The following is a 144179-nucleotide window of genomic DNA, read 5'->3' as shown; positions in this document are numbered from 1 at the left end:
GTTCGCCTGATAGGATCCACGAACCGGACAGTGCGTGCCTGCTGTGTGCTCGTGTTCACAGTGGCCTGGTTGACTGTCATCTTTCCGGACTCTGCTGTGCATCGGGAGCGGCTAGCGTGCTATCACTCTTATTGTTCATCTTCTTGTTTTATTTTTCCTGTGTTGTTTACTTGTATGTGCGCTGTGAACTCTGTCTTGTCACCCTGGGATAGTGAGAAACGTAATTTCGATCTCTTTGTGTGTCTTGACATGCGGAGGAATTGACAATAAAGGAGACTTTGACTTTGACTTTTTGAGAAAAAAAAAGTGACCGATTGGAATAACTTCCATAAATCTTACTTTAACTTACTTAAATTTTGCACCTCCGCTGTAGTGTGTAATTTGTTTCTCTCTCTCTGGGGTCACCATCCAAGCAGTCACTGGGGTCACTGTCTTCTTATCACAGAGTACTTTATTGTTCAGTTCAGGATCAGGTTGTTCTTGTGATTATGATATTGCCAAGTGTCATTGTGATACTTTAACATAAAACGTGACATCTCAAAGCTTTCTTGTGAATTCCTGATATTACACATCCACCGAAAATGTGTTTGCGGGAGCTCTTTGTAAGACGTTACATCATGCTAAGCAAAAGCTTTTGCACGCTGATCCTTGGAGACTAATTAGCCTTCCTACCATGGCTAATTAGATAGTGACAAAAACAGCTGGGGAGGGAGACGTCCGTGTTCTGCAGCATGGACCAAATAACTGCCTGTAGACATTAACAATACATGACTGATACGGTTTTAGAAATTAAGCCTGTGACTGACAAGCCTGTTGTCGAAACATACTGTAAAGAGAGCAATCACGTTTCTTTCTGTCTTTCACTCGTTTTGGGGAAACGTGACCTTGATTCCATTTGATATCACACTTCGCTTCTTTGGAACCAAATACCTTCCCAAGGAAATAAATAGCTTTCTTAATCCTCTCTACCTGCTTGCTGCCGCTCGGGATAAAGGATATAAAGATCTAGTTCTACTTCCTCTCATCAGAATAATGTGCTTTGCATAGCTTTTCCACTTCATCTAGAATCACTCTAATCCCTCTGCTCCTGTGTAATTATCTCCCCTTTAGGCTGATCTCACCTAGCACAGCCTAGTCACATTACCTACTCACTTTTATCTGTGGCTCTTAGAGCTTCTGCCAAGGGTCCTCTTAACTCACCCCACAACTTTTAGCTTGGCATATATTTGCCAACATACAGTATAACTTAATTCCTTTGCTTCCTTACTGTGTCTGTCAAGGCTGGAGACGATTAGCCAGAAGAAAAATAAATGCTCTTCGCAGTGATTTATTTTCTTCATTTCATTCCGACAACACTGAGTACAATCGTAAGGAAAGAGCTCATATGGAGATAATTAAGTTCTTTAAATAAATGACAAGGAATCCAGTGGGGGAACGCGACTGGCTCGCCGTGCCTGTTTGCCAATTTGGCAGACCACTTTGCGCCGTGCTGGGCGTTTCGGTGTAACGAGGTTGCGTCCTTGAAGATATGCTCAGCGAAATGACAATATGGTGCCAGAAAGTCAGTTCGGGCTATGTCTAAATACTGGCACAGACATTTTTAATGCAAATTTGGTGAATTTGATTGTGGCATAGGCAGACTGTTTCCTTGCGTGGATAAGTATTCTGAATCAATTACTTGTATTGGATTTGTTTCATACAGAATTTTAAAATGTATCGGAGCTGCAGTCTACATGTCTCACTGGTGTCAATTAACTTCCGAATGAGCGATGGGAGTTAAATTTCACGTTAAAAGTGCGATATATTTTTCAAACACAGTTTATACCCCCAAGTGAAACATGTTAAGGCTTGCGCGGCTTCTTCTGGGACGGCCCAATTAGAATCGATGATGACGTTAAGAAAATAAACAGAACGATTTTGTCTGCCAGTTTGAAGAAGGATGCAAGCAAACGGATTGGAAGACCTTTGATCGTGCAGCAAGATGATAAGCCACAACACTGTCAAAACACGAGTTCATTGGGGACAAGAAGGAAAAGTTTGAATAGTAAAGTTGATTTCCAGACTTAAAACCAATGGAACATCCATTTTATTCAGTTTCCTAATAATAAAAACTTGCATGCATGTGCATAGCTATAAAGCTTGAATATTTCTAACATCCAATTGAAGATGTATTTACTTATGTATTGAGGAGATTGGAAAACTGGAGTTTCTTTTTTTTTTTTAAGTCTTCAGACAGTCAAACTCAATTTAATGGCTGTAAGAATTTCTTAGTCACTGAAGGAATGGGGTCATCTTTGAGTGGCTGGACTGGAGGCTCTGCCTCGCCTCACTAAGACGGAGTGTCAACTTAAACCTTTTGCAAACATTCACTAAAGTGTTCCAAGGTACATAATTAATGTTGATTAATGTCACTGCCGGAACATAAAGCTCCAAAGCTTACATCTACAGTAAACGTACGTTACGTGTTGTTTTTATGCACGACTCCAAGTGTGTTGTTTTCTTCATGCGAGCGTGTGACTAATATTACCGCTACAATGTTTCTACCTGATTTACCCACCAGTGATGAAGATGGGCCTTCCACAGGGATAACACAAAGGGCAGAGGTGTTAATTATTCCACAGATAAGCAATGTCAGCAGAATGCTCTCATTGCTCCTAATTGTCCCTTTGGGGCGCTCTGGTCCTCATTATGGAAACACTTAATCTAGTGTTGATGTTATTTTGATCAAGCCACTAAGTCTGTTATTTTAGTACTTTGTTTTGAAACATCTAATTATAGTTGAATATATCAAGTGTAAAGAATGTTAGAGATATAAGAGATGTTTAAATGGTGGAGGTTCAGAACATTTTCCAAACAAGCACACGATTGAATGGCACACAAAGTCACATCGATACAAGCGAATGCAAGAAATGAAGATGGCGGTGACATCACGTCCTTAAAGAGTGGTGGGAAAATGAAGCTTCAAATTTGCTTCATAAACGCCCCCAGCAGGCCATCATTAGAATGGATTTACACAGTGACTAAATTTCTCTTTTTACACCTTAATAAGTGATTCTTTTGCCCATCTGCTGTTTTCGCAGATGCTTTCAGACTAAGTAATTAATTAACCGACTGTAATCAAGACAAATACCCTCTGGCCACATATACATGACACGCTTGGCAACACTAACAAATATGATGACAAAACAACAGCAAGACAAAGCTAATATCTCATATGACTAAATCTGAAATTTAAAACAGCACCGATTCATTTCGACAATACGGTTTGTCTAGAAATCACACAAAATGATAGGGTAACATGTAAAACTATAATTATAAATTCACACCATGATAGTTATATAACCTGACCCTTAACATGCTTCACAAACCATCCATCTGCTTCAAGTTAATACGAGACAATGTTTTCTGGAACTGCAGACAATGAAATAAACAAAACATCTGTGCACCGCCGCTGTCACAGTTGCATTCGCCGTGAAAGCTGTCCGTCGTGATGCACAATTTGATTGCTACGGATTCTTTTTATCTGAATATTTATTCAATATCTGCCGTGCGAGATTCTATTGCAAGCAAATTGAAAAGGCACAGGGATAGTTTCAGGATCTCATTTACCAGCTCATCCTTGGTACTTGCAAAAAAAAAACCCTGGTAATTTGTAACCTTGTTATTTCATGTGTCTTCTTTCTCCAAATTCAAATTTATTTTTTGACATTAATGCAGCGTGCTGAGGTTTGAAGATGGCAGTAATTCATACATTGTTTGCACATGTACAAAGAAGTTAGATTGGAAAAAAATATGAAGGCTGTTGGAATATAATAGACGAGCCCAAGCAAATATTAGGCTGGAGCAGAGATTTGAACCCAGAACCCGACAGGCATGCATCTCCGGGTTGCTAACATTTTATCAGTACAATCAACTCGCACAAAAAAAAGAGAAATATGTGACATCGTAAACAAAGGACAACACCAGAGGACATCTGTTCTTTTTTCTTCTCAGCATGTGGCTGTTTATTACAAGGAGCGGACGAGCTTTGTTTGAGGAAAAAAGCCACATTATGTCTTCTTTGTACAACTCCATTCCCATTGTCACGTAGATGTCACGACTGAATGCGCAATTGAATTTGCTATTCACAATAGAAATAAATGGGCTTTTGGTTTCCAGGCAAAGAAAGGTAAACTAAAAGGATCCTTGCGCCTTTTGTCGCGTGTTGGATTTATTTATTTTTCTCTGTAAGACGTTTCAAATTGGCTCTACCCTACCGCCACTCACCCCAGCTACCCCGAAAAAAATAAACCTCACGAGCACACCCACTGCAACATCACTCAAGTGTCTGCACAGAAAATAAGATGTCAGGTTGGAAAATTCCCGTGTGCAACGATGATATTTATGTAAAGGCTATATTGTTCCGATGCCACATATATTTCACCTTCACACGCCATGAAGTTCATGGACTTTATGAATATGATTTTAAAATTGCTGTCAGATCACACATCCCTCACCTTTCTTCGCCGCGGATGTTACCGACGGTTGCATTTTCTGTGATGCGGATCTGTGACTATGTATTGGATTGTTTATCTTTGTTATTCTGGAATATTTGCTCCTGCCATCTTGTTTTAGTCAGAACACACACATCCTTAATAATCTACGCCCAAGATTTACACCACTTGGTTGTTATTCATTCCAATTTGTAGTGACTGGAAAATGAAGCTTCAATTGCTTCATGAACCAGTTGGGATTTTTATCCATCCATCCATCCATTTTCTGAACCGCTTAGTCCCCACGGGGGTCGCGGGCGTGCTGGAGCCTATCCCAGCCGTCATCGGGCAGTAGGCGGGGGACACCCTGAACTGGTTGCCAGCCAATCGCAGGGCACACAGAGACAGACAACCAATCGCACTCACACTCACACCTAGGGACAATTTGGAGTCTTCAATCGGCCTACCAAGCATGTTTTTGGAATGTGGGAGGAAACCGGAGTGCCCGGAGAAAACCCACGCGGGCCCGGGGAGAACATGCAAACTCCACACAGGGAGGGCCGGAGGTGGAATCGAACCCGCACCCTCCTAACTGTGAGGCGGACGTGCTACCCAGTGCGCCACCGAGCCGCCCCCAGTTGGGATTTTTAGCTCCTTTAAATGGCAACTTTGGTTTGAATGAAGGAGTGTTCAATTCAGCACAATATTGAAAATCTAGACAACTCAACAAACATCACAACTGGTGCATGAAGCATATTGAAGCTTCATTTCCTCAATTACAATGCAGTACTAGTTCGACACCCAACTAATAAAAGAAACGTTATTGAGCAATATTGATTTGCTGGGCTAATTTAAAATCACTGCCCAATTTAAAACCCAAGATCAAGACTGCCGGTATCAGGCTATACCGCTCATTTGGGATCAGAACTATGAGATTTGCCGAAATCATACCCCGGCCTCCTCGGGGAGTCGCCAAAAGTGAGTGAAATTTCCCAAGACCATGCGAGGCATCAGCTAAAATAAAATTAAAGATGCTTTGATGTTTCACAGAAGTCAAATTGACTTCGGTTAACTTTGGAATAGTGCCTGCGTTGTTCGTGCGGGGAATTCATCTTTGTGCTTCTAATGAGCACGCTGGTTCATACCTGCTGTTAAAAAACATTTGACTGGTCGCTTGGTTTCACTACAGTCGTCCAATAATTGGCCGTTCACGGTGCACATCTGCTGCCTCTTAACTCAAGAAGGTGCTGCGGGAAAAACATCACAAGATGTAGTCAGGCTAACAAATTGAGCGAGGATGCTTCCGTGCTTTTAAGTCATGCTGTTGATTCATGGCTGGGGGAATTACAACTTTATTTTTTTTCCCCAACCACAGTGATTACAATGGAATCATTCCAGAGGCAGTGTGTCACGATGAGGCATTTTCCACAAAAGTGTGTGTGTGTGGCGTAATAGTGTTTTTTAATTGTCAAAACTCACCGGTCAGCAAAGAAAACCGCAAAACACCACAAAATGTGCGGTTAGCAATGTTCACCCGAGGCAAGGAGGATATTTTTCACGGCCATTTTATTTTTGTGGTCATTTGTTTGCAGGAAAAAAAAAAAAAGGAAAACCTTGACAATATTTCCACAAAACTTTGCGGAATATGAAAAACAGAATGCATTAACATATCCAGTCATCATCAGAACATTCGGGGACACAGACTATCACTGTGGGCAATTCTGATGTACATTTATTTGGAAAAGTGCCTCATCAAATGTGAAATATCTTTCTGTCCGGCCTCTAAAAGCCTTTGCTGAGCACAGCCGGAGTAGTGGAGGGCACGTTTATACATTCCCTGCCTCCAGGAAGTCTTAACCACCGTTACTCTACAAGCTTTGAAGATTGTGCTGCACATCACATTGCAATCCATTTAAAGATTCTCTCTTTGCTCAGCGTGAATTGCCACATCACATGATTCTATGATTGAAGCGCATTTTTGAAGCTTCACTTGTCACAGCTATGCAACATTATACCGTGCTGTTCGGTTATATCTAATTTTCTGTTTAATACAATTGCGGAGCACCGTCGAGCTCGGTTAATGATTGCCACGACGGGTATACGGGTTCCTTTCATGTGACAGCAAGACAATGAAAATTGTATGAGCTCATTCAAAGGAAAGGATTTTTCTACTGTCTCATTAGAATCGTCTAAAATCGTGTTTACATCCTATTTATCATGGAAAAGTAAGGCGCACATTTCCAAGTATCGGTGCTGATAAGTGTCTGACCACTGATGACAGTCACATGGATCATAATTGGACCTTTTTTTTTTTAAACCCATGAATGTCAAATGACAACTCTATACTTCAAAACAACACCAAACCCTGAGATGAACTTGTTTGAATCAAACTCATAAATATTGATGTAAGCAAGGAAATTGGAAAAAACATAGCAACAAAATTCATGCAGCACAAAAATCTCAAAAGTGGTAATCACGTAAAGTGGTAATCCTTGCATTGCGCAAACGTTAGCAAGCCCACAGCAGCAGCTTTTATATTAAATGCTAATTATATACTGCATTGCTGACTTGTGTATTCCTCTCCAATTAATAATAAATTGCTTAACTGTGTTAATTTGTTGTTGCTATTTATTAATTGTCTTGCATTTATGATTATAATCACTGCATTCTTTCATTTTATTCTGAGCAGAGACAAAGACTGCAAATTAGCTAAATTAGCTGTCTATTATGCATGGCTTGTTATATTGGTAAGGAAATGCTGTATGGATCGTCACGGTTAAGTAAAAAGGAATGTAATGTTAATTTTAATGTCATTAAAATAAAAAGTAACACACATGCACGTTGTTTTAGCATCACAAAACTGATGTATTTGTGTGCACATAGTGTGGAGTATGTGTAAATTGTCTCACTTTGCTTCTACCTAACTGTCAGCCTCCTCACTTCTCAGATTCTTCATCTGTCTATTTTTCTCTGAAATCCATTCTCTCCCAAGTCCTCTAACTATCTGTGGCACGTTCAACTTTTCTTCAGCTTTTTCAACTCCAGCTGGCCCTGTCTCAACGTCTAGCTTATTCTTGTTCAACTTTACGGTGCAAAAAATAGGAAGTAATGTCTTTTTTTTCCTCTTCATTTGGAAGTAGAGACAAAAAAAAAAGCGAGCAGAATCCCCAATTATTATGCAGGGGTGACCGTTGTGGGTTCTTTTAGTTTTGTGCCGCAACAAAGTTATCTAAAGCGGATTGTATGGTGCCTCTCTGAAAAGAAAAACCTGTCCCCAGCCTGGTGGGTTCAATCATCGCCATCTAAGTTTTTCCCGAGGTAGCTGAGAGGAGAAACAAGTCCAGATAGCAGCGGCCAAAGCAGGAGGCAATTTGGATATTCGGTGGGATTCAACTAATGAGTAACAAATGTTTCAAAAGAGCCAGAGCAGGCGAAACGTAACAAATGGGCCGCGTGTTAGAGGTATAGTCGGGATGCAAGGCATGGGTGGGTTCATCCTTTCTGCGAGTGAATGATCATGTTCGTCCATCACAGGCCACGGGGCATGCCGGAAGCTTGATGAGGCGTCGCCATTGTTCGCTTCATCAAAGATCGCACCAGTGACAGCAAGTTGGACTCCAAACAAGCCAGGAGGGAGGGGGCGAGGAAAGGCATGTCAGTTGGGTGATGAGGAAAGCACAGTTTTTTTAATAAATAATTTTAGAAAATATCCTTGAAGAAATATTGACTTCAATTAATTCAAACTTTATTTTCTTGCCTTTTCGAGCCCCCGCCAAGTGCAGAGGGGCATAAAAAAGCTTTCATCATACTGTACAGTCATAAGGCCTCGTGTGACTAATTCCAGTGCAAGATTATCTCCAAGGTTCTAATTCAAAAATTAATGAAAGATTGCAAAAGCAAAATTCACGTTTCACCTACCAGGCAAAGGTGCCTCAATTGATTTTAAATTCTACCGTCCATTTATCTGTTTTAAGATGCCACAATTTTTTTTTTTTTGGAAAGACTAAGAGGGATCCATTTCTGTCAGCGCCTCGACATCCTTCTGCTACGTTTCCTTAACCAATCTTGAATACGTACACAAAAATGCCATCAGTCCTCGCGCCCAGTCACATCGGTCCCGTCAACCAAGTGCAGTCAAAGCGCACGTTCTCACTTACGAGATGTGAAGCGGACTCGAAAATTGTCACCATTTAGAGACTCTGCGTCCCACAAGAGACTCCAAATCATGAAATTTTAAAAGCCCATCCCTCCAAGTCTAGGTAAATTCTTTTTTGTTCTATTTGCATCACAAACACATTCATTAACTCATTCACTGCCTTTCCTGTTAATACCTTTGACGTCTATAGCAGTCGATGAGAGTAAATGACTTAATAGGTCCTGAACTTTCAAACCTTATGGATGTAGAAATAATAAACACACAGAGTACATAAATAGAGCCGCACTTTGTGAACAACTGCTTTCAGATGGGGCGGCTCGGTGGCGCACTGGGTAGCACGTCCGCCTCACAGTTAGGAGGGTGCGGGTTCGATTCCACCTCCGGCCCTCCCTGTGTGGAGTTTGCATGTTCTCCCCGAGCCCGCGTGGGTTTTCTCCGGGCACTCCGGTTTCCTCCCACATCCCAAAAACATGCTTGGTAGGCCGATTGATCACTCCAAATTGTCCCTAGATGTGAGTGCGAGTGTGAATGGTTGTTTGTCTCTGTGTGCCCTGCGATTGGCTGGCAACCGGTTCAGGGTGTCCCCCGCCTACTGCCCGATGACGGCTGGGATAGGCTCCAGCACGCCCGCGACCCCCGTGGGGACTAAGCGGTTCAGAAAATGGATGGATGGATGGATGGATGCTTTCAGATGGCGGGTTGACTACATTCGATAGTATTTTAATTTCATATTGCAGTTATTTGAAAAAAAAAAAAAAAAAACATGCCCCCCGGCATACTGGCATGCTGCCTGATGCAGCGCACCCCCACAAAAAAATACAAAAACAGCTAACGTGTTGTTTATTTAATACCGCCTTGCCGTGTTCATCCATTCATTCGTTATTGGCAACATTACAGAAAGGTGCACTGGAGCTCATTAGATTGTACAAATGAACGTGTCACATGAGTGTTAATGAGTGAGAAACGCAATTGTCCTTGCAAACAAAGTAGAATTGCAACACCCCCCCCCCCCCCCCCCAGTGATGCTCTCCTGTGGGTCAAAAGCAAAGAAACATCTAAATTCAAGTCAGGTGGTAAGAAAAGATCAGTCCCACAACACCTATTTGAGAATTTAAATAATTTAAATATCGTCTATGCTGTAATGGATATCGTGTCACTGAGCACAAGCTTTTGTTCCTGGTGACCTCCCTTGGCTGGCCTATTGTTAGATTACTTGTTATATTAAGATATAATACAACGCGTATACGGCTCACTGCATAAATGCCTAAACAGCTCATTAGTCTTCATTTTCTTCACATTCCCTCCATCGCGCCTCCCTTTCAAGCTACCGAACAGTAAGTTGAACATAAACTGTCCGTGTTGGTTTCCACATCTCCCATCACACGTTTTCACTGTTTCGGTTTCACCGGCGTCGCTTAGCATGAGACTCCAATTAGATCCATTTTTTCCCCGCTCCTTTTGTTTGAGTCACTTTCCCCTTTGGGACCTCATGCACGCGGGGCATAGCCAAGAGGACAATGTTGAGTTATTGTGCTTGAGGCGATGGTCCTCCAGCGCGCTTCACAGATGATCATTTCCCAATCCCACAGCTGAAGAGCGCAGTAATTGCTACGATGCATCCAGCAGCCGGTCCTTATCTGATCCAGTGACAAGAATGGGCCCGGTTTTGCCGCTCTCGCAGCCTATAGAATTCTGTGAGGCTTGCATCATTTTCTTCTGGAGAGATGACCATGACAATGTCACCCGAGGGTCCCGGGGGCTGATTGGATGCACATCGAGGCCCGAAGCGAATAAATCACTTCTCCTCTGTTCAAAGTAGAAACATTAGCCCTATGGGTGACCAACCACTCATCATACTCGCAAATGCACACGCACGCATACACACACACACACACTTTGCACAAACAATTACAGCCTTGATTCCCTTGGCACTAATCGGATACAACGCAAGGCACATGCAATGTTCTGGTGAGACAATAATTAAAGCCTCTGCTGGCGTATTATGTGCCATTTTCCGGGAGGAAGACGCTTTTGCCTGTAAATAAATATCAGACGAAACCACAACACTACTAAAATGAGATTAATTGATACTTAATATATGCTTTGCATATATGAACATTATTGATGTACTCTTTGAGAGTACATATGCACTAAATAGTGCAAAAAAAGTGAGATTGCAAACTGAAATAAATAAATAAATAAAATAGATAAATATTTTTTTAACACTATTGCTAAATAATGATGCAATCAAAATTAGTTGGACAAATTGTTAGACACAAAAACATTTCCCAAACAAAATCTGTGAAACGGTGTATTCAATTGGAAATGATTTAATTTCCAGGTAATGATTTCGCTGCCATTTAATTTGGTATCATAAAAAGCTTTAGCGCCGAGAATTTATGTTGGTATTGGAGAACAATAGTAGTGTGAACGATTAAAACGCTCAGCATTCCCGCAGCCACAAAAAAGTGTTTGTTCCAAATGAGTCCCCAACACAATGCCAAATACAACTATCGAACTATCCAAGTATACAATCCTCCACAGCCAATAACCTCATGCAATGCCAATAGTAACAACTCTATAATTAATAAAAGTTGGCAACTTTTTAGAAACATGGCAGAACTGTTGTCTGCAGGGGAAAGTAATGATAACAATTACATTTTTCATTTTCTTTCCCAAACACACACTGGTTTTCATTCCAGGCCTTACACCATCTTTTGCTGCAAATCCGCTACGCTAGGTTCCCCAGTGACCTTGAACATAACAAACAACAAACTTCAACAAAGAATCGGTATTTGGTTTTTGGGTAGAAAAATACCATGAAAAAATGGTGTTATATTATACAGTTTACCTAGTATAGGTTTATAGCAAGCAAATACACAATATAATGTAGTGAAAGCAAAAACAACAGGTTCCAAATTCCAAACATAGCTACACAACTTCATCTAGTGTTTGATGATGGTAAATCATGATTTGGAAGCATAACTTACTATACGAGTGATATACGTATATATAAACTATATCAAAACGTTTCAGTCCGATTCCCATACCGTACACAAAGAGGTGGTTGAATTAGATGAACTAAAAGAGGACGTCTTCCAAGTCTTTGTTCTACGGCACTGAGCATGTCTTGCAAAGCTGCATGAATCAGTTTTCTCCATTAAAACTCCTGATCGATGTTCATGATGAGCTCCGCAATGCCTGCAATATATTCCAGTCGATAATTTGGCTATAAAGTATGCAGTGTCAAGTTTTCACCACATTGACTCAATTGGCAAAGCAGCTCAATCGAGGCAATTAAAAATGGTCATTGACTGGAGACATAGTTGGCACACTGGGCTATTTAACGCAAAGTATATGAAGGGTGTACGAACGATGGATGTAGTTTTTGAATGTATATATACGTTCACAGGAGTGCCGTGTGGTGAGGTTCATGACTGGGGAGGCACTGACGCCCCCCCCCCGGTAAAATTTGTCACAAAAAAGGTTGGGGGACGCTGCTCTAGTATGTAATCCATTATAAAACGAAATGTAAAAACAAAGGTAAAACGAAACAAATGGACGATCACTAGCACCCCCTGCCATAAGTCTGGAGAACCTTTTTTCATAGCCTTCGTAAGATCTCTTTTCAAAGCCGTTTCGTACGTCTAAACAAACACGGCGTTACAGACAGATGACAAAAAACACTAGATATTCAAGACATCAGCTTAACTACAGAAATTTGTTAATATAGCCACACTGTTTGAACCGCACATCCCTGCCGCACACTTACCCCCCTGAGTCGCCTTGACCCTTCGTTAACACCGCTAGGTATCCAGGTCAAGCCACTCAAGTCAGAAGAGCTGGGGATCAATCCACACCGATCAGAGTGAGAACCAGCCGCAGCGAACCGCTGCCTTTCTCCTCCGATTTGGGACCAAGAGCACTGTAGCCAGCCCTGACTAAGCAGTGCCTCGCCAGTGCTCTCCTCTCGGTTGTACCTACAAAAAAAATCTTCTTTCTTCTTGAGCAATCTTCTTTGTCCAATTACAATGCACGAGTTAAGGAGATGCTGGTTTCATTCCTTCCACCTAGAGTCGGAACTCAGGGGGGCCGCATACGTACCCTGAGTCGCATTGACCCTTCGTTAACACCGCTAGGTATCCAGGTCAAGCAACTCAGGGCAGAAGAGCTGGGGATCAATCCTCCCCAATCAGAGTGAGAACCAGCCGCGGTGAACCGCTGCCTTTCTCCTCTGACCGGGGGGTTCAAGAGAACTGGAGCCAGCCCTGACTAAGCAGTGCCTCCCCAGTGCTCTCCTCCCGGTTGTACCTGCAAAAAAAGAAGCTTCTTTCTTCTCGAGCAATCTTCTTTGTCCCATGTCAACGCACGACCTAAGGAGATGCTGGATCCATTCCTCCAACTTTGCTCTGATTCCTCCATCGCGAGGCTCCAGGGAAGTCAAAGTACCTAGAGGGAACTCACCTGTATTGCAATACCTGTGGAGGGAATGGCTGAAAAAGAAACCCTACTCTACATCGTCTAGGTCCCGGTGCATCCTTGGCCTAGTCACCTAAACTGGACTAGGGGATGTGAATATTAGGGGTAAGAATTTGGAACCTGTTCCAGGTCACCATTTAAAGTCCAATATTAACGTGTGTGGTGCAATGTGCTGTTGCATGAGCGAGGCTACCCCTCGTAGAAAACTGAGCCTCGATTAAGGTCCTTCTGCTTTGGACCACCACACGCTGCGTGCTTTGTCCCTTGGGTCGGAACTCAGGGGGGCCACATACATACCTCCTGAGTCGCATTGACCCTTCCGTTAACACCGCTAGGTATCCAGGTCAAGCAACTCAGGGCAGAAGAGCTGGGGATCAATCCTCCCCAATCAGAGTGAGAACCAGCCGCGGTGAACCGCTGCCTTTCTCCTCTGACCGGGGTTCAAGAGCACTGGAGCCCTTGAGCACTGGAGCCCTGAGTCAGCTTGACCCTTCGTTAACACCGCTAGGTATCCAGGTCAAGCCACTCAAGGATCAACCACTTTGATCAGATTGAGAACCAGCCTACAAAAGTATGCTCCTATCTTCTTGAGCAAGCTCCTTTTAGTCTCCTATTACAACGCACAACCTAAGGAGATGCTGGATTTAATTCTTTCCACTTCCCTGTGCTTCATACACCGCAAGGCCCCAGGGAAGGCCAACCTGTTGTTATTGTTGTTGCCAGAGGGTCACTATTTCAGAAAGTTCCTACACTCACGGTTCCCATTCGTTCAGGTTCCTTGTGGCTCTCTCTTGTGGATCGATTGTGTACTACCTCTCATTCTCCGGCAGGTACTGCAGGTAATTTGGATATACTTTCGAGCGGCCCTGAGCATGGCTTTATTGGATTTCCGATTATTAGTCAAAACCTATTTTAATATTCTCAACCCTGAGTCATGTGTCTTCAAATATGGCTGCATCCTTTGTCCCTGTTGAGTACAAAAGTTCCTTATCCATTTCATACCATTCCCTATCTTACTATTTTACTTCTTTTTGTTTATCCCCTACACTTTTGATCTCATTTTAATGATCAGCTGTCAATTTTATTTTGTCAATTACTGCTTATTGGTCTTGTAGTACTGTTTTATTTCAAACATCTAACTATCACATTTCATTATTGCGCTTCAGTTTTGACATTTGACATGGGGATCCCATTGGCAGGGTGTCCCATTTGCAATTCCCACAGCATCTTTTAATGATTTCTGCTCTTACCTGAAGGTCCTTATTTTGAGTGTCCCTTTCACTCACGGTACCATGATTTTTCCAAAATGGCCGCCACGCCGCCCGGTCACCCTCGGGTACCCCCTGGTGGCTATCCCTAGCATTGCGTCCGATTGAATTTAGGTTGGTAGGTTTATTTAGATTTTTTTTTTAGGTAGTTATTTGGGGGAATTTAATTCTGCTTTTTTTTAATTAGAATTAGAGTTAACCAAAATTAAATTTTAAATCGGTCATCCTTTATTTGGAATATTATTGTAATAATTCACATTCACAATATAAAAATACGAGTGACGTGTGGTGAGGTTCATGACTGGAGAGGGACTGACGTAAGGTTCCAACATAAACTATCCACTCCATAAGAGAAGCCAACCTTAAGTTTATTATTAGTGATTCTTGTTCGCAGGTTCGCCCGTTGCGAACAGAGTGTGATCACAGTGTGCAGTTCAGGCAGTTTGTGCACTTTCAGAGAGTCTGGCATGTTCTATCCTGCTGAGTTTCCCTCATCATGACCACTCTTTCTTGGCTATGTGGGTAGAGAGAGACCGCAGGTTTGTTTTCGCTACATATGCTCGACTCAGTCGGTGGCACGAAGCAGGGGTCACTGTTCGTAATGCTGCATGGAAAAATAACAGCGTTAGCGTGAGTTCTGGAAAGGTATTAATTTAACGGAAGAATCCTTTGAGAGCCGAGTTCTGCTATTGCAAAGAAAAATCTGACAGCTTCGGCCTGTTGGTTCCATGCTGCTATTGAGACGAGTGGATACAAAAAAAAAAAATGTGCAGTGAGTTGCCTCACCTCAAAATGCATGCGAAGGAAAGACTCAAGAATATCAAGCAGAAATATTTTCTCATAGAGAAAATTTAAAGATGCCAACAGCTTCAGGTTGCTTGATTGCTAAGGGTTGATTGAACTTTTAGATCAGGCACCTCAGGAGATATATTGGTGAACTGGCAAAAGGCAAACAAAGTATAATGTGGAATACAGTTTTAATGAATACTTGACATCCCAGGGTAATTCTATAATTAAATAATGTTCATTTCATATTTATTTGCAATCATATTTTTCATTTATATGTGTTTGCGCTCCCCTTCCTGCTAAATGAATAAAGATTAATCAAGCGTGACATATGCGCTACACCATCGAACACTGAATTTGCAACAGGGTTACTTTTGGTGATTTCATGTCATTAATTCTACCAGTTGAGATTTCGAAAAACTTTTGTCTTTCCGAACATGATAAAAAGGGGAGGCATCTCCCAACGTGTTGCCGACGCAAACCTTCTTTTTCACAAGTGTAACTTAATCATTGCAAGTGAAAAGATTGGAGTCTATAAGGTAGGCTGATGGGAATGCCACTTGCCGTGCAGCAAACCTTTCTGATTTAATGAGTAGAGCACACTATATCAAGATGAAGTTTATTGTGATTTATCATTCTGATATGGCCATGTTAAAAGGGGATTGATTTTTGAAGGGGCAATAACTTTACATTACGACACTCAAGGAAAATCTAATATTGTGTATCCATTACAGATATGATGACAGACGTGTGTACGACAAATCAACATTTCCATGACAGTGTATGAAAAACAATACACTTATCCGTCTATGAATTACAAGATGGTGGCGCCCCTCGGGGAAGCCATCTTATAATCAGTTTGAAGTTGAGTTTACTGCCATCTTAATGCTAATAAGTGTGAGGTATCTCGAATAAACGATGCTAACTTAAAGAGAGACCGTAATGGCAATTCTCTGATCTGGTAGAAATGGAAGGTCTAATGTGTTTCAAAACGCCTCCTACTCTCAAACACCCACACACAGAAGGGCGACTCCGCAGTCTTAACTGTCTCCGACTCATTACGTGGTTGAAGATAGATTAGAAGATGGCGAACCAGGAGAAAAAGGTCACAGCGACACAATGGCCTGATCTGCTTATTCCGCCAAAGAGACCAAATCGAACAAATAATACGCTCCCGTGGGTCCAATGAGTCAACAGCGCAAAACGTAGTGGTGTACATAATATACCATGTGTGCCACTGCCCCAATTCCGGGTTGCTCACAAACTCCTCATGAAAGTAGATCACCGAGTGGGTGGATTCACTTAGTGAGCTTTTGTGTGCCGATTATGCCGCAAAAGGAAGAAAGGAAGAGTGACAATGCTGTCTCTCCACACAGGAATGGACGGCGCCGCCAAAGTAAATACTATGTATAATCGTCACCCAGGTGTTTGCTATCTACAAACACGAGAATCATCTTCTCATATTGCAACATCCGGCAAGCAACCTTTGTGTTGCAGGATGAAATATTGATAGTGACTAATGTTTGAGACTTACATCTTCTTGGGTGCCTGTTAAGTGTAGTGACATGGGTGACACATACAAGATAGCATGTCTGGTGAATCATTAATATCAGGAACCATGAATACTGGATGGACTATTCATCCAGTGAGCCACTAATAACATGCCGAGGCGAGGCTTTCTTCCTTTTGATCATTATTTCTAGCCGTCTGTAAATTCTGTAGACGCACTAGTCGACTGTCACTTTCATCACGTAACTCACATTTCAATCATAAAAGCGCATCATTAAATTTTGGGGAGGTGAGTCCTGCTGTTGCAAAATGATGTGACAAATAATATGGTTGTTTTCTCACACCAGTCATTTAAATATCCAAACGGATAATTAGATTTAAATTGATTTCAAAGGGCGGAGGATGAAATTTTCCTGATGGCAATTTGATGTGAGTGTGAATGGTTGTTTGCATCTCTAGGCTGTAATGGATGAGTGACCAACCCAAGGTGAATGAGCTCTCTTTTCAGGTCCAGTCTAGTATGAGGCAGGGTCTAGATCACTGGTGTCAAACTCAAGGCTCGGGGGGCCAGATACGGCCCGCCATATCATATCAATTGTGAATCAAATTCATTCATGACTAAAATTGCATTATTGTGTTCACGTCATCTTTTTTTTAAAGATTTGAAGTTTCTGAGTTTGACACCCCTGGTCGAGATCTACGCAAGGGTGGGCAAGACTAGGTTTTAGTACACAGCTTGGCACAGCTCCAAACTGCCATTTTGCAGCATTGTGAGCCTGAACATAACCAATTTGACTTTCTCAAGACTCAACTTTGAAGAATGATAAACCTCTGAAGTTCTTTCTGAGAAGAAACTTTTTTGAAATTGAGGAAATTATGAGCAGATAATGGAAGTGGAAGATGGGAGCTGCTTACAATTGGCAAAGCACTGCCTGGACAGAAAAAGCTCCAGGTACATATTGTAGCAGATGGCTATCAACTTAGAATTTTCACCCATGCGTGCCAGACAGATGATGCTACAGGTGTGACAAGATGTCCAAACTGGATCCAGGCCCATTCCCGCTCTCATATTGCTCATCAATGTGCAATTTTCTTCCATTTTAACCTCCTGCCTTTTTCATCCCTCCTCTTGTTTTGCCTTTTATTCTACCTTGTTGCACTAAGATCCAAGAGCCAAAGATCAGTTGGCAACATGTACGGCACAAGTGATTGGAAGTCAACGGCGGCCAAGGAGAAAGCGGGCAGATCGGAACTCCTCAGGGTAGGAAGCCGTCCAGGTGGTTGCTCAAGCAGAAATCCAGCCGGTTGTTGACAGAGTGTGTGTTAAGTCGGGAAGTGATTACATGGCTGCTTTCCTTATAATATGAAAAACTGCAAGGGTGTCCCCTCATTAAAAGTCGTACTGCCAGTTGTTTAATAAAGGTTCAAGAAATATCAGCAAATGAGATCTAAAATATAACATTAATATTAAACAATACTAGTATTTTTATTTGGAATATTTGATAACACCGCTGATTTATTACACATAGTTTATTTTTAAGTCAACCTCATAAAAAATTAGGAGCGGTGTAACAAAACTGGCTGGCATATAATGCAGTAATTAAAATGGAGTACGTACTGTATAACATTATCACGCACCATTACACCTGCTTAATACAAACGAGAGCTGATGCAGTCGCATCAAACTGCCTTTTTATAAACAGCCATTTGCAAAAGTATCCAAGTGCTCTGCATCAACCTTATTCAATCGTGCAGGTTTTTTTTTTTTTTTTTTTTTTAGCTGGTGAATAAGAGTAAATAAAATTCAATTAAAGGATATTGCAGTGTTGTGAGCTTTATTGTCACATAAAGTATCTTGGGAGCCATGCTGGTGCAAATCAACTCCAGTGACCTTGCAATTGGGGAAGTGGCACTTCCACTTGGTTAAAGCAGATTCTTCTTCCGCCTGAATCCATTTGTGGTTTTATGACAGTGCTCGGTGGAGCATACAAAAAAAAAAATCTTTGTTTTTACTGGAATGGCTGCATGGTTTTTATGTTCATGATTAATGCTGTTAACCCTCTGCTTGCTGTTGTTTATTTTTCAACAAATTGAATCAATCCCCACCAAATTAAGCAAAACATATTGATGTCGTTTTTTGTCTTTTCATTTTTATAATGGAATTTATGATTTCAAATGGATGTTTTGTAACAATAGTCCTGGAAACACACATTGGCCCCTAAGTGAGTGTATGTAGCTGTTTGTCGAGATATGACCTGTCAGTCCAGGGACTCCTCCAAAGCGGGATAAGCTCCAAGTGTGAAAAAGGAGATATAATATTGAATATATAGTGAGAGAAATACATTCCATTTCCTGTGGGAGCAGTTGCTACGCAGAGTTTATGAATGTGTATGAAGGCATCCCAGCAGCTGGCAAGCTGCACTTTGGCCTTGGCTGGTGTGGCGCTACTGAGCCAAAAGTTGTACACAGGATGCAAGCCCTCAAAATATAACGGCATTATACATTATGCATTCAACTCATTTTCATAGAGCCCGATTCTATCCTACCTGACTTTGGTGGAAGGTCGGACGAACGCCAACCACTGTCGAAAATGGATGGATTCTGTCTCACCCTACAGGTCAAGAAAATAAAAACAGATGAAGTTTCCATGCATACTGATAATTAACATTTATTGTATATACTGAATGTATCACTCTCTCTTGGCCAAACTGAGCATTTAAAATGGGTTTAAAAAGTTGCTTCAGACCTTATAAAAAGAAAAGACATTTTTTTCCCCAACCTTACCTCAGGGCGGTCGTGTGTCTTCCTCTCCTGTCAGGCTCACGTGACCTCCGACACATCACTGGCCTTGATAAAAGCAGACATAGATATTACCTCACACTGTTTATGAAATGAGGAGAAGGAAGTGACAAATTCAACACAACCTAATAGAATATTCAGACAGGATAGTATGTGCCCCCTGGAGCAATATTCTGTATCGCCTACTGCTAGCAAATACAGTACGTGCAACACCAAAGAGTTGAGCCATCTCCTCGACGAACGTTTTCATATGGAGTTCTCTCAGAGCACTGTAGGGAAATGTAACAAATCCACACGGGCACTCTACAATTACCAGATGCAATCAACATGCTGATTTCTTGTCTTCACCATTTTGGGTGCAAATCCAGACTGTTTTTCTTAACCGCTTTTCACCTCCATTTGTGCAGATTGGATGCAATGGTTGCACAGAGCAAACAGCAGATAGCATTTGACATTTATTCAGGGACATTTCAGTGTGAAGGTTATCGGTGGAATTTTTTAGGCTTGTGCCATATCTGATGACTTTTTTTTCCAGAGCAAGACTTACATTTGACTTGAAAGGCATGCTCCTTGTATTTAGATTTCAACCTTGCTCTGTCTCACTGAAATGACAAATGGCTCTAAGAAGGGAGACATTATGTCTCACCGACTGACAATACACCAGTAAGAATTTGCATTGGCATGAGTAATACGTATGAAGAAAAAAAAAAATGTATATAAAAAATAAATGAAATATTCTTCAAGTGTACTTCCTTTTCATGTGTATAAATAATTATAAAATATATATAAAATAAATGAATAAATATAAAATAATAAAGACGTGAGCTCCAAAAAAATGGTATAAATAAATATAAAATATATATAAATAAATATTAAATATAAATATAGTTAAAATAATATAAAATAAATTATAAATCTCTCTCTCTCTCTCTCTCTCTCTCTCTCTCTCTCTATATATATATATATATATATATATATATATATATATATATATATATATATATATATGGTAATTTGTTATTTTGTTATACTGAAGCCATTGCATGTGCACCCGTTCCATCATCCTCTTCCCCCCCATTAACTTTGCTGTCTTAAGCCATGGCGCACACCCCTATAGCATTCGCATACTTCCCAGATTATATAACTGCACAGCACTTTTTTTTAAATGCGGAAAAATGCAAATAATGGTATGCGCTTGCTCATCAGATACGAAGAGATATTTGCTAGCACCACTTCAAAAAGAAGCATGCGGATAATTTGAATATTAACTAGAATTGTGGGAACGGGTCAGAATGTTTTTTGGTGGCCTCAGAATCTGATCTAGGCCTGGACCTTTCTATGTGGACTTTGCATGTCTAACCCTAACCCTAACCCTAACATACATTCACGGTTGATCTCGTTTATTACCTACCACAGTCCAGTGGTGTCTTCCGACTGATTGGTTGTTCATGTTTAGCACATTTGGTTTCTCATTTCTTCCATTTGTTTTCTTGCTTTTGTACATTTTCTATTCATCCTTCTTTGGTCTCATCTTAAAAGGCATCAGAACAGAAGCTCTGCCCCCAAGTTGTCCCCAGCTGAGTCCTTTTGATTAGCAACATTCACTGCCAGTTGTTGGTAATGGAGCCAAAACAGCAGTATAAGGTACCTAGTAATTTACAACTGCATGACCCGGTAATTTGCCGCACCATTATAACCTTCACATTACACTTGCAAGCTATTCTGAAGTTATTGTTGCAATCTGCATAAAGAGCCTGGGGCGCCAAAAACTAAAACAATCTTTTCATATTTGTACAACAACAATAACCAGGCCGGAAGTCACCGGAACGGGCAAAGAAGGAGCATGGCCAAATTGAACACAACTAAATTGCCAATGAAGAAAATATTCATACCCAATAATTTTTTGTAATTTAGATTCCAAGCCAAAAAGATGAATCAATATCTTACATTTTCAGAGGCACAGTGGACTTTCTGCAATGTTGTTTTCCATTAGAATTTGCCATCTCGGGAAATGCGGAGGATAAGGTCTGCTGCTTTTCGCCGGGGAAACAGAGCTGATTCAGTAATGTAGTGCATCCCGAATTAGTGTGGTCATCATCATCATTACCATGTTTCATTTAGCATCTGATGTGACTTGGTCTGCAGGCCAGAGGTCTGATGACCATCTGTTAGAAGCGCATGCAAAATGAAACAGGGGAGCTTGCTCATTCAGTCAAATCACAAGTAAGGTTCTCATTTCATCTATTTGAGGAAAATCATGTTTTTTAATTGTTTCGTTCTCCGTGCGTCCGCGCAGATGGCGTAAAGAATTCCCCAAACAAGCATACAAGTGCAAAACAATGCAAGACTGCACATGCAGAGAGCGAGCTGTGTTGTTTTTCCAATTTTTTTTCATTTTTTACAGAGTTGAAGCCATAAAGCACAGAGATGGGGGGGGTGGGGGGTCTCTGGCTGACATGCAGAATGCAAGAAGGTTTATCCTGATAGAGACTGACACTTTTGACTGTGGCATTTTTATTCTTTTAACAACGATGGCCTGTAATTGAATCGTTTCCTCAAACGTATCCGACAATTGGACATGTGCGAAGGCAAAGGGATGGCTAAGGACGTTAAGACAAATGGGATTGATGGCGGGCAAGACTACGGCATTGTGAGATGGAAGAAACTGTCATTTATCACGGAGAACCCAACAAATAAGCGATTTGCTGGCCGAGTGCAGTGAAGCAGCCGAGTAATCAAGCCAGTCTGTGGCCATTTTCATCCCATGCGGTATGACCTTAAAACATCAATTCTTAAGAACTGGATCGTAAAATAATGAGACACGCACGACGTTGTTTAGGGTGATGGCTCAAGAGTTTTGAAGGAATGAGAGGGCGGACACTGAACAAGGGTGGAAGGAATCAAATGTCTACTGGCACATCCCCAGATAACAAGACGCGTTTTGTTTTTCGCTTTGGACATTTCCTCAAAGGAGTTTTTCCACTAAAAGAGATTTCTGTGCTCATGCCCGAGGCGCTCAATGGAAGATGGTTCGTATTTAGACTGGTCTGGACAGCAGTGAGTCACTGATTACTCAAAAAGGATGCAAGCGAGGGGTCAGATTATCTTACCGAACAGACATTGGAGTAATTGGTCAACAAATAACTAAATAATTAAATAAATAGAATATGACAAGTTAAAAAAAATCTATTTTATTGTCGCTTCAACAATTCAATTACGTTTACAATAACTAATACAATACCCAGTCGTTGGGTAATTTTTATCGAGTGTTCAATTTTCTTATTTGGTTACATTAACAGCTGTATTTTGAATTATTTTAACTGAAAAAGTTATTGGCATCAAAAGGAAGGAATACTGGGTCATGGCTTTGTGATGACCGTAGCCAAAAACAATGTTCTCAAAACCATTGTCCACAAGAGGGTGCCAAAGAGCCCTCTGTGATTCCGAGGTCCCCATGACATGCAAAAAACAAAATGGGGTGTGTGTGTAAATGTGTATGTGTGTGTGGTCAGTTAATTGATGCCGTGACAAGGGACATGTCAGACTTGCATGTCATCTGTCAGAGACGACTAATTAGATCTCCCTGTAGGGCTTTTCCTTCCTGTTCTCCGCTTGCCCTGTCATCCTCTCGCTCATTTTGTTCATTTCCCAAAGTAATTTCAGCCCCGTCTGCTTTAGAGTAACAACAGACGCAAAACAGATAAGACAGCAACTTAATTAGGAATATTTTTGGTACCCAGTTTTAATCAAAACCTTGCTAAGTGCGTCGGCTAACCTTTTTTTTTTTTTTTTTTGCGACAATTTCAGAAGTCCAATCAATGAACATGCAAAAAGGCGGAAAAGTTGTGAAATTGCAACACTTGAAATTTAATTATTGAGAAACATCCGCATGTGTCAATTAAAACGAGAGATTGTTAATTGAACCAAACAGCCATCACCCTTGTTTAGTTTGACGGATTTGAATACGCGGGGAGGCGATAGATGAATCTGAGATGGATAGACTGTCTGATCATCCGGCATCTTCTCATGGAGGAGGAAACCTGACTAATAGATAGGAGGAGTTAGTCGGCTTGCCCCTGAGAGTGACACCACGGCGAAGGCACGTGCGGACATCGATATGTGGGGGAGGTGGAATGAAAGGAAGTGATTATACTCAGTGTCTAATGGATTGCAAGGGGATTGTAATCAGAGACTGATCCCTCTTCATCAAGGCAACTCCCTTCTCTTAGGAGTGATTTGGAAAAAAAAAGCTCACACATTCTTGCTGAAGAACGATTGAAATATTCTTCGTGTGCATCCTTTACATTTACACACAAAAATACAATCTAAATAAATATAAAATATATGTAAAATAAATAAATAATATAAAATAATAAAGACATGGGCTCCAAAAATATAGTATAAATAAATATAAAATAATTATATATATATATATATATATATATATATATACTGTCACTGAAGCAGAAGGTGACTTGCTATTGTAACGACAGTGAGAACCCAACAGACTTATCAGCTCTTAACCGCCGCAGAGGCAGTAAAATTAGACGCAATTTGAGTGTGGAACAACATGATATATTTGTCAAAAGCGGAGTCGATATTTATTGCAATTACATTATGAATTGAATTTACTGCATTGGTAGACCTCTTTGGCTGAGTTTCCAGCATCTGCCGAGGCAACATCAATAACCGATGACAGCTGCACAGCATGAACAACCGTTATGGCTCTAACCGCTCCACAGATTCTTTGTTTGTTGTTGTTGTTTTTTTATATTGTGTGTTTGTGCTCATTCTGTTCTGGTGCGCGTTTGCCAGCGCTAATGTTTTATTTTGCCTAGACGCTGAAAATCTCCGATAATGATTACCGCTGTCAGGGATTCAGATAGCAATTTGTTTAGCGTTGTGGGTTTCACAATTGCACTGTGTTCTACTTTGACTCTCAAAGCAAAATATTAAAATCGTTGAGTTTCTACACCACGACGAATGACAACAAAACAAAACTCTGACACATTTTGTGCAAGTGATGTTCTCTTAGCATGGAGGTCAAGACAGGACACGGCCATAAAAAATGTTTGTCACAAAGTAAACAAATGAGCATGAAGCAATAATTATTAACCACCATTTTGTCAACTTAATTAGGTGAATCATTTTCAAATGAATGATGATAACATTTACCAAGAAATGGCCAGCTTGTTTGGATCACAAACACCTTAGAAAGACCATTAGAAAATATCAGGACAGGCTATTAACTCCTTTTAATTACACTTATATTTTCCCCTCAAAAGATTCTTTATCCTTTTATAAAGATTGGGCTTGTCATTATCTTGTCATTTGATTAAAAAAAAAAAAAATCATTCAATGCTTAGTACTGCATGAATTATCTGGAAGACTTAATTTGGGGATAAGATAAAGACAACATTTTGCAAATCAACATGAGTGATGCTGTTGCCTTTCAGAAACAAATTTTGAAATGCGCTGGCTCAATTTTGCAAGTGCACATCAATTTTGTCTTTTTCTCCATCTTTGTAAGGATTGCATACATTGGAACAGATCGGATGTCACCAACAAATGGTAATAACCAAGACAGTGAAAAATAACTCGAGCAATTACACCATGTGGCCGATGATATATTTGTCTCTTTTGTTTGATGTCACATTTGTAACACCAGACTCCTCACATTCCAAAAAGTGACAGTCTTGCAGAGTGGCATCAAAGTGAGATTGATTTCAATGTATAAGACTAAAATAGGCCGGTGGAAAGGGGGGGGGGGGGGGGTGGTTAACAGCCCAAGGCATGTGAAATCAGTGATCCAAATTAAGTTGTTTTGGAGAATAAAGTCCATTTCTAATGGGTCACACGACCGCATCACCTTAGGCAATGTTGAAAATATCATTGGAGTGAGAAGGTCTGAAGACAAGAGTGACACGCTTAGCTATTTCCTGACGGTCCTCGTGGCCCGCGGCTCCACGTTCTCCAGAGAGGACAATGACTTTGTGACAGCCAATCAGAGCGGAGCATGTATGTGTGGCCCTTATCCACATTGTCTGACTGGGAGGTTAAATGGATGACATTTTGTTTAATTTGATTTGACATGGATATCATCCCATCGTTTACCAGCTTAACTTCTTTGCACTTTACACTAAAATAATAAACATCTCTCCAATATCTGTACTCAGATGTACCGCTGCCATGGCTGGCCTATTTATGGCATTTGTACAGATGGTTGGAGGAAATAGGTGCAAAGTCTGGAGAGCTGCAGGCAGTAGGAAATTGCAAATTTGCTGAGAAGCTAAAGTGTTGTTTGACTTTTATTTTCAGCTCTCACTTGTTAGAATATATTCTGACTCTCTGGTCATTATCATCTTTCAAAGTTAAAGCCTGACTTTTCCCCAACATACATTAAAGGGCCCTATACACTCATTTTAATGTTCTGGGCTTAGAGTTAAAAAAATAAAATAAAAAAAGGGACTTTAGGGTTGTTTACTGATTGCAAATTTTTCTTCTTGTTTGTCGACTGTTATTTTCTCTTGAAGAGTGTGTGTGTGTGTACTTACTTATTGCTCAGGAAGGGTCGCGCCACTTTCTTACCCGTGATTTAATCACACAAGCAAAACACATTTTCACATGCAAGATCACGCAGAAAAATATGATAATTTGAGAATGCAAGTAATTTTTTTTTGGGAATGTTTTCATGTATTGGCTTCGCCTTTGCATGTACACGTGAGAAGAAACTCTTTTTCAGCTTCTCGCTCTCTCCTGTCACACTATCTTGTGATTTTTTTTCATAAGTCATTTAGTAAAAGTAACTCAACTCTAATTTAAGTGGACTTTTCTAAGATCTTTTAAAGCAAGAGATATTATTTTAACCCTGAAAGGTGGCAGATTGATGGAGGTCGTTACAAACAACGGGGCAGACACTTGCAAGAGGGACAAAAACAATATGGGCAGAGGACAGGAAACAAAATCTTCTAGCCCCTCAACAAGAACCGACTCTAAATCACACATTTTAGAGCCTGATTAATTTTGTCAGCGGCATTTTAAAAGGATTAGAAGTTACAAATAAATAAGTTATTTAATTAATAGATAAATGAATAAATGAATAAATAAATAAATAAATAAATAAATAAATAAATGTAATAAATAAATTTAATAAATAAATAAATAAATAAATAAATAAATAAATAAATGTCCAGACCCCAAAAAGCCATTATAGGTATTAAATTTGACCATTAAAAGAAACATCCAAACAGAGGATTGTATGGTAGCATTTGACTGATTATTATACCGAGTAGCAGAGAATGAGTTTGAAAAGCCTGCTGCATTTTTCAGAGCAGTGAACTTTGACAGCTTCGGCCTCTTTATGAGGCTCATCTTGGCCTTGTTGCAATCTAACCTTCCTTGCGACGCCACATTTCTTTCTCTTATCACCGGGGCAGATGCTGAAAGCCTTCCCCTGTTCCATGCCATTCATCTTACCAAGCATTTTCTGCTAAGATAATTCGTCAAGCCATGAGTTGATTTTTTTTTCTTCCATGTGGTTCTGCAAACTGCACTCATGTGTCACTGCAGTCACTTCTTTCTGTAAGTGTGGGATGCAATCCCAGGTTAGAGCAAGGACACACTAAAGGGATTATTTCTCACGGCTGGACCCAAGTGCTTTTGGAGATCCCTTAGGTGTCGTTCCAACAAACACATTGCTGCTGGATAGGACAAATTATTACGTTTATTGAACGACGGCCAGGACCCTTACCCGATTAGGTTGGAAAATGGATCACTTGGACTTGCATGTTGAGGGGAAAAAATATTCACAATCTATGACATTGATGAGATATTTCAATGCCAAAGCTGCACGTAGTATTGCTAACACTTGACTGATGGCGTAAATGTAATTGCATATTGAATCATTGTGATCAATACGTACACAAATTACACAGAAAATGCAAAGCAATGTCATCAATAAACAAAGACTGTTTAAGGGTTGTTCATTATCAATATTTCTTGTGGAAGCCCCGCTGGGATTGTGCTAAATGTATTATAATAGTCATTGTAAAGAAAAGGCAGCTTGGAAAACAAGTCTGGAAAAAGTTCAGTTGTCAATCGGCCCCTGCAATGTTATTGTTAGCCATGACTTAGAAAATGAAGCTTCAAAATTGCTTCATGAACCAGTTTTGTTTGATTTTTCTCGGTGGTACTCTGTTCAGCATTAGGCACTCGCCAATTCTTAATCCCCTTTATCTAAACCAACAGTAGCATCTCGAGAAGTCATGCTTTTCGTGGCGGCACATCTATAAGCGAGTTTGACTCGACCCTGACAGCAGAAGAACCGCCTTTAATGAAAATATTTTCTTTTTTGTAGCAATCTTGTGTTTGATTTCATGGCTCCGGGCAAAATCTGTCCAATATCCTCACTTTGCTTGCACCATGACAGGAAAATCCAACATGATCTTCCTATGAAGTTTTACTATTCAGCGCTATACTGCAAAATTTATCCGAGCGGGTCATCACATGCGGATGTTTTTCTTACCGTCCTCAAGTCAGGCAGCTGCCGTACGTGTTCGAAATACCGGCCGAGCCTGTTTTTCATCAGGTCAAGGTCCGGAGTGGAAACTCTGATCCCAGTCCTACCAGCTGAGATAGTGAAGCACATTTCAATTAACCCAACCAGCCTCCTTATCATCATCTTCATCTCTTTCTTCAATTGACTAATTAATCAAACTGGATGGATATACAAGTGGAATTATAACAAGATTCCAAAGAGTCGCTCTTGGTTGGCAGCTCTTGAACGTTCACACCGTGCACTAATTGGGTTACTGCTGGCTAATTTAAATTCTCCTTTTTTTTTATTGTAGTTTTAAACTGTTCTTATGCCTACCCTTCCTTTAGTATTTTTTCATTATGTACAATTATTAAAAAAAAAATTTTTATAAGTGGAGGGAGACTACCAAAGTATGATTTTTAATTCCTCAGTGCGACTTCATTTTACTGTCATCATCTTAAATGTTAAATGAATTCATTTTGTTGTATTAAATATTCAAAGACAAGTGGATTGGAATTTCATTTGGATCCAAAATGACCCTGCAAACAGTCCAAGAACTGGGGTAGTAGGAATTCCACTGTGGGTACTTTTCTCTGACAAGGCCCTTCCCTGGGGTGCTCAACTAGGTCAGGTTTTTAGAAGAGCTTTGTCTGGTCCCTCATCAAGAACCTGTTTGCCAGGGGTGACCCTCCCAAGGGCATGCTGTAAAACCACAGATGATTTCCAGATCCTCTATTCCGACGAGGTGACGGCCCAAGGGGAGAATGGAAATTTATATTTTGGTATAAACGAAGCACTATTTTCCAGTCTGGGAGTCATTTAGGATGTTTCGTGATTGTGTCAATCAAAAGCAATTGCTTGTTTTAGCCAATGGATAAATTTACACATTGTTTGTGTTGGCTCTTATTAATCTGACATAATGAGATGCATGTGGCCCCTTTGCTCAGCAAACACATAATTAGATTTTTTTTAACGTGATTTTGATTCTCAAATGTGGGCATATTTATTCCAACCCACGTATATGTGATATTTGTACTCGTCTAATGTAGCACACGTGTTCGAACGAACAAGATGCCCTGGCAAATGGGTTGAGCGAGCGAATCATTAAAAACTGCCATTCTTGTGAGGAGCAGGCATCAGTATGTAATTCGATAATATGTCAGGTTATTGAGTCTTAATTGGATTCTATCTTGGCGCAGCGTTTCCAGGTGGAAGGAGGCCCACTTGGATCGAGAGCATGCTATCAATAGCATAGCTCAGCAATGTCCAAGAATAACACAACTTATAAAGCACTTCATTTTTTTTTTTTTTTTGTTCAAGACATTCTGCAAGAGATTCATGTGGTGAGGAAATCCTTTTAAACCCCGATTCTTTTTCATTTGGACTTTCGATACTTTTATTTTTCTGTCAAGTCAGCATTTTTCTATCCTCCAATTGGATGGTCGGACGAAAACGTGTTACAGGCAACAATCTGCACACAGCATCAGCAGACGTTCATTTGCGATTCAGACAGCCTCTGGGACAAACGATTGTGTTTCACAAGTTCTGGGAAGCATTGCTAATCTGGCAATGAATAACAAATCATTGCTTTGCTTGTGCAAGTAATGATATTACTTTCAGAAGAGGAACTTGCGAGGGGGGAAATAAGCACCATGGTGGCATTTAGACGATATTATATAAAAACACAGCTGAGGTTGGTGAGCTGGCATCATTACCTTTGATCCATTATCCTGGAGGTGGTTGATATAATTAAATGTGTGATACTGATGGACACTGCAGGAGTTGTTGCTTCCAACAGATCTTTCCCTCATTTTTGCAACTTGAAAGGAATACAAACACATCAAAAGAGGGACAGTCCAACTATTGGATGTGGACGACGAAGAAAACATCCACACTTTTCCATATCAGAAGATTAAACCTGCAGTATTTACTAACGGACAAATGAGGCTTAAAGAGGTTGAAATTACATTTTCACTTTATCTTTACACTGAGAGCACAATCGCCATCTAGAGTCGTTTAAAAATATTGCAGGTGCTTCATGAAGCTTCATTTAATGTGACTAAAAATTAACAAATTAGATTTTTGACAAAATGTTTTTTTTTTTTGGTAGAAATCAATCAAAAGTAATTAAAACTCATTTTTTTTCCAAACTCGGGAATGATGCATCTTTTCTAGAGGAAGCGCCCAACAGATTTTTTTGCTTGATCTCTCACCAAAGATATCCAGCTTTTAAAAGACACTATATAGATTTAACTTGAGCTACCTAAAGTCATCATGTTCTTATCGTGCCTATTTTCTCTGACCTTTTGCAGTTTTAAAGACATCTTTATGTCTTAAGCGTCTTCCTGAGAAATAATCTGCAATTTGTCCTTTGCCGGAAACTTATAGTTCATCCCAAAAATATATACCAGTGCTGAAAACAAATAGTAAAGTAGCCCAAGAAGTGTTTTGTGGCTACATTTGACCCACACTTGGCTCTGCATAGCCAACTTCCCACACACAACTCCACACAGTATAATGAGTTGGCTTGCTGGCTTTACGTTTGCCCTCAAAAGTAAAAATACTTGACAGTACGAAAGTTGTTTGCAATTACATACCAACAAGTATATTATGATACTCCGGTGCAGTGCAGACTCAGGCCAGCAGAACACAATATGCACACTGCCTGGAGCTTTTCCTGAGGGCTTGGCACTGGCATCAGGAAAGAGTGTCATGCAACATTGGGCTCCTTTCTTTGTCCTCCAGGATGCTTCACATTGTTGGATTCTTGTTGTTGTTTTTTTTTTTTTTCCAACAACAGGGTGTGAAAGAGTCAGGGGGAATAGAGTCATAATTATATTCAAAATTAACACATATTGGAATTGGCAGGAGGTTATGACCCTTGCGAATGCCGCTGCAGAAAGGCCTAACATACCAATCACCAAATCAGGCCACTGATTGGTCGGCTGAGTTAGGCCCACCAATCAGTGGAAAGCTCCCACGCACAGACTAACAAGCATAACACAAATTCACGCTTATAAAAAAATTTAGTCTTGTATTAACCAAACATACTCTCAAAAAGAATTTGTGCAAGCACAGGAACAGCATGTAGATATATTCCACGCAAAATCAGGGAAGTGAAAAGTTCAAATCTAAAACCTGATGAGGAAATGAAGCTTCACATTTGTTTCATGAAGCAGTTGTATTTTTTGACTCCTCAAGTGCCATACAACTGGTTCGTGAAGCAAGCTAATATCAAAATATCAATTCAACTTTATCACGGCACTCACAATTTCATATTGCAAAGCAAATTGCTCCATTCGTAACTAACCAGCATTGTTGATGACAAACTGTTAAATCAATTCTACCAGTTTACACAAGCATGCATAACCTCAGACAGTTCTGAGATGACACTTAGGAGCTTGCAATGGAGAAGCTGTGCACCCTTGAGAACACTTCCAGTGGCTCTGCATTTGGAATTGGGAAGCAACACAGATGTCACAGCTATTAATGATTCAGAGGCTTTGTGTGTGAGTGAGGGGGAGGGGAGGGGGGGGGGGGGGGGGGGGCAGCACCCAGGAGAAAAGTTTCCTTATAGTTTTATGTCCCTATATGAATCTATTATTTGTGTCTTTTTGCCACCAGCGGTGCACATAACTACATAATATATAACAGATAAAGAGGAACCTTTCTAGCTGGAAGATCTGACCAGCACTGATACAACAGGAAGTGAAAAGTCGATATGAAAATTAAAATTCTGTGACTTGTTGCGATAACATGAAGCTATAATTCAGCTTAATTTGAGCTTCTTTAAATTTAGAACTGTTCAATAAACAATTCAAAGTGCTTCGGTCATAATGGCTGTTCTATTTTTTTTTCACTTCAGAGAGACTTGCTAGGAATTTTCAATTTTGGCTCACAACACAAAGACAAAAATGAAATCGACCAAGTGACAGCTTGAAACGTAGACAACTAACGAGGGGAAAATGAAGCTTCAAATGTACTTTATGAACCATTTGGGGGTTTTTGCCAAACGCTTTGAGCTACTGTCCTCAAAAATCAAAACACTCCAATACAATACAGCTAAATCCTGGTGGCACATGACGAGGGTTTTACATCCCCCATTTTTCAATCGGACCGAAGCCTCCACAACCAGCTTGACCTACTTGGCTTCACCGGGCTGCCTCAAGTTGGCTCTCCGTGCCAGATGTGAAATGTCTGCCTCTGTCATCACGAATCATGAGGTAAGGTAGAAGGACAAAGATGGGCTTGCTTTCTGCATATGTGTAAGCGATAAGCAGCAGCCGTGGCTGAAGGCTTCTGAGTTCTGCACGCATTGTGCAGTTTGGATCCTGCAGACGGCGAAAATTGTTCTAAATGCAAGCAAGAAGCACTTGCGTTTTATTTCAAAAAGCATGAGTTAAATGTCATGAAAAAGAATAAATTTGCCTCCATGCTTCTTGAGGGATTTATTTTAGCTTCACTTGAAGTGTCAATCAAAATCACTGACGTCTTTCTCTTTCCTCGTGAGTGATTTTAATTCCCGACTAATCACAACTCGCCCTCCTGCAAGTTAAGTGGCAGAAAAGAAATGGAACCACTATAACTACTAAGTCCCATTCTTTTTCTTCTTTATGTGAACACGATAAATTTAAACCCATTGTATGTCAAAGAAAGCCGAGTCTTCAGGGACTGGAAGCATCAAAACACGGGCGCGTTCAAGATAAGTACTTCTTTTTTTTCTGTGTGTGTGTCAAAAACATCCATTAGTTGTACGTCAGGAAATGCTTTTGCTGCCCTACACTCACCCCAATCAACTGCTATGTGTTTTACAGTACGACAACTGTACATTTCTTATCTGTCATGACTTTTTCTCAAGGAAAAGCGAAGCAGTTCAGTAAATGAGGCAACCTTTTTTTTTTTTTTTTTCTGTCCAGCAAGACAAAGCTTTCTTGCTTTAATTGGCACTCTACTTATGGGGAATAAAGGAAGAAGCAGTCACCGTGCGTCTCTTCATGCAAGGCTTCGTGGAACCAACTCGTTGGGATTGGGATGTTGACGACAAAGAATATTTAAAAAAAAAATATTTGAGTCAAGGGAGGACAAAAATATAGAGCTGGTAGAAATACAGTAGGATGTCTTGATGATACTTAAATTAAATAATGAAAAATTATTAATTAAATAAAGAAATAATTAATTGAATAATCACTAGTTAATAAATAATAATAATAAATAATTAATACTTAAATAATTTTCCCTGCTTCTCTCAGCAACTTCACAAAAATGGTGTGCAAAAAGTTTGAATGGATTTTATCAGGCAAAAATCGATCCGATTAAATGCTCAATTTTGAATTGCGGTTTAAAGGATGCCAGCAGCGTTGGAGTTGTTTACTGCCGCTGTTAACTATTTTACAAGTGCATCACAAGGTCAAATGTGTTTCGTGACAGAAAGTTTTGAAAAGGTTTTGCTGGGGGAGTTTTGTGAAGCGATTCATACAATCAACAAGTTGGTGCGAGGTGACATAAGACCTATGCAGGCCACAGAAAACATCATTCAATTTCTCAAGGTGAATACATGTCAGTGGGACATCTATGCATACAAACTCGATTCCATTGCGCCAAAGTGGTAAATAGCAAAGCTAATCATATAGTTCACAAAACCAAAAGCACAAATGGAACACACTTTTCGGGTGCCCGACATTCTTTTTACAAAAATGTAAACACATCTCTCTGCTTTACAGTTTCCAAATGGATCAACATGTTATTTCAAAAGGTCGATCTATTACCACCAGTTACTATTTTTAGCACAAAGGTCAAATACTGTTTTATTTAGGTAAGTGTGTTTTGAGATTTGATGTTTACACTGAATGTATTAAAATAAAAATATCTGAAATATCACAGTGAAAATCCAACACTACAGTGATTCTTACATGTACACAAAATCTTTTTAACTATAAGGTTACAAGCATCCCTCAAATGTGCCCGTGGTGTTTTGGTTCTTGAAACGGACAAAATATTGGTGCGTTTTCAAACGAGTGGAAGGCAGGCTGTTCCCTGAGCAAAGCTACAGCTGACTCAGACACTCCAACCCCTCAGCCCCAAATCACACAGCAACGTTATCTGCCAGAGGGGCTGGGGGGGGAGAAAAAAAAAAATTCAAGGATGCACATCAAAGTTCAGTCTCTGGAGCATTTGCGCTCACATACTGCTGAGATTATGGCTCCATCTATGCACACAAACACGTCCATAGAATTGCTGATTGCTTATGATCACACCATAATATGAATCATAATGAAAGCTTATTAGCACTCGCCATCACTGGCAGCGTTCCAGGGGAACTTTGACTCCGACGCACGCTGTGGAGAGGCCTTGAGCATCTACACGCTCGCCACGTGTCGGTTGATCTGACCTGACCATCAGACCTGAGGGAGAATTAGAGGGATTCCACTGAATGTCAGAATCATGTTTTTCACTTTTTATTGCCAGCTTTTCTCTTGAACAGAGAGCTCAGCCTCGGCAGAAACAAATGAGTGCATTTGAGAGAATTTTCCAGCTTATACAAACTCATCCATCTAAAATGAGCGTCCATTTTGTTGGCAGGCTCGACATGTCAGGCGTGAAGTCATTTCTCCAGAGCAGGGAATCAAAGGGATTTTGAAAACATTTTACATGATCTGCAAATTAGATGAGACAAGCTGGTTATTTTGACGGGCATCTGTTGCTTGGTTGTAATCTTAATTCATTCATCAGGAAAATAAATCAGAGTCTTCGACACGAATGCAATTTGCAGAACACGTGAATTAAAAAATTCAACATGCGTGTGTGTGTGTGCATTAAATGTTGTCTCAAAGGCAATAAATAATCATAAGAGGAAGGACGCACAGACAATATTAGTTTTCATTATGTAAATCTCGGATGGGGCTCATTCTCATGTTGCGTGACGGTCACGTTGTCGTTTCTTGAATGATGTGTACAAATAAGATAACTGAAATGAAAAACAGAAAGTGTCAAAGTCAAGGCCCGGGGGGCCAGATACGGCCTGCCGCATCATTTGAGGTGGCCCGCAAAGACAAATTGTGCATCGAGTTCATAGGTCAATTCCAAAATTTCAAATTGTTTTCACTTTTAAAAAATAGATATATTGCTAGCAATTTTTATTACCATTTTTTTAAAATAATTTTTATTTTTGAATATTTGATTTCTTTTTTTTAAATATTTGAACAATTTTTATTAGTCTCTATTTTGAAAACTAGTTATCAGTTTGTTGTGTAGCCTGTACTATATAAACAATACAATTATTTGGAATTTTAATGGAAACTATGATGCGGCCCACGACAAAAAACAAGTTTGACACCCCTGGTGTAGTACAAATAGTGACACTAAGGCTTCCCAAACTAAATATTCAACTATATATTCAAATGAGATGGTCTGCTTTTCATCTGTGTTCCATTGTCTGTAAAAGTTTTAGAAAAAGTGCAGGATAACGGGAGAATACACACACACACACACACGTACGCGGCATGTGCAGCACACGCTTTGTTAGGATGCCACTGTCTGTTCCTCTCCAACTGAGATGCAGCTGCCAGTTGAACAACTCTCAACAAGTATCGACTCCAACTGAAAAATACACTATCACAAAAAAAGAAAGAATGGCTCACGTTTCCGAACGGTGCCAAAATAATGAAGCTTTCATACGCCGTTTGAGGGGCAAGCGCACATTGGATCCATGGCCACATTCGGTCGCTTTGTGAGGATTAAATTTGACTGTCATGCTGGATATATCTGAAAAATGGCTGTGAGTGTGCATGAACACAAGGTTGTCCTCGGTGGAAGTCCGCTGAAAAGGTTTAAAACTGATTATGGGATGTAAATGTCACGGAGTTAATTTCAACTTTTTGCGATGGGTGGGAAAAGTTTCTTTTGGAGAAAGAAGGGGAGTTAGGGTTAGGGTTAGGGTTTGCCTGTCAAAAAAAAAAAAAAGAATCCAGGTGTTCTCACAACTCTGCAAGTGCATGCTAAAATTTTTTGATTATGCTTTATTATGGAGCTAATGTGCATGTGAGGACTGAAATAAAATCGGTAAATATGGGTTGATAAACGGTGCATTCGTTTGAAGTGTAACGAGTAAAAAGGCCAAAAATTATATTTAGAATACTGATTTGAGAGCCCGCAAAGAAAACACAGCTGTTGAGTTGCTTCAGAAGCACAGCCTGATTGTTGGCAGTCAAGTCGCATTCGCACTGGCAGGAGCCGGCGCCACAGGGTGACTGACCCCCGGCGCGAGACAAACATGGAACGCCGCCACGGTCCTTAGCAGCGAACAACTCCTAATCGGGGACGGAATGGCCTCGGCCCACGAGCTTTGCCGCCGGCTTTCCTCGGCGACATTTTGTCATTAATTGCTCAAAACATTTCATTTCAGCTCGCATTATGCCAGTTTTTATTGCAATCTCAGAGTTGCTACCAACATTAACACATCCAGAAATCATATTCACTTGCTAATTAACTCACATAGTGCCATTGACGGTTATACACGTCAAAGATATGAACAGCGAATGAGTTATGGACGCAAAGATGCGCGATAGTTCAAGTGTTCTACTCGACAGTTCCAATGGCAGCAACGCAACACACTCAAGCCACTCAAGTCTCATCTTTGAGCCCTTTAGTAGAGATTCGCATTGTGCAAACACTCGGGAGAGGATTTCTTCTTTCCATCATAGTGTCCCATTTTCAGATATTTTTAGCAGATTGACAATCTGTCACAAAGATCACGATAGCTTCATCTTTCTTAAACAGGGCAATCTAGTGGCTCTCGTCTTCACAAGAATTCAATCTAACAAAATAGCTTTGGTGTGGGAAGGATTTCCCTCATGGGTTTCACAGAGTTGGCTTGGCAGAGGAAAATTTAAAGTCAAGACCAATTCTGGAAACAGGAAGTGAGAATCAATATAAAGCTAATGACGCTCATTTGTCAGATTTTCGGTATTACAGGCCGACATTGGTGTCATATCAGGCGGGGCGCTGAGGAAATTAGACGGGATCTTGTTCATTCTTTCCCAAAGTCAAACTTAATTGCTTATGACAAGCATTTGTAAAGCAAAGAGCGAGACTTTGGTTTATCAGCTTGCCGACACAGATGCATGCGTGCAAGCGGACTGACGCGTCAGAGGAAAAAAATAAAATAACGCCGGCTAATCATCTGAATCAGCGGTTCTTGAACCATTTTAAACGTACCCGTTGAGCCCACAGGAAGACTAAATGAGTTCATCAAAATCTGGTGTGATATGAGAACGGCGAGGAATTCTCCTTTTTATTTTTTTTAAGTGTTACTTTACTGATTGAGGTAACAAGAAAAACATCGACAAACATCACAGCGGGGCAGAGAAACAAAAACGGAGGCCAAACAATTCCGCTAGCGTACCGCAACTGTGATCAAAGCTGAACAAGACGCACAAATACACCTGCCGGAACAGATGGCGCCGGCCCCATTTCACAAGAGAGAAGCCAAGTAGCGTGCAAACAGGTAGACAGGGAACAAGGAGGGATAATAGCCAAGAGTTGCTGGCTTACCAGCTTGATCTTTGCACTACTGAGAGAAGAGAGCAAAGACCCGTCCCTGGGATATTATTAGTTTACCAACAGCCGCATTGTGGATCTGAACCCCGTGTCGAGGATCTCCTGCTTCGGTGCTGCCAGATCAGCAGGATTCCGGCACCCGGGTCCCTCGTCTTTGTTGCGGCCTTTCTACCTCAGAAGTAAAAAGGAAAAACTTGAGGAGATAGAGAAGTGGAAAAAAAAAAAATACACAGCTCAGACTCTCAGAAGTCCAATTTAGTAGATGTCGAGAGTAAAAGTCTTGAGAAGAGCGGAGCGTTTTTTGGCAGTGACGCACTGAGCAATTACAACAATTCTTCTTTCAGAGGAGTAAACTCTGAGATGCTGTCGGGAGAGGAATTGATGACTTCTCGTCTTTTTTGGTATCCGGTCGCCTAAATCTGATGTGAAAAATCTAAAGAATGTAATAGCAAACAAAGATGCTGCCGGTTTCGTTGGGAACAAAGAAAAGACTTTGATGGAAAATCTGAGGTAAAGCAACAATTTTGTTTTTGAGATCGGTTTGAGAGTCAATATAAATATATTTTTTTTTGACTAATCAACATAAAAAATTTTAGACATTGCTTAGAGCTTTCCAAGGCTCCAATTGGACAGGGGAAAAAAAACCCAGGCTGTTCTTTTTAAAATACATGCACATGAAATGGGAATCACTGTTCAGATTCGTGTTCCCTGCTTGTTCAGAGTTTCGTGCACGTCTCGGATGTTCACCACATTTTGTGATTGGTTGTTAAAGAATCAAGCACTCATAAAAACGTCCGAAGAGTCTTAACTCACGTCAGATAAGAATACGGCAAAGAATATTTTTTTTCAGCTGTCACTTATCAAATTAACTTCAATCATTGTTTTGCATTCTGAACCGCAAATGTTTATGAATAATGATAAGGGAGCTGGGGTGCAAACAAAACAAAAGAACAAAGTACATATGACTTTTAAAAAAAACAGCTCACACCGCAAAACTGCTAATATCTTGTGAATCTTAATCTACATTTTGCAGCATTTTATTTTTGTTCACCTCCTTCACTGGAGGTAGCTGGTATCCCATGCTGAAATTTAAATATTCAGTAAAACCTCGTTAAATATCGCATTAGCGGCGAAAAGTCGGAAATGAGAGCTTGGGCCGTGTACAAAGTCAAACTTGAGTGCACCATTTGCGTTTTGACTCTTAGCCTTGGTCTACCTGCTCCAAAAAATGGAGATGCCCTCTGTGTTTATGAGGACTCAGAATGACGTACAAACAACTCAAGAAGCATCCGAGCAGCGGTAAGCCTGTAAATTATTTTTGGCAAGACAAATGACAAACGTGATATGAAGGACAAAGCAACGGATCGTTCCTGTTTTTAGCCTACTCGACAGTCTAAGTGACACGATCAACAGTAGATGACAAATGATACCGCCAGAGGACTGGAAAATTAGAAAAATAAATTGTGACGGAGAATTACACAGCTTGATGTGAGGAGGCTATTATAAATGTTCCCTTTACGACTCAAGGGGAAGGAAATAGTGACAAATCGGATGGGCTTTTTTTTTTTTTTTTTGAAACCTTGCGGAGGAATCCTCAGATGCTTTTTAACTTCAGCTCCAATCAAAGAGGCCCAGATTGCAATCTGCTTCACAATATGTTTTGTCCTCCTTTATTAGGACTGTAGATAAACCTCATGGCTGCGACACAGGCCTGCGAGTAATGAAGGCTCCCCGAGTGGAACGGAATCCAACTCCCTTATGCTCTCTGTCTCAATTTGCTGATTTTTTTTTTTTTTTCCAGGAAGCAAAATGATTTGCCAAAGTCAAAGAATAGATGAAAAAGTGGGACATTCGTTACATTGGGTCCGAAAAGTGCAAAGGCTTTTAATTCAATTAAATGTATTTAATATTATATTTATTATAATATTTAATCAATTTAATTAATTGATTAAAAAAACATTATTTAATTAAGACATTTTCAGTCACCTCATCAAAAGACCTCGTGAGATTTTTCTCGAAAATACGTTTGCTCAAGTTAAACAAAACTCCCTTTATGAAGTCAAATAAAGAATTAAAATAAAAACACCCACACACTGATTGGTGAAATTAAAATATGAGATAAATATTTTCCTCCCAACCAACTTTGATGAAGTTCTATCTCTTTTAAAACCAATAAATGAAGATGGCTCCGACAGTTCCAATCAACTGAGCATGATTGTATTTGCAAGGGAATCATCCCCGATGCAATTATTATGTTTGATTTCAACGGACTGCGCATTAGCGTCGCAATTAGCAAACGTTAACCCAAAAAGAAGCGTTACTTTGTTTCAGGGGGGGAAGCAGACAATGACAGCATCTGTCACACAGCCAACTATTTTATTGCAAATTGGAATATAAAAGGAAGCATTTAATATCAGGATTGAATAAGCAGCAATTAACATTTTTATTTGCAAATCACGGACAGTAGTTTAAGACATAATTAGTAATGCTTGGGTATAAACATTTGGCTAAAAACATGGGCAAATACATTTTACTGTCAAACAATCTCTAAGCATGTCCCTTGAAAAGTTACAATCATATATCGGGTTACACATAGTAAGTAGAAAAAAAACGTTTTAAATATAGAAAACCGAACACGCAACATGAGGAAAATACAAAAATTAGCCCATAAGAGACAACTGGTCCACGAGTTAGATTTTAAATGCTAAAATCAAATAATTCTGTGGCGATGTATCCTATTGTAGTGCTAATATCTTGTATGATTTCCAACTTAATTCTTTTGAAAGCCTGCTGAACAAATGTTATTCATGAGATAATACAAATTTGCATGAATGTAAGATAAATACCGGAAAACTGAATAACATTTGAAAGTGCTAAGTTGTTTGACGTTAACGTTTTTGGACAACAAAAACTGCAATTTCAGGTCAGGTTTAATATTTACAAAGACACCAAACTTGTGTCTTTTTTGATATACTTTCAGCCACAATTTGGTCGAAGAGTTTTAATTCTGTGAAGCTTCTTCAAAAGATTCACTTCTTAAGATGATACGTGTGTGCAAACTATAAAGCCAATATTTGGTTGTATCGCGACTCCTACAAGGCCCTGAGTTTCGCTAACAGAGCTTGCACATCAGACGGGCCGCCGGCGCTGGAGTGCACGGCTCCGCTGGATGGCGTCTGAGAGGCCAGAGGCTCGCCTTCATCCCTTCTCTTGATCTCTATAGGTTTGGGATCTTCCCTCACCGCCGCTCTTTCTGACGCAGAAGTGTGCCCCGGGGTGTTCTTGTACCTGTGTGCCGTTTCGGAACGTAGCGCAGATTTGAACGGTGCTGCTGCTGCTGCTGCTGAAGCCGCTTGGCTGTCAGATTCTTTGGTGGGCGGAGCCTTCGCCGCCGCAGAAACGGCATGGACGTTTTGGCGACTGCGAGAACGGAGTAAAATCGCCTTCTTGTTTTCTGTAAGGGGAGGGGGTGAGTAAACAAAACAGTGAGCAAAAGTGTATGATGTAAGGTTGTGGAATAGGGCTGGGCAATAATTCAAAACCAATAGAATATCCCAATAGAATTAAAGGTTAATTAAAAATGGTCATAGTTGTTTCAACTGCTTTTAATTTAATGTAAATATTTATTTTATTTAAATTAATTTAATGTAAATATTCTACTTTAAAATAAGTGAAATTCAGCTCTTTTTCTAGTCTTTATTTGGAAGAGTAAAATTGATCGACTGATACGACGGTGATACTTTTGAACCATATTGCCCAGCCCTATTGTAGAAATTTATGAGCAGCACGATTGTTAGACGATTGCAAGCAAAGGAACTTGATTAAATTATAAGCAAAGAAAACAACATTAAAGTTGTCAGTGTGGCAAACAAATGATGAGGAGAAGCGAGGTAGGGGGGGGGGGCACTTAAATCACAAGAAGCAAAGTGAACATCCACATTGGAGCTGTTTGTTTGTGGGATGCAAACACACAAAGATGAAACACACATATTTATCTTCCAGTCATGTTTTCTTTCCTCATCAATGATGTCCATCCGACAACTCGCTGGGTTCACCATCATTATCTGTTCAACTTCCCCCACGATGGGTCTCGTCACCCCCCTCCCTGGTCCTCGCCCTCCCCGGCCCCTCCCATCTGCTTTCACAGTGTTGAGAACAGTCAGTCAGTGAGCAAATCAGAGCCGCGTCGTGAATTATTATCCCTGTGAGTGGAGCTTGGACTTCATCATCAGTATGTGCATGCTGGCGGGAGAGGGCCAATCCATATTCATGCGACCTTGAGCGGGAGACGGCGAAGGTACGGCGGGAGCGCCGACACCGCCGCATTTAAAGTTTCCCCGAACGCGGGACGTCTGGCAAAGAGGAGTCAGACACAGCGGAGCAGAACAGAACAGGCCGCTCTGTCAGCCAATCGGTAATGAGCTTGGAGCGTGGCCAGTCAGTCATGACAGTGTGTTTTATGGGCACGCTGACGAATGACAAGCAAAGTCCCTGAACACAAACTCTGACAAATAAATAAGGATATAGGGAGAGTACAGAGGAGACCAGACAAGATGGAGCAGACTGAGAAAATTAAGCAAAGTAAGCCTTCGATCACAGGTGACACAATTGCACGACGCCGTTGGAAAAAAAAGGACAATGTTATTTCATTCAACCGTGACTTACCGCTATCGAAAAGCCAAAAGTCGTTTCATAATTCCATTCTTTCTCCTTCTGACATTTCCCCTAGCGACTGCTTTCTCGCTCGAGGTGTGAGCAATGCCTCGTAAACACGAATTTGTCGCCAAACACACTCAGCGCTAATGTGAAAATTGGCTACGGTGATATCGGTAAATTGCCTTTTAACTTCCAACATCCTGCTGCTGATAGAATGCCAATCATCTTAGAGAGTAGTGACAAAATATTGCCAGTTCTTTTCCAAAACTAAGGTATGATTCCAAACAAATTCAGATTCATATATGACAGGCCTGATGAGATATTGATTCCAGTATATTGAGATCACGATTAGCTCTTATGTACCGTTCCTATTTTTTATCTGATGGTCGTTAAGCCATCAAGTATTAAAGTAGCGAACATGATCAAAGTGCTCTCGGGTTCACTTTCTCCTCACGCTTTCCTTTCAGTGACATGCTCGCTCACCCGTCCTCTGAAGTCAAATAGCTTCTCAATGTTTGCCTTCATAGAGGCTGTAAAGCGAGGCGGAAAGATGTGAAGCGTGTGTCATCGCCCGCTTGCTAATTTCATCCGAAAGCTGACACTAAAAGTCAAGCGCGAGTCGGCGGCGGATAACCGTTCGGACCGAGACTCGCGAGTGTTTAACCGCGATGGGGCAAAAGTATTGACGCGTCCGCTTTAATCAATAAATAATCAGGCGAGAGTTAGGGCTTCCCCTGAATTCCAATTCTTGAGTTCAGCAAGACATTTAGGAGGAGACGGAGAAGGATATAATGTCTGGCCGGGCTCCTGATGAGCTTCATGAACTCAAGTAATGATTGTACTGCTTAATCTGCCAATCAGGGGCTGGATCAGACAACTTTGTTCCTGACGCTTTGTAATTATCAGGATCGTTTAGAGTCTCGCAACTGTGAGAAAGGTTTTGGGGAAAACACAAAGCAGGCTTAGATCGGTCGGTTCGGAAGAAGACCGTTGAGTTGTATTCATAGCAGTTGGCGAGTTATTTGAATTATGATTTTTTTTTTTTTAAAGCGATTAAATGTGACACTAAAAGACTACGATTCAAAGTGTAATGGCAGCTTGGCAATTTCACACTTATACCAAAGGTCATTCCTTGGGAAGTCGAGTAGCTCTTGATCGTATTACGCCACTTATTGCGGATGTCGATTGCAAGTCGGATCTCGGAACGTTTCAGTCAACATCTTGCTGCTGTTTTCATTTGTCCACTCGTGTCAACGATATCTAATAAAAAATATCTATGGTGGTAGCTAAAGTGTTTTTCTCAACTTTGCCGGGCCATGTTGGTTATAGAACAAGGATATTTTTTTTTTTATAAAAGAAAAGAAAGATAAACATGCTCATATGTTTGGTAAGATACAAAAGGCCCTGTCCATTTTTTTTTTCCCTCACTCTGCAAATAGCTGCGAGGAAGAATCCACATTTCCCCTCCTCATCAGATCATTTGCCACATCAAACAAGATGCAGATGAGCCTTTCCTCTCACCACTCTCACACTCGCCGTCTCTTCGCTCTTATGAAGTTTGCAGTATTTGATCATACGCAGAAGAAAGTAGTCAGACACTTATAAGAAGATGCCGTTTCTCCCCGTGGAGTGATTGACACAACAAGTTAAAGCTAAAGGGATCAAACCTAGCATACGCACCTCGGCTGCTGCGACACTGCGGCTTATTCATCTTGTCTTTCATTTGCCCACGACATGACATTAAATGGCTGAAAAAGGTTTTATTTTTCATTATTTATGTCTTCAATTAATTGTCTGGTTAATCGGTTGACAGATTTTTTTCTCCTGCCAAATATTGGAACCAGGATCAGTCCAAACAAAAACAACACAATTTTCCCGATTAATCGTTTTCCAGATTCTTTTCTCCTTGCCAAATATTGGAACCAGGATCGGTACAAACAAAAATAACAAAATAAATCGGTATCAGGTGGGCACGAGTTCAAAGCACGTCTGACATTTTCGGTCGGACGCATTCAAGAAAACATCACTAAGTAACATTACTGGAAGAGGACGGTGTCGCTCCCAAAACAAAGGGGGAACCTCGAGAATATGAAAGGGCTGACTTGAAAGTCCGTCAAGTCTTGCGCCCTTCGGTGAACCCAAACCGCTGTGGGCTGCACTGAAGCATGACATTGGGTTTGCACGCTTTGGTGCATCCAACAATGCCTCAAAAGTCTACCCGGTTCCCCACCACACTGGCTTCTTCTCAACAGAATTAATTTTACAAAATAATACTGTGCAAAATTTCTAATTATTGCAAAACCTGATACAATAAGAGTAACTGGACCGTTATTGGCGTATTTTACACCCTAACCAAACTTAACACGAGCACAAAAATCGTCTTAACAAAGATCGGTTACATTTGGAGATTGCGTTATTTATTGCGAGTGTCCGCAATCTTCCACAAAGTGTCGCTTTGAGAGACAAATTGCATTACTTTGTATTTGAGGAACTGTTTTCAATGTAGTTTCACAAAGAATAAATCGAAAGATGAATAAAACGCACGCAAATCCTCGAATCAACTCACTTTGCGAAGGACGCGTTCATTTAGTGGTAACACAAAAAAAACCAGGGGGGGTACACTGATAATCTGAGATGTCAATTAGCGAGGCTAATTTGTAAAAATGCATTCACTCAAGGCAAAACTCACTGTTTTGAAATGCAGCCGGCAATTAAAAGACATTAGAAAGAAGAGAAACACCTGGCAGATGGCTCTTAATCGACTCACTAGAATGACACGAGGGCTAATGGACTGAGAATGTATACTCATAGTAGGACGGCATTACTTGCAAAAGGTCTCTTCTCCTTCCATCTCGCCCACAGACTCACATGTTCACCTTTTCTATTAAGCTCTGATAAAATATTGCCAGTGTAGTTCACAGCTGCCGGCTTGAATTAAACATATCTGGGCTTTGGGGCTCTGCTACCTGTTGTTATTTATGTGGTAAATATCCCCATCAGTGAGCGTGTCAATACATATTCAACACAACAGCAGACAGCCATTTTCTCTGCCGTTGTAAGCTGGGAAAAAGGGAAAAAAAATACTGTTAATACATTTGCAATTATGTGATAATGAAACCCTTTTTTCCTCTTTTAAACAAGTCTGTGGTGGCTGGTTAGTGGTTTCTTAATAAGGATGGAGACTTTATTTTTTTTCTTAAAAAAAAAAGGCCCTAAAGTGTAAATAACAGTTATATTGTCTACTTAAATGGAAATGCGAGTAAATAAGTAAGGCTCCTATAGATGTTTGAGTTTTTTTGCCATTGTTTTCAGTGCCACTTGAGCGGTTGTGTTTAACACTCAGGCTGCTTGACAGATCTCAACATGCAAGGCCAGTACTGCCAAACAGACTTATGTATTCCAAACGGCCTGGAGTCATGCTCTATATTTCATTGAAGTTGAATATTTAAAAAGATCAACCCACTCAAAACCCTATAAAACCTATCGTTCTGGGGCCTGGCGTCCTAAAAATAAAATCGCATCTGCCATATCGCATTACAGACGGCCACATCGGCCCCATCTCTTCGGCAGTTTGCTCTCCGTTCCCCTCGCTTTCTGACAAAAGCCATCTGGTAACCAGCCTGTCTCCGTCAACACAGAGTTTGCCCTCTTTCTCTGTCAAACAACTTTGCACTTTTTCCTGCCTTCCTTCTCATTTGGTTCCCTTTTCCTTTGTTTACTTTAATAGTGGTACTGTAACACCCTGGCTACGATCTATCTATCTATCTATCTATCCATCCATCTATCCATCTATCCATCTATCCATCTATCCATCTATCCATCTATCCATCTATCCATCTATCCATCTATCTATCTATCTATCTATCTATCTATCCATCTATCCATCTATCCATCTATCCATCTATCTATCTATCTATCTATCTATCTATCTATCTATCTATCTATCTATCCATCTATCCATCTATCCATCTATCCATCTATCCATCTATCTATCTATCTATCTATCTATCTATCTATCCATCTATCCATCTATCTATCTATCTATCCATCCATCTATCCATCCATCTATCCATCCATCTATCCATCTATCCATCCATCTATCCATCCATCTATCCATCTATCCATCTATCCATCCATCTATCCATCTATCCATCCATCTATCCATCTATCCATCTATCCATCTATCCATCTATCCATCTATCCATCTATCCATCTATCTATCTATCTATCTATCTATCTATCTATCTATCTATCTATCTATCTATCTATCTATCTATCTATCTATCTATCCATCTATCCATCTATCCATCTATCTATCTATCCACCTGTCCACCTGTCCACCTGTCCACCTGTCCGTCTGCCTATGTAGCTATGTCCGTCTTTCTGTCTATCTGCCTGTATCTGTCCGTCCGTCAATACACACAATCACACACACACACAATCACACCCACGCAATCACACACACACTAACGCACACACACTAACACACGCACACACACACTTTGTATGTGTGACCCAATTTCCACTTTAAATGGGTGTAATTGTATTTTCGTACTGTTAATTGATGCGAGGATCATTTTCATCATGCGAGCCCGATGTTTTGAATTATTACGTAGGACACAATTCTGGAAACTTTAATTGCACTGATAGTTGAAAAAGAAGAGATACTCGTCTGGAATACCCAATACAGATCAGAACAAAAGGGCCTCACAATATTATACGCTGCCTGAGACATCACCAAATGCTTAATTTATGCCCACTTGAGCTCATATATAATCTACGATGAATAAACATGACAAACACATGCGCAAGCCTGTGGGCATGAGCATGTATGCCCATTTAGCAGCCTTTGGAAAATGTGATCAAATCAAGGCATATCAGCATTAAAACGAAGAAGGAATGAAAAGCGAGGTCCAAGATTTTTTGCATAACTGATGGGATGTCTCACTGATAAATCAAACAGATTACATTAACATAATATCGAAAGACGTTTAAGTTCTGACCGGTTAGGGGTTGACCCAATAACGGTGGTGGTTGGTACAAAAGAGTTGAAAGGTCAGATATGGTTCGGTTAGAAGTCTTCATTGTGAATTTGCCGTGGATCAAAATCCATAGAAAGTGAAAACTCGTAATATATGAAGAGCAAATGACAACCGTGCTACAGAAAGTGGCAGGGCTAATGTGATTTGCACCGGTTCTAAGCGAAATGGATAAGTGGTGGCCAAAGCGACAGGATTTTCACTGTAGCAGGGAAACATTCGTTTTTTTTCCATGCAAATTTTCATTTAATGCAAAAATCTGAAAAGTTTACCCAGGAAAACATTCAACAAAAATGACGCCGACAAAGATGCACCGATGGTTCTGAGTTTGCCACCTCTCCTGGGGCTTCTCCTTTCTCAGGCCCAGCAATTAAAAACACACGCATGATTGGTCCGTGCAATTTTTTTGGGGAGGAACATAATAACATATTTACACCAGAGACACATAATTGGACGTATCCATTCCGTAATCCGTCATATTACTTCTACCCTTGCAACTGATGGCCAGTTGCGTTCAAAGAATCATTAATGGAGGCAGCAGATAAATGATGCAGGGGGGAAAAAAAAATTGTTTGGATATATATCTCAGGGGAACACATTAGCAAAATCACCTTCAAGGAAATGGAGAGGGTTGTAGTTCAACACGGCAGAAAAATGACGGGAATCCAAGGAGGGTGTCGTCGGTGCGTTTAGAATGTAGAGATGTTAATCAATAAAAAGATGAACAGTGACGTGTGACCTCCGAAGGAGAAGACGCATATCCGACTTGGGCGAGTCAATTTTGCAAATAGTTGTCAGCGCATACCCGAGGGATCACTTCCAAGCTGAGTAGAGACTTTGTTGCTGGCGGTTAAAGTAAATTAGATGCTTATGTAGAAACAATGAAAGGCTATTTTGAGAGTTTGGTTCACAAATTCAGAGTTTATTGATCAGCACGGACACCGCCGTTGAAATATATACGATTTTTAACCTAAAGCTGATTTTGAAACGGGAAAAAAATCGCTTGGGTAAACAAGACCCTTGGCATTTGCCGATGCTGACAAAGTCTCTCGAAAACGTAACGGTGACATCACACCAAATTTTTTAAACTTATTTTATCAAGGAAATATGATCAAACTTGTCAAGTTTTGATTTGCAGATAAGAGATGTGCGTTAATAGCAATTTCTGCAGAGAAGTCGAATTTCAAAAAGGGGGGGGGGGCTGATAATTTTGGTCACAAGTTAAAAAGCAACACGCAGAGTTAATCCTTTGATGCTGGCAGAAATTAGGACGACTGATGTTTTCTTTTTCTTGTTGTATTTATCAAGGCTAACAAAGGCCCGCACTACCAATTGCAGAATACACAGTGGGATACAAAAACACTGGTGGTTCGTCTAATAACGAATATACAAAAATATGTCGGACTTCTGAATATTTTGGGGCGTTTGTTTTTTTTTAGCTGTCATTCCAATTTCAATTGGGGCAATGTCTCGGAACGGCTGGAGAGGAACGTTTGGCTTCATCTGCTGTTATTTTCAGTATGTTAAGCAGTAATCAATTTTAGTTTTCCCAGAGCCGGGGAAAAGAAAATCGTTCTATCGATGCATTGAACTGATAAGAGTAGTGCATTAATTGCTGGTGTGTGCTGTTCTATTAGTCATTTCCGTTTTCTGTGTTTGATTAAATGAGCGAAGGAAACCGGCGCAATGATGGCAAAAAAAGATAATAGCGGATGAAAGGGCGTGTTTGAGATGCAAGCATATCGGCTGCCAGTTTGGCTCTGGAGCTCGGTGACCTTGTTTGCGCGATTAGAAGAACCACTGGGGCATGATTGGCTGCGTTGCATCGCTCTCCCTCTCTCCTCCTCCTCACTGTCATCTCAAATTTATCAATATGGCTCGCCTTCATTATCCTTCCCATTTCTGTATTTGTTTGGAGGCATCTGTTTATTCTAATGATTTTTTTTTTAACCGTGTGTTAATAAGAAAAACAAAAACCATTTGTAAATATCCCGGTTAATTTGAATCCATGAAAATCTATACGAAGTCTGACACATTTGTTTGAAAAGCACAAATACATTGATCAAACTGTCAAGAGGATAAACAATGTATTATAACAAAATCAAAATATATGCAAGCAAAATAAAGAATCTTAAAGATATTCAAAGCATTTCCCAGGCTCCGCCGATTGTCCGTCTTTCCAAGCAATAGCTTGCTTTTATCTGGAGCCTGTTTATCTTTCATATTAATAATACATTCAAATAATCTCGCGTCCTTCGAGACAAGGCTTTAAAAGAGCGAGCGTCTGCGTCCGACGGTGCCGAGGTCAAACGGAGAGAAGTTGGAAAGGGGCCATCGCAGCGACGGAGAGAGAGAATGAATGTGAAGACACCTGAGTCCACTCTCGCTTGCTAAATCGCTACAGTCGCAAGGACGCCGAGGTCCCGGCCAGCGAGGATTTATAGCGCAGAGGAAAAAAATGCTTAAATCCACGGGAGAATGTGTGCAGCATGGGGCCAGAGAACACCCACGCTTCAGGCTTGATCAACCCAAAGTGCCTATCTGGCACGAGGTAAATGACACAATGGAGTGGACGAGAGACGGGCACAGCCAAAACTACGCCGAATATGTCCCGTAGTGATTAGCGGCCCAAAATACAAACATTAGCAAATCCTACGATTTACAGAAATCTTTATTTTGCTTCTTGTCTACTGCCAAAACTCACAATGTGTGTGGGGGGGGGGGGGGATAGCCATGTGTCCACATAGCGAGTTCTGATCCAAATGATTCATGAAGACGAGCTGCCAGACTATCGAGAACAAACTGGCCAACACGAGTGAGTGATTATCAGTCACAGGCAGCGTTTTGGTCTTACGATTGCCTGGTCCTCGGGAATCAAGTGTCTACGCTTTTCTCAGGCTAAAAAAAGGAAGAGAAGACGCTCCATTGTAATCGGTATGGTTAATTATACGCAATACTTTCAATTAGATTTCCGACGTGTGAGCGGTTTTACTTAATGTATAATATTTTATAATAACATAAAATTCATTTATCATCGAAATGTTACTTATTTTGTAAGACAAAGTAGAATAAAATATTTCCTATACAGATAAAATATGTTGAATAAATCTGAAAGGAAGAAATTCACTTCACATTGAATGTTTTATCTGCAATCACAACCATCTGAAGGTGAACGACTCTCGTGGAATGTGTTGCATCTTTGGCATGTGTGAATAGAAAACCTGCCAAAACAAGCTGCACTTTTTTTTTTATCTTACTGTCTATCCATATTTTATTATTTGGGAGAAGTGCTATTGAGACACAGTGTAATTTCCAGTGAGTATAAATTAAGAATGATTTCAAACAGGGTAGCCAACAAGGTATGCTCTTGTTACATGCAAAGACGGGCAAATGATGAAATATGCTGCAAAATATCTTGAATGCAGTCTTACTGGATTTTTATGATTAGTACATGACTGTGACTTATTTTAAACCATTCAAAGGCTTTCAGATAAAGGTGTATCCACAAAGGTCTTGTCGAGAAAGACTTAACAAATTGAGACGCAGATACTTGATGTTGCCAGTAGGGTATTTTCAGTGTGTTAGAGGTAAAAGATTTGAAGTTTGGGGGGAAATCTCTGCAGATAAATATGAAAGAATTTTTTTCTCGAGATAACTTGATGAAACAATACCGGGTTTTTGGAAGCCAAGTGACTTTATCCAGGTATTGAAGTTGGAGAAGCATTGATTGATAAGTAACGCTGCTAACCTTCGGCTTCACTTGACACGGACAAAACACAAGGCGGATGCATCTGCTACTGACAATCAGAATCAATCACAGGTAATTTGATTAACAGAAAGCAAGATACAAAGTTGGAGGGAAAGGGAGGAAGGAACCGTCGTCAAAAATTAGCTACAGGTGGAGAGCGGAAATGCGGAGAACGGCAGGGGGACGAAGCAATTTGCAATACTTTCCCTCAATTATCCGATCAACTCAACAACAAGCCCGCGGATAAAGAAATAAAGTTTGGGGGAAAAAAATCATGAATTAAATTATGTTTAAACCAAGACATACTTGCTTTCTAAAAAAAATGCAATGGCACATTTCCTTATGAAGCTTATTAAATTGTCATGAGGACGACGTCAAACTTGAAGGGTTAGCGCTCCTTGAAAATACAAAAACAAAACAACCGTCAAATGGAATTGTTATCTTTTTTTTTTTCAGGTCAAGAGCAAGGGAAGGCATAGAAACATATTTTATAATGGGAGAAATCCCGTTCTGCTCTGATTTGATTTATCTCCCATTAGATCTTCCCACTGTTGCATTTAAATGCAATCCTGCTTCTTGTATGTGTGTCAAGCACTTTCACCCACTGCCTTCCCCGTGAGGCCGCGATTGTACTAGTTTGTGTTGATGTTTATTTATTGCATGCGCACCCTCAAAGATAATCATTTAAGTTTATTAAAATGAGTGTCAACTCCTTTACCCTCGTTCATCAAAGTAGGACTCTTTTAGTCATGGCAACCGGGACCAGGCAAAGACGTAATGACTTACATTTAATAAAAAAAAACATGACAAGTCGGATAAAAAAAAAAAAAAAAAAAGTCATCAACCGAGCCTGAGCGAACTGTCAATGTGTGAAGTTGAATTTGCACATGAAAAGCGCAGTGGTTTAACGTTAAGTGTTTCATTACTTGATTCCACTTCACTGCCAGGAAACGAGATCACAGACTTTTCCTTTTACTTGATCTATTTTGGTGCTCGTCATTTCGCCTATGTAACACCCCAGACAGATAATTATCCATTCCGAATGAAAAAGGTCCCGCATTTTGTCATTTCCTACCTCAAGCCGTTTTCACATTTGAGTGACAAGCTGGAAGGCCAGTGATCACAACAATTAGCTATAAGATAGCATTTCGCTATCGAGAATGGTTATTAGGATTCGCAATTTCTTTCGATGACTATTTCTCACAGGCCCTGATGAACGATAATTTGCATGTTTCATGAAACGCCAAGGAACCTTTTTTTTTTTTTTTTTAGGTCCATCTGCTTCTGACGTACAGAGGCTTCCTATAATCACTCACTATACTGATAAATCACGTCAAGCGGGCTGTAGCCCAAACACCTTCCATTGTCGGCGCTACGGCGGATGATTTACAGGCAGCCGGCACCTTCCGTCTCCAAAGCCTTCCGAGATAAGTCAGCCTTGTTCATCAACACTCTCCCATTCCAGACAGAGCCCATCCGCACTCAATTTTTTAACACGTAGTCTAGAGAGGGGGGGGGGAAATAAAGACTTATATGAAAAATGGTGATGCCATTGCCACCTCAAGTGTGGCTTCCGCTTTTCCTTTTTCCAAACAATGAAGGTATGTTTCCCATTTCCACACAGAGAAAACAAACTACATTGCTTGGTGTTATGTAAAATACTGACATATTTTTTTGTGATGGTCAAAAGCCAGTTGTGGTTGAACTTGACCACACACAATGTACACGTTATACCAGGAGCCTCTGTGTTCTGAAATATGTGTCCTACGACTTACAATTTTACTGGCCAAAGGTGCCACATACCAATAAATAAAAAGACTTAAATAGTATTTCAATGCAATATTAGGACATTACATCAGAGCCATAATTTATAATGTGACTTTTCATTCAAAAATCAATAATTTATTAGCCTGCAGCTTTGAGGGATGCCATTATTCAAAGGCAAATTAAATAGCATTTTAAATTCTGCCTGCTGAGTAAGAAATGTGCAGTTTGGTCAAAGCGGAGAGGTAGCTTTTGGTTGACAATAAGAAATACTGATTAGTGTATTGTAATATGAAAAAACATCATTTTAGATTAAAATGTAAATTAATCAGCATCTACTAAAAACAAGTGGTCCAATATTAAGCCTTTTGAAGTTATAATAACTAGGGCTGAATTATTATGGAAAATAATCTAATTGTCTTTTTCCCCCTCGTAAAATTTGTGGGGTTTTTTTCAAGGTCATTTTCAATGTTTTTTCCTCCCCTTTTGATTAATTCATCTTTATTACAATAAACTAAATATAAATTACTAATCATCTGCCTTTGTATTACCGAAATCAGTCTCTACAACACATTTTAAACTCTTATTACACAGTAACTTTAGCCCAATTAAAAACATCCATAACCATATACCGTATACCTCCACAACTACGTCTCTCAACAACCTTAAGGTAATGGCTTTCCCAAAAACTAATGAAATGATCAGACAGTGCCTAGAGAGACATTTTCAGGCGGATACAGTTAAAAAGCTATGACTGCTTTATAGATTCAATATGTCTCGTACACCCGTGTGGCTAACCACCATCGATCCATCATTCTGCAGAGCCCAATCCAATTTGGAGAGCCAAGGAGCCCCAAAGCCCTAAAGCCTTATCCTAACTCAGGCCGGCTACCACAAAGCCCGCTTACCTTCATCCCTTCAAGTCGGTTGTGTCTGCGAATGTGTGCTCAAGAATACTGCGGACCGGTTCGAAACAAAACAAAAAAGCGGCATGGTTACGCTGGGTCCTCATTTGCTGAGTCATGGTAATTTTTAGTGAGTAAATTCTGACTTCCTCATTTGGCGTTCAATTGTAAATTAATTGTAAAATGTTAACTGGCACTAAAGACGACTCGTCAAAATTTACCGAATGAAGAACACGGTCTAGCAAGAACTGATCTACAGCAAAATTTTGCCATGACAACACAATGAATGGTCACATTTGAAAAGGCTTCCTCCAACATGAATTGCAGAATAGGAAAGCGCAGATTCTTCTGTATTTGTTATTTTTGCTGTTGCAACCTCATCGCCGATGAGATCAATTATTAAAACCATATATCTGCAAAAATTGGTATTTAGACGACTATACCTCACAATAAGCATCGCCACTAAAGCAGAATTAAGTCTGGCTCTCAAGTGTTGGAGATAAAAGAGCTCGATTTTCTTGCGAGGTAGGCGGGCGGGGGAATTATGAGTGATGGGCTGAGGCAGGAGTGTAGACTTCATACCAATAACAGGTAATTATATTTGGGGTGGGCCACTGTCAGGCCATGAGAGTATAGAATAAGACAGCAGGGATGCGGGCGGGATGGTAGGGAAATGTGGAGGAGTGTTATTTAGGCGGCAGATGGCAGAGTGGGGGAAATTAAGATGAATGGGCACTGAGAGGGCTGAGCTGGTGTTTGGGCAGGGCAGAGAAAAGTAATTAGCTGTTTGCTCTGGGTGTTTGGCATTGAACACAACACCGGGCCCCGCTATGCAAATACAGACGAGCCTTTAAGGTTTACGGGTCATCAAGGCCAGGTCTGTAACGACCAATGGATTCATTATTAAAGAGTAAGTTTGTGTATTTATTGTCGTCCCCCGCGTTAATAGCTACTGTTGTACAATCTTTGTGATTGAATCAAACAGTCCCAGAATCCATATTTGTTTCTTACCGCATATTAGAAATATGTTTGAGGCAAACCAACTGTTTTAATCTTTTTTCCTCGCGCAATTTCTTTTTGTTTCAGATGTTACAGCCACCTCGATCTGTCTTTTTCCTCCCACACTGTATCTCTCCCAACCCTTCATCGCTTTCCAAGGCAGAACAACTGAGCGAGGCCCTTTATCATTGCCATCAATGATGTGGGCGGACTTGAGCTTGAATAATTTTATTCATGCGCGCCGTACACTCGGCCCGTGGGGATTTCGATTACAGGTAATAAAAGGTAAAAGGGCGAAAATGTAAGTGACTCAGTCGTGAATGTCGAGGACCTTTTGAAAAAATGAAATCAGATGTGTTTTGTTTGAAAGCCATCTCAATGGCCAACTTAATAGCCGACTTAATTCGATATATATTTATTCAAAAGCACTCATAATCAATATTAAATTGTATTTAATATACGGATGCTTTGTCTCGATGAATACTTTTCGCCGTTTTGCTTAACCCAACATTCAACTCAAGTTTCACTATTCTTTCAACGTGAATTCAAATTCAGAAAAAAAAAAAAGATGACTTTGATAAACCACGGCAAAAGAACAGCCCGCCCGGAGAGTTCAAAGAATCTTAACACAGCTTTCCCCAAACACTGTCTGTATCCACCCCAAAACACATCACTGCTCAAAAGTAGCCATCCATACAAAGTGCGCGGTGCACACGGGGTCACGAGAAGACGGATCACTGAAAAGGTAAGAGCATAAAGAACGCAGTTCCCATTCCAAGCAGAGGAGAAAATGGTTAAAGATGATTTATGAGAGCAAGTAGTATTGGCCATGCCTGAGATCTTAGCTGAGGACATTACTGCTTTACCGTGATCAACGGGCTTTAGAACCTGACGGTAGGATCTGGGACTGATGGTCTTCTGCTGGTTATCTGCAACGGAGGCGGTTTACACACAATGCAAACGCACGCTGTAAGGAGTTGTTCCATTTTTTGGAAATTTGCCATGACTTGGAGGTGTGGGGGACGTGTGGGGTGCTGTTCCTGGCCAGCGAGTTGGGACCACCCTGTTCAAGTCAACGCGAGTCCATAATCATGTGCAAGGGAGCTTTACCTCTGGGTTTCGGTGTTCTTTTTCTGCGGTCTCGGAATGCAGCTCCCGATTGTAGAGCTTCGAGCAAGCTATCCATCACGCCTGTCTCATCATTCTCTGAAAAGCCAAGAAGAAGAAGAGGTTATTGAAGAAAATCAGATGAGGAAAGACCTTCTTATAGTCGTGAAGACTTTACATAATGATTGCAAATCGTTTCGACCTGACACGAGAGCCTCGCAACAAAAACACAAGCTGGTGTTTGCTAATGAAAAATAGTTTGGGAATACAAGTCAGGTTAATTTGTTGACAGAATATTGGAAGTGAATGAAACCAGGTAAGAAAATACAAATCACTGACAGCTTGTGTCTGATCAAACCTTAATCCTCGTCTGTGGTGTCTGAAATGGAAAATGCAGTATTGTTTCCCTCAAACAAAACAATATGCTACAAACTGCTTTTTTTGCGACACCCCCACCCCGAAGTTCAGCAGTATCTACGCTCACATCTTGTTCTTCATCATTACTCAGAGCACAGCAACAGCATGGATTTCTGAGCAGGCCCAACGCTCCTTGACGTCTAAAATTGTCTTGGCTGCTACGGCGATTCATCACGTGTAGCAAGAGTTCCACACATACGCGTTCCTCATCAAAATGAAACAAATAACACGGAACGGATCTATCAACTGAAACCCGCGGTGTGTGTCGTCAAGTGCGGCGGACTACGTATTTTCCTCCGGAGTACGGGAATGTGAAATACATCGAGAGTCTCTTGAGGTGGAAAATAGAACACGATCCCGATTATTGGGGAGTAGAAAGAGTCAAATTGTAGACATCGATCAGGAGGAGCATACTTGTAATGTTTAAATGCTAAAAATGTAAGCTAAAAGTAAACTCATGTCGTGTCAGGGAATTGAGAATTGATAAATACGGCCAACTAGATTCTGCAATTGCACGAAAGCACCCAAAAAAAGATTGTTCTCCATATTTTGCACACCTCTGCTTCATTTGATTCCTTAATACAGTTTGTAGCTTGTAGCCATACACTGAATGTTAAATAACGCTTTGTTGTGTAATATGTCTGAGCACAAACATCCCAGCTCCCGGCCTACCCTGGGAGTTAATGCTACAGATTTGTCATACGCAAGCACAGTTACAGAAGGGGAAAAAAAAACAATCCAATCTGAATTTCAATCTCCGTCAGGCCCGATGCAAATGGCTTCACTCAGGCTGCTAGATGACACGCTGCAGATGGTGAGAACATTCTGTGCATGTGGATATTCTAGTCTCTGGTAGCATGTATTGGAATATTATGATCATAGTATACATTAGTATGCTCATCTAGAACTCTCTATTAAAAAAAAAAAAGTTACCGCAACATTTTTATTATCCTATGCTATTCATTGCAGTGTCCTTCAGTCTAATGTGGATAACAGACTTTCTGGGGCTTTTAGGGAATTGATGGATGATGAAATGATTACATACAAAATCTCCATTGAGGGCAAATCTCAAACAAAGAGAAAGCTCTTTAGTTAATAAATACGGTCGGAGACAGACGGAAAGAGCGAGAGAGTTTGTGAAAGCGGGTGGGCCCCGGTTGGTGGCCGGATGCCAAATGAAATATGAATTTGGTTCTTGTATTGTCTGTTGGTGTGGCGATACCCTGCCCTGCCAAAAGCAGCAGTTTGTTGGCATGTACTGCTTGCTGCCAAGTTGACTTCCTCCATCCACTTTATTTGAACATCATCAACAGTAAACAGTGAACTCGCACACGCATGCACGCACACGCCCGTACATATATAATGTACTGGATAATTTGATTCTCAAGACCCTTCTCAAAACAGAATCATCCAAAGGCTCGCAGTGATGCATACATTTGTATTTTGGCCACCACTCAGCAGACTGAGAAGAACGTGAAGATGAATTTTGAAAGTTATATTTGCTGATGGCTATCGTGCTACTTTGGATGGTTCGAGCTGGATGGCTGGTGGAATGAGTTTTCGGGCTGACTAATGGAGAGTGGGATTTTAGGACCCTTTAGGGTGCCTGAAGGTGTGCAAGTAACCTTTGAAAAGAGGCGAGGTTTTTTCGAAATGGCCGAAATGTGACGAGAAAAGCTTTCTGCGGTAAAACAATTCTCGTGCGAGGCATCATCTCGAGCTGCATGTAATAGCACCGAAGCTTTAGCAACAGATAGCGCTATACTTTGACATTTCATAGATACCTTCAAATAGAAGGTTTCAAAATAAAATTTTTGTACACATAACTTACAAGGGTGATCTGCTATCTTACCAGAATGTGACTTAACCGATTACCTCGTGCTCTATTATTAAACCCCGTAAAACAACTTCTGGGGTTAAACTTTACCACCCGACAGCGAGGGAACGAGGAGCTTTGATATTATATTTAGCCAAAACGTGTGACATTACTTTGGCACAAAACACACTTGTGGTTTTTATACGCGCACTCTTGTCTGCAGGCAAGCTACAATGGCTGGCAAATGTTCGCGCTACACGCTAGCATGGGGCTGATGGGCTGGAGTTTTCTGCCAGTCTTCGGTTTTTGGCGTTGAAAATAGGTCTGGAGGCTGTGTTGTTAAACAAGTTTTTGGCACCCGCAATACTCCAAAGGGGGGGGAGGGAAAAACAAACCCTAAAAAACAACAACTGGAAGTTTGAAGCGTGTTCTAAATGTCGACTTTAATTCTAACTGAAGGGCACAGTCAGGGAGACTTTTTAAAGTCGCAAGTATTAAATATTGTGGATACGTGCGGCGCACAAATATGCAAAACTGACCATGCTTGATCTCACCTGCAAAAAAATGCAACCTCTAATTAGATCTTGGATTGTTGTGGCATACAAGCATGTAATGTAAAAACGAAAACAACAGCATGAAATATCTTGTGAGGCAACGGTGAAATGAGTTCGTACCTGCGTTAAGTTCAAGCAAGCCACTCTTCTTCTGCTGTCTCTCCTGCTTTTCACGCTCAGCCTTTTCCTTCGCCGCCTGTGCTCTCCTTTGTTTCTCCTCACACTCCTTACGCTTCGTGTTGTCTTTGAGTGCTTGCTGTAAAAAGAGAAACAAAAACGTGTAAGCGGCGCCAGAGTACAAATTTGCGTCAGTATTCAGCGCTGGGTGTGAGTTCATACGAGTTCATTTTATTTACTCTGCAAATGGAAGTTCGGGTTGCCGCCAGCTTGTCTCTCATCTACCTGGTCCATCTAGTGTCAGCCATTATGAGGTGAGTTTACATAAAACTAATACCCGCTTTTATAAACGAGTTTAGTTCGAACATTTTTAAAGCTTTTTCGTTTAGTTTGTGGCTTAGAAAAAGACTTTGAGGGAAGTCTAAGGAAATGCTAAAAACACACCACATCGAACAAATCAGTTCATGTCAAAGAGAATCAAAACACAAAAATCACAGATTGTATAGTAACTATCTAATCACCTTGAATCTTCACCTAAACTAAATTCCCTGCTGTCCTGCAAAGCAATGCCAGTTGTAATAAAATATAACCCAGTCAGGGTTGATAAAAGATAATCATAATAGTACATGGCATCTGCGCAACAGATGGTTTTATCAATGTTGTTATGCAGATTCACAAGCGGGGAGGGGGAAGAAAAAAAAAAAGTCTCTTTGCTTGATGCCATTAGCAAAGAGAAAGCAATGGTTAGTCAATAACGAGTCGATACAACAAGTGGTCCTGCTTGGAGTGAATCACGCTTAGCTTCAGTGCAGCAGGAGAAGAGCAGCTCAAGAGCAATACGTCAGAGCCACTTTGTTCAAACAAAAACCTCGCGAGAGCACGATGACAAAAACATGCTGTCACCAAAACCAAATGTCAATAGAGTTGCAGTAAATGGGAGTAAAAAAAGGTTCTTTGTTTACCATCTTAATGTGTATGTTAGATCATAAGTAACGCAAAAACATAGCGGTGTAACGTAATTCTATCATTAAAAAAAAAAAAAAAATGTCAGGGGTCGTGTTTTATTGCCCATACAAAATTCTAATAGAGTGATGATGCAAAATGTGAGAGGGAGAGCCAGAGCCAAACACAGAGAGGATATTGCCCTTAGCTCTCCTCATCACTCCAGGTCTGTTTTCCCCCGCCTCTTCTCCTGGATGTCTGCCATTAGACACGCTCAATTGGATTCCTGTCAGATGCGCGGCCTCGCCCTGGGTCTCCTTCCTACGGGTGACTGAGCATGCTGCATGTGTGTGTGCTGGTTTGTCTATGCCTTTGTATGCGCTTGTCATTTCGACGTCCCCCCCCCCCCCCCCCCTACCCGTCGAGGAAAAGCTGCTTAGCTTTTCCTCGCACACAAACGTGCGCACATATTTTGAGAACGCAGCACACAGTTGCAGTTGAAGGCTCAAGTTCATTACACGCAGTGGTCTCCAAACAACGTGTAGCTATTAGCATGGACCTTGGCACAGCGGTGTATACGCTGACGCGGATTTGACCGAGAGGTTACTGCGCTGAGATTTACTGCATGAACACACCCTTTGACCTCCCCGGTTGGATGCCGGTGGGAAGACACCTTTTGAACAAATTACGAAGGCTGTTAGCCGCTTGCACCTTGTCTTATTAAAACGGAATCCTCGGGAGTACATTCAAAGTCCTTACAAGACTGCTTCTTCACTTATTATTCATTGGTATGTTTAGTAAGGACCCGGAGAGTAACACCAATGATATGGTGATGAAATGTAAGGCTTCGGAAATTGGACCAAGGAAAATATCATACATATCAATGTACAATATGTATTCGCAGAACCGAAGGGACATACAAAGCTAACATTTGTGATACGGGTATTCAAATTTCACTCCTATGTATTTGACTTTGTCTGTATGGATGGCAAACCCTCGGATTGACTTTGTTCTTGACTTTTCTAACAATGCACTCTGTAACATGGAAGTGGAAAAATACAAGCTAAATTGCAAGCTAATATTTGTGCATGAGCCCATTTTTTTTTCCAACCACTGATTTTTTTTATTTTTTAAATCATATGACATTTATGACCTACTAGTTTCCAATCAGTCACCGATATATATATTTAATTAAAATGGGTTATCGTGGTTGTGCAAATTCTAAAATTCAACTCACGGTGAACATGCTACGGAAGTTGCTGAGGTCAGTGAAGAGCTCCTCCACGGATGTTTTCTTCGGATCGACGGCATAATACTCCAAAAGATTCCGGTAGAGCGTCTCCATGCTGCTCTGCATGCTCACCAGCTTGCCATACTGCTCACGCGCCACCTTGCTGAAGCTGTGACGGTGTTGGTCAAGGTCCAGCACAAATTCATTACGCATTCAGCAAATTAGCCGTGGAGGTACATTAATTTGCTTAAAATATTAAAATGGAAAGGTCAGGTTTAACTGTGTTGTTTATATTACGGCGACCCGGCGGTGGGGCCAAGGGTTGGAGAGCGCTGCCGCATCAGCGTCCTCTAAATCTCAAACTTGAATATCAGATTTGTAGCTAGGAAATAGAAAAATACATTATCTTTGAGTTACATGATAAATTCCCAGCCTCAGCTAAAACTGGCTAGCGATGACGAGACTACTTACGCATATCAACAAAAATGAAAAAAAACAAAAATGTTGATCTGAAGGTAACTTGAGCAGTTTTCTCAAAACAGCAATTGCAATTTGACATGTCTAATTGCGAGGTACGGAAAATAGACTCAGCGTGTAGCCTACTGACATTTTAAGCATCAATCACAAACAAATATTAGCCGTTCCAAGTTGAAACTCCTTAATCATTATCAGAGAAAAATCGGCCGAGCAACCAAATGATGACAAATGTTGACAGTTCTGCTCAGCTCTGCTTCTCATTACATTTAAATGCTAAATAGAAATTTTCCAAATCTGTCAATTTGCCATTTGCAAGACCTTTGAAAGGCAGGAAAAAGCTAATTACAGCCTGCGTTTTGAAACCTAGGGTTTATTTTTTTAGGGATCTGTGGACACCTTGTTTATTTATCCACATCTGCAAGAGTATGACAGGATGAGCTCTGTAAACAGTCTGACATCATAGCCTTAGGCCAGCATAAAACTTGACAGCGAAGAATAAAAATAAATATACACGTACATTACTAAGAACATTACCTAAATTGCAAAAATGTTCGCGTTCATCCACAAGCTTGGTGGATCGGGAAAACAAAATTGAGCACCCAAAAAATAACCTCTGGTGTTTCTTTGAAAAGTAGATCAAAACCGAGTGATATTTATCGGTTAACAAAAATATATTTTTTAAATAAATTATAATAAAAATCATAAATTGGGTCAGTTGCAACTGAAGGCCACCGCCGCGTAACGAAGAAAATTTGCTGAAAGGATATTGCCATTTTATTGACAAACATGTCGTTGGGGTCATCGGAGGACGCAAAAGTCTCAAGGTCTCTCTCCAGCTGCAACAGCTGCCTCTCCATCTGCCTGAGGCTCTTTTCCAAATTCTCTGCAGACACTGACACACGCCAACATGCATTCAAGCGCACGCCGATTCAAAAATGCACAAAGAACACACGCACGTCATCGTGGCGAGAAAATGGGAGGAAACAGAAGCACAAAAGACAACTATTATTTCCAAAAATCGAATCCTCTTTTGAGGATCGAGAAGCATCGGACGGAACTTGCAAATATTACTCTCTCTTATTTTTTTTATTCTGTGTGTATAAGCCAGAGTTATTTTACGAGTGCTGGAGTTAAATGTCAAAGTAGCGGAGAGAGAGAGATCGCCGCCAGATGTAGAAGGATATCAAGGAATAAAAGTTGCTAAATTTGCAGAGGTCAAAGCCGCCCCATTGACACCTCTTTACTACTCTGCCAACCTGCCGTGCGATAAATAAAAACGAGTGGCACACATCTCTGTGTATATTTTCTGCAGGGCACGAGCGGCGCTCCACTTTACACGAGATGATTTTGTGCGAGGCAAGGAAGGGAGTGAAAACAGAAAACAATGAGACATCAAACATACTGAAGTGTACTTACGAAGAATGTGAGCTTTAGACTTGAAAAGCATAGAATATAACGAACCTCCTAACACATGCTAGTTATTCACAAAGAGCATGAATGAGCACGCACGCGATAGAAAAGCCTCGATTGAACAAGAACATACTTTCTCAGTCCCTTTCAACATCAGTTGTACAGGTCGGCGCTTTTGTCAGGTCTTTTGGAGGTAACTGTATATTTACTGCTTATCTGCTTCACCAAAATTAATTTTGAGGTGAAAAGTTTAATGCGGCTTTTCCCAGACGAGACTTCTCTCTGTACTGTCAAGATCGTAATGAGTTTTTTGCTGATGGAATATTCCACTAACGTTACTATTAACAAATAATTAAATCAAGCTTCTTGGCTTTTTGGATGAGTACACAAACGCAGCGCATTAATTAAAAATACGGCTTGACGGAGACTAATTTTTTTTTTTTTTGTGCAACTTAAATTATTAAGTTCGACCTCCGTACAGCTCTTTGATTAAGGGGGATAAAACAAATGTATTGTTGCTGTCAGATAAAAAATGATGATTATTTTAAACACCCGTTCTTTTATTCATCCATTTTTGGACCTGATTTTCGGTGGCTGTGAGCATAAGCCAATCCAAGCTAATAGACAAAGGGCATTTGCAGTGATTTATATAAAAACAACACAAACAGTAACATTATTAAAAGAGAATTTGAGCAAATTTGTTTCTCAAAAATGTGCCAAACTGGTATGCATTAATCAACAGGCAAAAAGCGGCTTTCGCTTTGAAAAGGGTCGGTGACCCCTGCTGCTGTGTTTCATACATAAAATGGAAATGTCACATTTATGTGCTTACTTCCTGTAATCAGTTGGGGCAACACAACCTCTCAACCCGAGTCAGCTGGCACACACATGACCAAACTTCGAATAAGCGAAACAAAAAAAAGCATGGCTAGATGGTGGATGTATTTGCTCCAGAGGATTATTCAAACCTTCTGCAAGGAAAGTCATGAATTGCTAGCAGCCACTCGAGTCTTTATGTACACTGCAGGGACTTAGGCTTGGTTTTCTCATACGATTATAGAAATTTTAAAAACGGAACAATCGATGTGTGTCGAGTGTGAATTGGCATGCCGATTACCTCTGCTTGCTCGATCCACATGTTTAAGGTCTTCAACAAATTTGATCACATCTGGAAATTCCTCTTCACATATTTGCACCAGGAAATGGAGCAACGTGGTCTGCTGGTCAACTGACTTTGTATCCTTTAGCTGTTGAAAGCGAAAGGAAAAAAAAAAAGATTAACATCGAGACATATATATATATATACACACGAGATGACAACTGTTTCTTCCATCTGGCACAAGGGAAGAGCTTCTGAAAATGTGGATCAATGTGTGATGTTCACTGAGTGCTAGAAGAACATAATGTCTTCCAAATTTACTATATCCTGCAGGTTTTTTTTTTTCCCAGTTATTTCATTCACACAAGAGCCACGTCCACGTTCGTGTTGTCAAGCTGCAAAAAGGTTCCGAGGCAAACAAACACTAAGGGGACCGGAAATGGCAAATTGAATAACCCTAACTGTACATCATTGTGACTTGGGATAGAAAAAAAAATCTTTATGATCTTAGCGTCAAAACACGGCATGCTGATTAATATATTCGTGGACTGAGTTGAGCAGCAAAATGCACCTATTTTTATTTTCCATAACAAAATATGGACAATCCGTAATAGTCAGCAGCGCCGGATAATTAATATACAGCCCACCAATTTATTTTTTGAATAAATAATTTTCTTATGTTATTCTAAAGCTCACATGAATTACTCAGTCATCCACATATTCAACAGAGTTGAAAATGTCAATATTTTCTTTGCTGCAAAGCAAGCTGCTGAATATAGTTCAAACGTAAACATGAGGCTAATGTTTGTGTTTATATACATAAACGTCTTTTCATATAAACTCTTACCTTGACCCCGCCACAAAGGAGACTGCAATCTTACAAAAATACACACTGAATCATCAGCATTTCAACATTTAAAAAAAAAACTTTTTCAGTGTATTGTACCACCGTTCACCTAATTCATCAAGTCGACACATACAATAAACATTATTTATCGGAAGGTAATATTGAAAGCACAAGTTTAACAGGGCCGAATTTTGTCAGTGATGAATGGCTGCTTTGGTAGTTGTGCCGCTCAAGATGGATGAGTCTCCTAGCAAGGGATTACACTCTGCTCTCTGTCATCATCACTATCATGCACAAAAAGTGACTGTTCTGCCTTCGGTCTATGCAAAATGTTTGCCGAGTCCTCGCCACCTGAAGCAAGGACAGTCCAACGTGTCCACGAACTCGACACCATTAACGTTAGATTGGGTCAATTAAATCATGTACTAGCCAGGGTTCACGCACGTTTTCCATCGGAGTTTTTTCTTTTAAGAGGACTCTTATCGTTTGCTCTCAGGAGATATGCGTCATGTCAGTGTATAAAAATAAAATAAATAAACCCAAAAAAGATGCATGCAAACAAACACAAACGAACGAACGAACGAACGAACGAACGAACGAATAAATAAATAAATAAATAAATAAATAAATAAATAAATCTATATGATACTTGAAATTTTGAGACAGGATCCGGCTAACTAAAAAGGCTTACCTACGATTAGTAAAGACTGTTTGCCTTTTCTCAAAAATTTTGATTTACCGTAATTATTGGATTACGAGGCTCACCGGATTCTAAGGCACAGCCTCGATGAGCACATCTATTTTGGGAAATTTCCATACATAGGGCACAAGCTCAACTAAGGCATCTTCCTGTATCAATTTAAAGATTTGACAGAAAAGTCAACGCTCACCTTGCAGAGAGAACTGAGGTCGAAGCCGAACGACTGGGCATTTCGGGAACCCGCATTGAGGTAATTGCCAAGCAGCAGCACGAGTTCCAGCAAGCGGCCAAAAGAGCGGCTTGTCTTGACTTCGTCGCAAGCGGCGTTTACAGCCAGAATATCCGGCCGCAGATTGTTCACCTGCTCGTCAAACTGCAGCCGGAAAAGGATATGGTTGAGTCGTGGGCGAAGTCGCTTTACGCTGCTCATCTAAGGAAGGAAGGAAAGGAAATAGACAGGAAAAGGGGGTGAAAGAAAAAAACAAGGTCAAATAAATGTGTGACTCTTCCTAAAATAACCAACAATCACTCTTGAAAACAAGTTTTCAGAAAAACACAGGTGATCATCACATTCGAAAGTCTCGCTCGGCAGGCATGATAGATGCTGGCATTGATTCGATTTGGAACCCATGACTGTTAAGTTAATTATAGGGTTAGTGTCCTTATAGGGGAGGTGAATGGAATATACATAACAGGCCGCCTTGGATTACCGCTCGCACACAATTATAGCAAATTGGAAAATATTGCACTGGGCCTCAAGACCTGGACGCTAGGGCGATTGCGGATGCCGTGTTGAGTTGGGTTAGAGGGGTTCCGCTTCCACGTGTGTTTAAAAAAAAAAAAAAAAAAAAGGCTGTCTGTCTTGCCTGATGTTAATATATAATAATATATAATAATAATAAAGAAATAATGAAAATAGAAAATAAAAGGATTTAAAATAAATAAATAAGTGAGCTAGTATAAAATGTAATATTGTAAACTCAATTCTCATCGTTTGGAACATAAAGCACTGTATAAGAACATATTGGTGAGTAAATGTTTTGGCAACTTGTAAAACGTGTCTGAGTGAAGTGTCAACAACAATCTAAATCCCAGACGAAAGACTAATCCAAAACGCTGCCAGTCATGAGCTGTGACTACACGCGGGTGGGGGTTATGCATACTAGTAAACACGGATATTTGGCGTCTCAAGCCAAGTCTAATTAGCAACCCCGACATGAAAATATCAATACTTACATCGCCATGCAGAGATCTGAATAATACAGCGCAGCTCAAAAGTTTTGATTTAATATCATACAAATGTAAAGACATTTTTAGATATTTTCTATTGGCTAGTTAAAAAAACACAAGTTGTTTTTTCCAGTTTTCCTTCTTTTTTTTCTTAATTTTATCAGCAACTGAGCTGCTTGCAGGAGTCATGTCACATTCCAAAATTGATACAGTCCTTATGCAAATTTTTGCGCTAGTCTCATTCGAAAAGTCTTTAGGAAACCCAGTGCAGAAAATTAGACAGCAAAGTTGCTTTTCAAAAAGTGCATAAATTAGGGAGGTATTCCAGGTGTCACTCAAACAGCTGAATGTTAAAAAGCTGCGAGTCATTTCGGCTGTTTATCCCCACCATGCGACGGAAACCATCTCGTGCGTTTACATTACGTTCGTTACGAAAGCAACAAGTCTTTAATCAGCTGTTGACATACTTTTTCCATTTAAAAATTTTTTATGCAGAGACCTTACGGAAAGAAAAAAAAAGTGGCTCTACTGCAACGCAGTGACTACAGATGTGATGTTGAAATTTTGTTTGTTTTGCTTAAGCATAAAAAGAGAATCATATACGGGAGTCTGCGTGTTTTGCATAGATACTCACTATAACTCCAAACTGCTCCGGCTCTGACAAATTTGGATAGTCATCCTCGTACTTGGCCAAAGCGTTCAGCTGCTCCTGCTCCGGCAAGTGCTTCACAAGGTTCTGCAATGACAAGTGGGAAAGAGGAAAAAAATGTGACTCAGTCGAGATGAGAAAAAAAAAAAAAAAAAGTAGCACAAAAGAATCCGCAGTCAGGGTGACCTTTGACCTTTTGACTCATTTTAACACAGCATAGTGAGGTGCTGATATTTTCCAAACTCGTCTCCAAACAAAAGTAGTGCTTGGGTGTTCTGGAACATCTAATATTCACTCTCACGCTTTCTGTCCTTTGCCTGAATTTCCGTTTCCACAATGTGACGCTACTATGGAAACATCACCGGCCTTCTGCCTCGAAAGAAAATTGTCAAAGAAAAAAAAAAAAAAAAAACCTTGCACCTCAGTGAAAATTGTCTTTCATGCAATTTTGTTGGCCACTCAAAACCAGATTAATTGCTTTCTTGGCCTTACTGGCCAGCTTGATGTTCAAGTGCCACAATTGTTGGCCAAAACACGTTCAAACAAACATCTAGCATTGTCAAAATTGCCCAAAATTACACTCTCTAAATTGATTAAGAGGTACGAGGTGTCCTATTTTTCCCTTAGCGTCGCTGCCAACTACTTAAAAAGACGAATGCGATTCTCCGTCAAACAAAAGTGAGCCCACCTGAATCATGGGTTCTGTGAGCTGCTCTTCATCAACCTCCAATATCATCTGACGAATTTCTTTGTAAGGGATGCGGAAAGAGCCCAGGAAAATGGCTGCAGAGAAACAAAGACATGAAAGTTGAGACATCTTGCGAAAAAAAAAAAATTACATTGCATATTACATTAACATAAAAATGAAAAACCAAAAAATTGCATGAAAATGAAGTTGAGACATCTTGCAGAAAAAAAATTCACATTTTACAAAAAAATAAAAAAGCATACAAAAAGGAGTAAAGGAAACCAAATAAATAAATACTTACATAGATTCTGCGCAATCTTGGGATCGAGCACCTTCAGCGCTTTAATTCGCTTCTTAATGGATTTCTTATCATCCAGATCCTCCTCTTCTCTTTTGGCTGATGAAAACATAAAAACAGAAAATTCTTATCTATGAATACAGCAAATAATTACACACCTATTCCTGACATATGCAAATTACCAAGCAATTAGGGTTTATTCTATTATCTTTATTCCCAGGTTCAGACACATGAAGTGTGCATGACGGAGTGATTATTTACAGGCATGCACTTTCATGAGGGGGGGAGCAAAAAATTAATTGTTGAATACTCGACAACAATGTCAACCTCAACTTGGAGAAAACAGGAAATCCATTTGAAATGATTGCATCTTTATTTACAAAGAAGACAACTGTTTGTCATGACAGGTGATGGCCGGAAAATGACTAACACAAGCTGTTGTCAAAATTGCCATTGTTGTAACAGTGACAGGAAGCACGACAATATTTATCAACAATTTCATCACCGAGCCACCCAAATATATGCCTGCTCCATTTTTTGCGAGATGAACACAAAAAAATGAATTTATGAAACGAATCACTCCTTTTTCATTCCTGCATAATTGGGATGACTTTTTTTCAGACACACTTTGCACAAACAGGAATCTAGTATAGGCAAAGCGAGGGAGGGGGATAGGAAGGATCCCTACTGTTTCAACTTGGCACCTTTACAAGGATGCTACATTTAATAATGAAGTGTGACTTTTGACATGAGCTGCTCCTAAAAAGAGCTCCAAGTGTGCGCTGCTACAAATATACATCGACATACAGAAATACACCGACAGTCACTGGACTTACGTGGCTCCTCAGATGACGTACTCTCTTCGCACTCTTTCGGAAATGTGAGGGCGGTAAAGTACACAAAGAACAGGACAGAAATAATTTTTTTTTTTGATGTTTTAGAAAAAAAAAGAGAAAAAGGACAGATATACAATTTCAGAAATCACATTGAGTAAACGATAAAGAAATTAAACCGATGACCGTCAAAATGGTTGGGTAAATGTGATGGACTCCAAAACCACAACCGCCATTTTGTATGAGGACCAAGACGTGCAACGGATCTATGCATATGTGCGTATTACCCTAGCAGTAAGTTCCCCCGAGGCTAGACCACTAAATTGCATTGTGAAAACACCAAAGGGGAACGCTGGATGAAATAAAACTGCTGTGAAAGAGCATGACTGATGCTGTACATGACAGGCAGGCCTCCGAGACAGCCAAGTAACACCTCAAATCTCCCGCACACAAAACATACACACCTGTGTCTGTCTAGGATGCAGTCGTCTCAGACTAAATTTAAATTCATTGACTCCTATCAAAGTGGATAAGGCAACAATGTGAGGCACGTGACAATTTAACGTGACATTTTATCCAAGGTTTGTTAGCGAAGGACGTTCACTATTACATCTTCCAGATGACTCACGGCGAATCATGTGTAGCATACTCCTCACTGTACATTTTAACCTCTTGCAACCTTCATTGCGGTTAAGACTTTTGATTATTCGTATCGCACATCTATGTGTGTCTATCATTTCTCTGCCCACAGCCAAATCCAGCAGACATGTGATGCACAGGAGGGGATCCGTGCGCAACAAGTGAAGAAATCCGTCAAGTCGTCAAAGCAGCTGCTCTGTTTGACTCGCCGTTTTGTTCTGCTGCGGCAGAGTCTCGGAGTTCAGTCACCCTGACAGCAAATCAACAAATAGCCCGTCTCCGTGCTGCCGATGCACACTCAACCACCTTGACTAATACCGACAGTACAGGACAGCAGATGAGCGAGAGGCGGCTTGGAAGAAGGGCGAGTCCAATAATGGAGTGAGGAGCCGGGCGGCGAGAGGGATAATCAAAGTGGGCCGTGCAAGGCCACATCTCCCTGTGATTCACAACAGATGACCGAGGGCGATAATTATTGGTAGACTTTAATTCTGACAGCAGCAAATTAACAGACTTCATTAAGGTTCTCTCTTCAGACCTGCTCCGTCTTCCCACATTGGCTTGAATTACAAACTATTAGAATCACCTCTGCATAAAGCTCACTCGTAAACATCACACTGGTATACACACAAATTGCCGCGATCGGAGGCTTTTTACAGGCCTGCTGATTTGGACCGTCGGCTGGATTCTCGGTGGAGTAGTGCCCTCTAAAGGTCACTTGTATAAACAACAAATCAGACATTAGCCTCTCTATGAAATGTTAAATAAGGCGAGCTCCGTCTGAGTCACTAACATTTCCCAAGTCTCTTAGTGGATTGAGGTTTTCTAAATCACCCTCATCTCAAAAGTCATTTGGCATTTTTGACGCAGGCAAGTCTGCGTGGAGACGTCTTACCGACCCCGACGTAAGCAAATGCGGATGAAAAATCACAACAGGCAAATGTTGCAAAAGCAAATATGTTTTTAACGAGCCGAACCATTACTTGGGTGATGTGAGGACATAAAAACACAAATTGAAACGCTGATGCCTGAAAAACTGGTGGCTGGATTTGAACAGAAAAACAATGACGGAGAAGAGTGACACTGAAAAATGGAGATTAATTAGTTTTTTTTTGTTTTTGTTTTTTATAAATATGATGCACTTCTATGATTCACGATAGCTATGTTCTTATTTTCTGTGTTGTACATTCTAAGAAAGAGAACGGCCAGAGCAGCCATGCATTGGACATGATGACACCTTGCCTTTCAACAACAAAAAGAACCTTTCATGATTATAAAGCTGATGAGTGCTCATAATGACAGAAAATTTCGGCAGCCGCATGAAGCCATTACAGAGCTAATGGAGTTCTTGAAAAATGTCACAGGAAAAAAAAAAAAGAAGGGAGGAAGTGAGTATTTTTTTAAAAAGGATTGTTTTTACATTCAGAGTTTCATTTTTGAGATTATATTCAGCCCAAAAAAAAAAACACCTACTGTTTGTCAAATCCTTTCATCCCCTCCTCCCCAATGCTCTAATTCTCTTCGTCTTTCTCCAACCCATTTTAGTTCTAGTCCTGATGAATAGCGCAAATGGGACATTACTCGTGAGAAGAGCAGTGTGGGCAGTAGAATAGGTCACGTACTTTAGTCATCAAGAGTTTTGATTTGTCATTTGTATGAAGTGGGCACGCCATGTTTGTTAGAAAAATACACAAGGTTGGTAACCACTTCTCACATTGCTAATTCAAGGATCCAAATAAGCCGGATTGCAATCGACGGGTCAAAATTTGCATTTTGCGCCTCGTGTAGACAAAAAAAACGAGGCGGTAGTTGACGACGCGAGCACTGTGGCGTGTCATTGTTCTAATACGAACCTTGCTTTCTGTCAAAGACACCCAAGTGTGAAGCCACGTAGGACCCCGAAACAAGACAAAATTAATTTTACCAGATCAGTGACATTTATTTTAATGGACAATACAAGGTCTAGGTCTCTGTTAATTATCACTGCCGTCAAATTTGTGGCTTGTTTATTATCAAGGTGTCAAGTACAATACATGCACGTTTAACTATTGCATCATAGTTTTGCTCAGTATAGGCATCGGCAAATATCTAAGCCACTTTATTTTGTAGGGTTTATTTGCTTCTTTATTATGGTTTGAAAACTACTGGTGGAATAAAAAAAAAATAAAAAAATCTTTGTTAACTGGTCCAAGCTCATAAATGTGGGTTGGTGGTCAAAAACGCAAAAGGGGACTAAATTTTTTGGGCTCATTCAAGTTGCGACCCAACTTTTTGTGTCACCCAAATAGTTGGATCAAGTTGAATTTTGGTCGTTGAAAAAAAGTTTATAAATTGGGGTTTTAATATAAATCCCTACGCTTGGGACTCCTCGCTCTAAGTCAACATCGGTAAAGACCCCAATGTCATAAAAGGACGAGGGTAGAAATGAAAATTTGATGAGTTGAAAACTGCTTCGTATGGTGTCCTTCTAAATCTTTAATGATGATCCAGATGTTGTTCTTAAATGAGACACTACGCCGTGATAATAAGACAACACAAACACGTTGAGAAGGCCCACACCGACGGCAATTCTCACTACCAGCTGAACGAATCAGTCATGCTGCGCTTCTAACCACCGGTGGGATGGCAAGAAAACAAGAAGAAAACAACCGAGATGGCCACAAACCATCTGGAATACGGAAAATATTTTATGCATTCCTTCCCAAATGTAAAACTGCAGCATGTAATGCAAAACAGCAGTCAATTGACGGAGTGCTCTGAGCGTTCCGCTCTTCTCCGAACGTGAGTAGAAATTGTAGAAAAATGAATTTCTGATTGTGTGGCGTGAACCAAAGTGTCATGGTTAGGGTCATTTTCCGAAAAAGGGGAACGCAATCTTCTGCGGGTAGTATTCGCTGCCACTTATGGCTTCCAGAAATCACAACTTTGAATATCGGTTTAGCTTTTCAATGTAGTTTCATGTTAAAAGTAAATTGTTAGTGTGCACATGTGTGAATAGGGGGGGGGGGGGGGCTGCCTTGAGTGAAAAGGCGTATAATTGACAGGTAGCTAAGACCTGGATGAATAATGCATCGATGTCAGTGATGGGACAAGCGAGGAAAGAGCTGTGAATAAATCAAGGACAAATATGAACAGACGCTAGAGCAATAATTGCTTTAACAAAAAACTCCTCCGTACTAAAACCCTCTTCAGTCTAATTTTAGACAAGCAATCAAATGGCCACACTTAAAGCGAGTGACACTTCTATAGGCAAGAAAAGAGTTCACAAAAATAGAAGGCAGACCCTTGAAGTCATATTTATACGTCTAATGCGACACTTGGTGGTTGCTATGCGACAAAGATCTATACACCGTAATGATAAATCTAACGCAGACGGAGCGTTGGCTCTCGTAAAAATGACAAACGCGGCAAAGTCTTACCTGCTCTTTGTGATCCGAAGGTGAGAGCAACTCTGCTGAGCAAATCGGGCTTTGCGTATTGATCGTCATTTGCGAGCACCCAGAAACAGCCTTCTGACATTTCCTGGGGATTGATCTGGATAGAAAAGAAAAATCCCCAAAATTACACAATTATGTCATTCGCAAACGCACAAATTCATGACATTAAAAGTCATGCACATATTTAGTATACTGTATATTCAAAGATGCTTTTTTTAATTTCACAAGTTTTGATCCCTTGTAGGTATTGCATGCAGCCCTCAACCTGTCCTTGTAAAATGCTCGTTTGGTATTGCAAGCATATGTTTGAGTTGGTTGAACATCTGTACAAATCTCCATTCTCTACAGCGGGTATTAAATAATTAATCACAACACAAACTAACACCATTTGCCGCGTGAACTAATATCGCTCCGCGGGGAACAACATCTGTAGAGGTGCCACTCAGTGTGATGGAACAGAAGCATATGATCATCTGTTATTTTCAAGAATTGCCGTCTTCTCAAAGAACCTTGTTGTTCTGGTCTGCAAAAACAAGACTTTTCCTGATCTGCTGCCAACAAAATATCAGGGACAAAGTTAAGAGTGGAGAAAAGGGGGCACTGAATTGAAGTTTGACAAACTTTTGGTAACTTACAAGACTCAATGAACAGTTGATATTAGTATAGAATTTTAAAAGAAAAAAAAAATACAACTGGTTCATGAAGCAAATTTGAAGCTTCATTTTTCCATTCCTACTTTAAAGCTAATAAAGCTAATTGAAGTTTGACAAACTTTTGGTAACTTACTCATAAGACTTAATGAACAGAAAAAACTGGCTATCAGAATAGAATTTTGAAAAAATTGAAATAAAAATACAACTGGTTTATGAAGCATATTTGAAGCTTCATTTTGCCATTCCTAGCTTAAAGCTAATTGAAGGTTGACAAACATTTGGTAATTTACTCGTAAGACTTAATGAACAGTAAATACTGTAGATATCAGGATAGAATTTTGAAAAAAATTGAAATAATAATACAACTGGTTCATGAAGCAAATTTGAAGCTTCATTTTGCCATCACTACTTTAAAGCTAACCCAACTTGTTTAAAATGGAGCTGCGTTTATATTTTTCAAAAGTCGTCACGCTTGTACTCACCTTGGACCAATTCAGGCGCTTAGTGGAGCTCTCAGGCTTGAACTCCTTCTTTGGCTTGAGGCCGTAAGGCAGCGGAAGGCAAGCGGACAATTTTGAAGCACATGCAAATCCTAGTGGGGGTAAAGGAGGGGCACCAAATGGAGGAGGCACTCCAGGGGGAGGGGGTGGTGCTGGACAACCAGGTAATGGTGGAGCAGGAGGTGGTGGTGGTGGTGGTGGAGGCGGTGGAGGAGGAACTGGTAAACCAGATGCCGGGTTACTGGGCAAAGAGCCACAGGGTAATGAAGATGATGACGACAACACCTCTGATCCAACTCCAACCTAGATAGAAGGATCAAAATTACGCACATAAAATGATAGTGAGGAAAAAAAACATTCGATTTGGTAATTGCCGAATGGTCTGTCAGCAAATGTGTTAAGTCACACACTTGAAAAAAATGGTTTCTTCAGTGCTCACAAATTCCATGCAAGCACAATTTATGTTTGTAACGTAGCGTCAGCTTTAATGGAGAGGAGGATTTATCGAGATGTTGAATATCGGATTCAATGATTCATGGTGAGTGTTTAGAGTTACAATATTAGGACCCATGACAGAGTGTGTGTAAGAACCCTTCTTAAAACTTCCACAGCCATTTACACAACACAGCTAGTTGAGTATTCCTTCAGTGTTCTTTGCTCTTAAATTGAAAATTTATCTCGCAAAGAAAATGAAAATCCTCTTTTGAGGCAGCAGATCAGGGGTAGTGGGCCAGAAAAAAATGGAAGAGCGTTGTCAAAAGAAATTGCTTTTAAGACAATTTGCCCTCACGGAATGGCGATAAGAGCGTCAGAAATGGCCGACATGTGCCGAGACCATTAAACTATGTATCCGTTTACCAGTACACAAATCAAAATGATAAACTTGGGTGCGACAAAAAATAAATTAAACATTAAAGCCTAGCTACCAAAAAGAAAAAAAACACCATATATTGTAAGAAACTTGAAATTGTGTAGGCAATTATAAATCAAAGTTTGACATCATAAAACATATTTTGCGTGTGATCGGAAATACGCGTTACCCGAGACGACCAGATTAAATACCTGCGACTTGAAAGCCTGCAACTCGGCTTGAAGCTCGGCTATCTTCTCTTCACCCTTGACCAGTTCAGCTTGGACCTCCTGTCGTTTTACAAACTCTTCATCAAGCTAAAAAAAAAAAGTGTCATTTATTTTAGAGTGGACATGTCAGTTCATGAACTTAAGCTCCCATCTGAAGGGCGCTACCTGGTGACCCATTTCACAAATAGGTTTGTTAAAAATGAACAACAAATTGAAAGCTCCTCAAACTGACTTCAATCCTTCAGAATGTCAATACTTGCCTTTTCTGCCAGCTCAGAAGCTCTTTGTTCATACTCTTCAAATCTAGCCTTTTCGGCACAAACCTCTATTAAAAAAAAAAAAAAAAACACAGTTAATCAAATTTCCAGCTCTAATACGTACAAAACAAAGTGACTTGCCGATGAGGTGGCTGAAGTCCACGTCAAGCCGTTTACGATAACTGAAGTCTGGGTCTGTTCCGCTGCGATGCAGAACGATTTGCGACACGCATTCCTCGATGACCTTAAAGTATTGTGACCTGAGAGTGACAAGTCAAACTTTAAGGTTGTAAGAAAACTGCGACCGCGAAAAACAAGCCGTATTGTTGTTGATTAGTGCTCCGTCTTTTGATCAAGACAACTTTGGTCAAAGCCCACACTGCTGTGGGTGATCCAACTAAACGAAAGACTTTGAAAAGTAACAGAAAAGAAGACGAGGGGGGGGGGGGATTACTCTCGAGCAGTGGAAACTAGATTGCTATCAGATGAAAGAGACATTCTCTCGCTTAGTTGATGCCATTCGGAGCCTTTAAGGCCCACATGGGCGTTATAAGAGCAAAATGGCCCCGTCCGCAGACTGTGAAAGGTTGTCGTGAAGTAAAAAATATAGCAATGTTTGATCACACTATTTCACATTGGTCGGATCTCGCACTAAGTGCGCGGTTGAAAACAATTTAACCAACAAAACGACTTTAACGGACGGACCCTGTCTCCTTATTAGTCCGTTAAATCGAACTTCCGCTGTACACGCTATTTCTTGTGTGAAAGATTAAAAAAAGGTCACAGCGAGGCCATCCATCCATTCTCGATACGGCTCAGCCTCGCAAGGGTATTGGGTAATAAAAACTCAACAAAAGGTAGCGTTTGAAAAAAAAAAACAATAACAAGCAGATGGGCAACTATGTACAAATCAAATACAAGGAGTCTGAAGACTTTGAAAAATGATAAGTGGCGTGCCGTATGTTGTTTCTAAGGTAACATCACATGCATCACAACGTGCAGAACAATTATTCCTTTGATGGAAAACAGAAATGTCAACTTTTAAAGGCCTGTCCTTCACCATCTTAACACACCTGACAAAGTAGTCGTTGCGAATGAGGACCAAGTGCTGCAGTATGGAGATGAAATAGTTTTCCGCACTGCTGTCCTTCACCATATTCAGCAAAATATTGAACACGTCCCCCGCATCAGTAAAAAGAGTCAAGGCGAGGACTGGCAGATTCATGGACGCAATGCTTTGTAACCATAAAAAAAAAAAAAAACATAAAAAACATCCTTTTCACTCAAAGTGTGTCACTAATATCTATTCATAAATATTTGACCTCCACGATGTGACGTGGATTTTTGTTCTAAATAGAACACGCTAAGAGTGAACGTTCGCTATATTGGGTTAACGCTATAAAGGATATTCCAGCTCGCTTTTGATGTCCTCCAGCCTGTGAGAGAATTCCATCATGTCCTCTTCTTTGTGCTCCTCAAATACTTTGAGCTGAATGTCAAGGGCATCGTTCCTCACCGATGACAGTTGCTACGTTTAAAATAAAGAATATACGGTAAAGACGTTGCAAGGAGATATGAGCGTTACAACTTTATCAATAACGTACGTGTGGATACAAACAAGTGGGATGTCAGCGGGGTGGTACTTACGGGTAAAATGGCTTTAAGGCCGCAACGAATAAATTCATTCCTGATGTGTAGCCGCAAGTCCAGGTCGTCGGGTGATGTTACGAGAGCATTGATTAACTGCATGCACGCCACCTGAAATATAATATGGAAAAATAACATTAAAAACGGGTAGGGGCACGTTTGGGTCAGCGCCAAACAGAATCCCTCTTACAGCCGATGAGCACGCCGAGTCGCCGACGTGCATGGTAAATGAGCTTTTCGCCCGGGACGGAGAAAAACATAACTAATGCATGCCTATTTTCTCCAGCCTCCGACTGGGGAGGTCTGATTTTAATATTGATGCAACAACTGTAGACATATAAAACCCAACAGTCAATCAAAGGGAAAATTGGATCATTTGGAAGCTGGTTTTCGCTGGCCTCTAAGTTTAGTTCTGGGTCTGCCGCTTCCTGCAGCTTCAATAGTCACACGCAAATCAATTATTGATTGCGTCAAGTCGTGGGTGAAAAATAGCATAGCAACACGAGATTCCAGAAAAAGATGAACAAGTAATTATTATTCATTATATATGTATCGTTATGTATTACTTCTATTTCTATTTGATGACATTGATTTTGAAAGGGCTTTCTAAGTTGTAATACCATGATTGGCCACTAGATGGCGGACATGTTGAAGTGCTACTGGTAGTAAATTGTAAAGTAAAAGATGTCCTTTTTTTTTATATGAAGGTTTTAGATAGCTACATTATGTGTGAAAACATTTTAACCTTGTTTGGTACACACAAAAGCAACAAAAATATTTTCATAATCAATATGTTTAAAAAACAAAAATGCCACTTGAATAGCTCTCCCAAGTTGAGAGGCCGCCTCTTTGCTCTTACTTGTAACTGCACCGATCGATCTCGAAGTCCTTGCACAATGGGGTGAAATCTTTCAATGCCTCTCCATTCCCCAGCAGTGGTGATGGCTTCAAGGACCTTCTCCAAACTAATGAAAACATCAGAAGCAGGAGTGGTGAATGGTCATCATGGTGAATGTAAAACGTATCAATCGTTATTTTGTCATTTTAAAACACGTAGATGCTTCAATTGGGCAGTGAATCAATCAATAATGAAACAATATAAACATTTGTACTAAATAATTTCTAGCTTTTTTTCAACTTTGATGTATTACACCAATATTGAAACGGTTTAAAAGCATTTGGTTTAAAATTACGATAACAAAACAAAGCATTGTAACTCTTGTTTGAACCAAAACAAAATGACATGAGAACGTACATGTTATCTTCGCCCACAATGCAGATGGCCGACAGCAGCTTCATCACATCGGTCATCATGGCCGACTGGCTGGGATCTATTGCTCTTGCGAGTAACACAAGACTTCTTTCCTCCCCAAGTATTCGATCCAAGCCATACTGCAATAAACAAGCACATCGTTTCATTTGCACGCTGAAACGAATCAAGCATATGACTTGGCCCAGGAAAAGAAAACGACGACTGTGCCTCGGCAGCGACGAGGGGAAAATATTATAGTGGATGGACAACAGATGGAAGTTTCATTTCTGCGAGATTTGTTGCAAGGACCTCTTCATGCCCTTGATATTGATTAATGGCGTATTAGACCGTAGCAAAATCATTTTAGCTCAATTGGGAAATAAAAATGGGGTCATTATAAAATAATAAATACAATAAATAGAAAGAAAAATGATTAAAAAAATAATAATAATAAAAAATAAATAGAGAAAAATAATATAATAAATCTTTAATAATAAAAAGTAAATAGAAATAAATAATATAATAATCTTTAATATAAATACAATTAAACAACACCAGTTTTCATTCTGCATAAAAGCAGAGTTTGCAAAAAGAATGCCTCAACATGAACGTGTGTGTCGGTCGAAGACACAATAAAACAGCGTCTCAGCTCCTCACACTTGACTTCTCTGGCTTGTTAACTCTGCTCCCTAATTTGTGCCTCCACATCGCGTTGCTCCCAAACAACTCTGCAAATGATCAATTTCACCATCCCATCATGACACATGCTTTTCATTCCGATTCCAAACATGTGCATGTGGCGACCGCGTCTACATCTCACTTTCAGTAAAGGAGAACAAAGAGAACATGTTTAATTAGTTTACTAAAATAACAAGCCGACACATCGCTGCTCCTCTTTACTGACACGCATATAGCGATGGGGGAGGGGGGGGGGGGGGGGGGGCTTCGGCAAAATAATTGGAATGCTGCTGGGCCACAAATTAAATGCAGCCTAATTGACATTGTTTTCAAATGATTGCACACAGGCAGAGTCTAATTTTGCAAATGTAAACATCTTTGCCGCAACTTTTCTCTATTGCTGCGTATGAAGTGTCATGTCAGGTGCAAGCGTGTTATTAATGCAAGTTGGAGTCGAGAAAAGTGTTAGTGTATTTTACCTTGTTGTTCATGAAGGCTTTTAGGCATTGGATAACCTTATGTTGGTTCTTTTTGTCGATCCTCTCCTGCCTAGGGTCAGAAAATGAATATAATCAATCCATTTTGTGTACGATTGACCCTGCACAGGGTCACAGAGAACCTGGCACCTGTCATTCATTTTCAGAGATTGATGCACAGAATGTCTGAGCAAAGACTTGTTTTGCTAACATTTATTAAAAAAGGCGAGTCATCTTTGAATTTAAAACTTACTGTTTGTTGGCCAGCAATCGCTCCAAAATGTCAAGTAACAGTCCAAGGCCCTCATGTCCAAAACTCTGCACCCAACTGGAAAAAAAACAAATAGTGATGAGATACTTCATCAAATTAGGTAGTATGCTATCAATTTTTTTTAATATATATATATTTTTAATATAATTTTGTCCCAGTAGTTTGCACAAATGTAGCCTTTATCTATTTATTTTTGTGTTTATTTATTTATCCATTTATTTATTATAGAATGAAGACTGTTATCTGAGTCACCTTCAATTTTTAAATGGAGACTTTTCTAAAAAGGTCTTTTTAAAAAGGTGAAGGAACTTGTGACATATCATTGAAATCAAAACAAGAGGGAAATTCTCATTCAAACGACGGGAGCAATAAAAAGTGTCGGAAGAAGTCGTTTTATCTTTGCCGCACTGTACCTGACGGGATTGCTCGTCAGTGAGACACGCAGTGAGTCGAGGCAGGCAAATAGACGTTCTTCCATCACCCCAGACTTGAGTTCTCCCAGGAATTCTTGAGGCGAGATCTGATAGCTGCTTTTCAAACTACCCTGCAGGAAGGAAAAAGAAAATATTTTACATGCAAGTGAGGAAAAAAAAAAAATCTTGTAATACAACAATTCTCTGCTACATAGCAGCTTTACACATGCTGTTCTCAAGGCCTCGGCCATGAGGTTCCTTTAATATTAACATATCTAAAGCTGAGAAGCAAACAGTGCACCTTCAAGTACGTCAAAGCGGGACTTGTTACATATGGCCAACAAAACATGAGGATGAACGTCTTTTGAAATATCAAACACACCGTTTTTGAAGCAGTACAAACATACTGGATGACCATTTCTCGCTTTGTATTCAAGTCTTTGTCTCTCAAGGGAGTTTTCTTGTCTTCGTTCAAGTTCATGTCCTCCTAAAATCGAATGGACAAAAGTTAGAAACACAATTACGTTTTTTTTTTTTTTTTGTAATATCCTTGGCAACAGGATGTCCCGATATTACTTGCATACCATCATCTTTTCAAACAGTGCCAATATTTCCTTTTCTGAAGTGATCTTTGACGAAAGTTCCTCAAACTGGGAGTTAGAAGATGAAAATACGGACCAATCGGGGGCACTGTATTTAGAATGCGGTGTGAGTGGCCGGTCCTTTTTGCCACCGGGGATCCGAATGCTTGCAAACCTGTCCAGCTAGAAGCAAAGGGGAAAGGGAATAAAGACAGTCAAAATAAAATGAAAAGGCAGAGCCTATTGAAAATAACTATTAATTTAGATAAAAAGTAATTATTACCAGAGTCAACAGTGCATTCTGCATTCAAAAAAAAATCCCATTTGTATTTTGAGAGAAAATCATGAATGGGGTTAGAAAGCGTGAAGGGAAGATTGGTAATTATTTTTAATTAAAGGAAAATATTTTTCTTTGTTAATGAATGTGATGTCTGCTAATAAAAACATGACAGAGTTTCAAATTAGTATGTGGTTCTAGTTATGCTAGTTAGTCTGCAGGCAAGAAAATGGAAGGACTGTTTTTTTTTTTTTTAATATCTTACCATGTCATCAGTGAGATTTCTAAATTGTAGGTGCTATGAATAGAGGACAGACAAAAACAATATGAATTTTCATGAAGTATCACTGCCCTGCATGTAATACAATAAAGCTGACTTTTTTTGACTTTGATCAAGATTTTTCTGTTATCTTAGTATTTGTGTCTTGAACAGCTGGAGGTTTTTCATGCTTTTTTATTCCAAGAAATTATTACATTTTTGTTGACAACACTGTCCTGGTACCGTTGGTGCAAAACTAATCCATTCAACTTGTGTAGAATAGTTGTGATGAGACAAAACCCTTAAAGCTTACAATCTCTCTCGGTGAATCCAAGATGTGCAGAGTCATCAACCATTTTGCAGTATTCTTTTTCTCTATAATGACGCTAATAAACAGCAATGCAAATAAAGTTCATATTAAGCAGTGATGTCAATAAGAGCTTTTTAGTTTTTACATGTTCTCTGAGAAATTCAGCATAGGACTCCATATTGGGAAAATGTTCCTATGATGCAAAACTTACAAATTTGGGTTTGCGGTCTCCTTCCTCGCTGCATGGCGTACTGAGGTGGGAAGAGGAAGACGCCTTCTTCTTGTGCGATTTACCATCTCGTCCCGACGCAGCTTCAAACCGCTGACCGTAAGTGTCCATGTTGTTGACTTATGCGCATCTACTCGACGTCACGGCCTCGACCTGTGTGGAGTTCCAACATATCCTTGTCAAACGCTGCAAGTCGGCTGGACAGACCCAAATAGAGGTTGCAGTTTTGCATAAAGTCGATGACATATTATTATTCAGATGCGATGGCGTCTCGCACATAGCAACTGTCTGCATAGCTGTCAATGGCAGGTTTGCAACAACCTCATTTACTGGTAGCTTTACACAACGTTAATCCAATTTGGCCACTGTCAGTGTCACGTCAACGTGTTCGTTTTGCACTAACCTGGGAAAGACGTTGCAGTCTCTCTTTGCAGATATGCTTTATGTCTACTGATTACGTCCAAGTACGAAAACTGTTGTAAGACAACTCACTACAGTACTTGCCTTTTCGACAGACCCGCGCAAAGAGGTGTAAAAATTCTCCTGTTTGACTCGACCAATCGCGTCCTCTGAAAAGTGGAGGCGGAACCATCGATGTAGTAACTCCTCCTTTTTTCAGTTGAACGTGCAATTGATTGGTTATCAATGCTGCCAGTCAAATAACTTAATTTCAAAAGCCCGTTTTCTTTCTTTCTTTTTTTCTGGGTCGACATTCTTCCATCCATCCATTATCCGAACATTTATTAGCAGAAATTGAATTGTTTAGTAATTTCTTTGACAGTGCGTCGCCTTCTTGCCCGTTTTACATGTGCATATATCGCCATCTAGTGGATAAGATGATTCTGGACAAGCACAACTGACAGTGTTACTGTGTAATGTAACACTAGTGTAACCAGCTGTTACATTATTTTTAACTGAGAAACTCTGTCGAAAGTGTTTTCTGTTTTCTTCACAAAGTGGTACACCTTATGCAAGATCCTGATTTTCTTTGTGAGCGATCGAGCTATATCAATCAGTCTTTTTGTGACATTAACGATCAAAGTGAGCAAAGAAAAAAGTACTTCACTTTCATAAATGTCTTGCAGCATGTCACATTAAAAATTAGGGTTCGTGAATTGCAATATATTCAAATTCCTTTGGAAATATTCAGAAATTAAAAATGTACTCCACTCCTTTGAAAGACAACGCAAAACTGGGAACTGTTTTGAACTCTTTGGCACGCCGTCCCGTCTCATAATAGTGACGTAGATGACGTTTAAGCTATTCGACGTAGCGGGTATTATTATTAACCTACGGATATATGTAGTAGAGTATCGCGCAATTTGATTTATTTTGTATGTCTTTGACTATATTACCACGTCATCATATTACCGTCTACTTGGGCGACAATGTCCACTTTGGTGGAGTCCCTGGCCAACGAGGGCTGGTAAGTCGCATGGTAGCTAATATTGCTCCACAAATTGATAACTAAAACGTGTTCGATTGTTTTGAACTTCGTGCTGGAGGAGAACCACAAAGTCCCCACATCTACAAAAACACAATGTTAAGTATGTGTTAATATTGGGATTTTGGCTTCAAAGCCAAAGCAGGATCACAACGTTTTAGCCAGCCATAACTATGTAGCACGTAATTACAAGTAGGCTAACCACTTGAAGTGTGTGTTGGCGGGGTTTCGTCCTTACGACAAGTCCTTCAATGATAATAACAATGCTACGACTGCTGCTGCTGCAACGTTTATTAACAATAACAATAATAGTAACAACAATAATAACATCAACAGTGATCATAATAGTAGTAACGACCTGTTTACGGTGTATTCAGTTTCGTTGCAATTCCCCTTTATTGTACAATTAATTATTTTAAGTGCAGATCAGTTAAACGGTCTATCATGTTGCATTTTATTATTTAAGTTTTATGTTAAGCAATTTAGAGTCTTCCAAACTATCTTCCATGCACGTTTGTGAAATGTAGGAGGAAACCGGAGTACTTACAAGGGCAATTTTCAAGGCTACAATTTCATTTTCCTCAATGTATGGCATTTTACTACAGGGTGCATGTGTTATATCAATTGATGAACTTATTATTTTCACAGGTACCTCAGTGATGAAGGCATTGCTGAACTGGAAGGCTCTGCTGAATTGAAAGGCTCTGCTGAGAATATTACACTTAAAGATGTCATTAGCATTGCACTTGATGTGAGTTTAGAAATATTTCCTTCTATAAACTTCAGAGGTCCTGCACGTGTGTCTTTGTCATTTCAATATACTGAGGCGATAGAACAAATGTATTGGAGAACAAATGTATTGGAGAACAAATGTATTGGTTGTCATGGTAACAACAAATATGCTGAATTAGCCTTAATGATGTCTGCAGCAAGCAGTTATTATCCTTGTAGTACGTATTCTAGTGGAAGTAAATCATTTGTTGATGGTGTCTCTCAGTTAAGCAATATTCCTTTTGCAGACTGATCTCCGATTGATTGGAAGGAAATTTTTGCCACCAGACATCAATAGTGGAAGGGTTGAAAAGGTGAGTTGAACATTTGAGCTGGCTTGCAGTTCTTCTAAATGTCACTAGATGGCTCTAACGTACTTTCAAACATGAGAGATGGGTCCACGTTTGTTCAGCCACGGGCTGTCAAGCAAGTGGAAATGTTAAAATTGCTCTTGTGGATCCACACATAATTTTATGTGTAACGTACACCACCCACGCATACACGTCATGCAGCTCATGCAATTTGTATGAATGACTCTGCATGATACAGGTTACATTTTTTTTTCCCTCCCACCCAATTCGCCATGCATGGATTGCTTGTTTTCCATTCAACAAGGAAATAGAAATGAAAAATGGACTCAGTTGTGATTATATTCCAAAGCTCTCCAAATGCAGCATGATAAAAGAAGTCAAGAATGACATGTATTTACAGAAGAAGAAAAAAAATCTTTGCTGCTGCTGTTAATTTTCTGCACTTCTTTTTTTGCCAATGTCTATCTTTCTATATGGCCAGCTGGAGGGTCCGTGCGTTCTCCAGCTGCAGAAGTCGAGAAATATCTCCGCACCGAAAGACATCGAGTCCCAGGGAGGGCCACGAATGCTGCGCCTGCAAATGACAGATGGCCATACCACCTGCACTGGAGTGGAGTTTAAACAACTTAGCAAAATCAGGTGCTTGAGTCACCCCTTCTCACGTTTTTAAAAATAATTTCAACTCTGCTCTATTAACTATATATTGTCGTTTGAGTGACATGACTATTTTTCCATCTGCGCTCTACATATCAATTTGCTACCATGTGCAAATGTGAAATTCTGTCCACAGTTCACCACCCTGTCAACACTTGTCACTTGCCAGACACACGATTCAGTTTTCCCTTTATCTGCAATTTCCATGTGGCAGCTGCTGATGTAACATTTTCCCAGCCTGAATTATTTCTCTAGCCAAGCAATGGTGTCCTTGGTGACTGCTACCATGGTGACCAGACAGCCTGTACAGGTGGAGGGGCTTGAGTGGAGGGCATTGACTTCCTTATGGGTAGCGAGACCACAGAAGAACGAATCCCCTTTTTACATACATTGCTGGGACCCCTCTGTCGATAAATAAAAATTACACAGTGGTCACATGAAGAAGTTGAATTTATGGGGAAAAAATGAACCGTGTTTTCAGTTTGTTTCCCAAATGAATGAGGCTGATGCATTCTCAGGTCTAATGAGAACAGGGGCTTGTCTATTACCACATAGAAGAGTAAACATCTGGATCTTATTTTAGTCGTCCTACCCAAGCCTGCATATCTAATCCATTGGCCGTGCCCCATGGCACGGAGAAACACATAAGGGAAAGGCAAAAGTAGCTGGTAAATCTACAGGAAAGGAATTGTTTGGCAGAAAAATAAATATGTCATTCCAGGCCATGTTTTATGAAACGGAGAAGATCTCAGAGCATCCTGGAAACTTTTCCAACTGTCGAGTGCTTTCCCACAAATTTACATTATCGTCTGGATAACAAAAAAAGAAAGCGTCTTTTTTTACGCGTGTCAAGTCAGACTTTTCAGAAACATGACAACACCCCCCAGTGCCTTTGATTTCAAATACTGATCATGGTAAGACTTGGATTTTGTAATAACTGGGTCGTCAGTGACAGGCACAGATCACTTTGTTCGTTGCCATAGTTGACAGTGTTCATCATAAATCCTGCCTCTTTTTGCTAAGATTGGCATCTGGTGAAAAAATAGCTGATAGCTGATGTTTAGTGTGAACGACTTGCGCTAGATCTGGAATGATCTGGATTTGTATACAAATAAATTCAAAAAACGCTAGGATCAGTCATGATTAAACTGAAGTGTTTCTTGAGCTTCTCAGCAAACTGCTTTTGTGCACTAATGTCTGATTTTGTTTTCTTTTCAGCCTTAATACTCCCCCTGGAACAAAATTTAAGCTCCTGGGTACAGTCCTGATTAGAAATGGGTTTTTGCTCCTTGATGACTCGAACATTTCTATTCTTGGTGGAGAGGTGGAACACATGGTGGAGAAATGGGAACTGCAACGTGTAAGGGTTGCTTTTTTTTTTTTTTTTGCCCGTTTGCTGAAATAAGGGATAGTTTTGAAACGCATTTTAATATTTTTATTACTTTACGTGTAGAGTCTGGCCAAACACAGCAGAAACAACATCGGAGCAGAAGGTGGGCCGCCTCCTTTTTTGCCATTTGGCCAGGTAAGGTCAACCCTTAAGATAATTATGATGTAAAAAAAAAAATCCAAACTAACAAAGACTATTGCTTTCTGCAGAAGAATGCAAAGAAGGATGAAATGGACAGTGAAGAGCTTGACGAGAGAAAAACCCTTCAGAGTGTAGTCAAGACTGCTGAGGAGAATGACGAGTTTGCAAAGCAGCGTACGGCAGCTATCGCCGAGGTGGCCAAAGGCAAAGAGGTAGCTCAAACCCGACTCGCACGCTGACTTGCATTTCTTGGCTTGTTGTAGACCTAAGCTTGAATTTCATCTTCGCATAATTGCTTTTTCTTTATTTGCTTCACACAAGCTTGGTTCCTCATGTTCTTTTATGTTTCCTTGTTAGGGTCCCCGTGTGTTTGGCGGAGGAGGAAACGCAGGAAGCAATTTATCCACCACGACATCACGGAGTCGTGACAAGTATAAGCGGGAAGACAGGGTTGAGCGACATGAAAACAGACAAGATGGAAACTATCGGGAGCTGGTGAGAAGACTTGATTTTAGTCAGATGTTTAGGCCTCTTGAAAGAAGGAAATAACCGCAGCGCTGAGACAGCCTGATATCTACGGATTCTCTGTTCAGGCAGCTTTACATTCTTTAGTAAAAACATTGAGTGTTTTAAATGTTGAGACATGTTAACCCGTTTGTAACCTTATACTAAAGAAAATATTTATTTTTACTCGTTTTAGATGAACATCCCGCAGCTCCTTCCAACCATATTGCGTTTCTTTCCGTGTGCACAGGTGGACGAGCGTGCACTAAGAGACATCATCGATATGGGCTTTAACAAGGAGGCAGCCAGACAGGCCTTAATGGATAGCAACAACAATCTCGAGGTGGCTCTCAACAGTCTTCTCGCCGGATCCTCCAGTAGCAGGCCTAACTCTGCGGGCGCAGACAAGCCTCAGCCTCGAGGTTTGTAATTGACAGATGTGGGATTTCATTTGTTTGTCAGTGGGAGCAAAGGTGGACCTAAATGGACGTATATACTGTAGTTAGCTAGAAAAAGTTCTTCAAATCCTTCTCAGAGATGAAAGTTGTCACACTGTGTATTATGACTTTGAATCGCTCGCTTGTCTGTAACAAATTATTTGGGGGTGGGGCTCATTCAGGCAGAGGTAGGGGGAGAGGCCGGTTCAGAAATGGTGAGGAGGAGGAGGCTGGAGGAAGGCCCTCTGGACCGAGTACGCTATTTGACTTCCTAGAATCCAAGATGGGCGTTTTCTCCATCGATGGTGGGTAAAGCCGAGTGATTTACCGCCCGGTCTCGAATTCCTGCAGAGCACATCGATTGGCGTCTTTTTGTGTGTTTCCAGAGTCAAAGAGCCAGCCCCCCCAGAGACTTGAGAACAACAATTGGCACGGCTCGGACTTTAACTCCAAAGAAGCCGCTCACGCCAAGTTCTCCTCACATAACGACTATCGGCAAAAAAAGAACGACAGACCGCCCCGCTTTCACAGGGACGCAGACTTTCCCAAACCAGGCCAGGAGCCCGTCTCGAACTGTATAACCTCGCAAACTTCATCGGGCCAGCAGCAGTGGAAAGGTCACGATAGGTCGTCGCGGGGAACCCCGGACAGACAACCGAATGACAGGAAAGAGATAGACGACGAGCATATTGCCTCGACGCCGTCTTTGAGGAAGGAAACTCAACATCAGATGGAATCAGTCGGATCCTTTCCGCAGCGGTCAAGAAATGATGACGTCGGGTTCCCGGCTGGCCCATTTCCTCGGAGAGGACCAAAGGACTACGCGCCCTTATCTAAACTGTCAAATCCTTCAGCAAATGATGCAATCCCTCACCCCATCCCAAACCACTTGAGGAAGAAGGGCAAAGCTGACCGAGCTGACTGTGGCGCACGTCAAAAGGATAGCGCGCCACCAAAGGGAGGAAGCTTGCAGGATTCACAATTGCCGACAGGAGCTCCATCGAATTACCAAAATGGAGACGCGCTACCTATAAGGACCGGGCCAATCAAGACAACCAATACACCCAGTCCTACTTACAGGGATCAGCCTCCGAGGCGGAACCCTCATAATAACCCCGGGCCTAGAAGAAAGCCCGGGCCCGGTAAAGGTCCTCGAGGAGGGATGAAAAGTTGGAATGTCGATCGGACGTGGAAACCCGGAGATCAATGCCTTGCTCTTTACTGGGAAGACAGTAAGGTATGAATTTGCTCCATTCAGTTGAAGCTCACAAATTGCCGCAGACTTTAATTGACACTTTGCTTTGTCTTGACACATGGGGAAAAAAAAGTTCTACCACGCCAGAATCGATGCTGTGCATCCGTCAGGCTCGACAGCCGTGGTGGTGTTTAGTGATTATGGAAACTGCGAAGAAGTCCTCCTCCATAACCTCAAGCCTGTCAGCGCCGACATCTTGGTAAGGTGAAAAATGACACATTCACAGAAACATTTCAAATTGTCTCCCAATATCGTATTGCTGGGCAAAAAAAAAAAAGCCCATGATGCGGAAGCTACTACGCATTGTCATGAAAAATCAATGAAATCACATTTCAGCTAACAACTCTCAACTGTTAACTGCCCAACGTCAGGAGGAAGATGACGGCTACTACGACAGTTCCCTAGAATTTCGCCGCGGCGGGGATGGACAACCGAGGCGCACGAGACCAACACAACAGTATTACCAACCGCCCCGGGCGCGGGATTGATGGCAACATTTTTGCCTGGCAGGTGAATTTACATGCAATTGCAGGGTCTTCCCCTCAGTGGTATTATTTTTTTTTCTTTTCTGTAAATGTCACTGTTTAGAAAATGGGTCAACTATGAACTGAATTAAGGAATTAATTTTCAACATCTCATTTATATCCGCTCGGATATTTTTCTAACCTTGTATTATTATTTCTAATATACGTTCAACAGCCCATCTGACAGGCTGTTAAATAAAAAAATAAAAAAATATTGCTGGAATGATGTAACGACTGTAACAGATGGATGTCTTCCTCTGAACTCTCTCCTTATTCGATGCAATCGGAATGTAGAAATTACCTTCGTCAAATGATTCCCTTTTCGAACAAATTTGGACTCTCTTGGTGAATCCCGAGTGACTCCTAAACTGACCGTTCGTTCACAGACACGGCGGGCTTTTCAAAGGGCTTACAATGCAAAAAACAGCGAGCACTCGATTTTGTTAAGCGCATGGATGTCTTGAAATAAAACCTAATCTACCGAGCACATGTGTTGCATTCTGGATTTGAACAAATGAAAATGACGTAAAAGAAAGCTCAAAGGGTTTTTGGGGCTGTTCGGTCCCCAGCGCTCATCTGTAGCGACTTTAGCAAGCAGCGCCGCGCTTATTGGTTTTGTTCTTTGAAGCAAATCCCACCCGTGTAAAACAATCGCTTCCCCTGTAATTGAGCCGCTTGCACTGCACAGATATCATTTTGCACATGACAAAAGGTTTCCTTCTTCAAGCGTCACACAAATGCTGCGTGAGGGACAAGTTGTACACATCAGGAAATATTCTGCGCCCGGCTTCCAATTACAGCCGCACCTGCAGCAGGAGACCCGTGCACAATGCGCAAAGAGTTCAATGGAGGTTTCGGCGCTATACTGTGTCACCGGTCCAATAGATTTGCTTTATTTTCCTACTGAGGCGCCAAATAGATGCAGATGAATAATGAATGTGTGGTGATATGGAAAGTTATCCAAGAGGAACTGAAATTGAAGCTCGTCACTCCATTGTGACTGATTATGTCACACTGTCCAGATATTCATCAAGTACAGATTTTCAATCAGACCAATTTAAATTTATTTCATTTTGAATCCGAACCAGTTCTGCAACTTGATAAGCTTCACAGCTAGAGGAATGCTTTGCGCCCCACGAGAGAAGACCACAAAAACATCTTTTTTCTCTGCCGGCTTCTCATGTCACTTTTCATCGTCAAAGACCATTATCTTTGGTTTTACCTGACCCCCACCACGGTCCCTTTTGTGGCCGTGATATCTGAACCATGTGATCTCCGTAAATGTGTCCTTTCTTGTAACATTTTTACATCAAACCCAAACATTCGAGAGAATTGACACATTTTCTTGACTTTAGATTCAAAAGTTTACATTGGTTACATTTCAGGATTAGAGGAAGTCAACCCTAAAATTTTCTTTCTAATAATTCTAATTAATTTAGAATTGATCACATTTTCTAATGTTCATCCATGAGTGTGAAATAAATTCATGCAAACTTTTCACTCCCCAACTATATAGCCCAGCCACTTTTTTGGGCTACTATCAGTGTGGCATTACATGTAAACAAGTAACTTTGAATTGCAAAACGTCTCTCGCACAGTGCAAGTTGTAACAAAAGCAACGTTGACCAAAACCAACCTGGGACACGGTCGCTTACCTCGTTCGAATTTGCTTCGAACGGAATAATTTCTACCCATTTTGGGACCCCTGTGTCAGCAGTTCCACCTGCTGCAATGACTCCATCTTTGGTCAAGTCAAACATCAAAGTTTTTACTGGACTTATTTGGAATTATGCAAAAATAGTTCTCGTAAACAGAAGCCTATTAAAAAATACATGTAATTGCTGCAGAGCACATATTGAGATTTGATTTATTTAATCCCTTTGGTGTACAATCACAATGTTTATATTGATTGTCAAGTGAATAAATTTCATTTATTCGCATTGTTGAGGAGCAGCGGTCTAACAGCCCAAACGAGAGCTAAAAACATTACCTTTTAATGACCCCCATAATGGCCGTGAAACTGACTGATGCAACAATAACATATACGGACAAAGTTTGGCAGGGTTTAAAGCATCCGTGTTTCCACAGCAGCGAGGTTCAACACATAATGAGCAAGGTACTGGCTGCCTGTCAAGTGCTAATGGATGTTCTCGGTGCCCATCCGACCGTGGCCTACACGGGTCAGTCCGCCAACATTTGTTGCCTAATGTTCAAACAGCGCCTTCGTTTGGAAAGGTGAGTTGATGAATCAGCAGCTGGATATTGACGTTCATGAGTGTTTTCAAAAAAAAAAATCTGTCGAGGCCATCTGTGATGAATATTGCGTTTCCTGTCATGTTTTTGAAGTGGCAAACTAAATGAAACCAGATATTCTGTGTCTTTAGAAGTGTTACTTCCTACAAGATTTTCTTTTTTCGGTATTCAGTTTTATTGTGAGATTATCCTGTTGGAGTTTTGGATTGGTGTTATCGATTAACGTTTTCCTGCCACGTATTGATAATCCACCATTGATCTTTTCCGACTCATATCTTCTTCAAAGGCCTCTTGGATATTCACAGCCCTGAAATGGTTCTGTTTATTTTCACAGTGACTGGTCACATTTTCATTCTTCTTTGAGGTTGGAAAGTCTTCAAACATTGTAAATAATTTAAAACATACATTCTCGTGTGGATCTCTAATGAGCACCAGAGGTTCTTTGGTGCTCGACCCACTGACCTCAATGATGAACTTAAAAACATACAGCGGAGATCCAAATCATCTGTGCGAATTTTATGTTGATGAGCTTCTGCAATGCCAAAAACTGATTTGAAACAAAATGAATATCAGTTCTTAGAGAAAAGCAAAGAACACCAAATTAGGGTTCAGTGTGTCACTTATAATCGCCTTTGTCTGATGAAGCACAGAAGGATTAACCTTTGAACAGTAGAGAGTGTCTTTCAGCAAGCAGGGAAAAAAAAATAAATCCACCATAAACAGAGAGGATGGGTGTCATGGCAATTCTCTACTACTAAGTGATTTGTATAACGAGGTAGCATATGGTGAAGAGTAAAAGGTTCTCTGAAAGCTAAGACAACTGAAAATGAAAGGAAATTTGGATTTGTGTATCAATCCACAGTCAACACACCCTAAATTAATTTTAGTTTTGTGATAACGCTGCAGTTGACGAGACAACTGTGATTGGAAAATGAAGCTTCAAATGTGCTTCATGAATCAGTTGATTAATTTTTTTTCAAATATCGTAAAACATTTGTGTTTTAGAAGTGACGTGTTTGAACACAATAGACACAATAGATGTCGTGTACGTACTCAATTAATTTTAGTTTTGTGATAACGCTGCAGTTGACGAGACAACTGTGATTGGAAAATGAAGCTTCAAATGTGCTTCATGAATCAGTTGATTAATCTTTTTTCAAATATCGTAAAACATTTGTGTTTTAGAAGTGACGTGTTTGAACACAATAGACACAATAGATGTCGTGTACGTACTGTACGATGCTCAAACAATAGCAGCCAGACGTCATGACGACCAAACAAATCCTTTTGTATGACAATTTTAATTAAGGGAGTGATTCAATGAACTCGCCTACTGCCAAGTGGCAGATGAGAAATGTCCGTCAGCAGAACCTGACACCAACTAAACCACATTTCAATCTGCGATTGAGGTGTGTATGAGGCCGATCGGGTTGGACGTGTCGAACATGTTCTTAACTTGGATTTAAAATGACTTTTGAGGTTGAGTGAGCTGAGATTTGAATGTATTTGTTCCAGAACCGCTTGGCTCTACACCACAGGTGTTAAACTCAAGGCCCGGGGGCCCGCATATAATTTTGTATGGCCCGCAAAGACATATTTTGCATTGACTTTGTGTCATTACTAAAATTATAAATTGCCTTCACTTTTTAAAAACAGAGATATTGCTAGCAATTTTTATTACAATTCATCTGTTTAAACTATTTGAACAGTATTTACTAATCCCTGTTTTGAAATCAGGGAACCCACTTTTCATTTTTTTAGGGTATCATTCTCTATTTTCCCCAGATTCAAACCCATTCATGGCTCAACACAATTTTAAAACATTTTATTAAATGAAACATTGGCTAGTTGCCAATCAGGATGTGTCCGGGTTGTTTGACAAAAATGTTTCCAAATTATTCCTGAAAATCTGCTCAAAGTTTTCCTTGCCAAATGTGGTGTGTGGACTTAGTTCCTCTTGGCAGAGAGAAAAGATTCCTGAAATGCATGAGTGACTCGTACTAACAAGAAGTGTTCATCTCACATATTAAAGTCGGCATGATTCAACAATTGAGCTACACTGTCAGCCCTTAAACGGCATCTTCTTTATGATCCCCCCCGATCAGTCATATGGAAAAGGGCATTAATGGCTTATTTGCCCCAATGCCTCTTTCCTAAACTTCCTTGTCAGTTTGGCTCTTGTTAAAAATTTCTGTAGCATGTAGTTGGAATTCAAGTCCTCATACAAAACAAAAGCAAAAAAATATTAAAATATAAAGGGGCAGTTTTCTAATTGGGTATTGTGAGGTGTGTGAATGAAGCAGCAAAAGATCTTTGAGTTTTTTTTCAGGTAGAAATGAGTTGCAAAAACTTTTCATCCACATTAAATTGCAGGATAATTGAAAGCCTTTTGTTTGCATTGTGCAAGAACCACTTTGACTTGTGTTGTCCACAAATCAAATCCAAAATAAATCTGTTAGGCATCTGTGTGTGTTGCTGGGATGCAAAACTCGTTAAACTTCAAATATAAAGATGGGAAGTTCAGGAAATGATTATCCATTGTGGGATCTTGTGAGCTGTTTTGACTATTGCGTGCCACCATAACAATATTGATCATTTTCTCATAAAACCTTTTCATGCGCTTGTGTTTTTTTGTATGTTTGAGATCAAAACTTTGCTGGAACAGGTGGAACCAAACCTGGGCTGTTTTCATTTATTTGTGGGCAGTCAAATTATAATCAAGCCAATCTCAAAATGGGCTCACGCTTGGCGAGATTATACAGTCCGATAATTACTGTCTGTCCGCACCATTAAGAATTTAATGTAATTTCAGATGGGCAGATGGACAGATAGATGGCACAGGCGGAGGGAGGGGAGGGGAGGGGACGGGAGGGGAGGGGGTGTCGTAGGGATATTTATTCAACTGTTTGTATAATGAATGAACTGGAAACCTTTAACAGGAACCAGCTGTACAAGTTGTATATGCTTGCAAATTGTGTTTTTTTAGCATTTTTCCAGACTAGAAATACTAAGGACATGAACGGGAGCGAAAGGTCAAGAACTTTTTATTTTGATCGGCCTCTTCTGAAGAGGCATCCTCATTTTTCTTTTTCTCTTTTCTTTGTTTGAATTCAATGTGTTTGTGGGGGGCGAAAAAACAAAAACAAAATAATACTCGCACGATAACTCCTTAGCTGTGATGAAACTTATCACTGGACATTATTCTTTATTTAAAAAAATATATATATATTAATTGTATTTGTTGTTGTCTATTTTTTGGAATTTCTATGTCAAATGAATATCATAGCTCAGCCTATTTTGGAAGCGTACAGGGTGGCCAGAGGTGATTACGACGGATTACACTGAGCTGTTCCCGATGTGCTCCGTGCCGACATGACATGTGCCGGTGCTGCTGCAATGCTGTTTCCAACTCGTACTGGTTTGTTTGCATTTTTTTTTCAGTTGTTGTTCCAGCCAAACCCAAGCAAGATTAAAAAAGACGTGGAGGAGTTCCTCACTTGGGAGGGTGCGAATCCCCGATGAGTTTCTTTTACCCACTTTGTATTCATGTTGTAAAAACAGAGATAAAAAGTCAAAGCAAAAAAAAACATACGTTTGTTTTCCTTCTTTGCATGACTGCAAAGCCCAAGTCGTCACCTTTGACAGCAGAACTGGATTTTTCATTATGCATTTTCCAAATATGAGTCCAAACACTACTATATACTAAAATATAAGTACTTTAATATTTACTTTTCTATGTTTCACAGACACATTAAGAATTGCACATTTGAAGAGGGTCATTTGTATGATCTAACAACACAGACAAACTTAATGCATTAGATGCAACATATGGCGCCATATGACAACTTGTGTTTCATTACAAAAAAACATCTTGCCAATCGTGGCACCTGACCAAAACAGCCAAATAAACAGGTTGAACTGTCAAGTTAAACATAACCTTAAGAGAGAGGCGGATACGTTTACAAACAAACTTATAGGTCAGTCCTCACTATGAAATGGATGGATCAAATTCCTCATACATTTTTGTATTGGGCAGAATCTTCCTCAGTCTTATATTTGAAAGGTAACCGCTCCTCGTGGTCTGTCCAAAAAAACTCCCAAAAAAGGACATTTAAAAAATACGTTCATACAAAAAAAATTGTGTGATAGCTATGACAATAATGTGAATGGTCTCCAAGAATGTGCCTTATAAAGATAAAATATGTTCCTTCAAAGTTGAAAACAAGAGTGCAATATGTACATAATTACATCATTTTCTTTTTCCACTCTTTAATTTGATAGAAAATTCAGAATTTAAAATCATATTGCAAGCAATCACTGTGCACAATCTAAAAGATTGAGAAACTGCATTGAAATGTAATTTAATAATTTGCAGTTGTGCATCATACTCAGATGGCTCAAATATGATGTACACACCTGAAAACTCTACTACTATAAATAAAGAATACATTAAATTCAAACCCCAGAAAAATAAGATCTTTGTATCATTTTTGTGGCTATGTTAGCTCTCATTGTGTTAAAGTAGCCTGAGAAGTTCTGTAAAGAACATTTTGCCAGTAGTGACCAAAGTGAAACTCATTCGCCGCCAGCCGAGTAAAAATGGATCATTGACGTCAATCGGCGTCAATGGCAGTGAATGAGTTAAAAATGCTCACACGTACAGATTAAAAAGAGCTTCTCACAGTGCGTCTTGTAAACATTGGTGTAAACACGTGCGTCATCAAATGTTCGAGACATGCCTCAACTTCCCATTCTTGACCTGCATGGAGTCCGTCTTCATTTTAAGAGGCAACTCAACTTCCGATTTTGTCTTTTGCTTCTGAAATCTTTTACAGCATATGCAAGCCGTCATTGTAACGAGGGAGAAGAACAGCCCGGCGCATGTCACCGAAAGGGCAACGAGGACGGCTTTACACGGAAACGTGTCCTTCCTCTCAGGCACCTCCTGGAATTGACCGATCTGCCAAGGTTTGTCCTCTATTTCGATATCGTTTTCTCTGCTCAGCAAACTCTGGATGTAGCTTTCGTTGCTAACGGTTTCATTCACAAATAAGTTAACCATGACGGTGGAGTAAAGTGGCTCGGGCTGACCGTGATCGCTGACTTTTACCAGGAGGCTATGGAGGCCCCGGTTGCTGAGTTCCCTCTCTAAAGTGATATTTCCCGTTTCCGGGTCGATGGAAAACGAGCCGGGCTCGGCTCCCTTTCTTTTAATGATACTATAAGCGATCACGGCATTCATTCCCGTATCGTTATCCACGGCGTACACCTCGGTGATGGACGTTCCCGGCAGAGTGTTGGGCAGAACCAACATGTAGGACTGATTGGATTGAGGGAAGAGGACAATGGGTGGGTTGTCATTGACGTCCAACAGTAGTACGGTCACCATGGTTACGGAGGAGAGCGCCGGCTGCCCGCCGTCGACGGCTTCGATCCATAGCTGGTATGTACCTTGTTGCTCGCGGTCGAGCGAGACCTTGGCCCTTAGCGTGCCTCGGCCGGTGTCTATCAAAAAGATGTCACTCCCGTTGAGGATGGAAAGGGCCACCCAGCCGTTTTCCCCGACGTCGGCGTCCGTCACCGACAGCACCCCGATTTCACCGTAACCCGGGAAGTTCTCAGGCACGAAAAAAGTGAAATCCTTATTGATGAAACGCGGACTGTTGTCATTGCGGTCTTGCACGGTCACCACCACGGTGGCGATGGACTCCCTCCTTGGGATTCCCCGGTCCACCGCTCTCACGATAAAGCGGTATGTTTCCTTCTCTTCACGGTCCAGTGATGTGGTCACGCTCAGGATACCCGTCACCTGATCTAAAACAAAGATGCCAGGGGCGTCACCTCCCAGGAGAAAGGTGACCTCCCCACGGGCTTCGCTGTCCTGGTCTGTGGCGTGGAGTTGCGTGAGATAAGTGTTGGGTGCATTGTTCTCATCCACCGATATTTCCACAAACGACTGCTGAAAGACCGGCGCGTTGTCATTCTCGTCCAAAATCTCGACCTTGAGGAAAGTCTTGATGACCAGCCCTTGACTATTTTCAGCAACTACCATGAGCTCATACCCCCGCGTCGTCTCATAGTCCAGCGGCTCCGTGGTTTCGAGCAGGTATTCGTCTTTGGCCAGCTGATACGGTCCGATCCGAAAAGGACCCGAACCCTCCAAATAGCAGTCTACACTTTGACCGTCTTGTAGATTTTTGACGGTAAAAAAAGCAATCGGAGAATAAACCGGCTCCGATTCCCTAATCGTCAGCACTCCGTCTTTTTCCTGTGCGATGTATCTCGGTATGACTTCAGGTGGTCCCGTTTGAACTTTGACCAAACGAACGGCAACAGTGGCAACGGCGGGAATGCAACCGGGTCCGTTGGCCAGAACCGTGAGTTTGTAAAAGGTGGCTGTAGCCGTGTCTATTTTCCCCGCAAGTTTGATCAGCCCTGTAGTTCTGTCCAAGTGGAACAAGCTTCTGGTCTCTCTTGGCACACGCTCGCTATAAGCATAGCTGATCTGAGCATTTGCACCGAGGTCGGGGTCAAAAGCATGCGGACGAGCCAAATGCGTTCCTTTGGTGGAATTGCCGTGCAGGGTCACATTGAGGTGCGATTGGATAAACCGGGGACAGTTATCATTCACGTCTAAGACGAGAATTTTCAAAGTGGCCGCACCAAGTAGAGGAGGGGTCCCACCATCTTCCGCGATGATATCCGTGACGTATTCGGCTCGCGTCTCACGGTCCAGCGAATCGGTCACGATGACAAAGGGAGTCAGCTCCCCTCCTTCGTTTTCTTCCACATCCAACGTGAAGACACCAAAGTCATTCACGAGCCAGTAGGTCTGCACTCCGTGAAGACCCAAGTCGGGGTCAACCGCGGACTGCTCCACCGCGTAGCGAGCGTTAACCGCCGTGTTTTCCGGGATGGATATAACGATCTCGTCCACGGGGAACTTTGGTCTGTTGTCGTTGACGTCCTCGATGATGACTTTCACTTTGATGAGCTGAAAATATTGCTGAGGAAGCACAAACACATCCAGGGAGAAGAAACATCCGTGTTTGTTTGGGTTATGAGGGCAAAGTGTCTCCCTATCAATCTCTGTCGCTGATGTAAAAAACTCCCCGGTTAGATTATTAAGTGTCACATACTGTTCACTGAGCCTCCTTTGAGCCACGCTGAATAAATAGGGGGGGTCAACTGTAAAATCCAAATGTAAGTCCACACCGATGGCTCCAACAAAGGTCCCTTTGGGTAAACCCTCCTTTATTCTATAGATGAGTTCTTTTGCTTGACTGAACGTTGCAAAGCAGGAAGGAGGGCCGGTGTAAAGTAAAAGGATGAAAAATCCCTGCAACACAAGACGAGCTTTTGAAAATATAGAACACGTTTTGAACTATATCATTTAGTTCTGTATATTTATCAATTTCTACTCTGAAGTTAACACTTACCCATAGTCCCCCTCTTTTGCCAAGTCCAGGGAGCTTTCTGTTGACCATATTTAAGGTATGTCCAATTCCAGCTGTTTGTACTTATAGCAGGAGGCGTAGCCTTTGAAACAAGCAAGGCATTTTGAGCCATGCAGGTCTCTGCTTTGTCCAAAGCCGACTTGCTGTCTGACTTGAAGCACCCGTTCATCCCAGCGCAGGCTCGGGACACTCCCACTGTATGCAAATCAGTCCCATATGCCGTCCAATGAGCCCTAACGGCCACTGATACATCTGTACTTTGCGGGTTTACCTTTTTCTCGTGGTTTTAACACGAATCATCACACACCTGGGCTCCCTGTACTCATTAATCAGCATAAACCATCTGCAATTACCGTATGAATCGTAACAGGTAAATCCTAATCAGCAAAAAAAATAAAAATTGGGGGGATTATATGAGAATCAAAAAAGGTAAGGCAAAAGAAATGATGAGGAAAAATTGACAGCCAGCTTTCACGCAAGCATTTTGTTCATGAAATGAACGGCAAACAAATGATCAGAAGGCAAATCTTGGCATCATAAGTAGTGATATGATCCGATTCTGGATTGAGCCTTTAAATAATTCAACCCCCTAATCCCCATGTGTTCTAAATGCCAGGCCAGCTGTTTGCTGGGATTGGAAACATACTGCTCAGAGAAAATAATGATTGAAGTCCATTGGAAATACACACACGCCCGAGCACGCTATCGTGATGTAGATAATCAATAAATCCCCTTTCCTTCCAACGTTTTAATCAAAGCGCTAAAGCCCAAAACATTCTCAGTGGCTGTGACTTTACAGTGTGCTAACGTGACTGCCGAGTTAGTCGGAGATGCAAATGGCTTGTAAATGTTGGACTTTCGCAGGTTCCACCCAAAAATCTAATATTTGTTTTTCTGTAAAAATATTTTTGTTAAATCAATTCAATTTTTAATCAGATGCAAGAATTTATTGTAAATATTGCATGACAATATTTGATTAATTCTGTATTCTGATACTTGACTTTTTAAAGTAATGATAAAATAAACAGCATTTAATGGCAATAATAGAATGATAAAATATCTTTGCTGCAATGTGTTGGAGTTAAAAAGTCGCCCGTCATAAAAGTAGCCACGCAAATTCATGCATAAAGTGAAAACAGACAATTCAAATAATCGTCACTCCACAGCAGATGCCAAAATGTCCCTGCTCAGCAAAACAACACAGAAGCTTTACATTAATTTATCGGATTAAATTCATATGCATTTATACTCGCACAGAATTAAACTTGGCAAAACTTGGTGACTTCTGGGTTACAAAAGGAAGTTTCAATCGGGCCAAGGGTTTTATGACTTATTTACGTCATTTGATTCTGTGTGAGATGAGGCTGGGTAATCTCTTCCCAGATTTCCGAACAGATGTCTTATCAACGATGGTCTCCTCTTTTAATCAAAGTGCAGCTAAGCAAGCTTGATAGCTGTGACACAACTTGGTGGCTGGTCACATGGATATGAGCACTCACACATTAGCTCCACTTGTAGCAGTATCAAAATATTTGGGCAAACGGTCTTGAAAATAATGATCATTAGGGGAATCCAGTTATTTAGGGTCATTTTTTGCACCTTGGCTTTTTGGGAATGAGTATTTCATTTTTTTTGCACATTATATCGAATGACAGGTTGAATTTTCTGGGCTTGGCTGTTGCTCACCCAAGAGTATCACGAGGGCATCAGAAAGGATAGCCCGATTGATGTCTTTGCATTTATGCTGCCATCTGCTGGTTGGAATTATAAACTACACATTGATCATGCTGCAGGACAACCTTACAATGAAATCAAACCGATTGCTTTTCTGGCGCACTGTCAGCTTAGTGTGATGGATTTTTAAATAGATGGAATCCTGGGGGAAAAAAATGCTTATTTTCATAAATCTACGAACAAACGCATCTCATATGTCGGTCTGTCTTCTAAATCATCCAGTGTGCTTTTCTTCTCTTGGCTCTTTTCAAATGCTGAACATGTTTTGGTAATAGTGCCAAGCTCATCTTTAAAGGGGAACACAACAGAAAGCGAGACGGCAATCAATTGAGGTGATGTGTTTGATTGACAGACAGGCGGGTTGAGACTAAAATATCCGAGTGGTTGGAGTGTGAGTGACTTTATGTGTGACTGAAGGCCCACGCTGGGTCTGTCTGTCCCCGCTTGCCGAAAGTTGCCTCAGTGCAATGCATCGCTCACACAGCAGTCGCCAAGAAGATTACCTGCCAGGTCGACCAGTAATGAAGTTTCTATTGACTGAGCCCACCACAGGTACTACTTATTTCCGTCTGCTGACTGTTTCAAAGTTTTAATTTAAAGTTTTTGAGTGCATTAGTTTGGGTTTTTTTAAAAGCGTGCTTCCTGCAGGGTGTCAATTAAGGATAGAAAACAAATGTAAGCAACTTAAGAAAGTCCAATTTAGCTTCACATCTGGGTCAATAGAAAATTGGATTGGATTTTTTTTTGGCTCTCTCTGTTTTTCACGTTTTTATAGTCATTGGGGAGGTTATAATGTTAAGAGAATTTATTCTTATGGTTAAACAAATCTTAGCAGGAGAGCGCAAAGCTCATTTGGCTCATTACATTTGGCAGATGGGAGAAAATGGCCAAGTAGCTCAGAATTGAGAGGTTTAATTATATTCCAGAACATTTTCCTTAAATCACTTCACGCCATATTGAATTAAGATCATTTCACTGTTGGTCTTGCATTTATTATTCAATTTAATATGTCAGAGCCCTCCTAGATTTCAAAGACTTAATGTGTTCAAATACTTATCATTGCCATTTTCGCATTTTTTTTTTAAAGTAAATTTTAAGATTTCTTATCCATCTGTTTGTCAATTTGAAAAAAAAAGACAATAGTGAACTTTGCAAACACAGTTAGAGGCACAAGCCAGAGCAAAGGGCAACCTAGTTAGCGAGCAGTGTTCTAGTTCATGGTGCGTTATGTGTCACAAACGAAAGCTTTGATTGACTCAGCTCGGACGGGCAAGATATCAGAAACATATCTCAGTGTGCCGCATTCCTTTCTACACCGCTTCCAACTCCACCCAGCAAAAATATTCCGTTGAGGTGTCAATCTGTAATTATAAAAAGATGTATTATGTATTTCTAACCAGCAACAGTTGTAATGCCAATTGCGAGGAGTAACCTGAGCCAAGAAGTATTTAAGCACCTCTGCAGCTTTAATTGGATATGACAAACCTTTCCTTCACTGTTTGCTACTGCAACTGCTGTTCGGTGCCACATCATTAGGATGCTGTTGTTGTGTTTTTATTCAAATTGGCGCAGTGCTCGGATTTGACAGCACGGCGTCCGTGTCATGATACGACGGACTGGCTCAAGGTCACATCTGACAACATGGCAGATGGTAGGGAGGGGATGCAATAAATGATGTCCCTATATGTCCTCCTTTGTATCTCCACGCTCCTTCCCTGGTACATACATTTATCGTGTTGTTTTGATTAGGATGAGGTAAATCCTTGAATAATCCCCCCCCCCCCCCCCCGAGACGGAACGTACAACAATCTGCAACCTTGTTTGTCGGTATACGTTGCTCTTTGTGTATGCTTGAGGTTGTTGTGCATGATGACAAGCAGCACAAAAGCAATATAAGTCTACGTCACCCGAGTCTCCCGGTGATGTATATCCTCGTTCCCTCTGGAGAGTTACGAGCCGAGTGGAACAAAAGGAAGAATATGGATTTCTGGCCGTCCTTTCCTGAACATTTTTATTACTTCGTTTTGACATTCCAGTCCAACGGAGGAATTTGTATCTGGGTGTGCACACATACACTCAACTTGCCGCAGACACAGTTACTTTTTTTTTTAGATATCGAGCATCAGAGAGGCATTCATTAAAAATTATTTATTCTTTGAATCTGAAAGGGACTTACTTCCCCATGCAATTAAAATAGTTTAACCGCATATACAGTTGGGTGTACCTAATTTTGTGACCGGTGAGGATATTGGTCCTCCGCCACAATTGCCGATTCTGCACATGAGAAAAGAGAAAAGGTTAAAGATGAATTACACATGATGAGAAGAAAATAGATCAAATGGAAGAGGAGAGGAGTTTGGAGAAAGTATAGGGCATGGGGAGGCGGGGCATCAGATAGACAGGCTACTTTCTCTTTCAAGGGTCAAGCTGTCAGAGTGCCTCAGTGTCTTTGTTGCACCACCTTTTTTTCACTGTGACCTTACATGAAGCCAAGGGGAAAGGAAAGAGAAGCGGATTGGCTTTTCTTCCACATCACATTTGACATCTCTCTCTCTTTGTGACACGTGCTAACTCGTCGACGTGTGGACTAGCATAAAACTGGTGCATCTGTCAAGATGACTTTTCAGCACAGGCTCAAGTCTGAAAAAGCAAAGCTTTGGGGACTGCTTTCCCCCGTTTGCTGCCTCTAAAGCAATGCTTTAAAGTTTTTACGGCCACATCAAATTGGAGGGATGTAAAATGAATAGTGACCCTTAACCTCTGCAAACGTAAACAGAACTTTGGAAGAATAAAAAAAAACATATCAAGGTTGTTTTTTTTTTGTGGAGGGGGAAAGTAATAGTTACCAATATATTTATATTTATTATCATTATTATTATTATTATTATTATTATAATAAATTATATGTATTTATATTTTAATTATTTATATTGTTATAAAACAGACATTTTACTATGTTTAGTCATATTATGCTTTGTTTGACCTTCTCCATCTAGCTTATTGTAGAACAACATAAAATATACTGCCTGAGTGAGAATATCTTGAAGTTAAATCCAAGTAAACTACTTCTTCCTCTTGCATTTGCCCTGATTGGCACTACAAGGCCAGCGGAAAGGAAAGCAAAACGATGGTAAATAAGGTAGCACTGATTAGCTTATTCAACGAATCGAATCAAAACAAGCTGGGAGAAGGAGTCTGGACCAAAGCAATTTAAGAGGGGCAGCGACTGACAAAACATTCAGATTACCACTACTTTGTGAATAGCAAACGAAAAGAAACATTTTGAATTGTGAAGATTTAAGGCAGGTTTGGGTCATTGTGTGATCGCAGCATGCCAAAGCAGAAGAGGTTTCTGTAATTTGCCACCCAGCCGATTTTTTTTTTGCTTGATTGCCATGATAAAAAGGAGGATGCTCCACATTCCGCCTCCTCCAAACATCTGTATGAACACACAACTCCCACACTAGCCCTTATTTATCAGCCATTGTTTGCGGGAGAGCAAAAGAAAAAGACCTCCAAATGACGAATGCCCCTGCAGCCTGTCGCAACGATCCTCCCTCTGTTGGATTGTCACCATCGTTTACCCCCGCCATATTTCCTCACTTTGCTAATTTAGTCGCAAGGTGAGAGGATGCTGTGGAGCTCCTAAAAGTCCCCTGGCTCCAGATGTCTCCACCAGATGTCCCATGATTTCTGCAGTGGTCCTATGATCGTCATTTGTGTCTCTTTCAAAACAACTTTATTAACAAGCACTAAATAAACACAATGGGCAAAAATTAACATCAATAATCCAAAGATTTAACACACATCCTAAATTTATTTTATCATGTGATGAAACAACATAATTGGACTTTGGGTGCTATTTTTACAGAAGGTTAATGAGCAGGCAGTGAGACTCAACACATCATTAGTTTGTCAGAGTGCGCTGCAGGTAGAAACCAAGCAGAGGGTTAGTCATCAAACTTTTGAAGGGGAAATGTTCGTCTACACACAAAATATAATTTTCCCCACAACTGGTGGAAATGGATAAGCTTTACGGATATGACTGAATTCGACTCTCCTGCATAATAATAGAAGAATGCAAATGGCACTCATGGGAGACACGCAGGCCGTATAACAGCTGTATCAAAAGTTGACCTCTAATAAAAGAAAATGGCACCAGCCTGCAGTTAAAAGCTGCCTCGGTTTAATGGCGGCGCTGATGTGATAAGCACCAATAGATGGCAGTGAAGCACTGCCTCAAACAATGCACCTCAGCATCGTTTTGCCGTCGTCACCGCTGGTGGCTCCAATCTTATCTCATTTGAGATCCGCTTTTTCTATTGTAGCACTGAAAGATAAAACCTGCCAGCGCACACTGGTATCATTTAGGGATCTGTTGTTGCTGACGGCACATTGATGGTTAGAGGTAGGAGAGGTGTGAGAAGAGGAAAGTGAGAGGGTGAAGCAAGTGAAGGTGATGGTGGGGGGGGGGGGAGAAGAAGCGACAGCTGTAATTGGCCTGTGATGTGCCGCAGACCAAACTCATCGAAGTCCTTCTGTGTGTTGTCGACCTCCCTTCCTGTGATCGCATATCCGCACGCATTCAAATCACTTTCTGTCCTCTTTCACCTTCTGGAGTTCCATCTCCCCTTGCATGCCTTTGCATACTTGACCTCTGAGCTCGTTTTTAATCTGACGTCCTCTGGGAATGAACATCAGGGACGAGGCCCTAAAAAAGGTCAGAGTGCTAAAGCCCGCCCGCGTGGGACTTCTGTTCGTTTCTGACCTCTCTGTGCTTTCAGGCTGCTTGACGGTAGGAAAGCGAAGAGGGGACGGTGACTGTGGCTTATTAGTCTGTGACATTTGTCTTTTAGAATTCGCCGCTATTACAACTTCAACAGGACACAGCGTTCCTTTAAAATGACACAATACGAAAAAAAAAATCACACGAGATGTACTCGGTGTAATAGCAAGGCGACCATGTATAGTATTTTAATATTTATTTATTATAATTATATATTTCTTTTAGAATTTTCAACTATTACTTTTTCAACAGGACACAATGTTCCCTTAAAATTACACAATATGAACATAAAAAATCTGATCACGCTAGATGTACTAGGCAAGGTAACCATATATGCATTTATTATATTTGATATTCAATATTACTGAGCGGCTAGCTCGAAAACGTGCTGGTCGTCTCCCCATATAGCGACACAACAAGTGATTGTACTTTACGGCTTATAATAACAGCACTTGGCATCTCATTCTGTCCTCTTTATCTGCCACACTACAAAGCTCGTGTTTGCGTAAATGATCCCGTAGTTGAAAAGCACAAGATAAATGTACGATAAACAAAGGTTGTAATGCTGGAGCGCCAGTTTATACTGCGCATTAAGCCGTTTTACGACGGCAACAACACACAACCTTGACCTGTAAAATAAAATGACCCGACTCGTAATAACTCGGGTGCCGGCAGACACGCCCAAATGGCAATACTCCGCCATCATCTTATTAACAATATACTCACCGATATCATAAACGACAAAATACGTGGGCCACACGAGATGATGGAAATCAGTCTTGGAAATGTTTTCAAAAATGTTTTATATACTGCAAGAGACCGCTCTGTAGGTATTAACGGATTTTTAGAAATAAAAGCTCGGAAAGGCCAAAAATTCCAATTGTTCCGTTATTGTAATCCCGGCCTCCGCACGCTAACAAACACACTATGCGGACATGCATAATTGGATCTTACATACGGCTCACAAAAGGGAAAGCATCTGGAGGCTATGTTTGTGTGTCGCTGTTTGTGATTTTGCGTATGAATTAGGAGGTACATTTGTCTCACAGGCCACCCTCGGGCCCCGAGCTACATTTGCGTGCCATCCATCAGCCGGATGACTTGTGTCCTTTTCACATTGCTGACAGCATCGGGGGAGGAAAAAACAAAATAAATCAGACATTATATTTGTAGATTAAGACCAATATCGATAATAGCTCTCCGGAGGCCGTTTGCCTTTGAAAACAAAGAGGTTGACATACAAGAATTGAATGAGCTCAAGTGATTTTCTCAACAAGGAGACGACAGCAGCCTCGTTCATTTTGTTTTTGCGTTTGCTATTGTGACTCAGAAAAAGTGGTTTTGGATTATTTTGTCGATAACTAACACGCACATTGTTGTGTCTTATATTCACTTGGCTGCTTGGTGAATTCTTTTTTTTCCAAACCCTCTCCCTTCTCGTGGCATAGTTTGGTCCGACTTATAAAATCAGTGACTCGAGTTGAAATCATGTGACTCAAATTGCTGCACCAAGTAAGCCAAGTTCTGCTTTGATTCTTAATTTAATTTATAGTAAGTACGGCAGAAAGCAAAATACCAATTTGTGAGGTTCGCAACTAATTTATGGATGAAATTAAAATATTGTTTGCCTCTGTTTTGTAATTTACTCAACATGAAGATATTTCTCAAGTTTCAGTGAGGCTATTAATTCAATGACACGATTCAACCTCCATCGCAGCAACAGTCGAATACCAATTTGGGTTCTGCGTGATGTTTAAAAATACTTGCCGTGTTCAAACTGCTTTCTTTTCAGAGCCAGTTGCGCAACCCCGTTTCCTGGTCACTTCAATAGTTTGTTTCTAAAAGCAAACATTGCTTTCAAGGAAAACTTGTTCGCTGCCTCCCCCCCACAAAATCAAAACATTGGTCATCTACCACGCCGGGCCATCCACACATTTCCACCTCAGTGGCCAACACCGAACAAGTACTCTCCCCCCCGCAGGCAAGTTGCTCGTGCACCTCGATTTGCTTTCAAGTGCCTCGCTTTCCTGTGTGGACGGGTTTGCCCATCTCCCTTGGCGTTGTCCACATCTTCCAAGCCTCTCTTGGTTTTATCTGGCCATTTCATTTCGCCAGCCTCTTCTTTTAAAACCCGAGATGTGTGTGAGCTGACAGCTGACTTTTTCATCTTCATTTTCGGATAGCTGTCAAAAATACAGTCCTGAAACTCTCCGACTTTTATGATTCCGCTGTTGTCTCCGTGGCGCCCCTGATATCGGACATTGGGTTTTGCCGATTAATACCTGGGCTGGGACATTCTCAAAACCCGAGATTTTATTTCACTTTTGCAACCAACTGGCAACACTGCTTGGAAGCCAAATTCACCTTCTTTTGCCAACTCAATTTGAGATTAACTCATTCCCTTAAAATGGATCTCTGACGTCTATTTCCGTCAATGGCAGTGAACGAGTTAATAATCAGGACCCTAGCGTGAGTCTAATCGATTTAAAGGCCAGGTGTTGACAGAGGCGGACGTGGAAAATGGGGATGAAGTCGAGTTGAATCTCCCACATGTGCCGCGAGCGTTCCAATCGCAACATGAAAGATGAACGACACAAAGGCGGAGTCCTCTGGTCAAGTAGAATCGACGGCAAGGCGGCTATCAACATCTTCAATGGACTTGTTGCCTTGATGGCCACGGATCAACGGCTGCCTCATCTGCTCATGTGCTATGATTTGATTGCATTCAAAGTGCTTTGTTGAGGGAGTACTTGTGAGGCGGGCTGCAAATGGCTTCAAAGATAATTTGGGGTGAATGACACTAAAACTAGTCAAACAATTGAAGTGGGACGTTGAAATGGAAAAGGGTGAACGCTCGCTGATGAAAATTCGACGAAACCTGTTAATATCTGAGCTTGCAGGAACACTTTGTGGTTGGTTTGTGGTCATTTGAGTTGTTTATATTGATGCGATGGGACATTTAGTGACAGATTTCTCGATTCCTCAGTGAGTACTAACAACTGATAACAACTCAGAAGTGTTGAGTCATCAACATCTTTCCATTTTGATCTTGAACACATTCAAAATTGTCGACATTTCCATCTGAGCAGGCTTCATCAGTTGACGCTTGAGGATTAGACAGCTCAAGGCTGACCGTGTCGGACTCAAGTATTTTATCCTTTTTGGCTACGTTTCAATTTTTGGAGAAGCAAAATGCCACTTGTGAAAATTCATTAGAGAGCAGCCTTGCTAGCCAACGACTGTTATTTGGCTTTGTTGGCAGAGTAGCAATACAGCAGCAGGTATTTGTGTGAAAGCCTTGCAAGTGCACCAAAAATAATCTACGGATAGCATTCAGAAGACATTACAAAACCAATAAAAAAAAAATCATAGGTGTCTAACTCAAGGCCCGCCAAATTATTTTATGTGACAAATTGTGCATCGACTTCATGTCTCTATACAAAAATTATAAATTGTCTTTTAAAAAATAGAAAAAAAATGCTAAAAAAAGTATCAAATATTTCATCTTTTTAAAATTTTTAATCAGTTTTTACTAGTCTCTGATTTCAAAACTAGTTATTCATCAGTTTGTTGTCTAGCCTATACTGTATATAAAATAAGTAATTGACAATCACAACGGCCCTCTAAAGGAAACTATGAATACGATGCGGCCCGAATAAAAAGTTTGACACTCGACTTAGACAATCAACATTTTCTGTTATACTAAAAAGTAATCAATATAATTGATCAAAACATAAAAAAGAAACTATATATAACTGAGAATATAACTCAACAGGCTGGTGTCCGTTGTAACAACAGTCAGAGAGGCACCTGAAAGCCAAAAGAAGGCAAAATGATCAAATCTTTTGGGAAAGGATAAAAGGACAGCCCTGCGTGTCGTAGCTCTCCCCCAGTGTTCCGAGATGGGCTTTCAACTTTGATGTAGATGCTGAACTGATTACTCCTCTTTGCAACCACCCGTCACTCATGTGCATTCTTGTGCCGAAAATCGTGCTGTTTCTGTTTGAGCCGAAGCTAGATGGCCGGAAGAGTCATCCCGCCTTTGTTGTGACATACCTGCGTGTTGCATCGTCTCCTTCTGCGCGGCACATTTATTTATTCTCGGTATAACGTAGGAGCCGCTATTTTGCTCCCAGTACACTACCGCCGCCACCCCTCCAGTTCTGTTATATTTACTGTTGCTGCCGAGTATCATCTTCACATCCCTTTCCAGCCTCCAGCCAATTTCCCCACAGTCCCCTTCCCAACATTTTCTCTATATATCACTGCTAATCTACCTTTCAGTCACGGCTCCTGCATGGTCTGATGAGCTCCCTCTGTGTTTATGCTCAGTGTGTGTTATTTCTATCCTCTACCGTGGAGAAAGTCATTGCTTTATGTAAGGGTCCGTTGGCCCCACCCAGAACCACTCGCTGTGCTGGCTCTCACAGGGACCAGGCCGCTGAAGATTACACTTCACTAGGCAAGTTTCCTCTCTGCGGGCTTTTTCCCAGCAGATGTGGATAATGCAACCTATTATCGCTGTGCCCTGCACCCCACCCCCCTATGAGACCTTTATATCTTTTTTCCACTCCACTTTCTTCTCTTATTCAGTTACATCTTGTTATGTGGGACAAGATCACCTCTCTGGACTGAAGGACACAGAGAGGTCTACCTACCTATCGACCGAGCTACCTACCTACCTGAGGATTTTGTTTATTTCACCGTCCACCTGGATAAAAAGGTCACTCGGAGAAGTTCTAAATGCACAGCGAGTCAAAACTCAAGCTGTGATGGCCAGTTGGGCAGAGCAGCAAGGGGTCGTCGCCTCACATCACCTTGTTAGCCGCCTCTCCCACTTATGTCTTACTGCTGGAGCCAAACAACACTTTGGAGGTCACCGCGCTCACTTTTGCTTTCACAGATGGCCGGGGCTCGGCTCAGGTTGGGATCGCGTACCTGATCAAAATTCATTCCTTTGTTTTTGCTCACTCACCGATTCTGTTCCCAACACTTCTTTTCTTGTTTGGATGTGGATATTTCGTGTTGAGGCAGTACAATCAATTCAAAGGATTGTGCCGTAGTGATATTTCTAGTACACCTAAACCCGTGTTCCAGTGCTTTAAGATTTTCTTCATGTTTGCCTCGTCCTAAATTCACACTCCAAACGAGCCCTCTTGATCCAGAATCGATGTTGCATTTTGGGTAATGATGAAATGCACATTTTCCCTCTTCTATTTTCTTCCTCATCTGCTCCCTTGCCCTCCCAAGTCTTTTTGGCTTACAGCTGTGACTCCAAAACAGCTGTGGCAATACGCATGACGTTCCCCACGAGACAGGATGAACTGACGATTTAATAGTAATTTATAAAAAAAAAAAAAAATTCTGTATCGGCGTAGTTAAAAAAATAAAAAATAAATACATAATAAATATATATATATATATATATATATATATATATATATATATATATATTTACATATATATATATTATAATATAGATAAAAATATAATATATAAAAATATATAGATTGAATATAGGACCAAACCAAACAAAGGGAAGTGGAAATCAAAAGGCAAAGCAAAATAAACCCAGAGAAGATGAAATGCAGCTGAGGCACACAGTAAGCTGATTGGTTGACGCTATCTGCTACTGACAGGGTAGAGCAGACGGACAGAGAAACAATTAAAAAGACGAACGGTACAAATTTCAAATATAGCAAGCAAAAACATCTCCACGTGTGTTTTGAATTCATATACACAATATTAATTCTATGGAGCCAAGTGATGTTTTTTTTCATGCCGATTCCTCGCTAAAATATCATTTACAATCTTTTTTGTTTTCACTCAGAGAGAATAAATGGAAGAAAAGCCTTCAGCCCAAAGATGGTGCAGGCACTTCTTTCAGGGGGAGCTGACAATAAAATGTGACCACTTTGGGACAGAGTGCAGATTGTTGAAATTGTATGAAAATTGGATTGCTTATCAAGTTTTACTGGCACAATCTGTAGGGATCGGAATAATTTCCAGCTTCTCGCTGTTCTCAGGGTGAGTTCAACATTCTCAAAGCAGTTGTGTCAATTTCGTCATGACATAGGGATGAAACAAAATGAAAATATATTTCATGTAACGTATAGAACAGCAATAAATGTACCATTAATTGATAGCGAAACAATTGCACGACATGCTGTTCCGCGTTATTTTTCTCCAGTGACAGAATCATAGGCTTTTTTTTTTTTTTTTTTTGCTCACACCAGTCTCAGTCAGTTTCTTGAGTGTTCAACAAGAGCAGACTGGGTGATGGTGATGTCAGTCATCTTAAGCCAGAGCAGGAATGTCGCAAAACATTTTCAGACATGCCACCATTGATCTTACAGCAGCACTGCCGTCACACTGTCGTCAAGCAGAGTGTTGAGAAAAATCAGGGGCAGGGAGCAGACACTGACTGTTTTCCCCCCCCCTTTCCCATATGATGCCTCCTTTGGCTTTGTGAACGATTCAACATAATTGCCACAATGCGTTTTTGGCAGTAAAATTTGACGGAAACTGTATTGAACCCAAAAGGGCAACTATTACAAGGCTCGGTTCAAATGTTTTTTGAAAAGGCCATTGATCTGTCATATATTTGTATCTGTCATATATTTCTAGCTTTGTGGACCATATTGGTTTTTAAAACACTCTTAATCAATTATATATAATATTTTCCGTCTTTTTCAAAGTGATTGAGTTTGACAAACCAAGGGGTGATAGAGAAGTCAAGAAGCATATCTTGTGAAGCAAATTTGAAGCTTCATTTGCCATCACTAAGCAATTTCAACAAAAAAACACGAAAAAAACATTCAGATTTTTAAAGTGGCGTATTGTTCCCACTTTTCTTTCTTTTGGAGCTCGGATGACGTAAATATTGCCCGCTTGCTCCAACGCAATCGGTTTCACCGCGCCGTTGAATTCACCGAGAGACGTATGACTCATCGTCAAATCAACAACGACAGCTCCAGTCGCAAAGTTTTGTTCGTGTTTATTCCTTAGCTCAATTCTAGGTTACACCATTTGATTCTTTCTATCCATTAAAAATTCGGATGGCTTAGACGGTCGAGCTGCCGCACGACAACAACATTAATTTCAAAGACTCCGCATTTTTACAGCAAATGAGATGTCGTCGTCAGTGCTCCTTGATTAGGATTCCTCGGTTTGGATCACAGAGCAATTTTCTTCCTCTTTTGCTCAATGACCCTGTTTCCTCCCCCCTTTTCTCTCCTCGGCTGGCATAAACAGACAGTAATGGCGTTTGCCTTTTCCTTCCCCCTCACTGGTCTCTCACATGGCTCAGTAGCTTGCCTTGACAGCTCCTCGGCTCGTGGGTTCAATTGGTGGGAGTTGAAAGCCTTTTGCAGCTCTGGGCTTTCCACTGATAGAAACCTCCCTTTACCTTTTGCCCTCAGGCAATGAGAGGAAAGGAATGGGGTTAAAGCTATGCTGCTCCGACAGATAGATAAATAGAACACGGTCCTGAGAAACACCGAAAAATTCCAAGAGAACTGTCGGAGTAAAGGGGACGAACGGTGTTTCGTGTTTTTTTTTTTTTTAAACAGACAAGTGTATTCCGAGTAGAATACACATTTGTTTTTCTTTTATATCGTGTGACAATTTAAAAAACAAACAGCAACAAGAAAAAGTTGTCTTTAAAAACATCAGCTGCGCTCGGCATAGAACACTTGGCTGCATCATTTGCATATTCCTTTACTTGTACGTTAGCTTGGGCTAATAACTTACAAATTTGCTTTTGCTCTCGATCGATAATGTTGGAAACTTTTCTGTCAAGTCTAAGTACTTGCAGAGGGTGTCTGTGTTATCAGACATTTGGAATTGTGAAAGAAAATGATGGATGGCAGCTGTTGTCTTTAATGACACTGAAATTGTCCACAGGAAACGAAGGTTGTCGTATTGTTGTCGGTAATGATGAGAAGATTGCGGCAACCGCCGCGCTAGCCTCGAGTGGTTTTCACTCAACTCGGGTAAGCTTGAGGTGCTGCCGGAGCATTTACACAAAAGATCCCAGCGTTCACAAATGGACTCCTCACATCGCGCGCTGGTTTGAGCAAACAAAGAAAGGCTATGTTCAGTTCCCTCTGTATGATAATCGTCTGCGGAATTACATGATAATGGAATAAAAGATATTTCCCGTTCGCTGTTGTAACTGTGATGAGAAAAATCCCAGCGGGGGAGGTTGGTGAGCAACTGAGGCCTGCTATCCCGGGAGATGAATGGCAGGTGTTCAGATCCGGGATTCGTAGACAAGCTGTGACAAGAAAACTCGCTGCACAAAAGTGTCACGAGATGATGAGGCCGCGGGACACGGCAATGACAAGTGCCACTGTGGCAGTGACGCGCGGAGGCTGGATGTTATTAACTTTTACTGGATTGGCTTGGAAATATGAAATGCCTAAACATAGCACTTGAGTAATGACTAATGTTCTGGCTTTTGACAGACTCAAGCGAGGAGGTCAAATCAGAGACGATTTTGAAATTTCACCATAAAGACTGTCATTGAACATGCTAATGGTCAAAACGAAAAGGGGATATGAATGTCGACAAGGAGGTGTTTTGAGAGTAGTGGCTTACAGCAGGAAAAAAATGAACAAACACAAAATGATCTACTACAATTTGGAAATGGTGAACTTAGTTGGATTTATGAACTTATCATTATTAGAATTATTATTGCTCGTACTCTTCATCGAATTTAGCTTGGAGATACTCCTTGTGCTTTTAAGGGACCCATTGAGAGCGTCCTCACCAGTTGCATCGCTGTCTGGGGTGGTAACTGCACTGAACAGAACTTGAAGGCCCTGCAGCGCATAGTGAATACGGCTGGTAAGATTATTGGTGCTTCGCTACCCTCCCTGAAGGACATTTACACCTCCCATGTCGCCCGCAAGGCAACCTCGATTGCCAGAGATGTGAGTCACCCGGCTCACTCTTTGTTTGACCTTCTGCCCTCTGGGAAGAGGTACAGGAGCCTGCGCTCCCGCACCACCAGACTCGCCAACAGCTTCTTTCTCCAGGCTGTTAGGGCCCTGAACTCGCTACCCCCTTCTGCGTAGCGTGCGGCACTGTTGCGCTACTTTCGGGAATGTCTGCTGTACGCGCACTTGCTCCTTTTTTTTTTCTGCTCCTCCTATTTATTTATTTATTTATTGTTGTGTTATTTATTCATTATTTATTCAGCACGCTTTTGTTATACTTGTTTACTGTTTGTCTGTTGTGCGCCATGTCTTGTCACCGTGGGATAGGGGGGAACGAAATTTCGGTTTCTTTGTGTGTCTTTGGCATGTGGAGAAATTGACAATAAAGCTGACTTTGACTTTGAAAAACTTTGACTTTGACATTTGAAGATGATCCTAAGCATGTGAGACTCACAAAGTTATGACATCATTTTGACCAATTACAATCACTTTTAGCAATTGCAGTGACCTCAAGGACAACATCAATTATTTACGCTCATTCATCATCCAACCCTTATTTTTAATGAAAAACCGACGTCCACCATACTCGGAATATGCTCGCAAACACATAAACATGAGTTTTTTGTTTTTTTTTTCCTGTTAGAACAAGAGAAAAACAAATGTTGAGATTACACACACAGACTCGGAGAAAGCATGAAAGAAATTAAGGCACCATATGGGCCGTGAAACATCTGTTGCCCCAGGGGGTGGCAGGGACTGATGCAGCTCTGTTACTCCCTTGGATGATACATTATTATGATTGAATAAATAGAGCATTAAGTCACTTAAAATTATCCCCAGCTCTGAGAAGCTGTAAAAATGGCATTGTTTCTGTCACTCTCGTGAGAATATGACAGCAAAAATAACATGGTGTCGCTCAAGCAATTTTGCTGAGTTGGCATTTAGCAGATACAATATTTAATAAAGCAAACTTTCTGTTCTGGGTTATATATATCTTCAGAAAGTCAATATTTTTTTTTTTCTGCAGTTGAATAAATTAAACAGCGAGCATTTACTGGCAAAAAGAAGTTAGATGCATATAGTGACCATAAAATAGCTGGCAAATAATTAACCTTCGGGCTACTTTACATATTGAACCAATTAATGGTCTCGAAGAAAAGTCAAGATGTTGTCTTTGTCCTGAGGCAAACAGCTGCAGCATTGTCGTGAAAGAGAGAAACTGTACACCATTGTCTGTACTCCTTGTCCTCATTTGACTCGCGAGCACAAACTCTCGAACCCGGGATTCAAACTCAGAATCTCTGACTTGTGTGGCAGCTGTTCTAATCACCATTCCGTGTTGCTAGCCTCCCCAAAAATGTATTTTGAATCCATCCTGGAGACAGAAAAGTCCAGGAAAGTATGTTGGACTCCAGAGGGATTACCTCGACTCTGTAGTTTGGATTTGAAATCTATCTTTCACGACAGCAGCCCAGGAACTTTTCAGAATTCTATACAGCATATTGATCACAGCGTGACTTCTTGTTTCATTTTCGACACAGTGTTGGAGCTGCGTCGAACACACGCAGTATGCATTACAATTATTCTACCAATGAGCCAAACTCTCCGCATGGTGGATGAGATGAGACAACTCTAAACAGGACAAACGAGATACATCCAATGTAGGCTGGAGAAAAACAATCGACTCTCCCTTCATTCAACAGGAGGCCTGAAGTCCTTCTAAATTAATTTTTGTTCTATACACCGCTATGAGCATTATCACGCTGTCGACTTAGTTTCCCGAAGGAATCACGGTTGGATGAGGTATCAAAATAGCTTCCGTTTCTCCGACCCCCAATGACTTCACATTCATCAATGGAGGAAATGAAATTAAGGCCCTGACAACTTGATAATAAGGATATGGTTGGAGGATAAAGAACATTTTTAGATTGTAATGAAACTCCATTATTCATAAAGCATAATAGATTCGGATGCAAAGAAGAAGGGTCGTGTGAATTTGTATTGTGAAGTAAATATGAATAAAAAATGTTTTGTCCATTCAGAAGCGGAGAGCTATACGCTCACGTCTGCGGCAAACAAAGTGATTATGGAGCGAGCCCTGACACAATTTGTGAAAAGTTGAGAGTAATCAGAATGATCAATAACATGAAACAATATCAATAAATTTAATCTAACAACTGTGACTTTTTGGATTTTACCTAAAGGGGACAAGAGATGAGATTCCCCCGCCAAAATATGCAAATACATGAAATTGCAAATGCCGAACAATGATTATGCGGGGGTTCCTGCTTGGTAAAAACAACATTGTTGATTATTTCTGGATTGGAAAGTTTCAGAAGATTCCCGAATACATTTATTTGTTTGTTCCCCTGACACGCAATGCTTTTAGTTCCTCTTGTCAAAAACATTCCATGCATATCAATGCTGTTCGAGTTGTTTGCTTTCCTCTCAATGTTTATTTTGGATTCAAATTTATTTTATGCCCTACTCATAATTTTTCTGTTCACAAGTAGATTGTCTCAATGTTAGAAGTTCTCATAAGATTTATGTTTCTAGAACATGATGGAGTATGAGGCTTTTAGTCCCAGTAGGATATTTGTTCATCAGCACTAAAAATAAACAATTAAACAAATTATTAAATAAATAAATTAAAATAAATTAAATTAAAATAAAGTAATGGATGGATGGATAAAATACAATTAAATAAATAATAATAAAATAATTAAAATCAAATAAATTAAACAATAAAATCAAATAACTAAGTCAAAGATGATAGACATGACAGGGGTTTAATACGTGTGTTAACGTAATTGAGTGCTGAATGAGCAAACTCAATTTTCAATTAAAACCCGAAAGGTCAACAAAGGCTGATTTTTAAGTGATCTTATCAATACTTTAAAGTTCAAGTTCTTAAACAAATTTTATAAAATGCATATAAACCGATGTACCGATGCTACACAGATGCGTTTGCACAAGACATATGGTAACTATCACCGGTTTGGGATGAAAAAAAAAAAAAGACGGTTGTAGAGGAGGATTGAGAGGGAGTCCTTTGCATAGCAACAAGAATCGTTGAGGTGGATTCACCCTCTTTAATATTCCATTCACTTATAAAATAGCGCTGGAGGCACCTGAAAGCCAAACGCTGCTGTTGTTTGTTTGTTCTAATCGTCAAAAACCTTCACCTCTGTTCTGAGAGTCTTTCAATTTTAAAATAAATGAGCTCACTTTCAAACCACCTGTCTTTTCTGGCCAGAATATGAACATTGCTGTCCTCAAAAGGGCGCCGTCTCGCTTTGAGGTGCATTTCGACAGCTGAGGCTCGACCTCCGTCTGTCTTGAGACGTCATGACTTTCTCCGATAGAATGCCTCTTTTTGATTAAGGGTACCGAAATGACGCATTTCTTATAAATCCTCAAATCCACCTGGTGATGTTTTTGGTCTCTGTCACTTTTATTCACCCGTCACGTTGCTCTTGTTGCTTTCTGGAACACCGTGTCCTTTTTTCAGTATCATCTTTGGTCACCGCAGGTTTTGATGGCCCCCCTCAGGTGTATTGGTTTTTCTCTTTGGCCTGAGGGCCGGTTGGAACGTGATCAGCTCTGTGTTGTCGGCTTTTGACACCGCCGTTTGTGTTCCGGTGGGTGGTATTTGTCAAAAGGGGAAGAACTGGTCAGTTTGTGCAGAGTTTCTGTTTTCCGAAAGATGCCAGGCGAAACATCTTTGAAGACAACCAGAACAGTCCAGTTGCAATCGATTTAGTGCCCTGCGAACAAAATGGCCTGCCCGGGTGAATGAGAATATTCACAGCAAGAGACGCTGGCTGGTGATATTTTTTGCGTTGAACTGTACAGCTTTATATGATTGTTGTAAATATCAGACCAACTGGCATTTTTATAGCAGCGTGCTGTTTTTTTTCCCCACTCTAAGTGCAGCTATTGATGTTATAATCATTTTATTGCATTGCTTGCATTCTACTGTTTACAACAATAAAAATCTCCCCTCCAAAAAACAAACATGTTCTAGCTGACAATGATATATGTGAACTATATCCGCCCGTTACTGTTGAGTTATATTCATTTAACAACCATGCAGTTTGGAGACTATAAATGAAAACTTGGAATAGCGAAGCCAAATGAGTTTACACGCACACAAAAAAAGTGTGATGTGAGACAAAAAAAAACAGCGACTGCTGCGGCTTGTGACATCACCTCAGCAAGTAATGTGTGAGGAGGAGCGGCTGACTCTTATTGCCCCTCTCCAGGCTGAAGTGAACTGTCTCGACTCTAATGAAGACGACTGATGTTGTGAAAGAAATAGAGCATGTGATGTCAGAGGACCGATCTGACAGATACTCTGATCAAGACGCTCTTCACACAGGTAAGCCAAGGTTAGCCTTACAAAGGATTTCTTTCATGCTCTGCCTAGCATGCTCTCTGCTTGGGAGGCGGCGTATAACAGCCTTGCTCTAATATGCTTTTCTCTTTTTTAATCAGCATCAATATTGGACCCACTCATCAAAAGGTGCACATCTCCTTGAAGTTGAGTACGCTTGACTCCCGGATAAATGAAAAGCCGCTATCCTCAGCGTGGAAAACAAGAGATTAGACACAATTAAGGTGCAGATGAAACACGGCACACCACACGTGAGCGTATAAACTGGAGATTTTTTGATGCGTTCTGAAATGAATCTTGCAAAAAATAAAATTAAAAAAATGAATATATAGATTCATTTTCTTATTTTTATTCATTTTATATATATATATATATATATATATATATATATATATATATATATATATATATATATATATATATATATATATATATATATAGTGAAGTATAGAAACATGGCACACAACACATGAGCGTATAAACTGGAGATTTTTTGATGCATTCTAAAATTAATCTTGCAAAAAATAAAATTGAAAAAATGAATATATATAGTATATATTCATTTTTTAATTTTTTTAATTCATTTTATATATATATAAATATATATGTAAATATATATAATATATATAAATAAGGAAGTATAGAAAAATGGCTGAACCGTTATGTCGGTGGATGAACATAGCTTCAAAACCTGAACTAGTTCAAGAGTAGGACAGCACGACTTGAAACAAAATGACATATTGATCTATTGGGACCTTTCTGAGAAAGAAGTAATTTCCTCCATCTGCGATGACCTTTGGCGAGGCTGTTTAAAGATGGACATTGTCGGTTGAAAAGCGAGCTGATGATTATGCATCTTTGTGTTGTTGATTTCACATCCACACTCTGAGTTTATAAAAAGGCAAGTAGATTCCCACAGCAGGATCCAGCTGCAGCTGAATAGAAAAAAGCCATGTGCAGCTTTTTTCCTTGCCTTGAGTGAAACATCTTGAGTAGCAGGGGGACGGTGCTCTTCTCGTGGTTCCCGTGGCGTTGCAGCAGGCGCTCGTGTCTCATCTCCACTCGTTTACTCTTTTAATGCCACGTGTACTAATTACCTTGATGAATGGTCGCACACTCATTTGTTACATGTCTTCGCTCGCTGTTAGACAAACCTTTCCATTTAAACAGCATGTCGAACGATCCGACACTTTCAATGTTGAGCACACCGGGGTTAACAGCGATGAGGCCGTATAACACTCGAACGCCAACGAGATTCATCGACATTCACCGCGCAAGATTAAAACGACAACAAAAGCCACGTTTGTGCCCAAGGAAAGCCATTCTGTCAATTCACTGACCCCAAAAGCAAATGTTACTGCTCTGCAAGAGGAATTATTAATCGCTATCGCTCAAATATTTTCTCATTCTCAGCTAGTCCAAGCATGAGCTGCCATTTGGAGACTGGGAGAGTAAATGTTAATTCCTCCCATGCGCATTTTGGCGCCAGAGGAGCCACAGGGCTATATGCTAACAATGTGATAAAATGAGGAGGGGGGGTTACTTGGATATTTACATAAGGAAATGTGATTGAGTTTTTCCATCGATTTACCCTTTTCCTTCCAAATCATTGTGCAAAGTGAGAAAAAAAGAGATTTGTAGGTGTGTGGAGATTTAACTTGTCACACAGACATCAGATGGGAAAAAGTAGCTTTCCTTTGTCGTATAGTTTGGTCTTGATTAGATTGTCGATATACTTTAGTATTATCTTTAGATTTTTTAATTCATTCATTTTTCATTCTTATTTATTTATTTATTTATTTATTTATTTATTTAATTTATCTATTTATTTATTTTTTATTCATGATTCTTATTTAATTATTTATATATTTTTTTATTCTTCATTTACGTAACTGGGGGGACAAGCAATGAAATAAATTGATTGGAATGATTTCCTTTTTGTTTATGTATAATTTTTAATCTTCTATTCTCACATTTGTCGCTGTTTTGAAACAGACTGATCAATTTCAATTCCATTTTCAAGTGGACATACAAAAAAAAGCAGCTTTGTCAAAGACTTAAGAGACGGAATTGTTTCCATCCTGCAACCCTGTGGAGAAAATTCACAGAGCCGACACTTGAAGAATAGGACTCGAAGCCGGCTTAAGTGCATGTCAGCGTCGCGATATGTGTCCAATGGATGTACGTACTTCATAAAACGACAGTTGGGTGGCAGCGGGTCATTACGCGCTGATTGCGCACAATGTCTCCAAGATTCTGCTTGCACTTAAATTTTGTGGACATCCAAGATAGCGTTTATTCAAGAAAATCTGTGCCCTCATAATGAATCTTCAAATGAAGCTTGGATACAAAAAAAACGAAATTATTTATTATATATTTATTCTTAAATGTTTTTCTTAAAATTATTGAATTATTAAATGGTTTTGATTTATTATTATTATTATATCAGAGCCAGAATATGTTATGATATTACTTGATTTTAATTATATATGTCTAAAAGTCACATGACAGACTTGACATTCATGTCATCAATCACTCCTCTCCGCCCATTCCTATAACCTGAACCGGTTGCCTTATCCAAAGCTAAAAGGTTTTTTAAGTGTGCAGCTCGGAAGCGGGGGGGTTGCTGGTGCTGCGGGATTTGGGGGGGGTGAAGAAAAGCAGGTCAGTTGTTGACATGGACAAATGGAGGATAGAGCATCACCATAGCGACCCATATAGTGGAGGACCCACTTCAAAGCAAGCTTCTGTGTATTCGGTGAATTCACATACAGTATGCATGTGTTCTGTTTTTCTGTCGACTGCTTGAAGTGTTTACTGCAAAACATCAGCAAGACATGAGAGCAACTTCAAAAGGTTTCCAGCATAGGCGGTTTTTCTCTAGTGGACCCTGCTTCTTCAACCACATGGTGGTGCTAGTAGACTGCTGACCATGAGGTCATAGGACAGTTTCAATTGCAGTATGCCCCCCCCCAAAAAAAACACACACACACATCACATTCTTTTCTCTCTCCTGCTCCGCATCTTTGGCATAATCCGAGACGAGGTAAAGTGTGACGGTGAAAAAACAATATGTTTTTAATCTGCAGGTTTTAAATAAAACAGCCTTGCCTTGAAATCACATATAAATCATATTCAGTTGATGACAGGCTGCTAACCACGAGAAAAGTTTGAGTCGGTGGACGAGAAGATACAAGACCTTTGTCAACCACTAAAATCTTATTTTGCATGTGATGATCCCCGAATGGACTCCAGCGAGCCGACTCCTGCCATGTAAAGTACACGGCAACTTTTATTCCCCGCATTGTTGAAAATGAGGATTTAGGACCATTTTTTTGTGCCCCTATTTATCCCCCTTGCCTGTACACTCCTTTTCTTTCTGTTCCATTTTGACCCCACCTCGTGCAGTTCACCCGCTTGCCAATCCTTCTCCACAGCTCCATTCAATTCTCCTTGTACCCACTCGATGGTGCCACTCAGAGCTTGCTCCTTCATCCTCCTCTTCTTCACTAACTGGCTAACTCTGCCCTGGCAGTCTGACAATTGTTGGAGCACACACGGCTGAGCAGTTATCACCAGCCCACAGAGGTGTGTGTGTGTGTGTGTGAGTGTGCGTACGATAATAGTCGGGGAATACATACACATAAGCGTGTGTGTCACCCTGTGCGTTCTATTTATACTGATGTACGCGGCTCTTTTGTTCTACAAAACAATAGAGACAATATGTCAGGCGCGTCCCTATTATATCGTCGCCTTGTATTTGTCTTTTACAATTTTTTTTTTGAAGGATGTATGATACTGAAAGGCTTCAACCCATCTCCTACTTCTTGCCAAGCATCCCTGGTGTCTGGCGACTCTGGATCCATATGAAAGGCACTAATTTCTTTGCCTTCAAGGATTTGATCCGAGTTATAGTCCCATCTGTCACTGGGAGGAAGTTGAAAGAAAGGAAGAATAATCCCAGCTGGAATAATGGCGCTGTAGAAGGTAGATCACATTGGAGGAAGACGAGGACAATATTCTTCTGGCCTTGGGGTAGTGAGAGACGATGGACACGAGCCAGGCTTGTGACCCCGGGAGACAAAGGAGGCAAACAATAAGGCTTCTTTGTTCTCCTTGCGAGGCTTGAATCTCATTTTGTGCAGTTGTTGTGAACTGGCAATATTTGTATTTTTGTGTTTCATTTTGGTCACTTTTTTTTTTCTTCTAATGGAGGCTGATTTTGTAACAGCGGTGTGCTTTGTAAAGGCACAGTGTGAGACCCAGGCAGCTCAAAGAACAAAAATATGGGACATGTTGATGCAAAAGCGCCTGTTAGCTTCCTAAGCACTGCAGAGGAACATCGCGGCAAGTCATCAAAGCGGTTACTTGCATGTTGCCTTCGAACTTTGGCGCTATCCAGCATGTCCATAGGGCCCTAATTTATGTGCGTACCAGAGGATTTGGGGGGTCTTTGTAGAGCATATTTTGTTCAAAAAGTAGAAAAACAAAATTTCCTTCTGTTCCTGTAACTCATAGGTGTTAAACTCAAGGCCCGGGGGCCAGATACGGCCCGCCACATCATTTTATATGGCCCACGGAGACAAATTGTGCATCAAATTCATGTCATGACTAAAAATTGCAAATTATCTTGACTTTTAAAAATCAACTTTTTAAAATATTTGAAACATTTTAATATTATTTTTTAAAATATTTAAATAAAATACCCATGTTGAATGCTAGAGCACTTCAAAAAAGTCCAATGTTTTACTGGCGGACATTTTTTGATGTTTTTAACTGTCATTATCGTTTTTATTGGCGCTTTCTAAGCAGTTCTCGTCTAACTCCTTTGGGTAGAATCTGGTATAAAATCACTTATACAAATATATATTTTTTTACTTTAAGTTGCCTGGAAAATGCCCTCCCCCAAAACCAAAAAAGGAAAATAAGTTCAAAGAGGTAGAGGATAATCCTTCAGTCTCCAGAGTTGTGAAGACCCATCTTATGGAGCAAATGGGGTTCTGTTTCTCCCTCAAGGACACTTTGACAGGTCTGCGGGGGGAGAACAACGAGTCTCATCGGCAATCTTCAAATTGCAGCCACTAACTCTAACCCTCAGCCATGTTGACCTGGAAAAAAAAAAAAGCCCACACTAGACAATGTGCTGAGCATCACATCTGGATTTTCCACATGAGAATACCAGAAGATTTTTCTTGCAGATTTTTTTTATTCATACAACTATCAGCAGGTGGTTTTGTTTCCGTTCGACGTTAATAGAGTAAAAATAACTGGCAATGGAACAACTTGTGGTGGTTGGCAAACATAACACCACCATTATTTTCCAGGAGAAATTCTGTCATCATTGCCACAGACCTTATCCAATAAAATCTGATTCATACAAAAGCTCCTACTAGGCAGCTTTTGAGGACACAGATCAAAATAGCCCTTTCAGTCAGGGATTTTTTTTTTTTTTATTTACCTTTTTTTTTACTAGCTAAAAATGACAGAAATGAAAAAAGTGAGTTAAATTGTTTTTTTTTCCTCCAGAGGAAAATGTGAGTGGTTAATATGTTCCCAGTGAGTGGTGGCCTTGCAGCTAACGCAAGCTATCATTACATGTCAATTTGTTGAAAAGAAGTGAATGTGTCTTCAAATTTCCTTTAGGATCTAAAATAAAGGTTCGCGCTCAGATTTATTTGAGAGAATCACTTAGATTTTCAAAAGCAGGACAAAGCCTGTGTGCTAATTTGGTTATCTGTGTTGAGCTAAAGTACATATGGCGATGGCAGAAGGTAAAATCTTGCAGATTTTGCATCTAAAACAAAACAAGTCCGAAAATGTCTAGGGGATAGCGGGGGGAAAGGGAGCAGCATTAGTGAGGTGTATCTTAAACAACTTCCCTATGCATAAATTAGAAATTATCAATGGGTTTTTTCCTCCCTAAACTTTCTTTTTTTTTCCCCACATATTGGTTGGGAAGCCCAGGAGACCTATTAAGGAACCAAGGGAAGAAAACACCAGATTTCATCTGATTCCCCCGAGACTAAAGAGTTAAAATATTGAGAGCAAGACTCTTTTCTTGGAAAGGGAGTTTTACTTTATTTCTTTCTGATAAGGATCCGCTGAGCCGAGTGTGTGTGTGTGTTATTAAATTATCCTCAATGCAACGCGTAACATGCTGCTGTACTTTAGTGGTTTTGGAAGCTGGAGGAGAGAATTGTCAAATAAGGGAGTTTATTTTTCTCAAATTAAAGCTCTAATCCATACATAGGTGTCAAACTCAAGGCCTGGGGGCCAGATACGGCCCGCCACATCATGTTATGTGGCCCGCGAAGAAAAATTTTGCATAGACTTTGTATTATTACTAAAATTACAAATTGTTTTCACTTAAAAAAAAAAAATAGAGATATTGCTTGCAATTCTTATTACCGTTTGTCTTTTTAAAATATTTGAAGAGTTTTGACGAGTCTCTGATTTCATAGCTCGTTATTTATCAATTTGTTTTGTTATAGAAGACGTTGACAATCGTAACGACCCACCGAGGGAAACTATGATTACGATGCGGACCGCAACGAATAACGCGTTTGACAAGGAAGGGTTCGTACAGAAATGTCCATCAAAAATGTATCGTATAGAAAATTCAGCATGTCTCCTTTCCGGAAAGAAATCATTTCAGAATAATCAGTTTTGTGAGAGGGAACGTGTGAAAAGGAAAGCCAAATAAAACCATAGCAACACATAAAAGGTGACTCACTCGCAAATATGTTGCAAAAAGATGTCCAACTTCAACAGGCGTGTGTGTTTTTTTTTTGCATTTGGTGTTAGAGGTTAAAAGCAGATGACAGAATCCTTTGCAAGAGAGCATTTTTGCCCATAGGATTAAGATTGGATGGCTGGCTTTCAAGCTGTCAAAGGAGCAGACTCAAATCCCTCACTCACAACGCTACATGAAGTGCGTGCGAGCAGTGGTGGAAGGAGATATTTCTCTTTCATGCCACTTACTTCACAAGCCATTCAACACATCAACTGGATTGTGGAGGATTTCAAGTGCCTAGGCAAAGACAGGAATTGGAGATATTTACACAAAAATCACATGGTTTAATTGCTAAAATATAACCACTGGCCTGATCGAATCTACAAATGAATGATTAAAATGTGCATCATGTATGGCCATTCTTGAAGCCACAAATAATTAAACCCGGCACAATAGTGTTTTCTGTTTACCGCTGCTTTTCTGGATGTGTCTTCGGCTCGATGCTGAGCAGTCATGAGGCAAATTGGAGTGAAGCAGCAAAAAATGCAATGTTAACCTTGCGAGAAGTCATTTAAATAGAATTACAATGTCTTGGTATTTTGCAAAACCAGGCAGTGTTTGTCTAAAGAGCACCTCGCTTGGGATTTACCTTAGAATGCAAAAAAGCATTTTGTTAGCTTATTTAGTTTCATACAATCAATGCAAATCCACAAGGCAGAACTCAACTCATTATTATTAATGCGCTTAATACAGTTTACTGATTTTAATTTTTTTATTATTATTATTATTATAAATATGCTTGATACAGTTGATTAATTTAATATCACTATTTTAGAAAATAAATGCAAATTCAATCCCGGCATATATACAACCTCAGCATAAACACGCTGGCTTCAGGTGGCCTCCATTTTTATTGCCTTACGATCAAACTAGATTGCCGCCGTCGAGCGGCTTGAGCAGGGGTTATTTAAACTTATTTTTGTCCCGGGCCGCATCCTAGTCATAGTTTCCTTCAGAGGGCCGTAAAACCTAAATAAATGTATGAACGTCTCATATTCTTTATAGTATCACCTACACAACAAACTTTGCGGGCCACATAAAATGTCGTGGCGGGCCGTATCTAGCCCCCGGGCCTTGAGTTTAACACCAGTGGGCTAGAGGGACCTAGGTTGGATCGTGTTTTGACTCATTTCTGAGTTTTCTTCCCCCTTTTAAATCACTTCTCTCTGGTGGCACAAAATACGATGCCTTAACTTTGTTAATTGGCATAAGTGAACTCACCTCCTTGTGAACTTGGCCCTGATCGATTTCAGCCGTTGTTATGATCATGTTCGGATAAGCGCTGTCATAACAAAGAGGTCAGGTGTATATACTGCGGTGTTGCATTTATTATGAATTGTGGCTCTGGAAGCTACGCTGTCGGAATAGCTATTGATTGGAGTGAGCCCAATGCGGCTGACTTTGATTATGCATGTGAGGAGTAGGACATAGTACCTGTGTTGGATCAATACAGGCGCCGAGCTTGAGAACTGCGGCTTTAAAGCAGAACTAGTTAAACCTTGTCGATGATTGTATTTGCTTCTGAAAAGTAACATTTGACATATGATCAGCTGTGCACACTGTGAAAAAAAATTGCCCTTGACATTTTCTATCAGGCCTCTTCCTGGATCAAATTTGCGTGATAATTTTTCATCAAGGGATTTTAGCCTTTTGTTCTGTTGTTTCCTGTCCTATTTTTTTTCTTCTCCATTTTATTCTGGCTAATTAGAAAACAGTTTGCCCATCCCGCCCACAAAGTCTCACCCCGGCCGGGCTTATAAAATTATTAAGAACGCTGAGCCTGTCAGCTCATGATTGATTGACAACAATAAATAATGGACCGGGTAGTAAAAAATAAAACAATGTTCCGTATATAAGACGGCGAGTCCCCCCCCTTGCCTGTGCACCATGACGTACGTACGTGTTGTGCTGCCGGTCTAATAATTGATGCTCGATGCTGGCAATGGAAGCAACCCCCCAATGGCAAATAAATGTTCATCTGCTGTATTGTTTTCTGAAAGAAATCATGAGGAAAAAGCCAATCAATTAGCAGGCGTACGCAGGAACACAGCGGGAATGATAATAATGAAAGGCTCCTCTTCCCATTCGTCTTCCACCAAAACTCATTGTCAAGCATCTAGCAGGTAGAACAGACGGAAAATGGGAGGGGGGGGGGGGATGACTATGCATTCTATGCTTACAAACAAGTGTGACGATTTAGGGATGGTTCTCACTTTCTGCATGTCTTCCTTGCATGTCTCTCTCTCTCTCTCTCTCTCTCTTTCTCTCTCTCTCTCCCTCTCTCTCTCTCTCTCTCTCTCTCTCTGTCTCTCTCTTTCTGTCTCTCTCTGTTTTCTTCTATTACATTGAAATATTTCCATAATGTGATGCAAAGCCCATGTCACATTTACACTTAAGTCTTTCAGAAGGCAGAGAAAATAAAATAAAGACACTAAACTCCTGCCAAAAGTTCAGAGCAGTTTTTTTGTCACTGCACTTTGCTTCCATTATTGCACCCTTGGGCCCAGGAAGTATTTAATCCGATACACGGCATTAGGAAAACTATTTTTTATGCATTGTGTTCTCTGCGGATGCTCCAAGAATCCCGTAATCCGCATTTATAAGTAGAAACGTGGAGGCTGCAACATATAAGAATGAGCACAAATGAGAAGTGTCACCGCTTGTGCTGTTGGCACTATTATATTATTTTTGTATAATGTGGCTGAGACATATCCAGTGTGAAAAGCATTCTTGCCGAGTTGCATTAAGCCCCATTTCGTCCAATCGGTAGAGTCCAAGTCAGTATATTGAAAAGGTTTTTTTTTTTTTTTTTTTTTTTAATATAAGAGGTGCACAAAATGGATGGATGAATACGCCATGAAACACGCATGGCTATTCTACCGTTTATCCTGTTCAGGGTCACAGATGAGCTGGACATGTGCAACAAAAACAAAAATAATTCCAGTTGTAATTCTCCGTCTCCCGGTTTTAACACAAGTGGTCTTCTTTTGCTTTCAAGTGCCGCCTCCTATGTCCTTTTCCTACTTGCATTCACCCAAGGTCAGTTTGGTCTCCGTGGCAACAGTGACATTCGGCGCATTGTCAGGTTATTTAATCAAGACTGACTCTCTGTGTTTCAGATGAGCACCGACATGGGCTTTTATTGCTGAAACTGCTGAGTGGGGCAACCCTCCACAAACCTTGAAAAGTGTAAGTGATAGAGTGGAGGAAGAGACATCTTGAGGAGATGCTGCAAAAACCATGAAGCATCATTATTATATCGCTGTAAGAAAGCCCTTCATGTTTGCTTTATTGATTAGACTTGACAAATAGGCACCAAAACACACTTCACGGATGACCACTGCAACTGCTTTTCTGTCGACTGATTTCCAAGCCACTTAACTCATTCCGTTTATAGACGTCAAAGATATTAAACTGGGTTGGCAGTGGATGAGTGAAACACTTCACTTCTCATTTGAACAATAACAGGCAAGGAGGAGGCCTAGGGAGAGGAGAAAGTGGTGCAAGGGGGGGGGGGGGATGAGGGGGGGGGGGGTCATTTACATCTCATCTGTTGACAGTCAGGTATGTTGTTATCATTGTGGGCTGCCCTCTAGTTTATCTCCCAGTAGAAGATAACAGCCCGCTCCACGTGACTATAGGGCCAGACAAGCAATTATCTATGTGCCCTCTATCCAATGTGATTTAAATCAGCCGGCTGTCCCTGCTCCACTTTCCCCTCTCAATCACTTCCAGCTAAAACGCAAAAGAGACCCTTAATAAAACAAATAGCTAATGTTCTGGATTTCAGAACGCAGATGATCTGGATCTTACAGAAATAAGACTATGTTGGTACAGAGAAGGGACAGATTTGACAGATAAAATATTTTTGAGACAAGAATTTCATGTTGTTTCACGGTGGCATGAAATTGCTAGCTTAACATGCAAACATAAAGCGTCACTGGTTTGATGTCATTTTTTTATGGAATGCACAATCAATTAAAATAAAAAAAGTAAAATGGAGGAAAATAAATAGAATCATGTCGATGCTGGCCCACCGGGCATCCGCCCTTGAAGGCAGATGGCTCATTCAGCCCAGGGACTGACAACACTATGTTTCAGTTAAATTTCTAGTCTATAAAATCCAATTTACAACCAATTCAGCAGGCAGACGGCACTTGCTTCCTTTACAAGTAACACATACAAATTGAGTTAATTGTACAATTTGTTCTCTTGTTTGCTCATAACTTCTTTTTATTTTGAAGCCGAGGAGAGAAAAAAAATCTTCAGATACAAGACTTACAGAGGAGCACTTCCTTCTCTTAAATGTGCACAACAGCACACACACACACGGCAACTATTTATGGCATGTGCATAACTGCGAATGTGTGTGCATCAGTCATCCGACTCGTCCTTTGTCCTGTTTGTCTCTCTGCCGCTTCGCACTCAGAAAGCCGGGCAAGATCACATTAAGTGGGCCTACTGTTGCGCAGCTGCATTTGGTTGAGTGCTGAGGGAGATATGGGGCAAGGCATTACTCTAAGTCAGTCCCAAAAGGCTTCTGACAATCCAAAAACAACAAGGCCAATGTAATTCACTCGGCCAGACATCCTCACTTCGGTGCTTCCAGACCTGTTTGCAACGGTCCCCGCCCCCGCCTTGCGTTTTGTTGAAATAGGATTTCATTGAAATGTGAAGGATGTGCTATCTGTGGGTTTATGATGGCAAAGTTCAGATGTGTGTTTCAATTGTATCGAGAGAATCTAAACATTGGTGTGGATTTTTTTTTTTTTTTTGCGCTTGTTGATTGAGCAGCAAACGTCGAAACTGGCCTCGGGCTCACTTTGTAAACGTCACATGGCTAGAAAACAGTCGTGACGATCTCCAGCATTCGGATGTCAGTTTCAATGGACAGCAGGGGGCGGTATGGGCGGTTCGATCCAAGACTGAAATCTATTCATCTGTTGATGTTTTAACAGGCGGTACTAAGATATGCTAATATTAGAACCACTTCACCGCTCATTCATGTCAGCGCTCACTGCCTGCACAACACGTTCAAAGTGGCTTTGAAGTATTTTAGTTCATATGCATTTTGGCAAGTTCATATCGATAAATTCAAATCGTCATCCTGAAAGAGCCGATGACGGATTCATGATTTGACTATTCCTTTTCTATATAACAGTCAATAATTTTTTGCATGAATAATTTCTTCGTTTAAACTTACTTTTACATGTTTTACTAATTAAATATAATATAATATAATATAATAATGACAAATAATAATATATAAATATATATATGTTGATTTGTGTGCTGCAAGTGCAAGTTGTTTTACTGGATTTTCTTTTTCACAACTAAAATGTCACATTTAAGGTTACACACCGTGAGCTCAAGTCCGAAAAAGCACGCAGCTGGAAACTTCTCTGACTGTGCGTATTCTCCCGCCCACTCAAATGTGTCACAACTACACATCAGATCTGCCAGTTGTCAAAATATGAGAGCGACTCGTCCGGTGTGTGGCACCACAGCTGCAGAGGCAGCTCTTCTTCAAAATGTTTTGGAGCTGAGCATGCTCACATCCCAAATTAGAACGACACAAATGCTGCTTATTTCATAATTAAAGTGCGCTACATTTTTCAAACAGATTTGAAGGCATTCACAAGTGTCAGGAAAACCCCATGCTCCAAGATTTGCAGCCAGTCCGTCAGACTTCAGTGGAACAAGCCTCTTTGGTGGTTGGCACAATTCTAGACTGTGCCTAGATGGAAATCACATTTGTCAGCTGATTTTTTTGTCAAAACAAAGCGCATAAACATTTCACCGGAGTACCAGAAGTATGAGGACTTAAGCCTTTCGTTCAGACAAACCAGAAATGTAAATTATATAGTTCTTCCGATGTGTGGGAAAATAGTTTCTTCATGAATGATGGATTCAACTTGTCCTTGGATATCTGCTCAAGGTTGATACTTGACAATGGAGACTTAATAGATGTAATGAAAGTGATATTTTTTTTATTGGACAACACCAATGAAATGTTGTGAAACAATTCAACGATAGCCACCAGCGACATTGTATTTTACATTCTCCCAACGAGAAATCAATGATTAGGGGGTCTCTCGATTCTTGGTGTAACAACTTAAGGGTCTCCACTGAGACTGTGTTATTGTTGTTTTCACACTCGGGGGGTGTCAGAGACATTGAACTATTGTTTTTTTTTCAATCTTGCTTTATGCCCAAAGCCTGATTTGGTAGAGTTCACCATCAAGAAAAAAAATCCTCAAGCTGTCTGTCAGATAACGAAACCAAGAAACCAGTGGTTGAAGAGAGTGCGAGGGTCAGGGTCTCCCTCAGGATCTCTGCATCCTCCCCCACCCCCCCGATCAACGTTGTGGGTTTTCTTGCCTGACAAAGAGTTTCATCAAGCTCCGTGTTGTCTCTCATGAAATGTCTGGTCTTGCACACTCTAATGGTTGCTCCTCAGGGTGTTATATACTACATCGTATCAAGGCCTAGTAGTTGTAAAGGCTGTCTTTGCTCTTGCAAACACAATATGGCAGACATAGTTTGCAGTTTCACTACAAGTGTAGTCTTTGACTACCATTAGTCATCAGACCAGGTTTTTATGACAGTTTTAGAATACAGTCTACTGATGTTTCATTCCGTTTCAATACTTTTAAAATATTGGTGGTTAATGAAGCAATTAGAATCTAAATTTGAATTAAGAGTTGATGAAGGTATCCCATCCTTTGCTTTGTTATTACAAGTACCCAACGACCTTTACTTTAAGAAGAACACAACCAGTTGTATTATTCCTCCTCTGCTTTGCTCAACATTGAGCTGAAAGCCATTTCATAAACGCGTTTGTGTTTTTACGTTAAAATAGGAATAACCACAAGCCGTAAAATAGGTAAAAGTGGCGATTTCACTCAGCGTTTGGCAGCCATAGCTCAGCTCAAGGCGTCATCAGGTCAAACTTCTCTTCTGTATAGCCCCAGTGAAAAGAAGTTTCTAATGAATAACACATACAGTCCAACTGGAGGAAGTCCAGAATGCTGCCATCCAACAGAAAGCAAACTATTGACTTGCTGTGCAGGGCAACCTAAAAGAATCAACAAGGAAAGCCTGAGGGGAGTTTTGATCTACTACTTTAATCTGTGGTCCAAGTCAACATCTCAATTTTATGTGTAAACATCAGTCATAGGATATTAAGATAAGATGGCATAAATATAAAATTATTAGTCCTACAATCGAGAAATTAGCATCATTTCAGCACCGGTAGCTGATACAAAAAAAAAAACATGCCAGGAGGAAAAACTCTGATCTTAGTGCTGTTAGCCATGACTGCGTAAACAGCAGCAGGCCTGCCTCCTGGAAGTCCTTGTCATGCTAGGTTAACATCGCGACTCTTATTGGGGATAGTTCTTACGTTGCCATGATAACAGATAGGAGGATGGGCTGACATCGTCTCCTCCTTGCCCATCCCGCCACGACACCCCGTCTCCTTCCTCCTCAGCTCAGAGGGAATGTAGAGTCTCCTCCCCCGGGGAGCCATCGGAGAGCGAGCGTGGAGCGCCAACAGTTGATCCCGCCTGCAAACATGGGAGCCTTGGCTCCAAGCCAACACAGTGTGCATTCATGTTTAAAAAATAAAAGCAACACACTGAGGTCCAAAAACACAAACAAAATAAACTAAAGATGAGAAAAGAAAAGCAAAGCTCAAGAGTGAGCTGGAGCTGCCAGGAACAGGCTGCTGTTCTCACAGCGCCGTTGATCAAAGACCATTTATGATATTATTATTTTCAATTATTGATCGTGCGACTGTCTTGTTTTTAACAAATGCTGAAGTTAAGCACCGTAATAGTTGTTATTGTGTAAAATGTGAGTGATGTTGGATTCAGTGTTTTTAAGAAGCAGGAGCAAATCACTTCATCATCAAATTTATGCACTAATCAGACAAAAAAGGCGGAGCGGGGGAAGAAAAACAGGCTAAAAGTAATGTTCTTAAGAAAGAAGCAAACAAATCAAGCTTTCATGCATTTTCACTTGACAGAGCTTCCATTTCCCCCCTTATTTAGAGTGAAGTGCTGCCAAGTGGACTGTTGCACACAGATTTTTCTCTGATAGAGAGATCTCCTGTGGAAAGACCTCCACAGCAATAAAGAAATAAGGCAACAGACGTAGGAAAATCCTGCTGGGAATTGCGGAAGAAATATGGACATAAAGTATCTAGCAATTCATTTATTTTTAACACAGCTTCAACTTTAAAAGATGACATTATAAAGATATTCATATAAATTTCTTATGATTACAAAAACGGCACTACGTAACAATAAATAATAACCATATCACTAAATATGCATCTGCTTGACAGTGTCAATCAAACTGGAGCTTTGTCGTCTATTTTTCAAAAGACGTAACCTTCCACTGACTCGTAAACGAATGCCCTAGTTAGCGTAGGCAGAAGGGCCACGCAGTGTGCAAACTGCACTACTTCGTTTTGCATATAATTATAGATAAGATTTGTATTTTACAGTTACTCAGAAGCAAAATCCTATCAGTGTCTGATAGAGAATTCTGCTCATGTAGAAACAATACAAAGCAATCACCAGACCATAATCAGCTCCTACTTGGTTGTTGCTGCACTTATTCATTCAACAACTCCATCCTAAATCCATTTGGGTGTCACATGACAGGGCTTAACCAATCGTGAAACAGCAAAATAAAACCACTGTTGACTAAAACGATTAGCATCAGATCACGAAAAAATATCATGTATGTTTTTTGATGACATGGATTAAACTGCAGGCTTGAAGCTGGCTCCAATATTTAATCGTATTGTTTATAAATCCCAAGTGAGGTGAAGTACCTAGCCCACAGTAATTGTTGTCAAGCATTCACACGACCTAAACAGATAATATACCCTAATGGATGCACATACAGCTGTCAAAACAACGTAGCGGTAGCCAATATCGCATTCGGAGCTTGTAGTATTTTCACCTGTGTGATCTTTATTTTAGTGCTAGGATTTTTTCTGCCCCAGGGCCTTCATTATTTAGGTAGATGATAATGAGGTTTTTCACAATAAGCTCATGTCTATCAAAAGTCTTCTAAGTATCGTCATGAGGCTTTGCCGGGTTGTATTTTAACCATTAAAAGTGAAGCCGCGGTGTATGAAGCGAGTTGATGAGGGCGGCTTCGGCTTGCCTTACTCGATCCCCAGACAATTACGATTTCATTGTGAAAAGAAGACCACCTACGGCATCATTAAGACGTTGTTTATTCAGCCGATTTGTCGCTAATTCCCATGACAGCTCGAATTAATATTGCATATAGCACGTCCCCACATCATTAACTAGCTTTAGACTTTAATGGGTTACGTGCAAAATATATGCTAACAAACACCGTATAATTAATTACCGGTTATATTTGTTGCAATTTTACCAAGTGCCATACCGTCATAGTAAAACGCCACTTAAAGGCGGGAATGGATTTAAACGGCGCCTGTTGTGATGAAAAAGCAACAGAGGCTGGACTGTGCCAAGCGAGGCCCATTCGGTGGTGAGTCGTGCCGTTCCCGAAACCTGTAATGGAAAAGCGGCAATAGTTGGCACTCATCTGTGAAATGCAAACTGTGAAACATGGGAAGCTTGCTTCATTCGGCCTTTTGCTGCAGACCTCAACCTGTCCATACAATACCAATCGTGGGAAAATGAATGATGGGAGTGAGGAAGTAAGTCATGGCAGTACGGAGGCAGAGAGCAGATGTTTTGGGACCTCTTCTCAGCCAAGTGACTGTTTAGGGTCTCTGCCACTTTGTTCTACTCCACAACATCAATCTCTGTTTTGCCATCTGTGCATTACTCCTTCACAAAGCTATTAATTGTATTTTTTTCCCCCCCGGTTGTTTGATTTAATTCTTTGCCTTTCTAATGCCTCTTAACGGCTGAGTCTATCCTTGACCACCTGTGGGGCTTTACAATACGCTTTAACTAGCTTTTTTTCCCCACCTCCTAGAAAATGTTAATTGTTATCAAATTCTACAACAAAGGCTCCATTTCCCAAGATTAGCTGAGTATTTATTTATTTTTTTGACAATGTTGACGTGAAGTAAAAACAAAGTGACTCTGTGTTTGTAGCCTTGCTTTCGGCCATTAAGAAGATTCCATAATGCGTAGGAAACCAGCTGGCAAAAAAAAAAAAAAAAAGCTTCTGGGTGGCTTTCTGCCGCCCTTCTCATCTTGCGTGAGGCATTAGTCTCAATATGCAGCACATACTGTCCTCTCAAGCACAACAACACAACAAGCCTCGCAGGCTGAAGGCAGCAAAACTGCACGATGGTGCTAACTTTGTTTGACTTGGTAGATATACAACCAAATGTACAGCATTTCGTTTCATAAATTTATTTCCCGCTTATGCCGATTCACGCTCCATCAATTTGCAATGTTTGCAGACTATTAAAAGTTGCCTCATTTTTATTCGCTGCGGAATACAATATGAACATTTATACTTTATATCCTGAACCTGAAGTATTTACTCCGAGTTTGGTTTACGACGCACTACGCTCGAGTGCCCTTTAAATGTTTCATTGAATGCTGGGACAAGATGTAAAGTCAGTTTCGTTATAGGTGTACAATTGATTGACAGACTTTCTGTTAAGTTATGCTCGCAATTATATATTGTTTCTATTTTATGTTTTGATTAATTGTATTCAGTATTTCTTGGTTGATGATGAAACTGATGAATAACTAGTTTTGAAATCAGAGACTAGTAAAAACTATTTATTTTAAAAAATAATGAATGCTAAACATTTCTAGAATTTTTTTCTATTTTTTTAAAAGTAAAGACAATTTCAAATTTTATTATTGACACATGAAGTCGATGCACAATTTGTCTTTGCGGGCCACATAAAATAATTTGATGGGCCGTATCTGGCCCTCGGGCCTCGGGTTTGACACCATGGTCCAAGTGAAAACACCTGTGTTAATTAAGTGGGCGTGTTTAATAAAGATCCTTGTGCACACAGAAGTAGTGATAGTTGTTGCAATGAGTTGTGTGCTAACAAAGCTGAGCGTCCTCTCTGGCTTTCTTTTTTTTTTTTGTCCATCGAGTTCGATGCAATTGCAAGGTTTCACACAAGTACCTGCTGCTGCATGGCTACTCTGGCAACACTTTACTTCTTAATATTGATCTTCCTTTGAGTGCAGTAAAATGAATAAACAGCAGAAACTATGGAACGCTAGCTCAGGTGGAGTTCTTGAAGATGGGTCATCGGCTCTTTCAGCGTTTTAAGGTCAGTTTCACCCAATCATATCAGATGTAAAGACCTCATAGCAGGACACAAAAAAGGAGACTCCTTGGGTTAGATGTTTATTATTCGTGCAAATGTCATCTGCCATTTTCATCGACACCCCACTTGGTACAACCAGAGTGTGTGACCGTTCAATATCTTCTAAATTCTGATTTGAAAAATATCCAACATATTAAAGGAAAAAGATGCAAGATTGTATGTAAATAAAAAAAAATACTCATCGCAAAATGCGCTTTGTTATCTGCTGTAGTCTGGGAAGACTGTAAAGATGAAACGGTGACAGAAGCTCACCTGGAAAACAACCCTTTAAGCTGACGTCCGGATGCTTCCTGCTTGCAAAGGCTTCAAACATTTATAAAACTAAGCTAAAGGCTGTGCTGCTGCAAAATTGACTACCTAATTATTTAAGAGTTAGTCGCAAAGAGGGGAAGTGTCATACAGCCGTATACCTTCTATCTGACATAGCATCAGTATAAAACTGTGAACCGGGAAAGATGTACAGTCCATGATCAAATATGAATAATTGATGAAGAGCCATCATATTGAAAGCCAAAGAAACACACTGGTAATATTTTTGTGAACCCCGGCGACCACTATATATATATAATTTGTCCCTAGATTCCTCCTGCACCCAAAAACTGAACATAGAGGCAAGCTGGCCACCATGAACACTCCACTGGTGCTGAGTGCCCAGAAAAGGAGAGTCCTGAATGTGTCGTTAATTATTAAAATGTTGAAGTACCCATCAAAGCTTTATTTCCATTCATCTGAATTTACAGATTACGCATTGTCATCTAATTAGTACGGTGAATGAGCCTGTCAACTGTACAAAGGCAGAGGCAGCCCAGAGTATCTCCAGGCCTTCCTTTGTTAGACTTATCTCATTCCAAGTACGTGCGAGTGTGACTGTGCGTGCACACGTGTGTGTGTGTGGTCTTGTCTCACACATATCCTGCCCACTTTATTCTCATTTACCATATTTTCCGGATTATAAATCAATTCAGAGTACAAGTCGCACCAGCCATAAAACGCATAATAAAAAAGAAAAATATATATAGGTCGCACTGGAGTATAAGTCGCATTTTTGGTGGAAATTTATCCAACAGCAAGAACAGACATGTCATCTTGAAAGGCAATTTAAAATAAAAGTAGAATAGACAACATTAGGCTGAACATTACGGCGTGCTAACGTTACATGACACATAAACAACGAACTAAGAACGTGCCTGACGTGACTTATTAAGAGTTATTCAGATAACTATAGCATAAATAACATGCTAACAATTTTATCGAACCGTTCGTGTCGCTCCAAATCAAGAAATCCAATGAGATCTTCATTGTAAGCCGCTCCTGTGTATAAGTCGCACCAGGCCAAACTATGAAAAATACTACGACCTATAGTCCGGAAAATACGGTATGTCAAAGACACAAAGACTGGATGAATTAAAGGCAAAAGGGCAGTTGGATCAAAACACAGGGAAGTTGTGAGATTGAGCAGGAGGGGGGCATTTATTTTCCAACAAAGGTAGCAGGATCAGAAAGCATAATTAACAGCCCAAATCCTTTGCAATCTCTAGTTACAAAATGTCCAATTCCATATTCAACGTCAAAAAGTTGGCTTTCTGAATGAATACTTGAGTTTCAGTGAGCATGACATAAATTCTTAACTTTCATGTCTTATGAGAGTCAGGTGGGAGCCTCTTAACTCCTCTTGGAGGTGACTGCAGCTGAAGTCTGCCACACATTCAAACACAACCTCAGCTACAGCACTGCTGACTGTGCTTAATCAAAAGCTCCTACCACATTCAAAAAGTTCTTTCAAAAATATCACGACAGGCAGAACAAAGGCAGCCGCAGTGGTTAAAGATGTCCTTGCTCCAAAAGCAGTGGGTGATGTTCTCGAGACCCTGAAATGAGATCAAATCCAACCTGCCTTTCTGCTTACACACTGATAGCTCAAATAAAGGCAACAGAAACAGGAAGATGTTTCCCCTTTGCGGTTCCAAATGCAGACTCGCAAATAAAATGTGAAGGTCAAAAGTACTTCTTTTGAAGGTTTTGCCATGATGATCATGATGATAAATATAAATAAAAATGAACAGAGTAGACATTATATGAAAAAAGAGTAGACAAATGAAAAAAGTATTTTATGCATCGTCAACAGGGAAATTTCCATCGTGACTTTTAACATTCTAATTACTATTTTTGAAAACCTTCTTTTGAATTATGTGCCCTGTATTTTGTCTGACAGGCTTGATTGGCTCCCACTTAGGCTCCCACTTAGACATGCTTTCTGCTTTACTAAAAACACTGTGAAATTCATCCCGCAGCCAAAAGCGGCTAATAGACGCTCAAACAAAACTGAGAGCATCACAGTCGGCTGCACTGATTGATTGGTGAACATTAAAAGTCACCTGCCTTTTATCCTTATGCGACTATTCCATCAAAGCGAGGTCGATGTGCCCGGCTGACATGGGTGCTCGTGGAAACGGCCCGTCTCAACTTTTCACTGCTCTCGTGTGAAGTGACGCAGCCTGTCTGTTTCTCTTTGTGTGTCAAGGTACTTTCCATCTGGCTGCATGGACGCTGCAACATCGCTGCGGGCTTTTCATCAATCTGAAAACACAACCTGTCGACAAAGATTGAACTAAAAAAACGGTAAGCTTTTTTATTGTACGTTTTACATCTATAGCACTTATGCACTGGCAAAGCTAGAGGGGGACTGCAGGGGGCGTTGGCCTCCCTAAAATATGCTTGCACCCCTGAGGATTCAGGCCAAATAATCGACTTTTGAGTATTTTCCAAGAATTATTTGCAACATTATCCACTTTTTCCTATTATTGGAACCTATAATGAATGTTTCTCAGGTTTTTCGGAACAATTTTTTGAGTTTAAAAAATACTTTGCTCTGCCAGTGCTCATGAATATTGTAAGAACTTACAAATTTGTTGTATATGCAAATGTGGATGTGTGAGTCATCAGTTGCGGAATCACAAACGAGTAGGTCTTTCTACTTTGGAATAAATAGAGACATTTATGAGAATTTTGTTTGATGAATAAAGAAGGAACAAGGCAAGGGTTAGTGGATGACACACAAAATCAGTACGGTTGGAATACAACTGCAGCTGAAAAGGGATATTCATCGTTCTTCAAACACGACAAAAAAGGCTTCACGACTCAGGAAAGGATGAAATAACATCGATTGTGTCTTTGCTTATAAATATTCAAAGTTCTGGATGGTTTGTAGACCTCACATATTGAACGGTTGGTATTGAAGGCCATTCAAACAGTTTTTCACACGTGAAATGAGGCTCAGTATTGTGAATTCCACTTCATACATATGCCTTGAATATAACATTTATGTGTGTGAAGGTTATGAGAGCTGAAGTAGAACTATGTGTCCCTGAGGATGTGTTTGGCTCTTTGCCTAATACCACACAACTGTTTTGAACAATCGTTTTTACAGCACGGACCAGAGTAACGCATTAACCTCTGCTCTTCGTGGGCTGCTGATGCTCTAATACATTTAATTATGTCAATGTTTTCCTCTTTCTAACTAAGAAGCATTGACTTTACATAATACATGATGTACCCAAAAAACAACAACAAAAAGGCGGTGCTCTGTTTTTCTTTTGTGATAATGACAGCCCTGGAGATCAAGAATGAATACAAGGCTACAGCGGGAGTCGGAAATTATGATGGATGTATGCATGGTGTTGTGTGGCAGGCGTGCAATCCAATGCCATCACGTCTTGTAACAGTATTGTGTAAACTTGACCACCATGAGTCATATTTTATCACATCATGGAGCCATTATTGTCAATGGAGAAGCACAAATGAGGTGAGTAGCCTATTTATTTATTTGTGTATTTATTTATTTTGTGTATTTATTTATTTTTATTTATTTGGTTATTTTTATCTATTTATATAGTTTTTTTTTCTTTTTTTTACTGGTAGTAGTAGTATTTATTTAGTTTACAAAAAGCTGGGCCTTGTTTCTTTCAATATACACCTGAGGACAGAAAAAATATACCTTGCAATATGCAGGAGTCATATTTTATCATTTCATGGTGCCTTTATTACTTGTCAATGGAGAAGCACAAATGAGGTGAGGAGCCTACTTATTTATTTGTGTATTTATTTATTTTTATTTTTTATTTATTTGGTTATTTTTATCTATTTATATAGTTTTTTTTCCTTTTTTTTACTGGTAGTAGTAGTATTTAGTTTACAAAAAGTTGGGCCTTGTTTCTTTCAATATACACCTGAGGACAGAAAAAATATACCTTGCAATCTGTTTTTTTTTCTATGATTTGTCCAACTGCATCCATTTCAGTATATTTACGGAAAAACAATTAGCCAAACATAAAGGCCACGTGCAACAGGTTTGACAAGAGGCGAGCACGGTGAGTAGGGACGAAGGCCAGCCCGAGCAGTGGGATTCATGTATTCATGAAGTGCCGGTATGCATGTCCCGCAGGGCGCCTTGTGTAGTCTGCTCTCTTTAAAGACAACAGAATATTCTATTGAATGGATATCAATTTTTAATCCTAAATGGCATTCCCTGCCTGTTTCCTATTGTTTTTTCAAGTGAGTGAGTTGATATGGCTTTATTGTTCCCATGTAGCTTTTATTATCTGGGGGCATGGTGTTATGATGCCGACTTTGCCTTTTCTGCCTCTCTACCCCGTTCCTTTCCTTCTCTACGCTTTGCCGCCTTCTGACTTGTTCTTTTCATGCACTCGCTCGTGTTATTCGTACACTCGCAGTTTGAATATAACCAGATTATACTCAGGAGATTTTGAAGTTGATTCAAAGGAAATACAACAGTTGGTTACTGAAGAAAATGCCAAATGTCAGTAATTCATTTTTTGGGGGGCGAATTGGCTTGCCTCGCTGAATCACACAATTGCCAGTTTATTTTTGAAAGACGACGCGCTGCGGCACCTCTGCGGCACGAAGCTTTTTTTTCCCCCCACACTGTGATGAGAAAATCATCCTTTTTCTCCTTGGCCCAGGATGATGTTAATTCATTGACTTAATGAGATATGATTCCAGCAGACGCAGGTGTGGGCAAAAAGCAGGTGCTGCTGTGCGATACTGTCAGAAAATGCATGTCCCTCATCTCTCCGCAAGAACCTTGTCTACCTGCTGCCGCAACCTTGCGAAATAAGAACTCTGATGTTTTAATTAGGAGTGAGTGCGTCATTAATTACATATATCGTTTACACTCGTATCAATGAGATTGGCCTGTCCTTTTTTGGTTCCTCCCCTTCTCCTTCCTCTTCAGGTCAGTGCAGTTTTAAAATATCAGATAATTTAAGTCTATTACCTTCTGGGGGGGAAAAAAAGGGAATCAAATTTGTTAATTTAATGGATCATGTTAAGTTCCATTCATGGAAGTATATATCTCTGCAGGAAGCATTACGCGGTCCAATGAGGAGGTACGCTTGAAAAGGGAGGCCCCTGAGAGCTCATCCAAACGGACATCATTTAAGTGAAAGCGGGATTGCATGCAGCGCCGATGAGTCTCTTCAGTGACTTGGGGAACAATGAAGAGAGCGATTTCATATGAAATGCATCTTGCTTCATTACGCCACCTAATTTAATTTGTCCCTTTTGTACACGTGAGATGATGAGGTCAGAAGGCTGTGCAGAAACCTGAGACGGAGGTTGTTGCTGCCAATAAAATGATGAAGCTGTACCATGAGAAGAGGTGGAATATAGCTTGATATTTCAAACCGGGAGCCGAGAGTTGTACGGTCGGACTCGAAACTGCGAGGCGGAACTGTCGGCTGCTCATATTCGAATCAGATTTTATGATCAAAACAGAATAGCATATTTTCTATTACCGTAATTTCCGGACTATAAGCCGCACCGGACTATAAGCCGCACCCGCTAAAATTCAGGGATATTTTAGTTTTTTTCTTACATAAACCGCACCGGACTATAAGCCGCACGTGCACATGAGTTTTTTTTACAAAGAAAGACAGTACACAGAAAGCCGTAAAAATCCATAAATACGCCGTGCCGCCATTTAAGCCTCAGGGTTCAAAGTAACCTTCTGAATAAATAGCATTAAAAGTTCACATTCATTACAACTTGTTTTTGGTGAGCAAAATGTCAGAAGAATTGAATTTAAATGCTGATTGATTGGGTTTTAATACATTGCAGATGGTCCAAACAGCGCCACTGCTTTGTGTAATCTCTGAGTCACATGGCAGAGTAAGAGAAAAGGTTTAGAGCCCTTTGACGCAGGTCACCTAGCGTGCATTCCTACTAAAGCTCATAATAGTCACAAGCAACACAGCCAGAATAAGCAGCAGCCATAGTTGTTTCAAAATAGTATTTTTGTTGTTGTTTTTTTCTTCAAGATACCGCACAACAGTGGTCCACAGCCTTTTTACGAGTGTATAAAAGTGATCAAGTCATCACAAAAATCACGAAAAAAATCTTATATAAGCCGCAGGGTTGAAAATTTTGGAAAAAAGTCGCGGCTTATAGTCCGGAAATTACGGTATTATTATTTTAGGCATTGCAATTTAAAAGTGTTGCTCAAAGAAATGTATTTTCATTCAGGCCTGCACCAATTTTATTATAATGCTCAATTATGCCCTGGGTGAGAATAAAAAACACTACAATACAATAACTAGATACCTTTTGTTGGCAGTATTTTCAAACGTGTGTTCTCGATATGTTTTTAAGCGTACACCTGCTGACTTTTTGAATTGCAAAACGGGCTGAGTAAACGAGGGCGCAGCAGTTGGGTGATGACGGCGCCAGTGTTATTTCTGATGAGATCACTTAAATAATGGAATGTCTGTGCGCATCAGCTCTTACACTGCCACTGCTGTCTACTTCCAAATAGCTTTATGATTACTGCACCACACGCCACAGTTAGTTAGACTGTAATGGTAGTCAATTTGTTTGAAAAATAGGCCATAACCGCAACAATTCTTGCTTTATGGTTCTCATTTGTGCGCGCACCGTATCAGATTTTTTTTTTTTTCTTCTCCAGAATCACTCAAATTGAGAGGCATGTCGAGATTCTATTT

The 144179-nt window shown here is 40.5% G+C and overlaps 3 protein-coding genes and 2 long non-coding RNA genes across 12 annotated transcripts; 3 read left to right on the top strand and 2 right to left on the bottom strand.

Annotated features, from left to right (window-relative positions):
• Positions 1-39917: 39917 nt before the first annotated feature.
• Positions 39918-82616, bottom strand: LOC125967184 (protein diaphanous homolog 3). 5 transcript variants are annotated; one of them, XM_049717966.1, is made up of 30 exons: positions 82449-82616; positions 82028-82198; positions 81513-81545; positions 80974-81153; positions 80772-80876; positions 80390-80520; positions 79959-80033; positions 79709-79778; positions 78555-78691; positions 78159-78264; positions 77300-77410; positions 77062-77180; positions 76726-76842; positions 75794-75912; positions 75656-75720; positions 75378-75482; positions 74298-74618; positions 73145-73259; positions 69090-69122; positions 68257-68352; positions 67956-68050; positions 67253-67354; positions 65579-65818; positions 63860-63989; positions 62100-62224; positions 60862-61026; positions 58686-58821; positions 55782-55877; positions 55538-55600; positions 39918-41014 (listed from the first exon to the last, which is right to left on the bottom strand). In XM_049717966.1, the coding sequence occupies exons 2-30, from the start codon at positions 82154-82156 to the stop codon at positions 40653-40655; spliced, it is 3681 nt and encodes a 1226-aa protein (XP_049573923.1). In that variant the 5' UTR covers positions 82157-82198; positions 82449-82616; the 3' UTR covers positions 39918-40652. The 5 variants fall into 5 exon arrangements, with proteins under 5 accessions (XP_049573923.1, XP_049573928.1, XP_049573924.1 ...); XM_049717971.1 differs by lacking the exon at positions 55538-55600; XM_049717967.1 differs by lacking the exon at positions 69090-69122.
• A 650-nt stretch (positions 82617-83266) lies between these two features.
• On the top strand, positions 83267-89961 carry tdrd3 (tudor domain containing 3). Of its 4 annotated transcripts, none has more exons than XM_049717973.2 (13): positions 83267-83471; positions 84138-84240; positions 84509-84574; positions 85053-85210; positions 86444-86585; positions 86679-86750; positions 86825-86968; positions 87114-87251; positions 87511-87682; positions 87880-88002; positions 88084-88934; positions 89026-89151; positions 89324-89961. In XM_049717973.2, exons 1-13 carry the CDS (start codon positions 83434-83436, stop codon positions 89438-89440), a joined length of 2250 nt encoding a protein of 749 aa, XP_049573930.1. In that variant the 5' UTR covers positions 83267-83433; the 3' UTR covers positions 89441-89961. The 4 variants fall into 4 exon arrangements, with proteins under 4 accessions (XP_049573930.1, XP_049573931.1, XP_049573932.1 ...); XM_049717974.2 differs by having other exon boundaries at positions 89026-89156; XM_049717975.2 differs by having other exon boundaries at positions 89289-89437.
• A 5468-nt stretch (positions 89962-95429) lies between these two features.
• pcdh20 (protocadherin 20) lies at positions 95430-99356 on the bottom strand. The gene is made up of 2 exons (XM_049719061.2): positions 99169-99356; positions 95430-99068 (listed from the first exon to the last, which is right to left on the bottom strand). Exons 1-2 carry the CDS (start codon positions 99214-99216, stop codon positions 96450-96452), a joined length of 2667 nt encoding a protein of 888 aa, XP_049575018.1. The 5' UTR covers positions 99217-99356; the 3' UTR covers positions 95430-96449.
• Positions 96561-119338, top strand: LOC125967744 (uncharacterized). The gene is made up of 3 exons (XR_007480884.2): positions 96561-96697; positions 118914-119029; positions 119146-119338. It is a non-coding gene; the product is annotated as an uncharacterized lncRNA (long non-coding RNA).
• Positions 119339-136835: 17497 nt separating this feature from the next.
• Positions 136836-142837, top strand: LOC137839531 (uncharacterized). Its single transcript, XR_007480880.2, has 3 exons — positions 136836-137106; positions 139685-139782; positions 142543-142837. It is a non-coding gene; the product is annotated as an uncharacterized lncRNA (long non-coding RNA).
• The last annotated feature ends 1342 nt before the right edge of the window (positions 142838-144179 follow it).

Source organism: Syngnathus scovelli, chromosome 4 (assembly GCF_024217435.2).
Source record: "Syngnathus scovelli strain Florida chromosome 4, RoL_Ssco_1.2, whole genome shotgun sequence".
In the NCBI taxonomy this organism is placed as follows: domain Eukaryota; kingdom Metazoa; phylum Chordata; class Actinopteri; order Syngnathiformes; family Syngnathidae; genus Syngnathus; species Syngnathus scovelli.
The sequence above is the reverse complement of the archived record's forward strand: the minus strand, read 5'-3'. Positions and strand labels throughout refer to the sequence as shown.

What these genes read in the sequence shown, in the direction of transcription:
- pcdh20 (XM_049719061.2), bottom strand. Translation starts at nt 99,216, where the DNA reads ATGGTCAACAGAAAGCTCCCTGGACTTGGCAAAAGAGGGGGACTATGG. An exon ending in GCAAAAGAGGGGGACTATGG is followed by an intron (nt 99,069 to 99,168) that starts GTAAGTGTTAAC and finishes CTTGTGTTGCAG; the next exon opens with GGATTTTTCATCCTTTTACT.
- LOC125967184 (XM_049717966.1), bottom strand. Translation starts at nt 82,156, where the DNA reads ATGGACACTTACGGTCAGCGGTTTGAAGCTGCGTCGGGACGAGATGGT. An exon ending in CTTCGGATCACAAAGAGCAG is followed by an intron (nt 69,123 to 73,144) that starts GTAAGACTTTGC and finishes CATTTCCGAAAG; the next exon opens with AGTGCGAAGAGAGTACGTCA. An exon ending in ACCTCAGTTCTCTCTGCAAG is followed by an intron (nt 63,990 to 65,578) that starts GTGAGCGTTGAC and finishes CGCTTTCAACAG; the next exon opens with CTAAAGGATACAAAGTCAGT.
- tdrd3 (XM_049717973.2), top strand. Translation starts at nt 83,434, where the DNA reads ATGTCCACTTTGGTGGAGTCCCTGGCCAACGAGGGCTG. An exon ending in TCCCTGGCCAACGAGGGCTG is followed by an intron (nt 83,472 to 84,137) that starts GTAAGTCGCATG and finishes TTATTTTCACAG; the next exon opens with GTACCTCAGTGATGAAGGCA. An exon ending in AGGTGGCCAAAGGCAAAGAG is followed by an intron (nt 86,969 to 87,113) that starts GTAGCTCAAACC and finishes TTTCCTTGTTAG; the next exon opens with GGTCCCCGTGTGTTTGGCGG.